This window comes from Chroicocephalus ridibundus, chromosome 2, assembly GCF_963924245.1.
Source record: "Chroicocephalus ridibundus chromosome 2, bChrRid1.1, whole genome shotgun sequence".
Lineage (NCBI taxonomy): Eukaryota > Metazoa > Chordata > Aves > Charadriiformes > Laridae > Chroicocephalus > Chroicocephalus ridibundus.
This window is the reverse complement of record NC_086285.1, coordinates 122,118,657-122,255,666: the sequence shown is the minus strand read 5'-3', so window position 1 is coordinate 122,255,666 and position 137,010 is coordinate 122,118,657. Positions and strand designations below refer to the sequence as shown.

Here is a 137,010-nt window from a genome sequence, read left to right as displayed (position 1 = left end):
CAGTAAAGCCTGTAGGTGTAAGAATAAGCCCCATCTGTTGTTACGTGCCGAGTGAAATGGGAGAGGCTTTCTAGCAATGCAGCAACATACCTACATAGATACGTCGTATTTAAAACAGCGCACAATTTGCTGTAGGAACAATGTGTGGGTTTGTTAGGGCCTCATGCTCAGGTATGAAAACTGAACTTAGGAGGAGATGATAGTGTTCCAGAGGAAAATATAATTTTACTTCTTCTGTACCTGTATTTTGAAATTCCCTGTGAATATTTCTCACACTTTCTTTTTGAATTTTACTTTCCATTTATTTCTGCTGCACAGCAGAAAACAGAATGGTCTTGTCGTGTACTGAACAGAAAGGTTTTCTGTGTGACAGAGGGCCAACTGTTGCGTATATCAACCTGAGTAATGAATCCATTTAGCAAAAAGAATAAGTAAGAATCATAACTGACTGGCTGATTCAATAGACATTGAAGTTAACTCCTTTTGCTGTCAATAGTCAGTGGATCATGACTATGATCCTGCACATTTCCATTTCCAAATGCGTGGTTTTACCTTCAATGAAATAATTTAGATTACATCTTACTAATAATCCATTATATAAATGTTAACAATGTTAGGAATTCATTTCATGTATGTACACGTATGTGTGCTATAACTTCCAATGAATTGTATTGAAACTTCATCAATTAATGACTTTTTTTTTAATTTCCCATTTAATATTAAACATTTTGGTCTCATTTTTGAAAGAGTCATCAGAATTTTAAAGCATCAAACTATTACTTTGTGGTCTTACGTCTGTGGATGCTCCTCTACCATATTTTGGTTTGATGTTTTTTTAAATGTTCTTGGTATTTTGCGATACATTCTAATGACATTTTTTACACTGAAAGGGTTATTAAGCATTGGAACAGGCTGCCCAGGGAAGTGGTTGAGGTGCCGTCCCTGGAGGTATTTAAAAGACGGGTAGACATAGTGCGTAGAGATATGGGTTAGTGATGGTTTTTGTCAGAGTTAGGTTGATGGTTGGACTCCATGATCTGAAAGGTCCCTTCCAACCCAGGCAATTCTATGATTCTATGATTCTATAATATTCTGGAAAAAAGGCTCTCTAACTTCTGAAAATATATGATAACTGCAATTCTTCAGAGATGAGATATGTGCATAAAAATACTTTTCTGGTGAAATATTGAAAGAAGTACCTAAAATGTTCTAGTTTTTATTCCATATACATCCTTTCTGATGAACATTTAACATACACTTAAATCTCTTGCAGAATTTATTTTGACTAAGTATGTGGAATAGTTGTCAAAAGAAGATACTAATCATAATTTATCTGAGAGGGGAAGAAAAGTGGGAGGCAGGCAAATGAGGCTTTTTTAGAGTGTGAGTTAACAGCTAACACATTTGGGGGCTTTGTCACTGGAGATGGCTGAAAATCAGGAAAGCAGCATCAGGAGATGATGACTGCTTTCTCTCACCACACTGGCTTTTCCTAATGCCCCATCGTGGTTAGAAAGTGCATTCAACCTTCAGTGTTTCCCACTATAGCCTGTGGTCACGCACTCATGTTCCCTCCTTCGAAAGGAGGCAAGGACAGCACTGTGTTTCATACACTGAGGAGCTGGGCACTACCTCGGCACTCGTGAGGATGTAGAGAATGTTAAGAAGCTGCGCTGTAAGAAATAAAATCTGAGAAGACCAGGAGTCATTGCCAGGGGTGAAAGAACCACAGGATAAAGCAGTACAAGTGGGAATCAGGAGCAGCGACTTGTGTAGGCAGATTCCTAGCAAATGTTTTATGAGATTATGAGGACCCATCAGAGGAGCTACAGCTCCATCCTCCAGTCTCCTGCTCATTCTGGCTACAAAGATTACTAATACAAATAACCACATTCATGATAGCAAACTGACAACAAAGACTAAAAAAATAAGCAAGAGCTTTGAAAATGCAGGGCGTTTCTTCCTTTGATACATAACCTCATCAACGCAAGACTAATGGTTGTCATTCTGAGCTAAAGTTTCCAGTCTGTATTAGGTAAAGACCAAAGTAAAATGGACACAGCTTACTCCAAAAGACAGATTCTCAAATAGAATCACAGAATGGTTTGGGTTGGAAGGGACCTTAAAGATCATCCAGTTCCAACCCCGCTGCCATGCGCAGGGACACCTCCCACTAGACCAGGCTGCTCAAAGCCCCATCCAGCCTGGCCTTGGACACTTCCAGGGATGGGGCATCCACAGCTTCCCTGGGCAACCTGTTCCAGTGCCTCACCACCCTCACAGTAAAGAATTTCTTCCTGATATCCAATCTAAATCTACCCTCCTTCAGTTTGAAAGTGTTACCCCTCATCTTGTCACTACACTCCCTGATAAATTGTCCCTCCCCATCCTTCCTTTAGGCCCCCAATGCAGAAAAGATGTCTGAATTTTCCGTGGATTTCTGAGAAGATCATGACAGAACTTTCAAAGGAGTCATTTTGTGGTTGAAGTTACCAAGACCATAGGTATTTTCAGATGATGATTATTAATTTAAATGAACCTGGATCAGGCCCCACAGTGAACTTTAGGAAATACAGTAAGCTCCCTTTATTACATTAAGTGATTACTTAATTATTTAGGAAAGGACATAATTGTCATGAGATGGAAGAAACACTTAGATAACGGTTTGACTCCCTGTTACAGTCCTTTGGATCTAACCAGCGTTACACAGGAATTTTTGACAGAGAAGAGAAGAAGGTAAGAGAAGAACCATTGTGATTTATAGAAAAGAAAACAGGTTCACCCATTTCCTGGCTACGGTCATTAACAATGTATAATTGTGCATAATCATTGGTCCCGTTCCTAGTGTACATTCCTAGAGGCTGACTAAACTTTGCATCTGCATAGAAATTAAGATGCAAATATGAGTTGTGTTCATTGGTATGACTAGTGTACAGTAAACAAAGGGTATTTCTATTCTATATTTAAGGTTGAGAAACCTATTTTGTGAACAGCATGCTATCAGCGAAGACTTCACAGTTATTAAGTAACTGCAGAAGGACATGGTCAGGTCAATGATGGGTAAGGAAAAAGGCATATATAAAGAGCACAGCAGTGTTGGGATACTGATAGGCACTTGTGGTTGTCTCCATCTGGAAAAGCTGCAATCGTTCTCTCGGTATCACGACTCCCGTGTTTTAAAACAAAACAAAAAGTGTTGTGTGCGGGGGAAAAAGGGGCTGAATGCCAAGCAGTAATTTTAGGATGAAGAATACAGAAAAGTCAGAGCAAAATGGATGATTTAATTTCTCATCATTATTCTACTGAAGAATTAAATTTGCAAGGTCATGTTGTGGCTTATTCAGTCAGAGGCATATCAGTGAAGGTAACTGGATTCAGATGAGTTCCCATCCGGCAGATATTTAAAGAAGCGACTGTTCTCTAAATATATGTACAAAACAGTGTTGTCTACACTCACGTTGCATATTAAATCAAAGCTTGGAGTTCAAGGACCTTATTTTAGGCTCTTAACAAAAAACTGACCCAAGTTCTGAGATGCACCTTTCCAGATTTACTTTATGAGATAACACTGTATTTCATTTGCTATGGCTTCCATGTACTTTAGTCCTTTGTTTCTTTTAAAAATTCTCTATTAATACCTGTAACAGCAGAAATGTGCTTCCCACGCCTCACTAATACATAGTCATGGTAGAACAGACATGAAAAATACTGGTTACCTGTAACCAGGCCTATGCATTTACTGAACATAATAGATGAGTACTTTCTCTAATTCATGTATTTAGCTGTATTTCGGATGTGTTTGCAGTCGAACTTGGGAAGGAAAATTCAAAATATCGAAGAAAGGAAAGAAGGGGAGTGGAATTACCGTAGGAAAATTGTTATAGGATAATTTTTGAAAAACCTAATACTGTAGATTATTTTCAGGTGCTAAGAAATTTTCCCTATTAACATTCACCTTTTAATTTTATTGGTTTTCTTGACCCCTTAATTGAATTGCAGAAAAAGATACCATGTTAGACTTTTTGAACTACCTGAGAAATGTCTGTCATCTAGGTTTGATTGAATTCGTTATTAACAGCTGACAGCCTTAGCTTTAGGAATCCAACTGTGATATGTAAAAATGATATCTCAGGTTCTTCTTTTAGCCAAACCCCTAATTTGCAGAGTCTTAAATGATTCAGTTCTTCCTTTTTTCTTTTTCCTTTTTTTTTTTTTTTTCCAAGATGTATCCAGAGCTGCTGGAAGAAGAGCAGTCTGGGCACTAGCAATATGTAGACAACCCCCAGATTTTTATCTTCTTTCACAAGGAGAAGCATTTCAAAACCAAAGTCAGACTAGCCTCCGAACGAAAAGCAGAATCCATGTAACATTGAAATAGGTAGGAGGAAAAGTACCCATAAACTTTATTCCTCTGTAACATCTCCTGCTACACCCTCCTATGCTTAAAAAAATGTAGAGCTTTAGGATATTTTGTGGAAAATGGTGGGAAAAATATGGTTACTTCTGTCATGAGGCAGAAAATATCCCACCTTTTCTTACCTAACACACCTGTGATTCAGCAATCCAAATGTTCATAAACCTCAGGACTGATCATTCAGGAAACATCTGGGAAAGAACTGCAGTCTACAGCACAAAATTTTTCACATCCTATAACCTTCAAGAGCCTCTTAAATTTTTATCTAGAATAGGTAAACTTCTGCCCTGTCCCTCACATAGCCCCTTTCCCCCAAAATTTGTGTCACTACATCAATGTACAGGAAAAGTTTGCTGCTTTTGGAAAGTGGTGTTTGATCAGACAATTGGTTTGATCAGACAATTTGAAATATTTACAGAAAACACATTGGGCAATAAATCCAGTTTTTCAAATCTCATGCTGGTCTGTGAAGCCATCATATGAAATTTCCCAGCCTTTTCTCTTAAACCCACTCCTTAAATCCCATGTGCCTTAATTCTAAGGATCTTTCATGACTCGGCTGGTCCATGTGTGCACTGTATTTCATCTACTGCATCCCCATGGGCTAATCTCTTTAGGACAGGGCTTCAGCCCTTTGCCATATGTCTCTTTTTGGATATTGTAGCACATGTGAAGGACATACTGTGAATTAAAAATTGTAAGAAGCATACTGGACAAAATTAAGACCCTGTGAAAGCCATAAACCATTGCAGTGGCTTATTAGAAGCCAGCTCAGTACCCAAAATGCAATTTTAGTACAAAAGCTTAAACACCACCCTAGCACTGCTTTTATCAACTGGATTCTATTATTCTAAAAATAGCACTTTTAGAAAATAATGAGAAAACAGATGGGAAAGTGGAATTCTCTTTTGGTACATAAGTTGGACTCCAAGCATCAAAGAAATATTTATGACCCTAAAATGGGGTCAAGAAGTCTTTTTGTCTGTGAGAAAAGGCTGTCTGACAGCAGCGTCCTGACTTGATGGGGTTTGAGGCTTTCCTTTTTCAAGGTCAGGTAAACATTTAGCAAACAGCTTTGAAAAATAAGCAGTTGTGAAGGACACACAAACCAGAATTATCCCACTTCTTCAGCCACCACATGTATTGTGAAATTTAGCTTGCCAATGATGAGGCATCAATTTTGCTGAACCTTTTACACCAAGATTACTTGGTGTAAAAATTTTAATCTTAAAAATGTTACACCCATTTGGTCTTGTACATACAACAATCTGGCTTTTTATTTCTTTTAAAGAAAAATGAAAACATTGAAGTGGGGCTATAACAGCTTCTTTAATATTTTTTTTCTGTATTCTAAATTATGCTTATTCACCCATACATTCCCTCTCTGAGTATTCATTTAGAAGGAAGGTTTTGCAATAGTCACATTTAATTTATCAGGGTGCAATAATTTGTGTTTCCCAATCATCTTGCAGACTTTGGTTCATTATACTATTGTTTCACATGAGTAAGTTAGCAAAGTTTGGATTGATTGACTCTAATTAACTAAAACTGGTTCCAGGCTGTGCATCTATTGTCATGGTAGCTAGCCACAAAGCCCCAAACTGTTCAGTAATGGCAATGTAACGTACTATCGATATGAAAACTCCAGCAAATGTTTAATGTTGGGCTTGTCAGCAAATGAAAAAAGCAATAGTGGAGGAGGGAGAAAAGGACATTAGGACAAGCATGTCTCAGAAGGCTTGGGGGAAATGCAGCCTTCCAAAGCTGCTGGTGCCCTAATCTCACTTATTTTCATCCAGGCCTCCAGCATGGAAAGAATTGCAAGCCAAGCTGGACATGTGCACGCTGTTCTGTAAAAGAAAAATCCACTTTTTTTTGTTTGTTTAAAAAAACCTCCAAATGGAGCTAAAACTCTAGGCTAAACTAAGACATTCTGGAGTAATGTATGTGCACTTCTCCCTCTGTGTATTTTAAAGGCAGAAGTCTTTTTTCTTGGCTTTGTTAGTCCACTTGCATGATGTCTGAGTCTATTTTCTGTTTACTGCCAACAAGAGAATCTCACCACTGTTAAATGCATTGGAGAAATGCACTGTTAAATGCACTGGAGAACCAGCTGCACTGAAAGCTTAGGATAGCAAGCAAATATTCCTCTCTTGACTTGTTCTTCAGCCTTTCTGAAATTAAGCAAAAGCAATGAGGACCTCAGAGGATGAGCTGCCTCTGCTGGCAGTACTGTGCGGCACTGCCGCACAGTGCGGCATGTCCAAAATGTGCAAGTCTGAAAGTGTAAGGGCTTCATACTTTCTTTATACCATAGGCTGGCTGCGCTCCAGAGATGCATCACCTCAAATATCAGCCTCTGTATATCACTGCATGGAAAATTATAGTTAGGAGAACACTGGCTGAAGTGCCAGTGTCAAGTACAAAAGCTCGGAAGTGCCAGGATTGGTTTCCTTTGCTTGACCTACCTGTGTGATTGCATTGCTGCAGCCTCCAATGTCCTGCGTGGGAGCTATTTCTAAGACGAGACCTGTGGCAGTCGGTGTTTACTGCTCCCGAGGAGCAATTCCTTACTGTGATGTTTAGCCCTTGCTGTGCAACACGGGGCTGTCTTCCCTATTTTTAAAGCATGTGATTCAAACCATGATTCAAGTACAGCTATGCCGTTCAATTCTCATTTTTTCTATGTCCTCTGACTGCAGGACGTGTCGTAACTCCACTCTTCATCGTGGGGAGCGCAGTTTCTCTTTTACAGACACCCTTTGTCCCAGCCTCGTGCCATTTGCAGCACTAGGGGAGACGGTTTCACCCTGTGGTACCCGGCTGCCCTGGGCGCCATGAGGGAGGATCACCCCATCGCCCGCTGTCTGCCAGCCCCTCCGCAGACAGCAGTAGTGAGAGATGAGCTCCCCCTGCACCGGCAACCCGGCTGCCTCTCGTCCCCAGTCTTTATTCAGGCAAATATCTTCTGCATTCCCGTTTACCAAAATGAGGACTTGGATTTTTATGGTACGACCGGTCTCAACCTTTAACACAAATAGGCAGCAGGGCGAGCGGCGCCTGTAATTTTTCTGAAGCGGCACAACTCGTCACGGGCCGTTTCCAAGCAGCTCTTTGTAGTTTCATTTCTTCCCCAGCCTGGACGGAGGGATTGAGAGCAAGGCTGGCAGGTAGGAACGGCGGGGGGCCCTCCAGTCCCGTCGGGCGCAGGCACGCAGCTCCCATCGACTTCGGTGCAATTTACATCCCTGGGAGTGATGGAATTGGGTCCCGGAGCCTGGTGCCGGCCCCGCTCTGACTCGCTGTGCGCCTCCGGGCGAGTCATTTAACACCAGGCTGTGATACCTCTCATTGAACTACACATTACACCAAAAAGGGTCTCAAGGAAGTCAATGGAGCTACTTGTGGAGCGCTTGTACTTAGTAAGTGTGTCACAATCTGGCCTTCGCTTAAGTTTCCCCTTTTATAGGAAATTACAGACTCATTTCCAAGGTTGTGGGGCTTAATTAGTTTATGTTTGCAAAACACATCTTATTGCTGGTGAAAGGGAATAACCATTATTATGATGATGATGTGTTCAGTGCATGGCAAGGTCTTGGGTCTGTCTAGGCTTTGCTTCATTTATTCTGTATAAAATAAAAAAAAAAAAATCCTTCCTTTGCAATCATTTGAAAACCTATTTCTAGGAATGGTGCACTCATACTTCTGTCAGTAGTGTTAGGGGAAAAAAAAAACAAACCACAAAACAGACCCTTCTTGGGCAAATTTCCCCGGAGACTGAGCCCAGGACACAAACCCAGTCGCCACCGCAGGGTGATGGGGACTGACCAGCCGTAGCAAAGCTGTGATACCAGCGCGGTTTGGATCGACTTGTTGGGTGACGCTTTCCCAAACATAAACACCATTCCCTTTCCCCAACTCAGGATATATTCTTTTTCTTTAACCCTAACATGTATCATACCTTTAAAACCTGGCGTGAGCAAACGGTTTGTTTTTTCGCCAGCTGTAATTGGGTTTTTTGAATTCTGTTTTTTGTTGGGGTTTTTTGTTTTTTTAATCCAAGTATGGTTCTCATGGTGTAGTAAATGACATTAGGCTTTTGTAAATTCTTGCAGAATATAACAGATCATTGGTTTTATAACACAGTCACTGCTTTTGCATTCTGATGAGATTATTAGTAGCAGCCTAGAATACAACATCCCTGCATACTGTTAGTTAAAAAAAATAAAAGTTTACTAAATGGTCTCTTGTCAACTGTATCTGAAAATCATTATAGTTTCTCTGGTTTCCTTTACATGGAGGGCTTCTTCTGTGAGCTGGTGGGTTACATCAGTATGAAGTTACAGACTTATTGTAGAGATGCTGTTTATTTCTCTATAGCTCTGTTTGTTTTTCTACAGAAAACCAGTTTTTTAAGTATTTATAAATTGGTTGTGAAAATTGTTCACGTGCCCAGACATGCAATATGGTATCCGAGCTCAGTAAATATATTTTCCCTTTCATATTTTAACGGCAATTACATTAGACATTTTTATCTCCTGTCAAAGCAAATACAAATCAAGCCGTTTTCTGATCTTTTCACACATCCTGTCTTGCAGCCCTAAGGCAGTTTCATTTGCCAATGAAGACACGAACCATCTGATCTTTTCAGGCCAAATTCCCTCTCTCCCACCCGGCATTGCAGCTCCCCGTTGCAGGTCCGGCGTGTGCCTCCCCCCGATTGTGAGCACCCACCCGGGGCCACGCTTCAGACCCTGCTCACCGGGCAGAAGGGAAGGGACAATTTTAACCTCGAATATGTTTTTAAAAGGCTAGAAATGCTGGGATTAAAAGCTGGCTATTGATACGCAGCATTTTCTCTGCTTCCATACTGTTATTAACATACATCTGTATTAACACCATGACAGTCCACCCTACAAATTGATACAATACCAAATAAAGAGCCTGCACTGTGCACTGTAATGACTCTACAGGAGCCATTACGTCTGATATAGTCAATATTATACATTTTTTAAAAATGTATGAATGCATATTTAACTGAGAGATCTGATCTGCTCCAGCAGTTCTGGTCTATCAGAAACATAATATGCATTTTAAAAAACTGCTTGCATACGTTTTACATTTTTACCTGAGAAGCTGAACACGAGGTCACATATAAACATTTTATTTTCTATGCCTGCCCTTCTATGACTTGTTTGCTTCAAAACAAAACAAAAAATAAGTGGGAAAGCTGATGAAGTCCCGGCTCCATTGCCTGGCCCTGCCACCACCAGTTTTCCCATCCCTTTTGCACCTCCCTCCAGCAGCTTTTTCTCCATGTCCCTAGCATGGTTTTAAACTGAAAGAAGGGAGATTTAGATTGGATATCAGGAAGAAATTCTTACCTGTGAGGGTGGTGAGGCACTGGAACAGGTTGCCCAGGGAAGCTGTGGATGCCCCATCCCTGGAAGTGTTCAAGGCCAGGCTGGATGGGGCTTTGAGCAGCCTGGTCTAGTGGGAGGTGTCCCTGCCCATGGCAGGGGGTTGGAACTAGGGGATCTTGAAGGTCCCTTAAAGCCCCCCTTTAAGTCCCCCCGAACTATTCTGTGATTCTAGGGTGCATGGGTACATTTGCATTTCATACAGCTGGGAGGAGTGACTGACCTGTGTCTCAGCAGAAGGAGTGTCACTCGGTCTCTGCTGATTTACACCGCTGCACCTGATGGCCATGCCACCAGCAGCACAGAAAGTGGGGCTGTGGGATGCCACCAGCGCCCACAGGTTACCTGAGCTGCGCAGGGACGGGATGAGAGAGAGGGGAACGCAGCTGTGAGATCCTGGAGGATGCGCTTCTCTCTTGCATGAGACCATACCCTGTGGCTTTGCAGACAGAGCAAACGGCGCCCTGGCCACGTACTCCTGGGGACACATTGGAGTGGGAGCAGCTGATCTGGGGAGATGATTTTGGGATGCCACGAACAGCATCCCCCTAGGCTGGAGTCTGGACTTGAGCATGGGACCACTGGAGGTTTCCCCTCAGTTTTGCGGACATCGCTGGTGGGAGGTGTTCCCAGGCACAGTTCCAGGCCCCCCCACCTCTTCGGAACATGCTGCTGTTCCCCCCTGTGGCTGATGGTCTGCCCGACCTATTTTGAGTGTTGTGAGCAGAGGACATACACGTTCAGCCATCCTCATCATGAGAGGCAGAATAAAAGAAGGGGTACAGAGAAAAGGCACCTACACATTCATATTTTTGAAAAGCAACCTTTGCTTTTATTGCTACCATGCAAATGTTTGCATATGCAAGCAGTCTCATTCCAGGGGGACAGCACTGGAACAGGCTGCCCAGAGAGGTTGTAGAGCCTCCTTCTCTGGAGACTTTTGAAACCCACCTGGACGCATTCCTGTGCAACCTGCTCTAGGTGACCCTGCTCCGGCAGGGGGGTTGGCTGGAGTAGATGATCTCCCAAGGTCCCTTCCAACCCCTGACATTCTGCGATTCTGTGACTCCCTTTCCCATCCGTAACTGCATGCAGAAGTGTCCCCATACTCTCACCGGCCTAATGCAGAACATGGATTAACCCTGCAACTCCCTGGGGACTTACAGCCACTCCTTGTACTCAGGAAGCATTCCTCATTCTCGCCCATTACAGCCCTCTTCGCCTTCCTCCTTTATATCTTTCTGGAGCTTTTACATTCTCACACGTGTGCAGAAGGACTAAATAGTGCAATCGGTAGAAGAGCATACATAAACATTTTTATTATTAATTACTCCTATACATCCATGGATGTGCATGGTAGTTTTGAGGCTAAATGTAGCTTGCCCACATAAGGAGGATTTGGACTGCAACGCCACCAATGTTGCCAGTTCCGTAGCAAATCTTACCCATGGATTTGCCCTTAAAGCACTCGTTCCTGGAGTCTGGGTGATTATGTGTGAGCAGCTTGGGTTTCTAAACAAAAGCTGGTTTCTGTGAAAACATGTAGCTGAAAGGCTCTAGCGTCACAATATGGAGAGTCAGATATGCTTAGTTGTGTCTATACTCATGGTTCTTTTGTCAGGCATCGTGTGGGGAGGTGCACACACACACTTTAGGGGGTGTGTGGGGGCCACGCGCGCACTGTGGGCAAAGCAGGCTGGTGTAAGGCACACCACACCAGCTCTTCAAACATCTACAAAGGCATATTTCAGAACAGCCTGGTTGGTGACGGCAGCTGTAGCTGTTTCAGGGACTGTGGGTAAATGTGGATTTCAGAGAAGCAGTTGGTGACAGTCGGGCGTTTGGGGCCAGTTTTGAGTGGAGCTGCAGTTTCTTGACCCTGCGCTTCCTCTGCTTCCTGGGGGAGAGGATCTGGGTGTGGGTGCATGTGCTACCGGGGTACGTCCTACTTTAACACTATAACGAAAAAGCTACTAATTCAAGTGCTGAGTCTTTGTTTAGTCCCGTGTTAAGACTGAAAGATGACTGTCCTTCACTGGTAGAGCTTCAACTCAGAGACAGTCACCAGCTTAAACCAGTGAACAACTTGGGACAGCACAGAAGAAAAATGTTTCACAAACAGTCCCTGATCTTACAGTTATCTCCCATTCTCTTATCAGAAGAGTAATTCAGTGTGCAAATATTATTAAAGAAGAAATGTATGAAATAATGAGAAATCATTTCTGTCAAATGGATATAAGATGCTAATTGGTGATGTACTGAATCCCAGAGATGCTTGACATTCAAAAAGTGAGTGAAGTACGGCAGAGCATTTGTATAGGCCATCTGGAGATGTACACCATACTCTACACTTGATGAGAAAGTGGCATTAAACTGAAATTTCTGATTCCAAGACCTAAATATGCATCACTCCAGGCTTCAAATTTCATAGATTGCTGGGAAGATCACAGATAAACAGCAATCTGGCACATATCCGACTAGAGGGAGAGAAATGCTTTGTGCTCTATTCCTTACAAAATTATTAATGATTTGAAGAACTTCCATAAACTTAAGAAGCAAAAACTTCAGAGCTAACATTTCTGTTTATGCACTGTTCTGGCTCCTGGGGTAATTTGACTGTGAAATCTCTATGCAGACATGGATATCCAAAATACCGTATCAGCAAACTATGGTACCATTACAGAGGGAACAGCATGCAAATCGCAGCCGGAAACATCATACGAACCTGCATGGTGATGCCCTCCGTTCCTTCATGGCATCAGGGTTTCTCTGGTAAGAGAACAAAAATGTTGTAAGAGCAGGTAGTAGCAGTAGTTGTTCAACATCTCCCTTTTCAATTTTCCAGAAATCCATAACTTACGTCACTAAACAATTTTTGTTCTTGCTAAAAGTTGCTCTTACAAAGCACTTACACAGCATATTAAACTTTAAGATGATCCAGATGGTAGTGTCGACGACATTACATTGCAAATGTGTACACTGATACTTTCTTCAGACATTGCCGACAATTCTTTGCGGTGCTGTCAGCCCTACAGGCTACGTATGTCCCGAATCCACTGTTAGATGCTGTACCAACACAGACCTAGGAGTGAATTGCAGCCCAGATAGCCCGCAAGGTGAGAGGGGCAGCACATGGCTGGAGGGTGCATAGTGGGGGACTTTCAGGCAGGGGCAAGGCAGACCTCTCAGCAGAGCAGCCACAGAGTTGGTATCTGAGGGGGGAAAAAAAATTAATCTGCTGATGTTTGCATAACGCTCTTCCCAAGCTTGAAGAACAATAATGGAGAAAGTGAGGAAGTGCTTGCTAGATGTGGCAGCTGGATGATGGGAGCTGCTCGCGTGGGTCAGGGAGCAGTCAACATCTCAGCAGGGTCAAGGGCATGTAGGACATCGTGGTTTGGTTTGGAAGGTGGAAATTTTGAGAAATTACATAGATAGAGGTTTAGATATGGCATTGGCACATCTACAATGAGCAAGCTCAAAGCTGAACCCAGGCCACAGTGACCAACAGAATGATGATGGTGTACATAAAAAACAGCAAAAGCAGAGAGACTTTTGAAGGGAAAAACAAGATTACTGCTTTTGACACCTCAGCCTTGAACTGGTGGTCTAGTGATCCTTAAGGAGATCAGAAAAACAGACAACATGAAGGATCTGGTGTAAAGATCCCCTGCAGGGTTGGAAGACAAATTGTTCTGGTCAGGAAAGATGAAGAAGATATGATCTGAAGGAGAGAAGAAGCAGGGAAGGAGGCACCCTTAGAGGATATCTGAAAGAGGACATGAGAGAGTAAAGGCAAAGGAAGGGGCGATGGGGGCAGAGGAGCTACAGAAGATTTCAGGAAAGGGTAGTTAAAACTATTGCCATTGATGAACCCAGAACATGGGCCCACAAGCTGGTTACTCCTTAGCCAAAATACTCTTTTCTCTCCTCACATCCAGAACTTTATGCTGGCTGGGAAACACTGAGAGCTTTTACCCCTCGTGAATGCCTGCTGCCTTCACCATGCCACCAGGGTGACCCCAATTCACTAAGGTGAGGTGCAGGGTTATAGAATAAGGGAGGGGGGAAAGATCTGACCCTGAGCATCTTAATCAAATTATCTCTTCTCTCAGTTTCTGTTACTATAAGCAAAAGAGTATAGTTGTCAGTAAAACTAGATTGCACAAGACAATCTAGTGACCCCAGAGTAAGAAATATAAACAAAGAGTGGACTGAAGGTGCCATTTTCAGGTTTGTCTGGAGCTGCTCTTATGTGTCCCTGCTTAGCCAACTACTCTTTCACTGTCCTCTCTCTTTGTATTGCAAGCTTCCTGACCAAGGGTCATATCTTAAATGTGTTCTGAAGCCTGCCTTGCAAAGTGGCTTTGTGTGGGACAGAGAGATATATTTAAAAAAAATTACACCATCTTCACTGATTCCCAGGGACAGAAATCCTGCAATTCTTAAACAAAATCATGGCATGAGACCTTTTCTACTCCATGCATGTCTTCAGAAGAAATGAATGCAGAAAGGACAAAGTCTATTTCTTTTCTTAAAGGATAGTCCAAGGCCCAGGACAAAGTGCACTAGTGTTGGCTGTAGGCAAGTTGGGGCTCTCTGCCTCACAGGTTAGAAGTACCTGTCTGGTAAAAGCCTCTGGCAAATATCTGGATATATACTGGATAAATACCACAACAGAAGCAAAAGGCTGCACAGCCCCTCTCATTCACCCTACACTTGTAGAAAAGGTGTACTCACAGGTACCCTCCTGCTTGAGCTCTCAAGGAGAAAGCAAAGGTGAGGCCATTCCAGCTCTGTGTGAGTACCATGCATGACAAAGGTGAGTAAATATGACTGAAGTGCATCCTTGTGGCCCCGGGGAGATGTCCGTCAACCCTTTAGCACTGCTGGGCAACTCGTCCTCATCCCACGCTGCCTGCTGGGGTCAGCAGTCAAGAGACACAATTGCTGCAGTGTGCCTGCGCTCATTGAGAAGCTTCTCCTCTTCCTCATGTGCCTGACCTGCATAGTTGCATTATATCAATCCTCTCCAGAGTACATCTGCTCTGTGGGATGTCAATGGAGGCTCTGCTGTCATCCATGTATTAATGACGTCCAGCTCCCCACTCCGCCAGGTCAAGGTCTAATTATCTTCTACCCACAAATGCTGAGTGAACCCAAAAAGCAGCTCTGAGAAAGCTGAATTCATGTAAGAACTAGCTATACTGTAAACAAAGCAACAATTTCCAAGAAGCTAGTCATAACGGTGATCCTATATTTTATGAGGCAGCTACCAGCAGTATGTGAGGCATGTGGTCTCCGAGTTATACTCAGTTCCTCATCCCTCTTGAGCATCCAGGTGGTACAAGGTTTCCAGCCAAGTGGCCCATGCTTGCCCGAGGCAGACCCATGACCATGACTGATGCAGTCCAAATACCCCACCACAGCCCGCAACCTACACATTATGCAGAGCCTCTCCTCTTGCTCAAGGCCTGCCCTCAAGGTTATTCTGCATGACTTCCAATCAGTTTGACCTTTCTGCTTGAAAATATTTGCATGGTTTGAAGTAGCAGTGTATCCATAATTAACTTCTTGTCCTACCTTTACCACCAACTCCTTTTTGCAACAGCCATGTCTCTTGGTGGGACTCAGGATAGAGTTGGCAGCATTTGGAGGCAGGTATTCTCAATGGAAAGTTTGTCATTCTGGCAGTGGTATTGTTGTAAAGAGAAAGATTCAAAGAAATTAGCAGATAAGGTAGATCTTAGACCAGCTGACATGTTCAGAGTAAATAGTCTCCAAGGTATAGAAACCATTCTGTAGCTCATTCTCAGTAGCCCTTCTTGGGACAAAATATGGTGCCAAGTAGCTTCTCATGCAGCCCCTGGCATGTTGTAAGGAATCATTGTCAAAAAACTGAGAGATATTTCAACTCTCCAACATGTTATCATGTCTGTTTATCCTGAAGATGCAGTTTCATATCTGGTTCCAAAGCATATGGAACTGCCTTGCACTCACCATGATACAAAGCACTGAGCCAGCACAAGCTCATTCAGTTGCTTCAAATTGTTCACAAGCTCGACATAATCTAGATCCTGATGGATCAGGCGCTTTCATACTGCTCTAATTTTATACTGGCTCAGACTTTGTCTGTCCTCCTGCACAAAGCTGGTATGAACATTGTGTTGTGCTTTCAGACCAGGTCTACAGGAGTGGACCTGTGTCCTTTGCCTACTTGACATCTGACCTTGACAATCTGGGGATCTGCTCCTAAACTGATCCAGGAATAACTAATGTAAAAATGTGCTCTGGCAGCAAGGACGCCATACTAATAACTCACCAGCATTCCAGGTGAACGAGCTCCAGAGATCACCTTGTCTGCCACAAGACAGAGGAGTGAAATGAGAAAAAAAGCTGGAAAATTTGCATGACTTCTTTTTTACAATTCCCCAGTGCTGGCAACACCATAATTTCCCTGAACAATTTGTGACTACGCTTCACTGCTCTTCTTTCCAGAAAGGTTTTCCCAATGTCTAAATGTAGTCTTCATTAATGCCTATTGAATTTATCACATCCTCTCCTACCAATTAGGCTATACTCTTAGCATTAGGCTTTGATCATTTATTGTTAACACAAATTTCAATGGATTTATAGAGTTGTCAGACACACTATTTGTGAACAACTTTCAATTGGGTAATTAATCATTGCATCTGTTTTCTGTTATTGTGATTCCAATTCTGCATGTGTATACGTGATTGATTTTTAGGCACACAAACGGTCCCATTAAAGACAATGACACTTGTGGATTTACAGCTGAGCACATACTTACAGGTTTGCAGAGTCAGGATTAGGGTAGAAATCATGTTGTTGCATAAAAATCCTCTAATTTCAGTCCTGGACTTCAGTTATCTCAGGTCATAGGTAGCCCTTCAAACCAGAAGCGCTGAAAAATCATTACTGACATTCAGTAACTTTAAAAGTCAGTAACTGGTTTATGGCTACACCAAAACGATCATGGTACTGATACTACCACAGACCAAGGGTGCTTTGAAAGACCAGATCGACATTAGCAGGACAGTATATGTAAGAATAAATCACAAAGTGTTTTCACCCTTAAAATAATTTTTATAAAAATCATCTATTGCAGATACTCAATATTCCTCCAAAATAATTGCAGATGGCTTTCAAAAATTTGGAAAATAAATATATTATTAAAGATTGATTTAACTAAGACACAAAAAAATATTAGGTTATGACCTCAAATAAACACTTTTAAGTAGGTGACTTCAGGGAATGGTTTTGGAATATGTGTTATTTTGCCCATTCCATGGATCTTGATTAAAAAGCGTTCAGACTAGGAAAGTTGCTGAGAGAAATTATTAAAAACCATTTTCTTGCGATTTGAATGAAGAATACAGTTCTATAATAAAATTGCACTAACTGAACTGTCTATGCATTATGCTTTTTTAAAGTCTGATCATAAATTTTGAATTTTTGAGAATCCTGGGTTCTTAATGCTGGTGAAATTTGTACAGTTTATAGCAGATGCTACAAATAGTTACAAGGTTAGACAAGATACAGATCCCTTGCTCTCAACATAAGGATGTAAGGGTCAAATCACAGAATCACAGAATGGCAGGGGTTGGAAGGGACCTCTGGAGATCATCTAGTCCAACCCCCCTGCCAGAGCAGGGTCACCTACAGCAGGTTGCACAGGAACGCGTCCAGGCGGGTTTGAATGTCTCCAGAGATGGAGACTCCACCACCTCTTTGGGCAGCCTGTTCCAGTGCTCTGCCACCCTCAAAGCAAAGAAGTTCCTTCTCATGTTGAGATGGAACTTCCAGTATTCAAGTTTGTGCCTTGTCCTGTCCCTGGGCACCACTGAAAAGAGCCTGGCCCCATCCTCCTGACACCCACCCTTTACATATTTATAAGCATTGATAAAATCCCCTCTCAGTCTTCTTTATTCCAGACTAAAAAGACCCAAGTCCCTCAGCCTTTCTTCATAAGAGAGATGTTCTAATTCCCTAATCATCTTTGTAGCCCTGGGGATGCCACCGGGAAAAATAAAATCCTGGAGAATAGAAGGGATGCACCTTGGAGCAATCCTGATTATCCTTGGAGCGGGCTCAGTGACTCCTCAGAAAATGCTCACACTTGGGCTGGAAAATCACTGGAAAGGCCAAAGAACAGTCAGTCTACAGGCTGAGTTATTCAGGACTTAGGATCTAACTCAGAGGTTCAACGCATTGGAGGTATCTGCCGGCACACACAAGAGAAGCTACAAGAACTTGTGTTTCTGCTGCTTTTCGCTTCTCCTGTTTCAAACGCAGGCTGAACCCTTGCCAACAGGGAGGGACAACGCCACAGTACACAGCAAGGAGCCAAGTCTCTCCTAACCTCCCCCAGTGAAGAATTTGGGAGGGGAGAGCACGTGGTCAGTGTTGTTTTCTCCCCATTAAGGACAGGCAGCTGCAGGGGTTCTTTCACTGGGGCGCTGCCTCCCTCTCCCCGATCCCCTCTCCCAGCCAGCCAAGGGCACCAAGCAAAAGATAATGTGCGTTTTCCTGAGTTTCAGGACACGTCCCTGTCTGTGCACCGAGATGTGTGTGCTTGTGCCAGCAGTGAGCTTCAGAGAGCACGTGAACAGCCGATGCTATTTGTCCCTTGGCACCCCCGCGCGCAGCAGCAGCATGTCACAAAAGCACCTTGCTCTTCTCCTGTAGCTCCAGGACATTCCCACCTGGCACCAATGCCACAGCCCCTTTGCTATGAACGGGGTGAAGGATATCACTGAGGCTAAGGTATTAGTAGGACTAGCTACTGCCTTCTTCTTTGGGCAGCACTGATGGTGGCAGCAGGACCTGGTGTAGTGGAGCTTGGGCTGAGCTTTTTGCTTTCCTGACAATTAGCCTGGAAACCATCCTATGTTGATCATCTGCTACCCTTATTAACTCACTGCAGGGAAAAAGCTGAGGGGAGAAGGAGAAAAGAACAAACTCCCATTTCTCTGTGGCTCTTCCCTGCCCCACAGGAACCCAGGGAATTTTCTTTTCCCCGGGGAAAGCCAAGCTGAGCTGGCAGACGAGGGAAACACTGACATGCCAAGTTGACCCACCATGTAAAATACCAAAAAAACATCATGTTTGCTTGTGTACCATCTCAGCAGCAAATGCTCTCATTCTGGTCATGCATGATGTGGCTCTCATAAGTCTCAGGTGCTACTTGGAGGCTGCAGCTCCTTGCGTTTCTCTCTGGGCTCAGCAAAACCACGGGCAAGGGCCCTTCATGCGCTTACAAGGCTGAAAGAGGAAAATAACTCGTGTTGCGTGGGGCTTGGGAGGGCCCATGTCCTTCCATGGGCTGGCTGCCTGACTCTTCCTGCAAGTCACAGCACACAGCTGGAGTCTCTGCGGGACCCACTGCTGGGAGACACTCACACATAGCCGGAAGCAACACAGGGCACGTCCTGACTCTTCACCTCCTGGTGGAGACCTTGCAGCTCACCAGGTGGTCTGCAGGGCTCTGCATTCCCAACACAATCAGTGCACAAGACCCACAGGAGGGACAAATGCCATGGGGGCCACCAAGTGCAACAGCAGCCCCGCTGCTGTCCTCCTCCAGGAAACCACTGCCCCCAGCAGCACTGACGGTGCCAGCCCTTGCGATGGTCTGCCCGTCCAGCCAATCTGCTCAGCAGCAATGCCAACCCCATGGGCATGTCCCTTCCCCAGCTGGCTGAGATGATGTCCTATCCCCTCTTGACACTTACTATCTTGCTTTTATCCACGTCTTTCAATGCTGAGACGGATATGACTGCTGCTTCCAGCTCCCTCAGCAGCGTGCCACCTTGGCTTTCCAACTGAGATGCTCAGATGCTCCTGAGCTTCCAGTTCAGATGCTGCTGAGCTAACATCTCCCCATGAGAAAGGGGAGAAGTTTGAGAAAAGAGGGATGAAATGGAGAAAGAAAACTGGCATTCCCTATTACAACATACAAAACTATATGAATGTGACACTGAAGGTGTGAATGCAAAAGGCCAGGTATTATAGAAGGTAGGCCCCTCACTTTTAAACAAGCAATAAATAATATATTAAATTGAGAAGTGACAATGCAAAATACTCTGTCTGTCTGACAAGACATCTGTTCGTGGATTACTTTGGTATATGTAATTGAGGCCAGGAGGAGAATCTCTTGGTGATTTCTCTTAACATTTCTTCTTCTCTCACCATCACTCTTTCTGCTTTTATTTTGATTTCTTTTACACTTGCCATTTTCTTGGCAATAGCATACAGGATGCAAAAGCAAGCAGTCTGACAGCTTTAGATATCCGAGTTCACTAACAAACATCTACCTTTTTTTGGCGAGTTGCACGGTGCTATGTGCTTCATTTGGATACGTTGGATTCAACCTTGCTTTGGCTAAAGAGGTGTTTAATTAAAAGGACAAAATGTTAGGAATTCAGTACATATCACATTAGTTTCAAAGACTGTAATCACTAAACATGGGTTAGTAAAAGAATCATAAATGCTACTCATAGTTGATACTTTAAAAATTGCTTAGCTCTTAAGAATGCTTATACACTGGTCACAGTTTGCCTTGTTACAGACGTATTTCAAGCATTTTACAGTGGGTTCCCTGTTGATCACCAGCCACAGCCACCACATTGCAGCATCTGGGGTACAGCTGTCCCTCCACTCCAGTTGCCATTTAAACCTCTGCCATAACGAACGCTACCGTGATGCCTGCAGCATTCCCCGGGCTGCCTGCCCGCCCGCAGGGACCCTTCCCAGCGCGTCAGACACGCTCCCAGCCCTGCCAGCAGCGCAGCATGGAGTGGTGGTGTGAGGACAGGACCATGAAGGTGTTAACAGTGGCATCATCATGAGTGTGAGAGAGTAATCTATGGGTTTCTTAATGCTGCTCTTCTGGAAAAAAACTGACATAGTGATGCCTCTTTCCACGGGGCGTTTACATCACCCTATGTCATACTAGAAGAAGTGCGCGATATAAATGCTGCTTGGTTCAATAGGTTAGCTTTTCACTTCCCCACAATTTAAATAATTCTCTAGTAAATCCCATCTGTTATTCAGAGTAATTTCCATTGAATCCCATTGGTTTCACCCGTATTACCTGCTCCAGGTTCCACTGCTCATGGTGAGTCAGCACGGTCTAAAAGGCTGAGTGCGAAGAGCCAGAAATGAGACATTTTTCCAGGAGGAAAAGTACATAAGCAGGATGTCCTTTCCAGATGCTGAGTTAGGGAATTTCATTTCGCTTAGCTAAATTCCCCTTGCAGTTTCTGGTAGGTGCAAATTTTTTCTTTATGTTCTGTCATAAACTCCTCTTCTGTTGTGTGCTGCTGAATACTTACCGCCGGCTCCAGGTTGCATTTCAATGGTAAGCGGAGTCATATTTGTTTCTGTTTCTTTATGTTTGTAAATGCTTTGGAGTCCTTCTCCATAAATGGTGCTGCACATAAAGTGAAAACTATATTTTAGTATTATGTGCCCCATCACTTGCAGGGGAAGTTCTAAATATATTTCACTCTCGTTGTAGTCTATCAAATTAATGTAATTATGAACACTAAGGCTTTTTATAAATCAGCTGAAGGATGCAAAATTTTTTTTCTCCAAATCATATAGAATTGAATAAACCTTAATGCAGAGACAGTCCACAAAGCCTCCTCTTACTCTCTCTAAGACTTTTGTTGCTCTTGTTCATTTTCTTACAAAAGTACAAAAAGACAGGTAGCGGTAGTAGGTTTATAGCGTGGCCGGGTAGATGGCGGAAAAAGTCACCTCTGGAATTCTCCAGTACAATCCTCAAGGGTGAAGATGTGGGGTTGGGTGTTTGGGTGGGGTTTTTTGTTTATTTTTGGTTTGGTTTTTGTGTTGTTGTTTTTTTTTTTTGTAAATTGGGTATATTCAATTCTATATGATTTGGAGGAAAAACGCTCGTCACCCATGGCCAGCTCATCACCTCATCACTCAGGCCAGCTGAAGATGCAGGAGCGTGTCTTTGTGCTCCAGCAATTTTCCTATTCTGCCAAATCTGTAGGCAAGTGGGAGTGTCCCTCTCACTAGAGATTGTGTGCGACTGTAGCGATCTTAGAGATGGCACAGATTAGGCTTGAGGTGGTGAATGACCCCAGAGTCTTTGAGAGTGCCATGTAATAGCTACCATGTTCACCTGAAGCTCAACTCTACATTATTTGCTCTGGTCACATTTTTTACAGCTGAACGTGATGCAAGTAAGGGATAGGGTTGGTTTGTGACTGTAAGAGGCTGAAGAATGCTTGTGTGGGACAACATGAAGGCGGCTGCTAAAACTCATGACAAATGCAAAATCTGTACTCTGAATAAAACAGGCCATGGGCCGTTCTCCAGTCTCACAGCCACCTAGCATGGCACAGTTTGCACCCGCACACCTGGGCACTCTCCTCTCTCTTGTCCATCCAGGACAGCATGGCTGTACCCAGGAACGGCCTCTGGCTCATGACATGACTTCAGCCACCCTGGGGGACTGCCTGGGAGAGCACTCGCTGGCATTGCCCTCATGCCAGAGAGCAATGAAACAGTGTGGACAGGAGTGGGTAGTGTTGAGCCAACACCCTGGCTCTGATTTAATTACCAGTACAGACACGGCTGAAGCAGCACTGTGGAGATCTCCTTGGGCTCTGTACAGTGGCAATGGATGCTTTAGATTAGTGAAACTAATGGTATCTGTGGGTAAAATGGCCAGAGCTCCTGGTAATGGGGTAGACTATGGAAGCAGCAAACCTCTGCCGAGACAAGGAAAATGTGATCATGGCATCATAGTGTACTGCTGCCCTTCTCCCTCCTGGCCCAAAGCAGTAAAACAGCAGCTGCCCAGCTGTGCAGCAGGTCACTGTGCTACACAAGTGCTTGTCATCCTTGAAATTTGTCAGCTTTACCATGTGCTGGTGAAAACATCCACCCTACGCGTGCCTGTTCCCTAATACCGGGCCCCCCAGTACAGAAAAGACAGCATCAAACTGGAGCAAGTTCAGTGGAGGCCACCAGCATAGCTGGGCCTGGAGCATTTGCCGTATGAGGAGAGGCTGTGGGACCAGGTCTTGTTCAGCCTGGAGATGAGACTGCTTCAGGGGCACCTAACAGCAGCCCTCCAGTACCTATGGGGAAGTCATCAAGAAGATGGAGCTGGTCTCTTTATAATGCTGCATGGTGAGAAAACGAGAGACAACAGGCACAAGTAGAAAGTAAGACACACTGATATAAGGAGAAAAATTTCCCCGGGAACACAGTGAGGCAGTGGCACAAGCGAGCTTTACAAGACCTGACCAGAGAAATCCATAAGCACCTGATCTGAGCTCGGGGCTGGGCCTGGCTGGAGAAGGTTAGGCTACAGACCTACTGGTGTCCCTTCTGACCTGAATTATCCTGCAAACCTATAGAAAACTTCTTCCCAGTAAAGGCGGTAATGCAACTGCAGCAATAATTATGGCTAAGCAGACTGCCACATCATGTTTACAAAAAGCATTTTCCAGGATCGAGAAGGTTTCAGAAAAATCTTCTTTCTAAAATCACTTTTTGTGACTTGTCCAAACTTTCTGGGGAAAAAAAAAAAAAAAGTTCTAAGGGATGAAATGGAAACTGTTAGGAAATTGGTTTGCGTAGAAAGAGGGGGGCAGTTAGACGAAAATCAAGCATCGGGTGCTCAGCAGGTACTAATTGGGTGGTTAGTTGTGAAGAAACTGCTTCCCCCAGGTACTGGGATAAGGCAGCACAGAAATGACTTGAAATATGGATGTGACCCAATACCTCCCTTTTAATTCAATCTTTTTCCAGCCCATCGCTGGAATTTACACAACGTTTTATTGACTATGGTATCAGAAGCTATCAATTTGCTGCAGCCTCATAAAAATAAAATAGTGATACAGAAGAGAAACTGCTGTGTCAGACACACTTCAGCTATTCCCAGCTTTCCTCGACCCCTTCATCTACCCTCTCATCATAAACATGACTATTCCGTTTGGCTCTTGCTTCTCCTCACTATTAAAACAGGGAAACAAAAACATCGCCCAGAAGCTGTTAACACGAGACCCAGAAATGTGTCAAATATTCGGTGTCTGAAATATTTGTTGGCACCAACTAGTAGGAAGGAACAAATAAGCAAGGAAACAGCATAAAACCAGGTATGTCTGTGGGTAAGAGAGAGATAAAAGCAGGGCTATATATTTAAAATGGAGCAAGAGTGTTGTATCGTACCACGATTGCTATGGTAATTACCCATTTTAACGCTTATTAGTGCAAACAGCTGTGCAAAATTCATATAAATGGTGGAACATAAGTAATACTCTTTAATTAAAAAAATTACAAGGTTTTTTTTTTTTAAGAAGTTAAATGTATTTTGCTCATCATGCTTGGTCCTTTATGACATGAATATCTCCCAAGGAACAGTAACAGGGCTGCACAGTAACTGTTTACCTCTTGGTTTAATTCCAAATGTATTAAAAATGCCTTGGTTTAGTGAATTCAGTAGTATGTTTTGGAATAATACCTTTGTTTGGGCCCTGAAAATCAAAGACCTTCTGTAATACTGATGCTCTTTGCCATACTTTATGCATGGCCCCATGTCAAAGACAGAGCATTTAACAAAAAATAAAATATCTCGGGTTTGGGGGAGTTATAAAGTTTCTGTTGTGACGGTGCAAACTGGCTCTGGTAAATCATATTTAATAGCCGGAGATGCATGTATTTGGACCAAAACTATGGCCCTGGGTGACTGGAAGCCATGAGGAACCACAACATATTGACTTCCACAAAGAGACAAAGATGTTCAGGACAAAACACAAGATGAGATCCTAAAGGCGCATTTTAGGGTGTGTGTCTAATTGCAACTTGAGGGGGAGCTCCAAACTGTGGAGCTCCCATCAACCTCATCGCTCAGACACTGGGGCTTGCAAACTTCCCGAGGAAGCTTCAAGTCCTTCAGTGCATGCACTTGCTGATGAGAACTGTTCCCTTAAGTATGTGCCCAAAGAGATCAACTTTATGCTGTACGCTAACTTTATGATGTGATAAAAGTTTGTGTTTGAGGTACCTTACTGATTATCTAGTAGGTGGAAGAAAAAGAATAAAACAACCAATTAAACAGTAGCTCTCGTATCTGTATCTTAGCTAACCTGGTAATTGAAAAATGGCCCCCATTTTTTCCCTCCCCCACCCATTTTCATGTAGCATTTCAAGAACTCTGTCCAAGAATATCACTATATGAAAAAAAACATCATCTCAAAATTATTAAAATCTCTGTGGGAATTCATGATTAATTTTAAGGCCTGGCAGATTAAAATACATTATTATGTACACTCTAGTGCATCCTTTCAGATATTTTCAGAATCTGATTTTGCTCTCTTGATACACACCAATGATTCTACATGTATCTAGTAGATTGCAAGGAATAGATTAGCATTAAAGAGGCAGTATTGTGTTGTTAGGTTGTTATGTGTAACTTGTGCTCATACATTAAGAAAAATGTAGCTGGCATTCCCTTGGACATGACCAGACCCCTTAAAAAAAGGAGAGAATTATTAATAGGTGGTTGTAATGCATTTGTAGAGCACCTCTGAAATTTTGACCTTTAGTACATTAACTGGCTGTTTTTATCCAGCTCCCGGGCAGAGTAAGATCTACACTAGCCTGCTTAGGAAATGGAAATAATGGACTTATTAGTAGGACTTGTTAAACCTTGCAATTCCTGAACGTTCTACCTTCATCTCTGGACCTAGCTTTGCAACGTGTCTATGGGTCTAAACAGCAAAATCAACAGCATTCAACATCAAGAAGACAGAAAAAATTTTTTTTTATTTGGGACAGACTGACCAAATTGATCATTACTGCAAAGTCATTCCTTCACAGTTTAGCTTTGTAAGTGTTAAGGTTCCAGCTTCGGCCCCAGCAGCTGTTGTATTTATGACTAGAAGTCTGAGGACCCATCTAGCATCAATTTTACATCATTCAGAAACATCCGTCCTGACAAGGTAAGAGAGAGCTCCTTAAGCCTTTTTAATTAAGGCCTGTTTTCTCACGTAATTCTAATGTAATTATCTTTGACACTCTTCTATGGTCCACCTACAGCTTGGTATCAACCTGTCTGAGTTGTGGGCACATAAACAGGACAAAGGACTTCGAAAGCATTATGGCTGACATAACCAAATCCCTCTGTCACTGCACAGTCATAGTTTATACGCTCAGAGCCCCGACTGGGCGCAAGACCAGGCTGGAGTTCACGCCCAGTTGACCAGTCATCACGATTCCCATCTTTTTCACTGCCTCTGTTATGAAGATGTCCCCTCTCTTTCAAGTATTTCCCCCCCAGATACTGCACGTTCAGCTTTACCGAAATTATACTGTTTGTTTGCACCCATGGTCCCAGCAATCAGAGCCTCCCGCAGCAGAGATCTCTCCAGGTCATTATTTAACGTGGCCCCAAATGCCACATCGTCTGCAAACTCTATCGTAATGATTTTATGTTTTCTTCCATGTCACTGATAATGTTAAACGATATACAGCCAAGAACCCATCCCTGCAGAACCCCACTAGCAACAAACACAGTCAGTGGTGACTGTTGCTTATAATTACATTTTCAGACGTATCTTTTAATGCATTTAACATGTGCCACATGCTGTAGTGTGTATTGCTGTAGTGTGTTAATCAAAATACTTTGAAGTACCAGGTCAAATACTTTACAAAAATTGAAGTATACTACACCAGTGTAATTATCAACTAAATTAATAATCTCATAAAAATGTTAGGAAGTTAGTTTTACAAGAACTGTTTTCTATAAAAACATGTTAATTGTCACTAATTACACTACATTGTCTATTAATCAAATCCTCTGTCAACGATTGCATTTCAAAACTCTGCACTGACATCAGACTGCGAGGCCTGGAGCTGATGTGCTCATGGTATTTACTCTTTTTTAAATATCAGCACAACGCTGCCTTTCTGTTTCTCCTCTGCAACACCCGGATTGTTTCAAAAATTATTGAAAATCACTGCTAACAATCCAAAGAGATCCTTGGCCAGCTCTAAATAAAACATCTGATGATTTTAAATATCTAACTTTCATAATGGCTGCCTACCATCAGCCTTACATGCTGTTGGGAGTCCTCAGAAATAGTTCAGCAGCAGTTTTATATCATACGAATATAGACCTACTTTTTTCCCCAAATTAAAAAGAGAAAGATTTCTTTAATGCTTCCACCCTTTTATATTGTAAATGTTTATTTTAATGTTTCCATCTTATTCTTTAAAAACACCCTCCAGTTTGGACCCTTTTTATTCTTCTAAGTCTAAAAAGATTCTTCTTTTACTTTTCTTTTAACTCCTTTATCTGTAAATTTCCTCTTTATGTCCACTAGCTTTATTATTCAGTTTTCTGTATTTTTCTGCTTTTAAAGTATGTTCATTGCTATAGGCAACTCATTTTTTTTAACTTTTTATTTTTGTTTTGGTATTTATAGCTGTTATATTTCCATGCTTTCTTAGCTCATACAGCCTTTCTTTCAGATTTCCACGAATTTGGTGAGGTAACTATTTCTCAAACAGTTTAAAGTTATCATTTATATTTTTCTGCCTAAATTACGTGACTCAGATATTTTAGGCTGTGTAAAATCCACCTTTTCTAAAGCACCAGACAGATGTATTGAGGGTTCCGGCTGTATTCTGTTTTCACATAACATGCACAGCCAATTTACAATCCTGAGCAGTTGTCAGATTTTATTTCAGACATAAATTTCTCTTCTGTTAGATGAACTCCAGTATAACTTTCACCATGTTGGATACAACTGGCATGGGTTTTTTATTTTTCTGGAAGTTATGAAGTTGTCATCCGTGCTTTTAAAAAATTCCAAGGACATTTTAGTTCTGTCAGCTAGATACTTCCTGCACACGTCAATCAGATTGAAATCTGTTCCTCTGATACAGCTTTTTTCCTCCTACATCTTATATGTAGAAAGATGTTTAAAGGACTGGCCGTCCTGTTCTCTTGTGTAATTTGGTAGCCCAGAGAAGCTGTCAATTGTTACTTCATCTTGTTCCTTATCTGCTATACCTTTGATCATAAGTATTTGAGATCATTTCCTTCAGAGCTGCCAATGACTCAGAAGCAAGTACCGGTGTATTGATGCAGAGTGCTTTTCTTTCTATTCCTTTGAGTGCTTTTCTTTCTATTCCTTTGCTCATCTGGTTCTTCCTTAAAAAAAAATTAAAAATCTTAACATACCAGGCATGAAGTTCTTTCTATTTCATAATAACCACTAGGTCAAATAAAAGAGCTATTTGGTAAGAGGACTGGGATTCAGAATCACAGGTTCTGTTGCTATTCATTCACAGAAAAATTTTCTACATAGCTTTACTTACAGACTCAGGACATTCCCAAACCAGGGCGACTGCCCAACATGTGCTTTGGTCTTATTGTGCAAAGACATAAGTAATAGCAAAGTGCAAGACAACGCAGAATCAGACTAAAGTGAGGGTAAATTACACAGTATTATTTTCAAAGGTGGCTCCCTCTCGGAGTGCCTCGGTCCCTGGTATCTGAGCAGCATGAGGGTATCTTCAGTCAGAGGCACTGTATATCCCATTCCCACCGTAATTTATTAAGATGACTGTAATACAGACTCTTGGGCTGGACTCATTCCCTTCTCTCTCAACCTGAGGTGTCCTCAGGGTAGAAGTCAAGCATTGGCCATGTGAATTCCACCTCCAGTCCCTACTGATGAACCCAAACTTAGTTGCGAGACTGTTTTTGCTAGTGTGGCTGTTTTCGCCCCTACGCTCCAATGCACCTGCTTCATAGAAGCAGAAATGGCAATAACAGTGGGTATGGAAAGAAAATACTGTGAGGGCTCTGACATCCAAAGGGATGAACACTGTAGAAGCATGATTATTAGACGTGCTCCCGCAGCTCCAGTGGGACCTTCTGAAAAATGTATAATGTCGCCCGTTGTGAGGCTCAGGAGCACTGATGACACTTAGCGTCTTGCAGGAACTGACCTATTGTCACCCATTAATATTTTTTTTTTGCTTTCCATTACCTTGGAGATAAGTTATGATGTCCGTATCTTACCCAGTGCAGCTCTGAAGAAAATCTCTCCCTCCTCTGCCTTTCTAGTTGCCTGAACCTTGGAGTTCAGTTGGGGAGCCCCAGCATTTTGGATGATCCCCACTGCAAAGCAGGTAGAAGGGGCAGGGCAGCTTTTTATCCTGTCACCCTCCCAAAGAGCAAAAGGGGGAAAGAACCTACACCTCTTCAATTGGAAGAATAATGTACGTATCCCTAAATAAAGATTGGAGAAGCTACTCTGCAAGGCATCAGATCAAGGGTTAGAACAAATTTGTGACAGCCTGCTCACTAACCAGATCTGAGTCTTGCATCCTTACTACAGTTGTTAAATAAAAGACAAAACAGCAGGTTGATGCGCTGATGTGGTATCCTACACCACAGGGCTCATCTCCTCACCAACAACCACAGGAGAACTAGAGAGCCAGGAAAAAGGATGAAACAGTAGGGCAGTGATATAAGGTCAGTTTATACACAGTAAAGAAAACAGAATAAAATCAACAAGCAGACATAGTGGTCGCTTCTTGGGATGTGTCTGAAGTTTTGCTTTTGAGCTATACTGCAAATTAACTGAAAAGCTCTTTTCTTTCTTTTTATTTTCTTGTTTGGTTATGTGGGTCAGAGGCTGAAGCAATATATACAAGAATGTAAGAGGGAAAGCTGAACGTAATCAGCCACAAAATGGAAATGAAGATTTGTCAGAGAATCACATGACAATCTGCAAATAATGCTTACAATCACTTTGATTTATACAAAAATAATTCTGGCATTGATGTATATTTTATTGCTCTTGAAATATTTTGAAGATTATTTTTTTTATTTAAAAAAACATACCCTGCAAGATCTCAAAGAGTCTGCAGTTTGGCTTTCTTGATCCACAATAAAAATGGCTGAATTTTTTTCTGTGTAGAAAAACCCAAATCAACATACCGCACCATCTGTCTGCTGCATCTCCAGGACTCTCTCCACTTCAGACAGACCTCCTCTTCCTGCCAAACACGTGAGACCTCATCTTCTCCACCAACCTGCCCATGACTGGGTGGGAGGTACCACTATTTTGTGCTGCTGCCCTGCACCAAAATTGAACCTGTTTCATCTGCCAGGTGGGAAGAATGAAGTTTAAATATATAGCATCTGCAGTGACTCAATAGGTGCATTTAGTGCTTAGCAGCTTAAATATCTCCACAAGGAGTTTCATCCTGGGTACTTATCTGTCAGTGACCCAAATGGACTAGAGAGGAGGGATTTGGGCATGGTGGAGGTCAGGGGGTGGATGTTACAGTGCTCGTGTCAGGAGGTGATAAGAAAGCTGATGCCGTGCACTTTCTTGCTCATCAGTGAACTGATTCTCTTTGAATGGTTCATTTATTTATGTGACCATCTAGGGGGAAAAAGTCTTTAATTGCAGGCTCCATAATGTGTTCTTCGCATTAAATTCCAAAGTGCTGATTTCAGTTGATTCTGTTTAGAGGTCCATATAGTTTTGTTGGTGAGTTGTTCTCTTTCTTTAACTCTCTTGGTTTTGGTGACATTATATTTTTTATAACAGCATAAATAACCTTTGGAAAGCAGCTAAATTTTACTAACCCCTTTGTACAGAGGAAGAAGAAGCTATAACATTAAAAAAATAATGTAAATTTGCCCTAGTATGGTGTATGTAGGAATAAAGTATAAATAAATATAGGAATGACAAGGAAATTCTGTATTTTGGAGTACAGATCACCTTCTCAAGCCCTAGTGTTCATAGATGAAGATCCATATTTTTAACAAAGGTAGATACATTTCCTTCTCTTTTCCTGAGCCAAACTTGGACACAGCACGCAAGACTGTTCTCAGAGGTGGTCTGATTAGTTGCTTTGAAATTCCTCCCATGAGAGCTCGAATATCAAGGAACCGTGCAGTGCTGTTTCCTCATCGCTCTTCCTACCCTTCAGCAAGCTGGGTTTTCATCCCTCAAAGACATTATCTTTCCGTGTCTTTCCACTGCTCCTGTAGCTGTTCTTGCAATACCCAGGAAAAACTCTGCAAAAAGGCCATCCAAATACTTGCTGTATTTTTCTGCAGCCAGAGATCAGTCACCAGACTGCAGAGAGAGCTCCATGAGGACTATGAAGCAAAGATCAGTCTTGGAAGGTCAGCTTTTCCCAACGTTAGAGAGGAGTTCTTCAGGAAACAAAGTCCTGTCAAGGATTGTTGTGACACAAGGATGTTTACTGATGAGCAGACTTGCTCACATCTCTTTTCCAGAAACCCAAATGTTGTATATGACATGTGACTTGTCTTCTAGGTTGTGTACTACACTTAACCCTCTTCCAAGGGCAAGATGGAAAAAAAACAGTAAGGTGATCTTGCTGTGCGGCTCAAGATTTTAAAAGCATAATAACTGTACTTTTTAGATAGTCAGGACTTAGTGAACCGTTGAAAGTGACCCAGTTCATTGAGCGGAGCTGAACAGATGGAACTCCAGCCTTGCCATGCTTGAGTGACTGTCTGAACAATACAAAATCTTCCTTCAAAGCCGACTCCAAAAGCTTCCTGCCTCATGCACGTAACATTTGGGGATGTTCTGGTCACTTCTCAGTTCAGCTCACTATGTTTTGGGGTATAGTAGGCAACAGACTCTTCGCATTGGGCTATTGCTTGGAGTTTTTCATTAGGGCTTTTAAAATTTCAGCTGTTTTGTTTCGGATTTTTTAAAAAAAAGAATCATATAGTGTGGTCTTTGTTGGAAAATGTCTCACCAGGCTCTACCTCCTGAAATACAATGGCTATTTTTCCTTCTTTCATTTGACTTGCCTACCACCGAATACTGACAAAAGGTATTTACTGCATGTTTGTGATTTACAGCAAGCCTCCTGCTCAGTAACTCTGAGGGACACAGCGGCCCTGTGGCTACCAGACAGAAACCACCAGCACCACCTGTGAGCTGGCTGCGACAGTGGGGAGATGAGGGGGAAGATAAAGTAATTATGGGGAAAGTAAGAATAAATATGGTCAGAAAGCTGCCATCACTTCCTACGGGACAAGAGCAGAGAAAGATGATGGATGAAAGGCTTTGGGTAAGGTATTGATTTGCTAAATCAGAGCCGAGCATGGCAGAGACCTCCTCTTGGAGCTGTAGTACTGCAAGTTCTCCTAATAGCAAACTGTCCAGGGCTCTGGTTCTTGCGGACTGACAGCAAGACGCAAGCTGGGGTGCAAGAAGCAAGTGCCTGTAGAAAGCTCTCTACTTCTCTTGGTTAGAAAAGTTTTAGGGTCCCAGTGTTTATTTCTTTTACGGTAAACTGGGAGTTTATGGCTTGGGAAGAGAAGGACCTGTACTACTACATCAAAGGGTGACAATGAAAAAAAACTGAGCTGAAGCCATGCAACATGGAATGTATCAGATCAGATAGCCATGACACAGATAGGGAAATACTCATACCACTGTGCAAGGCAAAGGCATCATCTGAAATACTGATGTGATTAAATCCCCAAAAAAGGGGCATGATCTGGGCAGGTACAGAGAAGGGGTGGGAGGCTGATCAGGAGAATGGAGATCATTTTGTATGGGAGGCCAGAAGGCATTCACGTGTGTAAAAAACAAAGCCGCTTAAGATATATCTTTCCTCTGGCTTTATGCATCCACAAGGTGAGAAAAAAGATAAGCATGGGAATGGAGAAGAGCTGTTTAATCTAAAAGACAGTGTAAGCAGAAGCATACAGGGATATAGGCCGGTCAGGAGGGTTTCTAGCCAACTAGAAGGTGGTTCTGAACTGGAGAAAGCTCATTGCCTTCCTGCTCAACTGAGGCAAGCAAGACCATGTAGATCTCAATAGCTATTATCTGACATGGGTTCACACAAGGATGGTCTCCGTGGCCCAGCAGACCTTCCACTCCAGTCCTTGAATAAAGATGCCTGCACCTGTAGCTAGTCCTTGGCAAAATCTTCCCTCTTTCCCAGACTGGTGTGGTGGCCCATGCCCAGAGAGGCCATGCAGACCAGGCTTTGTCACCTTTGCTATAGCTGTTCAGCAGATGAAGGGCTGTTACTCAAATGCTTTTCATTTGCACTGTGCTCACTGACTTTTCTTTGAAATAGGTCCCTGAAGTCTGTCTACATGGTAATGGTAGTTTGTAGAGGTACCTGTAGTCTAATTAACCCCAGTATCAATAACTGTTGCTAATAATCTTGACTAGGTCCTTGGCATGCGGGCAAGTTCCTGTCTTCCTGGAAAGATTCTAATCAACTTGTACAAATCTCTCCTTCTCCTGTTCCACTTTGTGTGTACAACAGTGAGGTTACAGATAGCTCTGCTGCACACAAATGGCTGCAGCCACATCTGTAACAGCACTCTTCATCACACAGCCTTGGTCAGCAGCCCCTCCTTGGACAGGCACCCCGTGCTGAGTCATGAGCACATCTGCTCTTTTTTGGGGACTTGGCAGAGATAACCTGCTGTATTACTTCCTGGCTGAACCACGAAGGGAAATTAAACGCAATGAACTTATTGATCATCAAAAACAGTAACTCACTGGAGAGGAGTTCTCCTCTAGTAGCTGTTAGCTCGGACTATAAAACACTGGAGGATGCTCCAGTGGCTGGGTGAGGTTTATATCCATCTCCTGAACTCAGCGAGTACTCCTGTTTGGGGCACTCTGGGATTTATAGGCACCAGGTGAGCCGCACCGTAGCCTTGTGGTAGGTAAGGATTATACAGGTTTGCTACCGTACACTGCTGCATGGCAAAGCTCAGGGTAAAGTGGCTGGACGGGATGCTGGAGTAGCCTTACTACTGCCTCGCAGCCCCATTTTCTGTCCTGCCTGAAGCGGGATGCTTGACAACAGGACATCCTGGCTATGCTGGTCCATGCAGCCCCCTGCACCCTGCAGTCCGAGGGGCAGCCATCACCTGCCCCCCCACCATCGGCATAGCCAGGGATCGATTCGTCGGCTCATAACCCCTTGGATGTGCTTTCCTCGCCGGACAGGGGGCAGGGGAGGCATTGCGGAGCGCCCCTGTCCAGAACGCCTTCCCGTCTTGGTAGGCTGCAAATTCTCTTCTGGAGGCAAATAATCTTTGCTAAGCCTCTGCCCCAGCCACAGTGGCATCCATTTAATCGACAGAGAGATGCAAAAAGCAATCATCTTGTTTGATCCAGCGGGAAGCTGGACAAGGAGAAACTACCCCCAGTATATTAATGCCTGGCATGAGCCTAGTAAGTGTTATAATTAGATGGCATTAATTAGTGCTGGAAAAGACTGTCATGTTTTATACCAAGCTTTTGGTTAAAAGATAGGAGCAGAATACTTTTCTTGAAAAAATTCCATGTATATTTTCTTGTTTTACTAGTAGGGATTTTTAATCAGTTGACTGAACTTGTATGTACTAGTTAACTTTGCTGGAGTTTAGTGGTTGTATTTAAAGCAGATTTTATCCTAGAATGATATTAATTTGATAGGATCCCTGATCTGTAAAACCATTGGTTATCTTGGTCTCTCCTGATAAGAAAAAAAAAGTGCCGAGGGTTTCCAGTTGGTGAGCACATTTGGGCAGAATCTTTCACACGTCACAAATTGCAGATGGGAGGCAGTGATCTCGAACATGCAGTCACATTGCGTGACCATCTGACACCTTCCATTTAGAAAAATAATACTTTCCTCACAGCATACGCTCCCTGCTGCAACCAGCACCAAAAATTATGCCTGGGAGAGCTGTTCCTCCTAGACTAAGGTCTTAAATATTTCTTAGGCTGCTTTTAAAAGATTCATGCAGCAGCACCACCTCACTCACATCCTGCTAAACCAGAGAAAATACTGAAATTCTTCCCCAGACAGTGTTAATCACAAAATAGCTGAAAAGAACAAAAGGGGAAAAAAGACAGCAGGAAAATTATATACTCACACTAGCGAGGTGAACAATGGCAGGCTCTTGTTGTATGTGTAATTCAAACATCCCCATGTAAAACACCGCATGGAGTTATTTCCTATCACTACCAGTTTCTCAGCTGCATAAAATCCCACAACTGTGGGGAAGTTCAGCTTTCAAGCACCCTGGTTTTGTGCATAATTCCTTTTGACAATGTGGTGTACTGACACTCATTCATTTGAAATAGCAATGACCATTTCAGGGTGTCCTTTGCTATATATTGAGGTGTCAGTAGTGATAAAAAAAAATCTTTACAGTTTAAGGACAAAGCCATGTGAATTTAAAGGCTAACACCTCGCACTAGCCTATTGTGTCCTCTTTGTTACTATGTCCCAGTAAATACCAAGAATAAAAATTAACCAACATGCATTCCTTCTACCAAAATGACAAGACTGACTAGGAACACATTTTTTAACCCGTGGTATTATCAGCAGTAAGGTGGTGAGACCCGAAACAGGAGGCACCTCCTGCTGTCCTACCTGACCTTCCCAAGTGTAGCTATCTTAAAGGCTGGGCCGTGTTTTCCTGTTTGTCTGCCGAGCAGATGTGCCCCAGCAGCCACGTCAGCCAAGCACTTAATTTCTGCAGAGTGCCTTCCTCCCCACATCACACCGTCACCATCCCCTATCTGTGTTCCATCTCTATGCGCCCGAGTGCCACCGATATCCATGTAAAAGTGGTGCCCGTGTAGCTGTTAGAACGTCTTCCTAGAGAGTGGGGCACAGGCTGGCTGTTGTACTGGGGAAATTTAACAAACTGGTGGTAGCACAACTGTCTTTCCCTGCTCTAAGCAAGGATTTGCCCCTCTGGCTGCCATGGATGTGATGTGAGCCGTGGCACAGCCCTGCAAGTCTCTCACACCCACCTCGGAGGGCTAAGTCAGGCCCCAGGCTACATCTCCTCCCAACACCCTAGCAGGGACTCCTCCAGCCTCTGGGAGTTTTAATAATAGTTTCATCTTGCTGCAGATTTCTGGCCGTCAGGGCTGGCCTGAGCCCACCAAGCAGTGTTACAAACACCCATCATGCAGAAATAGCAATTAGTGTCTGCCACCATGGGCCAAGTTTGAACTCATGGACCAGAGAAGAAAGGTTCTGTCTTCTGTCTTCTGACACAGCCTTTCAATGCTCTGAGACCCCAGCCGGCTCTTTGAGAGATTAACTTCCCCGAGCTCCCATCTCATACTTTCCAGCCCAGGCCTCCATAGACCTCCTTCTTCCCACAGCATTCTCTCCTGCGAGGTTCTCCTTGCTAAGCAGGTGCAATGCTGCAGCTGTGTGAAGACTTTGTGCTGCTTCCACAAGGCACGTGTGACATCTGGGCACGGTGTTACCCACTGCCTTGCTCCTGGCTGGGGATGGTGAGCTCCTTTGCTGGCAAAGAGGTGCATGCTGCACCTCTAGTGATGAGGTTACCTATGGTGTGTAGGTGGTATGTCTGCACCAGGACCTGCAGGGTAAGGAAGAAGGACCATGCACGGAAGCTGGGAGGACAGGGAAGCAGTGGTTCACGGCAGACAGCCAAGATCAAAGTGAGAGAGGTGTGCAACTCCTGAACTACTCCTCCAGCCACTGCTATGGACATGCACACCACCGTGGCTAGTGCCAGCATGTCTCTGTGCACCGCAGCAGGTGGGTCTCACTTCTGTGGTGTCTTGGTGAGACAAGTCTGCCAAAATTACTCTCCTTGGAGCCAAAAGTGTCAGATCCCGATGTACCCCCTTCCTGGGACAATTTAACCGGAATATGGACTTCAGTGGTTTCTTTTAACAGTTTATAGGCACCTATTTCGATCACCACAGCCCGTGACTGTTGCCTAGTGAGGATTACAGGCCTCAGGTTTAGTACCCAAAAACAAAGATCAAGTGGTGGCCCTAATGCTTTTCAGCAGAAAAAAAGACCTAATGGCTTCCCCGTGGTGGCGTCACCTGCAGGGGGGAGCCCAGAGGGACTCAGAATGAGAACCAAGTCCTCCCTGTGGCTTGGGACAGCCTATGTTATTCTGGGGCAGACGGTTGAATACCCAGACTTTTCCCCTTTTTCTGATGTGTTAGCTTAAAAGTTGTGACCTGCCGCTTATATCTCATCCTTGCGCCTGCCAGGAGTCATCACCGTGGCTGGATCAGTAAGGCTGAGCCAACTGGTGAACTTGTCTCATTATCTCCTTGCCGAAAACTTACAAGCGTTACTTATTCTTGGATACTTGTAGTATTTACGCTTTTCCTACCCAGAAGATTAGCTCAGGCATAGCAGAGCTCAGAACACAAACCCATCTTTTGGCATTAACTTTGCCTGGGCTGGCTGTCATTTTACAGTAGTTGCACAAAAAGAGTAACTAGCAACAGCACTTACAAATCATAGATTATATTGTATTGGCTTAGCTCATATTGTTTGCTTTAAATTTATATTGTGCTTTAAATGCCAGCCATTAAAATTATTAAGGCAAGGTTTGCCCTCAGTTTACAGCCCCTCTCCCCAGCAGCTCATAGGAGAAGCTGCTGCGCAGTTGTCCTCCTCTCTCTTTAGCTGTGCAGCAGAAGTCAGAGAGAGTGTCCAGAGAGTCATAACACAGCCTGGAGCTGTTTCACTTCCAGACAATGTTTCCATTTGGAAATCCAGGAACAGAATGATTAGAAAGCTGCGTTTCATTTGATCCACCTATTCACCCCGCCTCCGACCCCCACCCTAAATCCTTGATGTCTGTCTGGGTGCAGTGATGCAAAACGGGACTAAAAAGCCCCAGCTTGTCTTTGGCAATAGGTTTTTGTGAGTTGCCATCTAAGCCTGGGTTTTGTGAGTTGCCATCTAAGCTTAAGGAAGACTATTCCTTTTTCTAGGAAAGTACTTTATTAATGTATTCTTTTTGACTGTTGTTATCCTCTCTCATGTGTTGCTTTGCATTTTTCTAGGCTATCTTCACGTTTCCTGTAAAACACAGTTCTTAAATAGCTTCAGCCGTGCATACAGAACTTTCTGTGGATGTTCTTAATCTGTGAAAACAAGATCTGTAGCAGAGAAACTAATGCAGCCCTGAGCACTGAGATGCCAGTGACACTTCTTCGGGGCCTTTAAATTGGTGAATATGATCTTATTTTGGCTTGTGACAAATCCCAGTGATGAAATGTCAGCAGTGTTTACACAGAAGTCTCCCTATCACAGACAGTGCAGAATTCGCCCTTTCCAGCACTGCTGTCAGGACAGAACAGAGCTGTTGTGTTCTTCTGTGAGGACTGGGCTGGTGGAAAAAGAGGAAACTGGTGTGGAAGTATTGCCAAATGCCGAGCTGGGGGGCAGAGACCCTGCGAAGCCGACTGCACAGTGTGATGAACTGAACAAGATGTGAGTTGCTTGAGAGTTGTCCTGGGCAGAGTTTTCCAGACACACCTGGTGAGGGCAACGTCACAATTTGTCCAGAATTCCTCAGTGGAGGTTTGAACAAAAATCACAGCTGTCTTCCAGGCTCAACTTTGCCGTAACACGTGGGATGCCCAAATGTCTCAGCTTCCGTAGGATAGTTTAGGTATGAGACAAAGCTGGTCAAAGTTTCAGTGGGAAACTTGAAATATATTTTGCCACGTAACCCTCTGACTGCACATTAACGGCAGGTATGGTGGCCTAGGGACATAAAGGCAGACAGAGCCCATCCTGAGGAGCAGACAGTGGAAAAGAATCCAACAGGATTCTTCTGTTAAAGGTCCTGACTTTGTTGAGTATTAGGTGTACAGTGTATATTATATTACTGCAATGACTGAAAAAGTCCATGAGAGAAGCAGAGGACCTGCAAGAGCAGGGAGTAGGTAGCCAGAGCTGAGCTAGCCAGCGGGCAGCAAGATGGGAGGAATGGTGGTAGTAGAGCACACTTCCCTCAGGAATAAGCACATCAAAAAGGCCTAGGAGAAAATGGGACCTGAAGAACCAGTTGTAAGAGAGCCGGTGGAGGTGTCTAAGTGAGGAGACCTGAAGGTGTCTCCACAGTGGGAAAGCAGCAGGTGACAGGTTCAATGGTGTCCTCCGTGAGGTTAAGGTGAAGAGGGAGGCAGGAGAGGGGAAAAGCAAAATGTTTTGTGAAGTCATGATGCAGATGAGTACTTTTTGTAACTGCAACAGCAGAAAAAAACACGAGGAAAGAAATGGATTCTAGGAGTGTCAGAGAGGTAAAAGAGTGGAACTGGTCCCCACATGGGCCTGGGAGAGCAGAGAGAGGACCCCGCAGGTTTGTACGACGGGGAAGCACGAGGAGATGGCAGCAGCCCAGGCATGCTGATGAAAAACTCCTCTGCTGTCTCACACCTCTTGCTGGAAATGGAGATGGAGCTCTGGCAATAGCTTCAGCTGGAAACTGTGCTGGAAAATCACAGAGCCTCTCCCGCACTGCAGCAGGAGCAGTTTGTGAACTGTGTCACCCTGAGGTCAGGAGATAACGGGAGCAGAGGATGCCTTGCACAAAACAGGCAAACTTTGGGAGGCAGAAAGCCTTGTGCAAACCTGATGTTTTACTGTTGCTAACTAAAATCGCCGGAAAGCTGAATTGTAGGAATAGGCCAGCTTTGAGCTTAAGTGGCAATACACGTATAGGACCATAGGCTTTGTTGCTTTCGTGTAGGCTTTGTTTGGGGCAAAGAGAAGTGCTAGCTGTGCCCAGCAATCTGTGGTGCCCCCTGCACTGGTAAGGGAGGAAGGCGTTAACGAGTTAAAAATTACTTAGTCAGAGCTATTATCCTGACTCTTTCAGGGACTTTATTACAGCATCAACACCTTTCTTCTTCCAGATGTGCTGCACAATTCTAATTCCTCTGAAAGTTTAAGGTAGGTGCAGACATTTATCTGCTTGGAAAATTATGTAGTATTATGATACTCCCTATGTGAGCTCTGTCCTTAAATGCTGTATGGACACATCTGCCCTATAGCTCTTGATTCTGAAATGCAAAAGCTGAATTAAACATAACAATCAAAGGCAGTTGAGATGTGGCCTCTGTGTCTCAGCTCACGCTTTGGCAAAATACAGGTACCTTTTACACACAGACAAGTATGATAAGGCATAAAACTTCAAACCTGATGCAAGACACACCGAAATGCCAAAAAATCAGTGAGAAAAAAAAAAGAGAAAAAATAAGCAACAGGACGGCTGTCAAAAAAAAAAAAAAGGGTGAAATGAGTATGTTATGAGTATATTAGAATGAGTACAATGCGTACATTAGAAAAAGAAATTTGCTGCATGGGGATGGAGGACAGGCACAGATAAGGGCAACCTGGTGCCAACAGGATCTTGTTGAAATGTCCCATACGCTGTCCTCTGCTCTGCAGCAGTGGCTCGAGCAGGGAGCAGGCGCTGGAGGGGCTGCTGGCTGCCACAGGACGGGGCAGCCTGGCTGTCCCTGCCACCCGCCGCCCGAACGCTGCTTTCCAAGCGGGGTTAGAGTCAGGAGGTTGTTCACTCCCACGGGTTCATTAAATTATGTGGCTGCGTATCGAAAATGTTCAACAAACCCAGACGGTGTTGTTTGTCCTGTGTGATGTCACTGGAAAAAATAGATGAGTATGTTTTATACTGGGGACAGGAGGGCTCAGGATGTTCCCTTCCCGACACACTTTTCCTCTTTTAGGGATTTGCTTTAGGTTTCAAATGCCCGCTGTAGAGAGAGAAACCACAGCCCTGTTCCTGAGGCTTTTGGGTATCCAAACTCCTCTTCTTGCTTTTTGGTCACTGGTTGTGCTCCTCGGAGGCCATTTCGTCATGTTGTAAGGTAAGACAAGGCTGTGACCCAGATTCTGGTCTCTTGGGTGCTGTGGCTCAGCTGCATATACTAATGTTGCTTGGGGTTTCACTGTTTCCACCCTTCCTACTGTTCTTGTAAATTTGATTTCCCACTGCAACACATAAAGAGCAACAATACGTGCTCCGAGGCATCGTCTCTCACCTCTTTGTCCTCAGCCATGAGAAAAAGTCCCTTTTTAAAGCACTTTGCCTGTATTAATTTGGCTTCTGCTCTTTTTCATATTTTTTAATATTTTCATTGCATTTTTCCTAGGATTCTTTCGCCAAGACCTTAGATAAACCACAAAACACTAAACAGAGCTGCAGTTACTTGCCGGGACAATAAAAACTAAGGGTCAAATGAAGAAGAAAACATCACTTCAAGGTAGACCTATAAAATCTTGTGCATTTCAGGGGCAGCGCGGCAGTCTGCGGTACAAATGTCTGAGTAACAGCTGGTCGCCATGTCCTACAAACACTTTTCCCGCTGCAAGTACATTGGAAGGTGTTTTTAAGGCCAGGGCTGGCTAAGGAGAGCCAGTCCAACAGGCAGCACCAAAGGGTCACAGGAGTCTTGAACGCAGGTTAATTCCCTGAGGAGCCTTTTGTATTTCACATGTCACAGTATTATTCAGAATTTCATAGTGCTTTACACCAAATAACAGGATGTTATGTATGTGTAGTATTCTGCATTTTTCACTGGTTCCTTAGCGGGCCCTCTCTGTCCCTCTCCACTTGTTTACTGAAGGGCAAGCAACTGGAATTACATATCCCTTGCGCTCGTCAACCGAGAGAACAAATTACTGCCTGTGTCTCTTTCTGGTTACCTACGGAGCAGGGAGAGCAAAACCAGCCTAGTGCCAGGCACGGCATTAGGGGACGATCCTCCTCCTCAGAGTCGTGGCCAACTTATTTATTGTCATGAGAGACAATAATAATGCTAAAGGTGAAACAGACATTGTGATGACAACTTTGGTTCCTTAGCAAGGGATAAAGCATTTTAAAAGATTCTAAAATATTTTCCAAAGAAATCACTTTGCCCATGACAGAAATGTGGCGACCGGGGTGGTAGGACACCACAGCTGAGGAATAACAGCTCGCCGCTTCATTCCAGTGTCTGGAAGGGACGTATGACCATCTGATCCCATTTCAGTAAAACATCTCCTATACAAAACTTGTGTCTATTTATTGTTTCTTCCTTAACAGCAGAAGAGAAGCTCCTGAATGTGCGCATCTGCCCCACACTAACGTATTTTAAAGGCTTTAACGTTTCTGCCCGACACCTTCTCTGTGTGAAGTCCCTTTCTTCAGACAACTCAAGAAGACTTTGCAAATATTTTTATTGTAATTCCGGTGGCCACAGCGTAGGGAGCATTCAGAAGGATGCGGCTCACTGGGCTGGAGCCATGGGGAGGGTGGAATTCAGCCCCCCGCATGCTTCACCAGGCTGTGCCCTGCCAGGCTTTCTTCTGCCTTGCCTCCATGGAGCTGCCCTGCGCTCGCGAATTAAAAGAAAACTGCAGCCACATTACAGAGGCCAGCGGCATGAAAGTACAGTGCGAGAAGCGCTTGTCACCATGAATAAACAGCGAAATGCATTTTTTTTAAAGTTGCTAATTCCACTTGGCATTTCTGAGCCCAGCACTGGAAACATCCATCTTGTTAAAAAGTGATGTCATTTGTGACACTAGCAGTATTAGAAGAGACTGCAAACGAGTTTTCAACCCGCTTTAATAATGATTTAACAACCAGGAAAGTAATCAATATTTTAGGGATAAATTTTCCACTGTGCCTTTAGCAGGCTCCATTTCTGCCCATACAGAACCGTGACTACAGATCTGCAGGTGAAAATACCTGAGTGCACGTGTCAAAAATGTGTGTGTGAAATATTACACCTGCAACACTTACTGCCCAACACAGACTATATTCCAAACCAAATTAAAATCCCTTTGTCTTTCCCCAGTCTCTGATAAAACCAATCCCACCCATCTCTCTGATGAACCTCTAAAATAAGTCTTTATACATGTTCTCTCTTACATATTTTTGTGTTTAAAAACAAAAAAACAAGCTGGGGAGTTGTTGGTATAGCGCAACGTCTAGCACAAGGCACCATAATGTCATTTACTGATAGAATTGGATGACATTTGGATTTCACGTCCTGGTCACAAAATGAGATTACAGCATTCTAAACTGCTTGGGTAATTGATGTGCAGATGCTTTTTAAAAAAGTGGATAATCCAAACTGATTGGTTTACATGGGAAAAAAAAAAAAAAGAAAAGGAGCTCAGGTTTCTTCCTTTTTTAATGCTGATTCATTCTATGGCTATGTCACTGAAAGCAGAAGCCTTTCAATTGGCTTTGGGGTTTGTTTTGGTTTTTTGTTTGTTTTTGCTGAGTGAATTTTTCTTAGGCAATTTCACTCCCACATAAGAAATATTCTTATAAGATTATTTAATCGTAGGCAAAGTTCCTGAAAAGGTAAGTGTGGAATCTATGTCCTCCCTCCTTGGGAGAAATAGACTCATATTTTCTGAAGTAAGTAGTAATTAGATTATTCAGTGTCTTAAATTAGCCTTTTTTTTTTCTTTTTTAGTGAATAGTGCTCTAAACTTTCCCAACCTCAGTCACTAAGAATCACTACTTCCCTCAAAAATTTGGTCCTGAAGCAAAATTCTATGTATGACCTCATTTCCCTAAGGATCTTTTTAATATATCATCAAGCTAGATGAATTGACTTTAGGCTCCGAAATACACACGTTATTATTGATAATAAGTCATACTAATGCTAATACTAGCATAATGAACTTTGGTTGCTTTATGAAAAGCTTAAAAAAAAAGATTATATTAGATAATCTGTTAGATAATTAGAAAATGATTAGATAAAGTATATTGAAAGGGCCAATTTCTGAGGGCCTTGCTCCACGTACATTCAATTCATTAAGTCACATTCCCAGTTTGAAGATAATGGGAGTCTCTTTAGCTATAGCACTGTAGGATTGGACCCAAATTTTGGACACCACAATACTGATGAATAATTTTGCTAGCTTTTTTCTCATGATTAAAATTCTGCTGGGCATTTGGCAAGGAAATGTCTCATGGTGGTAATGTTTAAAATGATATGTTTAAGTCTGGTGAGAATAATTGCTACATTTTCATTTTAGAGCACATGTGATAAACATGCCTTTGGAAACTGATGTTTAGCTCACCTGGAGCTGGATTAGTGACTATTACTAGGGGCAAGGCAATTGGATTACACCACGCAGGAGCTGCACTGAAGTTTAGCTCAAAACTTGAAGTCGTACACAGTGAAGTGTAAAAAGAACCAAATGACCTTTCACTTCTCTTTTTCTTCAGACCTTCTCAGTCTGGAGGTGGACCAGGTGTCATGAAGCACAACCAGGAAAGCCAAGACTGCATGGATGGGTTTATGACGGGGAGGCTGGGAGGGCAGGGAGGAGGTGGCAGAACTGCCAGGGAGCTGCTGGAGTCCCCACCTCGGGATGCTGGGCAGAAAGCCTGGTCCAGAAAGCAAGCTGCAGGTGGGCACTCCTGGGTCAGGTGTGATGGAAAGCTTCAGAAGTGATGGGAAAGAGATGTGCGCTCAGGGAGGGTGCTGCATACCTCTGTCTTGTTGCATGGTGGTCAGCTTTGTGAGGAGGTTAGGTGGGAGGAGAAGGAGTCCCTTACCTACAGGATAGGCGTTGGGTGGAGCAGCACTTCCTAGCAAGTGGCAGAAATGAATAGGGTGGCGGTTACCAGCTGCGGATAGAGCACAGCATGAAATGGAGTCGGGCTGCAAGTCCCAACACCGGGATTTTGCTTAAACGATGTGCTACAGTAATAGCTAGCTCAGGTGGGGGATCTGAGATGGAAGTTGACAGTAGCAGTCCCAGAAAGCTAAACATTTTCCTTCCCTTAGTCTTTACTCCAGATTTATCTCAGATTTCATTTGAAACCAGAACGGCATGGAAAGGAATATCTTTTTTCTGACTACCTTTCACTAGTCCTCAGAAAACAACGGATATGACCCTACTAGTCATTCAAGGTATTATTGACTTGGAGGATTTGTGTGCCCATATACATGTGTGCATGTGTGTGAGTAGGTATGTGAGATAGTCTGTGCTCCTACCCCTAGTAAGATGCACCAGCCTGATATTTCTAACCTGACACATTTTGAAACCTGTGAAATAGAGAAAATGTTTTCTTGTGTGTGGTGCAGAGAAGCCCTTTTGGGAAGCAGAAAGGTTTAGACAAAAGGTTTACCCATTTGTCTGCATGGGTATGAAGACAAATGTTTCAGTCATCCTTCTGAGCCTGTTTCCAGTTATTTCAGTGTCTGCTTGCACTCTCGCAAAGATAAGCCTTCAAAACTTGAAGCAAGGCAATGGCACTTGCTCCTGGCAGAGAGGCTGATGCGGCTGCTGGGAGGTGCAAATGGTCCATGGTGCAGGCTGCAGCATGGTGTCAGCTTATCCTACCCCCCAGCCGGGCTCCACAGCCAAGCCCGGAGGGGCCCAGTCCGCACTGGGATGGGAGATGGCTTGGGAATCCTTGGTGCATTGTGAAGCTGAGTAAGCTCCAGCCTCCCACTGAACAGGAGAGAGATGCCAGGTGTAGGGTGTTGCCCTGGTGAGCTATGCAATCCATGCACAAAAAAAGGGATGAAAATTAATCTTGGCTCTCCGCACTGGGCTGGTGGGGCTGTCCAGTCAAGCTGACACTGCGGTATGATGTTCTAGTCAACCAGCAACGGTGGAGTCTTATTTGTCCCTCAAGAGCCCTGGAAGAAGTTATATTGAAAGGAACCTAACCAGAACACTCTGCCAGAGCAGGTTTCCACCGGAATATATTGCTTCCATGACTTGGCATCTTCCCATAAAATATGCCCCAGAGGTATTCACTAGGCTTCCTGCTGTATTTTCCGGACGTGTGAATCCACAGCCTCCCAAAGCTACCCGTTTCCCCACGTTCCCTCACTCTATTGGTCTAAACATCTGCAAAGCACTTTGCCAAACCAGAATTCTTCAAAAATTTCTCTTCTGTAAGAAATAAAACAAGCCAATCCTACACCCAGCAAGCACCCCAGTTTGGGAATTTTCATTTTTATTTGGAATAAGAAGTATTTTGAATATGTAAGCATCCTTGCATGACTCTGTTGCCAACTGGGAGGCAAATGAGGATATTTTGGAAGTCGCTGTTCTTAATAACTCTACCACGTATATGCCCTAGAAAGGAGGAGTGGGTATGAAGAGGAGTATCACGTCACATGGATCTAGGAGTTCACTGAAGGGCAGAGAAGACTGCGGAGAGGAGACAGGCACGGGACTGTACAAACATAGACCATTAGTTACAGGCCACAAGGTTCATGAAGGGCTTCCCGTGGTCTGATTTTGTTGAAGGTGTGCGTGGCCTTAGAAAGCCTGAAAAGTATAGGAGCAAGGGGTGACAAATGGTTTAATGATTACAGGATGGTACGCCACATCACATGTTCTTGGTCCTGACCCAACTTCTGACCTGTTACATGACTGTAAGCAAATTCTTTTACTGTTCCAGTCCAAATCTTGCAGTCTGCATCCAGGCAAAACAGTCACTGCAATAAAATTCTGTCTTGCTGAATGTTTTATGGGTAACCACAATAACACTGTTTCCTTCCTCTTGCCCACAGCAAGATCTTCTGGTACCATAGTTCCCTGAGGAGCAAGGCTAAATATGGCACGATTTGGCGACAGGCTGTGATCAAAATGAAATCTGAACACCAGTGTATAGCAGTAGTGACCCACTTTCACTCTTTATTTCCTCCTCTTGTCTGTGGTTCTCGAAAATCACTTGCCTCTAGCATTGTCACTTCTTTAACTCCCAGCCTAGAAGATCTGCTGTGCCAGAGCACCCCATGACTCAGAGAGATCCAAAAAGCCTGAGCTTAGCAGCATGCCTACTGAACTGAGACAAATAAGATGAGCAGGTCAGTCTGACGAGCTAATCAGAACTCTCCTCTAGGAAAGATTATGCTTCCAGGACATACTCCACATATTGCAGAAAGCATGTGGAATAGAGCCAAGGCAGAGATACCAACTCCAGCATAACCCATGTTCCCTCAGTCTTGCACATCCTCAAGGACAGTTTGTCTTTTGACCTAATGCTCAGAACCTTTGTAAGTACAAAATCTCTTTCCTTCCCTTCCTTCTCAGTGGGGGAGCATTTCTTATCCCATCACTTTCTCTGGTCCCAACACTGGCGATTCTGCAGCTATTGAAAAAATGTCTCCAAGTGCCCAAGACAGAGTAGTTACAAGACAGACCCTCTGATATTTCTCACATCTCCGTGTGAGCCCGTAAGGCTTGTATTTGTGACTCTAGTGAGCCTTGGAAGGTTACTTAGCTGTGGCAATAGGACTGAAGTTACTGCTTCACTTCTCTGTCTGTCAGGAAGGTCACATGCTGTGACAAAAGAGCTGTAGACGGTACCTATTGAGTCTACACAGCTTCATGAATGTGACTTCAAGTCCAGTAACACTGCCGAGGCAAGCATCCTCAAGTCATATGAGGAGAGGCTGAGGGAACTGGGCATGTTCAGTTTGGAGAAGAGGAGGCTGAGGGGAGACCTCATTGCCCTCTACAACTACCTGAAAGGAGGTTGTAGAGAGGTGGGTGTTGGCCTCTTCTGCCAGGTGAATAATGACAGGACCAGAGGAAATGGTCTGAAGTTGTGGCAGGGGAGGTTTAGATTAGATATTAGGAAGAATTACTTTACTGAAAGAGTGGTCAGGCACTGGAACAGCCTGCCCAGGGAGGTGGTTGAGTCACCGTCCCTAGAGGTATTTAAGAAACATGTAGACATGGCTCTTCAGGGCATGCTCCAGGGGCAGAGATTGTAGGGGGTTTTTTGTGGATGTATGGTTGGACTCGATGATCTCAAAGGTCCTTTCCAACCATGAAGATTCTATGATTCTAGGATTCTAAGTCTGAAACTCATCATCCCTCTAATTTATTTTTTTCTTAGACACCCTACAGCACATTTCTCAGTCTTGAAAGCACAACAGAAGATTTCTGTTGAAGGACCAAATAAACTGTTGATTTACATTCCCAAATTTTCTAATCTGAGCTCCTCTTACCTAAACAGCCATACCAACCCTTGCTGTTTATCAGTAGTCTTGTTCAAATATCAAAAATATAGCATATTGGCTGAACAGCACTCTGGGACTGACCCACCTTTCAAACCTAGCGGTGTTCATATCCATTCCACGCATGGTTTGGCCTTCCGTGGCTTTGGGGCAATGGGAGATAACTGACAAACAACAGCCCCCCTCTGCCATGCTGCATACTGAGACACACAGGTCTGGCTGGCACATTTGTGAACCCCTTTGGAAAACAAAAATCACACAGTCCATCTAAGATGAGCCATTAATGAGGTGGCAAGATTTTGTTTTGCTTTGCTTCCCTTACATTTTGCTTAGGAGAATTAGTGCTAAGTCTCCATTTCAGAATTTTGAAGATTGCTATTTTGGTTTGGGTCACAAGTGAAAACAGCCTTTTTTAGTTCCATTCTTTAGAATTTTTGCGTTGGACAGGAATAGTAAGACTTTGCAGATCAATACACACATGCTAAGGGAAGATCTGTAAGAAAAATAATGCCGTTCTTATCTGCAATATGCCTTTTCAATAAGACTCACCTACCACTGTTCTTCAGTGGCCGTAGCATTAAATTCACATGCAGGTCTAACGCTGAAAATAATAAATAAGCAGCGACTTGTGAGTGTGTGTATAGCATGGCAGATACCGGGGCAGATCGTCAGCTGGTGTAAATCAGCCTAGGTCCATTGACTTTAATGGAAACTTGCCAGCTTACCCCAGCTGAGAATCTGATTATTGTTTTGCAAGTTCTTGCATTAAAGATAAGCGTTCGCATTCTGCTCTGTTAGACTGGTGTAAGTGGGAGAAACTTCACTGAAATCTCTGGAGTCTTGCTAGATATACCTTACCTGGAAAGCAGAATTCAGTTTGAAATCTTAATGACAGTTAAAGCAGTTTTTACCTCTACTACATTTCATCTTTTTCCTTTGGAAAAAAAAAAAAAAAGGGAAAAAGGAAGAACTATCAGGCTGTCATGGAAATTCTCAACAATCTTTCTTCTCTGACTCTCATTTCCAGGCTTTGTGCAAATAGTTTGTTTGATTTGACACCTACTGCACAAAAGGTTGCCCCTTCTGTTCTATCAAGGCTGGTATCAAGAAAAGAGAGAGAAAAATCGCACAGCTGGTAATAGAGAGAACCCAAAAATATACAAAGACGTACCAGAGGGAATAGTCATCAACATAAAGTGAACAAGCACCCAGACTATTGATTACATGCTGCTCACAGAACACTAGGCATTTCTGCCAACTTCTTTCCACTCTTACACTGAGCTGCAGACAGCATGTTGTACTTTGCATCATCAGTTTTGATGAATAATGCACTGATAAACACTGCAGCCAATATTCTGGAGGAGCTGAGAAGCCAGATGTCATCTGGACCTCCAATAGTTTTAACCCTGGGTCTCTGACAGACACTGAAATAAACACTAGACATGCACCGCAGAATGGGCGATGCCCAAAAGCGAGCTTAGGTACGATATTAAGCTGGCAGGCACATGAAAAATGAATGGGCACTGTAATCCTTTCGCAAACAACTTCCAGAGGTGCTGAGACAGTGAGAAAACAGCACCCTGGTGTGAGCTGCTCACTGGAAACACCCTCCAGGTGCAGCATCCCTGGGAACGTAGGGGTGCCCAGACAAAGGAAGGGCTGTAAACTGTGTCGGCTCAGCCCTGCCAGCCGCTGCCCGGCTCCATTTGGAAGGGAGCAAGCAAAGGGCTCAGCAGGCTCGGCCCCTTGGGGATGCAGGACCCCTGTCTGGAAGAGCAGACGCGTTCTCCCGATGGCTGTGGGCTGGGTGTGTTAGGGTGGCAATCAGCCCGGCATCTTAGGGATACACCAGAGCCTTTCTGCTCACGGGCAGCAACACGCAGCGAGGTTTCTCAAGCCCTTGAACCTCATTTGGTATTTATCTTACATGTATCCTCACCAGTAAGGCCCGGCTTTTTTAAGCAACCTGTCGGCCCCCTAGGTCCCCCCACTGATAAGGTCAGTGCTCAGTGGTTCTCAGGCCCGTGAAGGTTTCATTTCAGTAAGTCTCAGCAGCACCATCTACCCTTTAAAATCTCACATGGTTTAGCAATACCATCAGTGTGATTATGCAGTTTTGGAAGTAAACTATTTTACCCACCCATCTCAATAATCCAAGATCTCAGCATGCCACATAAGAGTAAAACTTACTTTTTTTAATAAACGAGGGGAAAGGCTCTACCTTCCCCAGAATTACAATGTAAAGGGCTCATTGCTAACTCAAAATTCTGTTTAAGGAAGATCTGCTTATATAAAAAGCCAAATTAGGCTCTCAAAGGCTGAGCGTATGCCTAAGCAACGGAAGAGCAGTTTCTCTCTGCTGGCACTGCAACATTGCTAGGGTCAGGAAGCCCCCTCATGGTTTGCTCACCAGGAGGAGGGTTGTATTATTTGAAGCATCCTAAATGTTCTGCTTTATTTTACCGCCAGAATTTCCCAGGAAAAACTGCATGTAGAAAAGAATATATATGTCTTAAATGCAGAGGGGGAGTGTTTTCCCTCTATTTACTTTCTCCACTTTCTTTTGCACCTGAGTAACCATTCTTGGCATAGTTGGCAAATGCTCTAAGACGTGCACTACTCCTGCTTTGAGGGGAAATCCAAAAATAGGTAACGTCCTCCTTATAGTGCTATTTCTTTTCCATTCAGCTTGTCAAAGAACTGACAAATGTGAAGCATGAATAAGGACCTCTTAAAGGTATGAAACAATCCAAGAAGAAAACTGGCATGCACCTGGGAAGTGGTTAAAACAAAGTAGTAGGTCAGGAAACGCTTACATAGATAAGGGGTTAGCTGTAAAAAGGCAGAGGCAGTGACTATAGTGGAATTTCAATTATACTGACATTGATGGGCATAGCAGTAGTGGAGTCATTAAGGATGGATGCATGTTTCTGAGTGCGGTACCAAACTGTTTTTTCGGTTTGAGGAGCAATCAACAAGACCAGGGGCTATTTTGGACTTAGTCCAAGGAAATGAAACTAGGTGAAATGAATAATATAGAAGATAATAAACCCTTAGGGCTAGGTTATAATATCATCAAATTGGAAACACTTCTGAAAATATTTGTGAATGGTTATAAAAGTACAATAATTCTGAGGATGGAATGAGTTGAAGAAAGTTGATTGGAATCAACTGTTTGTGGACAATAATGGAAAAGCATGCAGTATTTAAGAAATGGAGAGACCGCTATTTCTATTCAGTTTATTAGAAGCAAAGTCAAAATGATAGCAAAAACAAGCTAATGTGGCCTCAAAAATGTAATAAAGGTATCAAAATGCTTTCCTTATTTAAAAGGCCAGGCATCCTTGAAAAATGGGAAGGTTTGGCAGTTTTAAAATGAATGAGAACAACATTGAGAGAATACCAACAATGAATAATATCCATTAAATATTTCAATCAAGACTGAAGCCAAGTTGCTCAAGTGTATGCATGCAATGTAAATGGTAAAAAAAGAAGAAGATGAAGGGGGAAAAAAAAGAAAGATGATAATGAAACATGGAGCATTCGTTCGTATCTATTTCCACAAATAAAAGGACCAGTGCTCAGGTTTTCATTCAGAGCACAGTTCCCGTGGCTGTGGCAGAGTGAGGATACAAGTTAGGGCTATTCAGAGTGTGCCCTTAAGGGTGTTGACGGCTGCTGGAAACCAGGATAACAACTCCCGTGCAGAAAATCTGATCCCACTCTTGCAGTGCTGAAGACCACTTAGAAGTGGCTGCGTCAGAGTTGGTGCAGGGTCTACCCTAGCAACCTGCTGGTTATTCTCACTTGCTGTGACAACCTGGAAGATTCAGAAGGAAGAAGTACATCTTGATCCACACAAATTGCTCCAAGGGCATGGTCAAATGATCAGAGAGATGGTTCAAGCACATGCCTTTCATTTCACAGAGAACAGCCTCGCACAGACACAGTCGGGTACTCTGACTCTCCTGGGACGGCCACAGCTTCCAGCTGAGGGGGGCAGCAACTTCTCCCAGCAAGTTAACTCAGCCCTTCCCAGTTTACCTATGTTTTCAGCTGCCATTTCTGAGGAAACTCTCTGTATCTTCTCATGAATGCCACAGTTTGTCACAGCAGAGAGGACCCTTTTCGTTCTGCCCAACTAGCAGTGGAAGGGCCAGAGTCACCTGGCTAAATCTTACCCTGGGAAGCAAACCAAAGACATTGCCTAGTAAGAGTCTCTGCAGAGAGATGGACAGACGGCAGAAGCTTGTGAAAACAAGAAGCTGTGTGGTGGGTAAGGGGAATGTGCTGAGGGAGGTATTTTGCCTCTTCCTGGGGAGAAACAGGATGTCCTTGGTGAGACCATGCTGCAGTCAGCAGAGAGCCCGGCCAGGCAGGGACAGGGATGGCCATGCCTGACTGAGCAGCACTTCATGCCCCCGTAGGGATGTGTTGTTTAGCTGGCAGAGTCTCCTGCTGCTGTAGGGAGCCCGTGACGGGGATTGCTGCTTCTCCCAGAGAAGGAGGTGCCAGAGCCATCCCCCTTCCTTCCCCACAGCTCCATATTTCTCAGCCCACATCACCAGCCAGGCACACCATGAAGTGGAACTCCAACCTTCTCCAGTATTCAGAAAGGACGGAATTACTTATTTCAGTTCAATCTTGCAAAGTGGGGAGCTCAAGATGCCAAGGTGCTTTTTATATCCCAGATTTCAATGCATGTCTAGCACCCAAGCTCCAAGACAACTCTTCTTATTTTCCAGCATGCTTAAGCTGAGGACAAAATGGTGAATTGTCCTCTGCTGCACTAATGACTCACAAACAGCCTTAGAATCTAGAAGAAGACCAATTTAAGTGTTTGGTTTTTTCTTCAGCTGTGAATTTTGTGCTCCATTTTCACCAGGTACCCTCAGAACACAAGACTGCTGATCACAGAAAAAAGGCTTTCGGGGAGCCACCGGTTCTCACGTGGGTGAACCTCCTTGTAAAATGCTGAAACCACGCGTGGATGAATCCTGAGGACAGATGGCTTCTGGTTTTCATGGTTTGAAGGCTGAATCGCACAGTAAACCCCACTCTCAGGTTTCTATGATGAAGGCCATAGACAAGAGCAGACTGAGGAGAATCATGGACAGTTTCTGGACCTTATTGTGATGGTTCAGTGGGAATTAGGAACAATATCATATTCAACAGAGTTTTACACAGAAGTAAAAGCGGTACAGGACAGAGAGGAGTCACACACTTAAGCCACGGACTGGCAGAAATTGTGGTTTTGGCTTCAAAGATAAAGATAAAAAGTGGTAGATCTTGTCCAGTTACATGTTGCAGAAATGAACCCAGCCCATATTAAGTTTACCAGGTGACCCAAATGAGGAACTTGCTGTTTTGGGCTGGGGTGTTAAAGGTGCCCAAATTTGAGCAAGATCAGTCCTTTGCATGTCACCCTTCACCCATCAGAGACTCCTCAGAAGGAGAGGATGACCCTGAGTGGAAGTGGAGTTTATTGCATGAATCCTTTCTCCTCAAACACTTTGGCATCTATCGAAGACTGAGCATCCCCCATCTCCCTGCGGCTGCTGCACCACTGACTCACATGCCCCACCGGAGCTTGCAGGACCCCTCCTAGCCTCTACTGCAAGCTAGCCTGAGGAGATGGTTCACACCGTGCTCACAAACCCACAAACATGGTGGAAACTTCGGCCCTGCGATAATGATCCAAATTTCCATGAGCCCATAAAGCACTCTAAAAAAATTAGTGGGGAGAGTGCAAGATCATGCATACCTGTGCAGAATTACTTGTTGCCTAGGCAGGGAAGCAGAGAGGAGGATGTAAGAGGAGTAGGAAAAAGTGCAACAGCAGTAGTGGTGCTGGGGCTACATCCTTCTCTCTAGAAAATTCAGAACTATGGAGGCACAAACAACTGTTCCCAAAGAAAATGGCTACTTTTTTTTTAAAATGAAGTCTGGAGAAAACAAGATGGACAGTGATCTATAAAACCCTGGGAAGCTCAAATCAGGTCATCCTCCTTTTCTCCAAGCATCCATTTAAAGTGAGGAACAAAGAAAGGATTGCACAAGTGTCGAAAGCAGTGTAAATTTTTATTATTTTTTTTTTAAAATCCTACTGCACAGCCCAGCCGCAGAGAAGAGCGAGCCCCAGCCTTTGTGGCGGTAGAACCTGCCACATATTTGCCCTGGGTAATGAGCTCAGAGGAGGAGATTTGAAAGAAGACTTTGCATTGTTCGAGGAGGCTCTGGAGCAGAGGGAGGGTGGAATTCCATCTGTTCACTTCCGCGCGGTTCAGTGAGCTGCTTCACTTTTAATGGTTCACTAGGCTGTGACACTTAGCAGAAATTACGGTAAATGTTTTTTAAAACCTTTACATTATCATTTAAGAAGCCGCATGACAAGATCACTGAAAAGCTAACCCTTTGATCTCTGTCTCTTGTGAGTTTTTTTTGTCTGATAATGGAGACAATGTACCATGTGCCATTGAGGCTGGATAATGTGTTGGTGTGCTTATGTTCACTTTGCTCCCTGCCTTAACAGCATTCTCTATGGTGTTTTTTTTCATACCATTGCAAAAAAAAAGATTATTCCCCTTAAAATCTATAGCCACCTCAGCAGTTCCCATATAGCTCTTCACGTGTTAGGAGAGCTGACAAACAGCTCGCACACCAACTCAGATAGGAAGTACCCTATGTTACCGATCAGGTGGAATTCCACTTTGCCTGCTTGAGTGATTCTTTGAACAATGTAAATCATTAAGTAAGTCTTTGCAATGGTGCAGAAAGGTGATGGGGGAAGGGAGCTCTATATCTCGTGCTTGTTCAATGCAATTTCACAGGAAGTCTGTTTATTTCCCATAAACCTTTGAAGAAGATGAAGTGGTAGTCAACAAGTTCAGGTTGACTTGAAGACAGGGATGGGAAGTCATGGTAAATTTTTGTGCATTTCTGTGTTTAATCAGCATTTAGGACATCCCTACCTTTTCTCCTTGCCATCAATTTTCAGCACTTTCTTGCATAAATCTACCTTTTCCATCTAGAGAAAAGTCTATGGAGTGCCTGGAAAACTTGGACCAACGATTTGGATCTCTTCACTGCTGTAGAAGTTGGCCCTTTAAGTACCAAGAGAAAATCTTCATCAGTCCATACAAATGAAGTCAGACTCCCCACAGATCCATGGCTTTCAAAGCTTTCTGCCGCCTTTGCTCTAGTCAAAGGAAATTGTTTACAGCTTCTTTAGACAGACTACGCTTCTCTCTCAACTACACTGCACAGGCAGTATGTCTTAAAAAGAGGCAGCCTGAAAAACAAATGGAGGCTACAGGTTCCATCCCTTGGAGATCATTCTTACCTTCTCCAACCTTCAAGAATTAAATATCAAAGCCTGCTTTGGAGTTAGGAGGCAACTATGAAGTGCAGATTTAATACCCTTTTTTTTCCTTTTATCAGTTCTGTCTGATCCAGGCTATGGACATGAGTTCCCAGCATGAGTACAAGCCCTTCACTACGTGAAGACATCCCATAGGAAATAGATGTCTCAAAGATATAGGTTCTGAACTGGGATGGTGTCCATAGCACTGGCTTCATTGAGCTCACCTTTGACCAAGAAGCATGGTCAGCACACTTTACAAATAGGATTTTAGCCATCACAAAGGAAAATTCTTACGTAAAATGTAATTAAAGTGAGCTCTTGATATAGCTCTGCTACTGTGTAGGGCCTCTTGCTGAAAAATGTCTTTTTTTCTCCTACAAGGTGAAATCTACCAGAAGAGCAGTAGGACGCTCAGACCATTTAGGAGAAGGTTGACAATCACTCCCTGAGAAGACACAGAGAGAAAGGTCACCAGAGAGGGAGAGGGAGAAGGAAGCAAGGACTGCAGCTGAATTTCAGGTAGAAATAGTAACCAAGAGGAAGAAAGTAGATGGTCTGGTTGGGATTCCAGCTACAAGTAGCTTCATATTGTCCCCTCCAGCTGCTGATTTGAGTAAGGCACTACTGACCTTGAAAATTTGCCCGACATCTAGAGAGAAGCTCAAGCAGAACTCATCTTGGCCATCACAGTTAAAGATAACAAGAAGAGGTTCTTTCAGTATATCAATAGAAAAAGGAAGACTAGGGAAAATGTAGGCCCACTAACAAATGAGATGGGCGCCCTAGTGGTGGAAGACACAGAGAAGGCAGAGCTACTGAATGCCTTCTTTGCTTCAGTCTTCACTGATGAAGCTGTCCCTCATGAATCCCAGGCCCTGGAGGCAAGGGGAAAGGTCTGGAGAGCGGAAGAATTTTCCGCAGTAGAGGAAGATCAGGTTAGAGACCACTTGGCCAGTCTGGACATCCATAAGTCCATGGGCCCTGACAAGATGCACCCGCGAGTGCTGAGAGAGCTAGCAGATGTTATCGCTTGGCCACTCTCCGTCATCTTTGAAAGGTCATGGAGAACAGGAGAGGTGCCTGAGCACTGTAGGAAGGCCAGTATCACTCCAGTCTTCAAAAAGGGCAAGAAGGAGGACCCAGGGAACTACAGACCAGTTAGTCTCACCTCTGTCCCTGGGAAGGTAATGGAGCAATTTGTTCTGGATGTCGTATCCAAGCACGTTCAAGAGCAGGAAGTTATTGGAAGTGGTCAGCATGGATTTACCAAGGGTAAATCATGCTTGACCAATCTCATAGCCTTCTATGACATTATTACTGGTTGGCTAGATGAGGGCAGAGCAGCAGATGTCATCTACCTTGACTTCAGCAAGGCTTTTGACACTGTCTCTCATAACATCCTCCTTAGGAAACTGAGGAAGTGTGGACTAGACAAGAGGACAGTGAGGTGGATTGAGAGCTGGGTGTGTGACAGGACTCAGAGGGTTGTGATTAATGGAGCAGAGTCGAGTTGGAGGCCTGTAACCTGTGGTGTTCCCCAGGGGTCAATACTTGGACCAGTATTGTTTAATGTATTCATCAATGACCTGGACAAGGGGACAGAGTGCATGCTCAGCAAGTTTGCTGATGATACCAAACTGGGTGGGGTGGCTGACAGCCCAGAGGGCCGTGCTGCCATCCAGCATGACCTAGACAGGCTGGAGAGCTGGGCAGAGAAGAAGAACCTAATGAGGTTCAACAAGGACAAGTGTAGGGTCTTGCACCTGGGGAGGAAGAATGTCAGGCACAAATGTCAGGCAAGTACAGGGGTGGGCCTGCTGGAAAGCAGCTCTGAAGAAAAGTATCTGGGGGTCTTGGTATACAGTAAATTATCCATGAGCAAGCAATGTGCCCTTGTTGCCAAGAAGGCCAATGGAATTCTGGGCTGCATAGGGAAGAGTGTGGCCAGCAGGTCAAGGGAGGTCATTCTCCCCCTCTACTCTGCAGTGGTGAGGCCACAACTGGAATACAGTTGTGTCCAGTTCTGGGCTCCCCAGTTCAAGAGAGACAGGGAACTACTGGAGAGAGTCCAGCGTAGGGCAACAAAGATGATCAAGGGATTGGAGCGTCTCTCTTATGAGGAAAGGCTGAGAGAGCTGGGACTCTTTAGCCTGGAGAAGAGAAGGCTGAGGGGAGACCTTATTAATGCTTACAAGTATCTAAAGTGTGGGTTTAAGGAGGATGGAGCCAGACTCTTTTCAGTGGTTCCCAGTAACAGGATAAGCGGTAACAGGCACAAGCTGGAACATAGGAAGTTCCGATCAAATATGAGAAAAAACTTCTTTACTTTGAGGGTGACAGAGCACTGGAACAGGCTGCCCAGGGAGGTTGTGGAGTCCCCCTCTCTAGAGAGTTTCAAGACCTGCCTGGATGCGGTCCTGAGTAATGTGCTCTAGGCAATCCTGCTTTAGCAGGGGAGTTGGACCAGATGATCTCTAGAGGTCCCTTCCAACTCTGAAAAAAACATTCCGTAAATTCCGTAATCTAAACCAGCATAAATAAATTAAGCAAAAGCAAACCACTAAATATTGGCGCCAGAGACATGTTTTGCATTGTTCCCTGCATCATGTCCACACTGCGCTCTGCCCATGATCCCAGATCACCCGCACAGCTTGGGAGCATCCAAACTGGGGAAGCCCTCACATCACACCGTTTGTACACTGGTTGTCTCTGGCTGTCTCTGACTTGTCTCAACAGAGACAGTGAGATTTCCCCCCCTTCACCCCCCTCTTCAACTCTGCTGTAAGCCCAAATATTTCTTTTCAAGCAGTGCCCAAGTCCCTGTCTTTTTTTTTCTTTCTCTCTTGGGGATTTGCAGAAGCTCATTTGAACTCCAGTGTCCCTGTACGGGTGCAGTGGCCAGTGAATGCTTTATGTTACAGCGACATGCTACCTCTCAATCTAAACGTGGATTCCTTCCTGCAGAAATATCCATATCTCATGAAGCTGGAAAAGCATGGCCAATATAGAGCAAATAAATCTATCTGCATGTGGACTTTGACTGGTATCAAACTGGCTCATTTATTGCCACAACTCTTTGCTGGGAGATTTTTGTTCTGCTGTAGAGCTGCTAAATTCCCCTTGAGTACTATTAGTGTTGCTGCTTTTTATGTCTCTCTCCATGACACTACTCAATGCAAGTTATAATTAACTCAGAGGAAGTAGAAGGGGATGGACTCTGTCTGTTTAGGGGGAGATGGGTACAGAACGGGAAAAGATCATGCCAAATAACCTTTGGGCTTTCTAGAATCCCCTGAACACTTGGGCCTTGGTTATTTTTAGACCTCACCTTTCTACTGAGAGGCAGCCCAAAGCCTGTTGTCAGCTGCAAACTACAGCAATCAGGACTGATTTTCGGGGCTGAGGGAGGACTTGAATAACTTGACTTGTAAGACCTTTGTACTGGCCTTTTGCACAAGACCAGTTTTTAGCCTCGGAGAACTACAGAAGCCACCCCTGGCTGAAATCCTAGTATCAAAGGTGAAAATGTGTCTGTTTTCCAGTAACACTGGACAACCCGGAGAACAATTTGTTGCTTAACTATTAAAGATTTAAATGTCAAATGCGGGACCTGTCCTGACTCCCATAGATCCCCACATTTATGCACACAAGCTGGAGGGCTAGTATGCAGCTGAGGCATGCAAAGGCAGGCTGAGAGAGGGTAGCACAGCATTTCTGAAGGTGTGTGCACTTAACAGGATCCTGGCAAGGTTTTTTGCATTTTTTAAAGTACTGCATTGTGGAAGAAGAAAAGGGTAGAAAACCTAGCAAACTAGTGATCCCATTGCACGTGCCTTGGACACAGAAATTATTCCCCTAGCAGCAAACAGTGAATGCCAACAGGACCTTAGTGATCAGCTCACAGAATCCTTGGAAGTCAACAAGAAAAAATAAAGCGTCCTTACTGACTTTATCCCCCCTGCAGGTACATACAGCCATAAGTAACCTCATACAGCTGACTAAACCTACCGAGTTCAGCAGGAGCACTCTCATGTGTACATTGCTCACTTGGGTCTCAGTAACGTACGCTCACAGTCTACACAGTTCATACTTCTGAACTGTTCAAAAAGTGAGTTTCTGAACCAAGAAGCCATTTGAATAACTAGCGTGCTATTTTGATCTGCATTCTAATTTGAAAACTCATCATTATTTACATGATAAACATAAATGGTGCATTTGGAGTTGTTATGGTCCATCATGTAAATCCGTATTTAAGCATTATGAAAAAGAGGATTTGTGACTCAGTAGATCATATTAGCTGTAGAGCAGCTATTCCTGTTGATCAAATCTATTTTCTTGCTGCCCAACATGCATCAAGTCCATGTGATAAAAAATCCTTATGACATATTTACTGCTGTGTGAAATTATGTGGTCATTTTTAATTTCTTTATATTTTTCCTATAATATTCTAAGCAGCTTGGCATTCTCTGAGAACAGCAGTCTTACTCTAGGTGGCCCTACTTTGATCTCAGCTAGGTGACCATGAGTGATGAGCTCCCATAGGTTTCACAAAGGTTCCCACAAATATTTTCCCCTTCACTTGATGATGCTTGTGATGTTCTGTGGGCATGTCCTCCTCACGAAAAAACATGCCAACTCCACATACTCCTTTCCCAGCCAGAAGACATTAGCTCCATACTCATTTCCCCTGTTTTGAGCCATTATCCCACTGATCCATCACACTTGGTCATCACAATAACCTAGTAGGATTTAGAGTTGGTCTCCTTGCCAAGTTGTTCTGCAAACCAATTCAGTAGAAATGAGCTCAGTGGTCTCTTGCCACAACTGCTGCCTGGGGTGAAGGTATCTCCCAAACGCTGGAAAGATCTATACAGCTGGTGCTGAAGGGAGAGTCAATAGCCCTTCTGTCTTGTGCGTGGCACTACATGCTTTTCTTGCTTCATGCTGGGCCAAAAAGACCAATTTCCTTCTTCTTGCTGTTGCTGTCCATGCTGCATCAAATACACGTGCATTCAGACAGGGCTTTAAATGTGAACTAGAGAGATCAGTCTCAGCATTTGGCCATGAGCTGGAAATTTTCCTTCTTGTTTCCAACCCAAGCGCAATCAGAAGATATCTGCGATTACTGCGATTTTATTTATATGGCAGAAAGTTTTGAGGGACTGTTAATGAGCTAATGTTTTTAGGATACTCTTAACTGCCTCCATTTTGTGTGTATTCTCCATGTATGCTGGGTGGGGAGATAAAGGCAGGTTTTTGTCCCCTTAGCCTCTTGCAGCAGAAGTACTCTACATTCTTTCCACTCTCCACTTAGGTCATATTTTTAAGGCTTTTTTTGCCAACTACAGGGAAAGAAACTTCACTTCAGAGCATCAAAGATTTCTAGAAACCAATATATTTATGAAAGCAAATGTTATGGCTTATTTGTTTGTTATTTTGTTTGTTTGTTATTAAAACTGAGTCTGCCCTTGCAAAGCCCCAACAGTTGTTGCTGCTACCCAAAGCTTCTAGAAGATCCCCACAAATCCATCCCATTTCCATCTTTGATGAGGACAGCAAATAGTGGGGTCCCACCCCCTGGGCTGCTGTGCTTTTTGACCTTCTTGGGTGAAATCTCTCACTGTCTGAAACTGGGAGGCGAGTCAGAGAGAATTGAAGGAACAAGGAAAAGGCAAAGACAAATGAAATGACAAAATAAGGGCAACGTTCTGCCTAGCAGATGTTCAGTATTCCTACAGTCTTGTTACCTTTGTTTAAATGTTTGAATCAATGCTCTTAGTTTAATAAACAAAACAGATGCAAAATTTGCAGCTAAGTGTTAGAAGTGAATGTCAAGGCACAGCGAGCGATCTGCATGTCCCCTGGGACTGTGTTTTTTGGTCCAGGATGGGAAACCTGTTGTTAGAATTGTTCCCAGATTATATCCCACTGGCCCTGATTACCTTGATGTTGGGGAAATGTCTCAAGGGACGTAAATTGCCTAGAATCATTTGCAACAGCTGCCAGCGACTGCGATTCTATGTTATTACAAAAGCAATCTCCCTTCCTGGGAATTTGATTTGCAAAAATAGAAGAATTATTAGAAATAGAAAGAAAGGTTTTAAAATAAGATCAGTTTCCAAAAACCAGGCTCCCTCTGCCGCTACCCTTTTTGACACGAGTATCCCTTACGCTCTCAAAGGGGAATGATTACAGAAGTGACTGTCACAGGATGGTACCTGCTTATGAAAAATAAATCTCTCCCTTGAATTTAGGCAGGCTCGAGTCAATATTTCTTGCAGAAGAAATCTCTCCTTTAAGCTCAGTATATTTTCTGGAACAATGGATATTGAATTGTGTCTGTTAATATAATCACTTGACATCTACCGTTTTGTATATTTCGTGTTCCAGTGAAACCTTCTCTGTATTGCTAATGAAATAATTTTTTTATGTTCTCAATAATCATTATTCTCTTTAATGAAAAGTTAGGGCAGATCTTCCAGTCCTTACATGTGGGAATAATTTCTACCCTCACATTACTTTCTTGAGTAACTTAAGCTGACTTGAGTGAATTAAAGTTTTGTAGGAATGGCTTGTTCATAACTTAAGTGCTAATTGACATCTGTTTCAGAACATGACATTCCGGAATAAACCCTACTTTAAGACATTAATGCAATTAAGGGTTTTATAACAATTGGTATAATTATGTTTTGGGTAATAACTAATAAGTCATTGCAGTGGAAGGTAAGGTAATGTTTCCTGCCAGCTGCCTTCAAAAATCCTCTGTCAGAGACAGTGAGAAAGATCTGTCCTGAGTCACAAAAAGCAGCTCCCACAATGTCGTGGTTTGGGCTGGTGAAATAAGAGAACAGGAAACACAATACTTCTTTTGTCTCTTAATTTTGAGGCACAACTAATTCTAGTGCTTGGAAATTTTGGAGTTCTAGTATGACAAAAGAAACAAATCGTTTCATTTTAGTGCCTTTGCAACAGAAAAAGAATCAGGTCCAGATACAGCGGTCAGTCTAATAAATGATTAATAGCTAAAGTGAGCCGCTGGTACTTTATTTCCTATCCCCTGCTCTGCTCCTCTTTAACACTCAGGTAACTGTCAGAAAGGGACCCAGCTATTACAGATGACAAGGGGTAAATGCCTTCGTGTTGTCCTCCAAAGGTTAAGGTTTACCAACCTCAGTTGGAAGCCACAATCTCCAATAACCATTAATCCACTAAACTCCCGTACGAGTGAACATATTTATGGCTGCAGTCACTAAAGGGTGAAATAAAGATTAGTTTTTAGTTAGGAACGCAAAGCTTTTTAGATCAATACAGACCCACTGCTGAAATCAATCTAAAGTTTGGAATTTTTAAGTAAAGATTTACTGGGCTTCCTTGTACAGTTAATTTTCCAAAGGGGGAATAGTCTCAGCAATGTTACATAGTAATCAAATTGAGTAAACACTAGTCAGTTCGTAAACTGACCTCAGTTATGCGCATAGCAAATGAGCGTACAGCAATAAAAACACCCATAATGTGGATAGTAAATTTGCCAATAAACAGGTAAAGCCAAAATGCACATATAGACTAACATGATAAAATATTAGTAGCTACATTTGCCTATTTGAAAACATAAATAATCAATAGACATTAATAATGAAGTTGTTCGTGCGTTTCTTTATTACTGTGCATATTAAGTGTTTCAATTATTTCTACTTAGTTTGATAGATAAATGTATATGCACATTTTATGCCTTGAAAAGAATATAGGATTACTCTTCAAAACAAAAGCTACTGTTTAGATGAAAGAACAAGTGGACTGGAAATACACAGCTTGTTATACCCCTCTGCTGTTCATGTTTGATGCATGTATACAATTTATTATGCAATTTCTTGAGATTTGACAAAGTAATTGTCTGGCAAACCATAGCTTTAATGATGGTTTTTCTGCTTCATACAAAAAATCTGAAGGTAGTGTAGGAAAATGACTTAATAGATCAGTGTCTATAAATGCTGTTAATGCATAGTATATATATATGTGCAATGGAAACCTAAGTTATTTTCTGAGTTACCGCACAATATGTTGTGAGATTCCATGTGGTAAATTCGTTTTTTGTCATCAGAGCTACTGCATGAAATCTTGTATGTTGAGGTGTAACTTCCGAAATAACTCGGGTCACTGCCCTCGCTTTAGTCTTGGTGTCTGTCACCGGGAGTTCTTGATGGTGGACCAAGGGCTGTGAAGAAGCCTGGGTGTTATAATAGCGCCATGCTAGCTTAAAAAAGCCAGAATTTCCATTGTTAAACCCATTTTAAAGGGCTTGTCGCTTGGCAGTTAAAATCCATTCAGGTCTGAAACCAAAGTCAGGGTGCAATATATAAATTTCTTTTTAATCATATTCGTTTTAAATCATTGCGACTGTTCTTGAGGTAAGGAGCACAGAAATCCTAAAGTTTTATTATTTTGAACACTTTCACAGTCTTTTGTAACTTACATATGTCTAATTTTAAAAAATTAAATTTCTCAGCAGAGGGATGTTCTTCATTTTGCCTGTCTCCCGGTTTTATCATCGGTAAAAGACTATTGGCCAGATTCATAGCTTGTGTGAGCGAGCACTGGGTCCATGAGGACTGTCCCTTTACATCAGCAATGAACCCTTGTCTGATGATGAGCTGTACTTGAATGAAGTTAAAATGGAAACCTTTTTCATTTTTCTCCAGTGTCATTTCTCAGCCCTAGAATATTTGGGCTGTTTATTTATACTTTAGTGTAAATGAGTATGAGGTAATGGGCAGACAAGAAGATGTTATCTCGTGGGCAATAAGTACCTGAAAATCATCCAGGCAACTTGAGCCAAAGGAAAAAAAAAAGAGATGAAGTTCTGGTGACCGGGCTCCGACATCAAGTATCACTTTATTCTGTTTCTTTTCCATTTTTTAGAATTAATGATATATACCCTCATACCTGATTTTTTGCCTCCCACACACAGCTCATGAATGAGTTTGTTGATAACACGGAAGGCTAAAGTCCTCTGGTGCAATCCTCTGGTACAACAGAAATAGAGCTACTATTGATTTCCTCACATTCCCCATTTGGCACCATGGAAATATTCGAAAAGGTGAGGAGAAAATGATTTCCAGCTGTGAACGGTTGGCACATCCTTCGCGCCAAAGCAGACCACAGATGATCAGCTCGTATTCCAAGGCAATGTCACTCAGAGCCAAATACAAGGATGTTTTTATTATGTGAACTAGATACTGGCCTGAAACAGCTGGCTGGTGACACAGAGGACCTTGCCAGCCATTCAGTGATGACTTCTTTTTGGTTTCTACTGCCTGGGCCAGATTCGAACCAGGAAGCTGGACACAACTGTCCACTTTGCTGAGAAGCAGAGAAACACTTCAGCAAAGGGAAGGGATTATTTTCCTGCTCCCATTTTCTCCCCATTCAGACTATCTGCTAGCAAAGTTCTATCTTCCCTGGTGAAAAAAATGTATTTTTACAATGCTACACCAAACCCAAGTTGCTATTTTGCAGTTGGACCTAGTGGAGGGAAGACAGAGGTCCTTGTTTACCTGGGTAGCTAGTTAGGTTGAGTCGTAGTCACTACTGGAGTTCACCAAAATCACCCTCACCAACCAGTGAGGGTCAACACCAGTTAAGGGAATAATATTTGACCTTCACTGGCTACATAAAATTAAAGATTACCTGGTTTTAATCTCATGAAGACCTGTTTCTATGTTTTGCATTTGTTTTTTTTCTGTCGGCAAAGTAGCTAAATTGAGTTAGCGGGTTCTGACTTTAAAAATACAGTTTGGAATATGGGGGAGAAGCAGCACATTGACTTTTTCACAATGGTGAACAGGTCTGGTTACTGAGAAAGTGATGATACATGATCTCCGCAGAGAGATCACCTTTTTCCCCTCTGCAGCAGAACAAGACTGTACTATTTAAACACAGGCCTACTATTTAAGCAGCCAGGTCAGAAGGTGCCCTATGTTATCTTAGAAAGATGGAGTAAAGCAAGGGGAGACCATAAATCTTAACTTGCGTTTCCTTTGCTTTTTTATACTTATGTTTAACTTGTGCCCCCCAAAATATATTAACGAATGTCTTGGTAGTCAAAGCTAATGCCACATTTTACCTTAAATCATTATTTCCTCATGAGGGAATCGACATCCAGTTAGCCCTCTCTGCTACATCCAAGGGGAGGGGACGATATTGGGGCATTTGAAATGGAGCACTGCGGGGAAGATTTCGGTCCCCAGAGCACTTAGATGTGATGGAGAACAAAAGTCTTTGTCAGCAGACTTTGCTTGAAAGGGAATTAAAAAATTTTTCGCAACTCTTCTCTCCCTTAAAAACTGTTAGTGCTCCCTTGGGGCTTGTGAGAGCCACGTTAAACCTATGGATTATGTATTACTTCAGTACAAAAATGTACTCTAAATCTCGCCACTGGAACCCAGCTAGTTCCTGTTGCTCTGAAGCTTGCCCTTTCCCCTGTGTGTCTCAAAATGCTGCCTCAAAAAAACAAGCAGCTGGGACGGAGCGCTCTCCCTCTTGGGGATGGCTCCTTGCAGAGCTCGACCATGACTTCAGAGCAATCGCAGTGTCACTTGCCACCAACGTATCCTCCTCCTAGTTTTGCAATGAGTCCTGTGTGCACCAGGCTGGGAAAATTCAACCAAAGCAAATGACGAATGCAGACACATGTCCCATGTCAGGAAAGCATTCCCTTTGAAGGGAGCACTTAAGAATATGCTTAAATGCTTTCCTGAACAGAAATGGACTTAAGCACAAGAGAGTATCCCTTAATTGGGAGTTCAGTGCAGACACAATCACTAAAGCTCGTATTATGTGCCTGAAAATCGAGTCCCAGAGCGTAAGCTTTTCCGAGTGATGGTTAGAGGGTTCCTAGTTGTAGCATGGTTCTGTACAGAAGGATTTGCTTAATCCACCTTGCTTTTAGATTGCAATTTCCCCAAGCTTAGCTGCTTCTTTTAACAGTTCTGAGTTTTGCTCCCCCCAAAGTTATTTTAATGACGCTTTCAGAGGCAATACCTTATATTTTGATTTTTCAGAAGCTACTGGTTTTCTACAAACTTTATTCGTATCATCTTGACTGCACAGCATTGCATCGAATGATTTTTTTTTTTTATGTAGTTTACCCTATTGCCTTTTTGGGGACTGCGAGAGGAGGAAGAACACTTTGTCTTTTGGTGCTCTTGGGATCACTCATTTAGGGTCCTGTTTAGCAGCTCCCAGTCCATCCCCACCAGAGCTTTGGGTAAGCAGGGGAAAAGTTTGAGTACTTAATGGCATTATGACTCCTTGTTACAGAAAAAATTCTGTTCTGTATACATTCAGGCATAGAAACAATACTTCATGATATGTCTGTATGTATACATAAAACCAGTCAGTATTCCTGGAGGAATCTCAAAGCACCAGGCAAGCATGGATTAAGCAGGACACAACACAGGCCATCAGGATGCCTGTGACACCTCTGGGGCCAGTTGTGCCAGTCTCTAGAGCCACACGGTTGTGGCAGCCACTGGCATAACAAGCGTAATAGTAAACATTCAAAAATATCCGGCTGGGGGTGGAGCTGGGCAGATGTGCTCAGCAGGGCCGATGGACCACAAGCTGGGAGAGCCTTGGACTGCACTAATGAAAACCCTTTTTAGCATTTGCTAACTGAAGCACAGAGATATTAAAGGATGCACCTGGGTCAAGATTGCTACATCTATATTATTAGACTCAAGATAACTTTTGATTTCAGGTCTCTCTCCCTCCCAACTCCTTGTAATGCCTCACATCTCCTCTGTTTCCAGGGAAAAAGCCTCATCAGGGAACAGCCAGGCACCTGTGAGCTTTGGATGGCTCCCAGGCTCTAACCCCAAAGTGTGCAAGCCAGTGTAGGTACAATTGTTGTGTGCCAGTGGTGGGAATCCACATGTCCAGACTCGTGGGGCCCTGGCACCTAATCACTGCAACCTCCCAAGAACTTCCACTCCTGCCCTACTCCTAAACTGACACTACTTGTCAATGGAACAAGTGGGTAGTTCATCTGTACTGCACGAACAGTGAGGCTGTGATGCCAGGTCACTTCAGAAGTGCGAGCTTACAAACTTACACACCAGAAACTTCAGGGTGGACTAACAGTGTTTGGCATGAGTGGCTATTGGCAACAGCCAATACTGCTGTTGCTCATCTATTTGTATAGTACTTGTACTACAAAAGGCACGTGTGTCCTCAGATCTGTCCAAACAACTAGTATGGCATTTTGCCCCACAAAAATGATCCAGCTTACCTGTAGTCTTTACCACTCTGGAAGGCCCCCAGGAGAACGTTCTTCTCCTGTGTTGAGAGAGACCATCCACATACAGGTGGCTCTGGTGAGCGCTGTCATCTCTGTTCTACCACGTGAAATGCAACAGTGGCAGAAATGCGGACTGTTGAGAGAGTTCAGCAGGCCAGACCACACACAAAAGGCAATTGCTGTACCCCAAACAGGGGAGCCAGCTGAAGCCCTGTTTCCAACAGCAGTCTCAATGACAAAGGGGCAGGTGTTCAGAATTGGCACTTATTTTTGTTCTTAATAATTAAGATACTGCGCATGTAACTTGATTTCTGAGCTGTGCCAGGATATCAGTGTATATTGCAACAACAAAATCTGCAAAAAAAAACCCAGAAAACATCAGTTGTTGAGAGATATGTTTCATATTACAAGCACAGATAATAAGGGGGTTCTAAATTTCTCTTTTTTATAAAATTACTCTTAGTGAAAAGTGTTTACTGTGCTTATTTATTGAGTTTGTTCCCTGGGATTTTAATGACAATGCGTTATACTTTCTTGATGAAGGCCCCTTCTGCATGAGGACCTCTTCCTTTAATTGCAAGACGTGACTCTTCCTTTGGCAGTATTGACCTCCCTACTACCATCCTCTGCAATGAGGCTTCGGGAAGTTGAGGAGTTTGCATGGAAGGAAAGAGACGAGATAAGGGAAGACAAGTAAAAGCACAACATCTACTAACCTCTGTCTTTGAAAAGATGAAAGCATGGGCCACTGCCCGCTGATGTTTGGAAATCCTGCTTAGGGATAGAGCCCTAGAGCTATGACAGGGAAGGCTCGGGAGTTAGTATGTGTTTGGTGCCTCGGGAGAGATGCTCTTTGCTCCCAGTGTTTTCCCTGAAGTCTGTGATGGTCTTAGGCTTATAAGGTAGAGACATGAAGTCCCTGCTTAAACCAAGTACATCTAGTTTTGCTCCACAGGGAAAAAAAAAAAACAAACCAACATGTAATTTTACATGGTGCAGGTCAGAGAGTAATCGCAGAAGAAAAAAAAAACATGCCATTTTCTGCTAACAGCTGCTGCCTATAAGGGAGGAACTTTAATTTTCTATTTTGCAGATATAATGTATAAAACTTTGAAAAGTATCCAAGTGAGTTAGAAACTTTGAAGTCTCCCTTCAAAAGTGCTCAAGACCATTTAGAAAATACCATACCCAGGACTTCTGGAAATACTTATCCAACGTAATTCATGAGTGACCACAAAGCATATATATAAGTAAGACTGAACTTTATTTTAACTTGAGTTAGTGTAGCAAAGGTAAATAAAAATTAAAAAGGTCCTTTCACAAATGAGCAAAACATACCAGTATGCTAGTCCCAGAAACTTGCTACACATTGGCACAGACATATTTTGGCAGCTTACAATGGTATAAGAGTGTGTGACACATCAGTCAGTGAAAACTGATACAAAACCCCATGGGGATTACAGCCATTACAGCAGTAAAGTTCAGCAGCACAAGCATGATATAAAAATTGTTCTTCCCATCTACTACAGTTGGGAGACAACTCGCCTCACTGAAGACACCAGCTACTATCAAAATGGAGGCATCTTGTAACTCACATTTCTCTTCACCTGAACAGTCAAAATCAGTGTGGCCAACAGGGTACAGCCGAGAGGAAGGGGAGGCACAACGGGAGCAAAACAAAGAAAATGGTTTTAGAAGCAGCATATGATGGTGTCATTCTGTTGGGAAGAATACCATGCCCTAAAACACCAGCTGTCTAATCTCTCTTGGAAATTTCTTGCAGAAATAATTGATGTCCAAGGGAAGAGGAAGGGAGCTATCTGGTGAGGAAAACCAGAAAGGTATGGCAGAGTTTCTTTCAGTTCCAGTCCTTTGCATTCCTGAGCAATCTCACTCCAGCTCTGTAAACGCATTGGCATCCTTGGCCAAGTCAAACAGAAAGACCATAAGATCTGGCATTCAAAGTTCCACTCCTGGTGTGTATTTGATTTAACGGGAGCCTGAGTATTACCTGGGAAAGGGGATGGCGCTCATGGCTTTCACACTAGGTAAAACTTTCTGTAAGTGCTTGCTCCAGTCTCCTTTCATGTGCATTTCATTCAAGGGCATACATTCCACCTTTTTTTTCTGTTCTTTTTTTTTTTTGACAATTGGAGGTTTGACAACAGAAGAACAGAGCTATAAATGTGAGGGTGCAATATATCATGAGATAAAGTGTGGAGAACATGTCCTCTACCAAAATGCCCCTTGGTGGAAAGAAAAAGCCCAAAATGCCTACAATGAGAATACCTTCTGCTTCTTACAACTATAAAGGAGTAAAAGCCAAAACAAAGCCCCAACCCATGGGCCGTGCTGTGCACGTTTCTAGGGTATCAGCTCTGGCAGAAAGTTGAAAGGTTATATTTGTGAAATAGCAGCTGCTTTCCTGCCATTTGATTCAGGCTTCTGCATTGCAAAGTCTCGAAACCGAAAGACAAATCTGACAATATGCTAATCTTCCAATAAAAAAAAAATGTGACTTCTGAACCCTTATCTGTTGAAGAGCTGACAGTGAAGTTCAGAGACGGTTGTCTAACCAGACAAAACGATAGAGAAAATATGCCTTCAAACAAGATCATAAATCTTGAACAGTGCAGGGGAACAAATGTAAAGGGAACGTTTTACCACTAACACCATTCAGTAGCCTCACTTTCTTTCTCTCCCCTCCACCCCTCCAGCCTCATCATACTTGCAAGGAAGGAGGATGTATCCTGTCAAAGCAATAATATAAATACAAGGGGCATGGGGGGGTGGGGGCCAATATATTGGGTACTGAAATCAGACATTATTTCCATCACATCCGGGGTGCGGGGGGAGAGCAGAGACACAAAACAAATACTGTGCAACCTGAATAGAACAGACTTACCCCCCCCCCAGCAACACACACACACACTCGCACACAAAAAGTTTGCATATTGCACAGGGCGCTTGAAGATCATAAATCTATGCATGAGAAAGATGTAGTGGAAATTTTTGGGGGGATTAGAGTTTATTTTTGTCATCTCTGTGAGACAGCTACTCATTCATCCAGATCACAGCTAAGAAAAAAGCTGGTCACAGAAATTAGCAGTTTCAGCTCAGCAGCAAAGTCGCCAGCCTGTGAAGGCAGAGAGAAATTGACTAATTAGCAATGCGCACTAAAACTTGACGGTTCTTTATAGAGAGAGAGAAGAGAGAGGGAGAGCGAGAGGGAGGGAGGCGGGGGGGGGGGGGGGGGCTCGCTTTTTCCCCTTCTTTCTTCCAAAGATGTTTGAAATCGCAGTCATTTACGCTCGACAATTTTTACAATAGCCTTGAGCCATAATTTTGCGAGTCTCTCCAGCATCCATCCCCCTGTATGGTCTCTCTCCACTGGCCATGCACGACCGTTTCTCTCCCCAACCGTGGATTTCCTATTACTCTCGTTACGACTCACTGAGCCCCAGGCCCAAGGATAATGATGTGTTGTTTCTTGGTAGCATAATTTGTCACACGTACATTTTTTCTTCTTCTTCTCTTGCAGAAAGCTCTGCGCTCTCTCTCTCTCTCTCTTTCTCTCTCTCTCCTTCTCTCTCTCTCGTACATTTTCTTGCTGTTGCTAATTCATGGTGATCAAATGATGTACGACAAAATAAATTGTAAAGAGTGACTGCTCCGAGTTGGGAACCAGAAGGTTTTTTTTTTTTCTTTCTTTTCTCTCCCTCTTTTTTTTTTTTTTTTTTTTGGAAGGAGCGAGCAAACCTTTAAAAAGGAAGGACAATTGATTTTTTTTGGGGGGGAGCTTAAGTGAACCTTTACTTTGGCAGCTGGTTGTGGAGCAGGTAAGTTTCTGGCCTTGTGTCTAACCGTCTCTGTGCATTTTCTTGTGTCTCCCGATTTGTTTGTTGCTGGGGGGGGACAGGAAAGGGGTGTCTGTGTGTGCGGGTGTGTGTGCTGGAAGTGTGTGCGGGGGCGGCGGGGGGGCAGTTGTGTAACGAACGCGTTTGCAGAATAAACTCCGATTGCAAGAAATGGGCAAAACGAGGAAGAAAGAAGGGGAGGGAGAAAGAGGAGGAGTGTGTGTGTGTGTATATATGTGTGTGTGCATGTATGTATGTCTGTCTGTGTGTGTGTGTGCGGTGCCGGGGGGGGCGGGGGGGGGGGGGGGAATGACCGGGTCCACTTAAAGGGAGAGGCTCCGGGAGGTTTCTGTAGCCGGCGGCGGGGCGCGGAGCGGGGCTGAGCGGCGCCGGGGCAGGGGAAGCGGCTGGAGGCAGCCCCTCGCCGTGCCGATAAATGGGGCGGGGGGGGGTGGGGGGGAGGACGAAGGGAGGTAGAGGAAGCCCAGCGAGGAGCGACTGAGCGCGCTGCAATGGCAGGAGCGGGTCTCGGCGGGATCCCGCTGAGGAGGAGGAGGAAGAGCAGCGGCGGCGGCGGCGCTCGGCGGGGCGGGATGCGGCCAGCGCGGGTCGGTGGCTGCGCAGCCCCCGCAGGTGCGGCCGCGGTTCGGGGTTGCCCCGCCGATACCCCCCCGCCTTCCCCGGGCTGGGCACACGGGGCCGGGGCGGAGGAAAGGGGGGGATGCGGAACGGGGCCCGGCCGGACCGAGGGGCGGCCGGCCAGGGCCCTGCTCCCCGCCGCCCCTGTCCTTCCCCCAACTTGAACTTCACGTAGTTACCGGAGTTACGGCAGCGGCGCCGTCTGCTGCGAGGAGGAGAAGGGAGCCGGGCAGGACAGCGGCGGGCGGCCCCTCGCAGCTCCCCCCCTCCCGGCCCCGGGGTGCGAAGTATTGAAAACATCCTCTCCCGGCCCCGTCCCCCCCGCCTTGGGGCGGAGAAGGCGAGGTGGGGGGGGTCAACTTCGCTGCCGGGCAGCGCCGTGGTCCCCGCCCCGGGCATACTGCCCCCCACCCCCCCCCCCGGCCCCGGGGACGAAGCGGGTCCCGGTGACGCCGAGTTGCCAAAGCGGGCGGAGGGGCCCGGGGGCTGGCAGGGCTGCTCGCCTTCCCGGCAGAGTTTCAGTCACTTGGTAGTTTCTCTGGGCATCGCGGAGTTTGATGGGGGAAGGGGCGGGGGGGGATTATTTTGTGCGTGTTTGATTGCTTGGGTGGGGTGGGGTGTGTTTTTTGGGTTTTTTTTTGCGGGGAGGGGTGGGGGGCTCAGCTTTGAAAACGTCCGCGGTTTCCTCACTTTCCTCACTCCTTCCTTGGAGAACACCCAGGAGGGTGGAGAAGGCGGGGGGGGGGGGGGGGAGGGCGAAAAAATATATCTCTTCCATCCCTCCCAAGTTGCGGCCCCTCCGAGCGAGCCCGCCCGGGGGGGAGCGGGGGCGGGGCGGCTCGGCGGGCAAGGGGGAGACGGTCCCCCGGCTGCCCCCCCCCCCCCCGCCCGCCACACGGCCGGGATGCGCCCTCCGGGGCCTCTAAAAGCTCTGTGTTTATTGTTGTGTCGTCCCGTGTGTGTGTGTCCCCCCACCCCACCCCGCTCTCCTCCCCACCCCTCTGCCCAGGTTGGAGGAGGGTTTAAAAGGCAGGTGTGTCGGCGGCCGCTCGCCATGTCCAGATCCGGGGACAGGACCTCCACCTTCGACCCCAGCCACAGCGACAACCTGCTGCACGGCCTCAACCTGCTGTGGAGGAAGCAGCTCTTCTGCGACGTGACCCTGACGGCCCAGGGCCAGCAGTTCCACTGCCACAAGGCCGTGCTGGCCTCCTGCTCCCAGTACTTCCGATCCCTCTTCTCCAGCGGCGGCGGGAGCGGCGGGCACCCCCACGCCCTGGGGCTGGGGCCCGGCGCCCAGGACGGGCTGGGGGGCCCGCCCAAGGAGCCGCCGCCGCCGCAGCCGCAGGAGGAGCCCGGCACCCCGTCCTCCTCCCCGGAGGACAAGCTGCTGGCCAGCCCGCGGGCCATCAACAACCTGGTGCTGCAGGGCTGCTCGTCCATCGGGCTGCGACTGGTGCTGGAGTACCTGTACACGGCCAACGTGACCCTCTCGCTGGACACGGTGGAGGAGGTGCTGTCGGTCAGCAAGATCCTGCACATCCCGCAGGTCACCAAGCTGTGCGTGCAGTTCCTCAACGACCAGATCTCGGTGCAGAACTACAAGCAGGTGTGCAAGATCGCCGCCCTGCACGGCCTGGAGGAGACCAAGAAGCTGGCCAACAAGTACCTGGTGGAGGACGTGCTGCTGCTCAACTTCGAGGAGATGCGCGCCCTGCTCGACTCGCTGCCCCCCCCCGTCGAGTCGGAGCTGGCCCTCTTCCAGATGTCCGTCCTCTGGCTGGAGCACGACCGGGAGACCCGCATGCAGTACGCCCCAGACCTGATGAAGCGCCTCCGCTTCGCCCTCATCCCGGCGCCGGAGCTGGTGGAGCGGGTGCAGTCGGTGGATTTCATGCGCACCGACCCCGTCTGCCAGAAGCTGCTGCTGGACGCCATGAACTACCACCTGATGCCCTTCAGGCAGCACTGCCGGCAGAGCCTGGCCAGCAGGTGAGGGGGGCGGCGAGGAGCTGGGGGGGCGGGGGGGGACGACGGCACCTTCCCTCACAGGCGGCTCCTGGCCGCGGGAGGTTAGGGGGGGTCCCCGCGGGGCGCGGGGCCGAGCCGGCGGGGGCCGGGCAGGGAGCCGGCGGGGGCCGGGCCGGGCGCCTTCCGGCGGGGCAGGGGGTGGTGGCGGCGGCCGGGCCGGGCGGCGGGAGCCCGCCCGCCGCGGCGGCTGAAGGGCGGCAGCGGGGTCGGGTCGAGCTGCCCGCCCCCGGCACAGCCAAACTTTTGGTCCCCTCCCCTCGGCCCGGCGGGGCCGCGGCGTGGGGCGGGGGGGGGGGCGTGCGTGTGTGGCGGAGGCCGCGTCCGAGGGCGGGAGGCCTTCTCGGAGGCGGCCGGCGGGGCGAGCGGCCGCGGGGCCCTCGGCTGCCCCGGCCTGGTGGTGGCGGCGGCGGCAGCCCCCTCAGCCGTCGTGGCTGATCCGTCGGGCTGGCGAGTGAATGTGGGGCTTCAGCGTGCCTGCGGGGAGCCCGCGGCTTGGGAACCTGTTGTAATTCATTTATTACAGGCCATATTTATTTATTACACACACCCCACCCCCCAGTGTTACTCCTTAAGAAGGAGTTGTGTCTTCGGGGCGTTTTAAGCTGTGATACCCAAGTCCTAAATCTAATTAATTATCTTCATAAATAACCGCGTTACTGGTGCGCACCCTGGTATTTGCTGGTGTTCGGGCGATGTCTGTATTGTGCGTGGAAACTTGTGACTTCATAGTCCTTACATCCATGACATGTCAGTTATTTTCATTTAATAAGGTAATGAATCATGATGTCAAAGACTGACAATATGAGGTTGGTGTTAGGGACTGAAAGCACAGGATGTAGTTTAATGAGCAGTAAATATACCTGAAATGAAGGGGATATTTATTTTTCTCCTTTTATATACTTCATTTTGTTCAAAAATGGAAAGATAATACCGTCTTCCAAGTATAGTGGCATGGTAGCGCAGAAATCAAAGCACACTTTGTATTATTCAGCTTTTTAACTAATAGGTGGATATTATTAATGACTTAACAGCAGCAAGGAAAACTAGTACATTATTAAATATTTTAGATAATATGCTCTCTTAGCATTAATACAGAGGATTCTTTATATCTTCATGTAATGGGTACCCTGATGATTTAACTTTGGAAATGCTGTGCCTTCTTTTATTATCTTTGGTTAGCTTGCTCTGTTAGTGTTTTGTCATGCTTATCACCTTGCTGTCTAACCTATTCTCACTCCAAAAATCCTACAGTAAAAAACGAACACCAGCATTTTGCAGTGTAAAGTATTTTTTGAGCTGCCGCCGTTGTAGCTGGCGCGTACCCTTTGCATTTCAATATTCAAAACTGTTGACTTTTTCAAAAATGCAAAAACCCACCACCACCTCCTCCGTTGAGATTCTGCGCACCGCCGGGGGCATGCCGGGGCTCGTGTCCTGGTGGATTGCTGAGATACCAGCCGGCTTGGTTCAGTGAAGATACCTTCCAGCTTCACTGGTCCATGTCATTTGAAGGATATGTAGTGGTGTTCTGACCACTGAATGCTTACAAGTGTCATGGATGCTGCAAGAATCTGATACCCCTGGTGCTGGGAGCTGGCTTTGCCTGTAAGCGGGAACGTACACAAAAGGATCGCACTTTAAGTAGACCTAGATTAGGCTCTGAGTCACGCTTACTTAATGATTTACAGGGGACTCCAAATAGCACAAATAGCATGTTTTTTATTTGTAATAGGTCTGCAGGTCTGTACAGACAGTGGTATTTCAGAGACCCTTAACCGTAGCGGGTGAAAACCTAGCATCACCTTCTCAACTTTAACGTGTGTTTAATGACAGCGTCGTAACTAGCTTCTCTTGGATGAGTTCTTTGGGGGTGGTGAAGTCAGAGCAAAAACATTTAGATTTATTTATAAGCAGACGCTAGAACTTACTCAAAATGTTAAAATGTTGGAGATGTTGAAATGCTCTGTGATACAGAATGCAATTGCTATATTTTCATTTTTGGTCTTGGATAATGTTCCTGGGAATTCACAAAGGTCACAAAGGCCCATCTTTGGATCTTAATCACTTTCAGATTTCATCAGGCTGTGTAAGTGTACAAATGCCTTCTTAAACATGAACGAAGAAACAAGAGAAACATACCCAAGCCTAGAGAGATTTCCAGACTTGTCCTTCCTGTTACTCATAGTTTCTCTAAAGTTGCAATTCTAACAGGTGAACACTCATTCAGTACAAATTTTTTTTAAGGAAGAAAATCTACAAAGACTTCCTTAAGTTACTAATTTGCAGAAGGAAATCTTAAAAGTAACAAACAGTGAAGTACCTTGTGCAAATAGATAAATATTATTACACAGAGAAGGACTTGAAAACTTTGATTACCTTTTCTGTGAGCAGTGGTGACTTTGGTAGTTTGGAATTTGAAGTTTAATGAAAGGTCATTCACAAAAGATTCACATGTCTTTAGAAAGAGATTAACTGTTCTTCTTGTGCACTGTAATATCTACTACACGGTACAGTATGGCTTGGTGAGAAATAAAAGCAGCAGAGTGCCATAGCCGCCTACTAACAGCCTGTTGAAGAAATTAGGAGAATCACATTCACAATTAGAACTTGCAAATAACTTTTCTGTGTTTTTGCAAAGAATAATTATTTTTTTGGTAACATGCTACTTTAAAAAAGTGTGTACGTACATATCCATATGCACAATAACACTTTGGAGTGCTTTGGAAATGGGGCTACTTAACGTTTCTTAAGCAAAACAAGTATAATAGGAAGCTCAAAATATGGTGATTCTCCTCTGAAATGTAACTGTAAAAAAAGCACTGGTTGTTTCTTTAAGCTTGTTCTTTATGTGGTAAATCACATGTGCTCGCTTTTTGGCCAAACACAAGTTTTTGTTGTTGTCAGGGCTGGAGGAAGGCGGTTTTGGATCATAGTAGTCAGCCTGTGCACTGTGAGCAGGATCATTTATAAAGTTTGTGCTACAGGTACAGATCCTGCAGCCCAAGTGATGCTGGGGCTGGTAGGTACCTGGGTTGTGTTTTGTGCCGCAGTGAAAAAACTCTGTTTACCTGCAGGTAGAGCAAATTTTTATTTTTTTTTTTCATGAAATTTCCTGAGGAAACACTTGAACACCCTGATGCATTTTTTGTAAAATAATTTTTCAAACTCCGTTGACTAAACAATCATCGTTTAAAAAATTGAGGAATGATGTTCCTGATTTATGAACCTTGACGTGTACTCTGAGGCTTAGGACTTTCCCACGGTGGGGAGGGTGTTTTGGCTCTGATCTGGCGTTTAATCAGGTGCTCAACTCTAAGCAAAGTTAGTAATTCTGTTGACTTTGACTTCCCTTTTCCAGGTTCATGCTGGAGCTTTCTGGCCTCTGTGGTCCTCACCTACCATAGGGCCTCAGCACACAAGCCGTTATTAAAGGTTCTTGAGGCACAGTCTGTTTTGACATCAGTAGGAAAAATCCCAGTTGGTTTGAGCATGGAGTGGATTTGGCCCATCATGGTGACCGCGAACATTAGACTTAAATTGTGTTTGTCTGTCCCTGAGAGACACAGGTAGCTCTCTGCTGTGTCATGTTCTCTGTAGTTTTGGGAAGGAAATGCATTTAGATATAGGAGTGTTCATCTTCCTGTTATTTATCTGACTCTTGGGACTTCACTGGAGTATTGAGTTGATTAAAATGTCTCTGTGCTTTATTGTGTAACATAATATATTTTATATAACACATGGCATGTGTTTTCAATTTTTAAAAAGTTCTGGGTTAGAGCATTACCATGTTGCTGGAAAGAATTTCACTTTTAAAGATGAGTGAGCTAGTGAGAATTATTATTGCTTCCATGTTTATTTGCAACAATGAAAATGGTTAAAAACACATCACTGCTATGAAATGCCTGGCTTTTAACTTTAGTTTTGCTTGTGCTAATGCACAGTATAGCTGTAGACAGAGAACAGAGCAATACAGAAAAAGATATTTAAATTGTGGGGCTTATTATTAAATGTTTTACATAAATTTTTTTGCCTTTTTATAGACATTGCCATGATTTTATGGTTTCGCTCGCCTGTAACAATTTACGATGACTTCTGTCCCAGATAGGCATGAGAAGATAGGCTGGGTGGGAAGAGGCAGCCCCTTACAGCCTGGGAGTTGTTTTGTCGGCTGCAGGACACACGTAGCTCCTTTCCACATCCATGGGCGTTTGGGCTGGCCTGCTCCTTCCAAGATTTGCAGGCAGAGCAGCAGTTAGATGTCTGTACAGCTGCATCCAGTACCTGAAGGCAGAGGGGAGTTGAGGAAAGTAAAGCTGTGAGAGAGGGGAAAATGCAGAAAAAGAAAGGAAAGGAATTGAGATACCCCAGGGGAGAAGCAGGACGTAAATAGCAGAAGCAAGGAAGTACAAATGAGGGAAAAGGGGAGAGAAGAACAGTTTTGAAGGGAGAAAAGTGAAAGAATAGGATTCCAAACAGGAAGGGAGACAAGCAAAACAATAAAGACCCAGGCAGATAAAAAGAAAAGAGGGAATGAAACAAAAGGGGGGAAAAAAAACCCCACTAATTCTTGGCAGAAACAGCATCAGTTGTCGATAAGAACTGAGTATTTCAGTTTCTGGAAAAGCTATTTCAGATGTGGGGGAGGAAAAATGGCCAGGGATCAGGCAAGTGACCTGAGATGGGAAAAGTCGTAGGCAGGAAATATGGAATTAAAGAGTAAAAGAGAAAGGAGGGAAATAAAAAGACAAAGAGATAAGAAGGCTAAGCCTGACCGTGCTTTTTTCTGGGTTCAGCGATGTCCCAGCACGTTACAGACCCAGCTGTTTTTTCTGTACTTTTATTCCCTGGACTGCTAGACCTTGGGGAGATGAGAAGTGCAAATTCTGGTCCTGCTGAAGCTAACTGCATAGATTTTTATTTTTCTTTCATTTCAGTGGGGAGAGGGTGTCATCCAGACTGTTTGGTGTTAGGCAATATTAGTGAAAGTGACAGTAAATGAAACAGTGACAGGTGATGAAGATGATAAGACCAGTTTTCACTCAGTAGAAAGGTGATGAAGAAGGAAAATGTAAAGCAATGAGCAGCATGAGACACTAGCATTTACGTGGAAGACACACATACCCAGTCTGTTTTACTATCTACAGAGGAGATTAAAAATGTGAAGAAACTGGTTACATCCCTTGGCGATTAAATAATTTCCTTCGTGAATATACCACTTGTCTACAAATCTCACTGACTGTAGTTCAGTTTGACCTCTCTTTCTGCTAAGATTTTTTGTAGGATCCCAGTAGGGCGTTTGGTGGTTGATAAAAAAAAAATGTGCTTATTTTTTCACAGAAATACATTGTTGTGTGTTCTGGTAACAGCCACCTACCTGTCTCTTTGTGATCCTGACACCAATATTTGAATTTTTAACTAATATTCTTACTCATGGTTAATTGCAAGTGAGAAATATTTCAGACCCCAAATTAACATCCAGATAAAAAACATACCTTAAAATGCATGTGAATTATTAACATTTGCATTACGGTGTGGGTGAAGTGAATGTGAAGCTCCGGTTTATTTTACTGGGCTTTGGATCAGGTCCTACGTGCCTGAACTAATATCAGTAAATTGTGCCTGTGCCAGGACTCTCTCGGCTGAGCTGCGGAAGGGAGACTGACACATTAGAGGCTGCGGGGAAGTGAACCACAGACCTATAGTCAGTTTAATCCTAGTTAGTCTCACCTACTTGCCTTACTTGCCTTACGTGCATTCATTTGCCTTAGGAGCCAGGCTAGTGCTGAGGTGTGAGTGGAGAGATGTTGAGCATCGACGAGGGAGGGTGGCAGGCCCAGAGCTCAGATTACTGTCAGGGGCAGCACCATTGTCCAAAAAGGAGTGCTGTGAGTCAGGGCAGTCCTTTGAAGACTACTTAAAATGTGTATGTCCTGGCTGGTAAAATCCTTGAAACCTGTGGTGGCATTGGTGATAGCCAGTTATAGTACTCATTAGGAGAAACATAATTTATAAAGAGTATTTAATGGTCTTTCTTATGGGCAACCGTCTTCCAACAGCTGTAGATGGAGAAAGGGTGCCAGGTGTCACATGTGGGTACTTTCCTTCCCCTGCCAGCAGGTGTCTTGGTCAGAAGTACTAGCTGGGGTAGTCTCCTTTGTGAACTGCCATCCTCTCCTGATTTATGTCCTTAGGTGACATATAGTCCAAATACCTCCAGCTCCCTCTCTACCTCCTTCCCTCTTTTGCTCCAGAACATCAAAATCCCCCACTTCAAAGCCTTCAAAACCTTTTGAATGTCCAAACTATTTGTTTTCCCTTATCAGTCTGCCTCATAGGCTCCTCCTTGCTCCCAGGCCACTCTGACAGATAGGGCTCTTCCCCACATCTGTCCTACCCAAGCTTCACCTCCGCCTGCTCCTTCTTTGATCCTCTGCTGCCATGGCCCCTCGCTCCTCAGTGCCCCTTCCACCAGGCTCCCTACCTCACATGTACTGATGCCGACTGCTCCAGACCTCTCAGCTTGGATTTCCAGAGGCCGCTGCAGCTGGTTGGGCTGTGCTGCTCCTCGGCTTTCCTGCCCTTTTTAGTACTTGAAGCAGCTTCCTCCCTCTCCAAGGCTGCTACAGCCAGCTAAGCTGGTCCTTCTCCGGCAGGAGTGACGCCTGCTTTTGCTTCTTGCAAAAGGATTGGGAATGCAGGTGCAGGCTGCATTTATTAAAATTCACCTGGCAGAATACTGATGGCGGAGTAATGCAAGATGTAAAACCTGGTATAGCTGGTGCTGGTGCACAGGGTGCCAGCGGGGTTGCTGTTTGCACCTTTCTCCCCTTTTATATTGCAGGCACACAGAGATGTATCTGCATCTCTGCTCTTTTTCGGAGAGGGGAAGTCTCACTGGATCTCAAGTCGCCTTGTTCTAGAGGGAAAATGAAGATAACTTAGAAAAAGTAATCTTGCTAAGCCACTCAAACCGAGGGCAAAGTGCCTGGGAAAATAGTAACTTCCTTCTCAAATGCTGTACTTCAGCAAAGGTGCCCCTTTCCACCACCTGCGACAGCCTGTGCAGCTCAGTTACAAATCTTGTGGGTTCCTAAAAGAGTGGATCTGTCTCGCATGAGGTCCTGTGCTGTTCTTACCTGTGCTTTGGCAGCACTGTCCGGGACTGTCCTGTCAGGGAGAACGTGAGTCACAGCTGGTGCAGAGCCTCCTGGAAAAGGAAATTCCCTCTGAAACAAAGTCCTGGTATGAATTACACTTAGGGTGTACCGTTTACAAATGGGGTGCTGTAGGATCATGGTGAACATCACACAAACCTGTCTGCCTACATGTCCTACATGAGGCTTTTGTGGTTCGCTCTTTGCCTGATGCTCATCCCCTTCGCATGGAGAGAGAAGATAGAGGAGAGGGTCTTTGAAGGCAAACGATGGCCTGGGGTCACTGTAGTTTTTTCCTTACAGCAGAAGAATACGGAGTCTGTAACTGCTGAGCAGTAAATGGAACAGAGCTGCGATGCTGTAGTTGTTTGGATTTATACTCAAAGAAAAAGTACAGTGAGCCCTGGGGGCAAGGGGAGTGAGGATAGCAAACCTGGAACACAAAACCAACAGAAAATAATTTGCCAGGAAAAAAGCTTTGGTTCTGTTAAACTCATGTTATGGAAAAAATCCTCATAATCTGTAAAAACACCATTTTATCTTTTCAAACAACTCTGCTCTGAGTGTTTTGCAAAAAATTAGAGCAGTTTTGTAACTATCAGTTTGTTGTCATCCTTTGCAAAGAATGGCCAAAAAAGATTGAGCATGGAAGTTAATAGGAATCGTGGATGAAAGTTTTGAGCTGGACTCCACCACTCTGTAAACATCTCTCTGTTGTTGGTTTTGTTGAAGCAGATCATGATAAACCAGTATTACTGGTTTGCCAAAGGACCATCTAAAGAAATTACAGCATATGGGAAGTTGAAATCCATTAGTAGATACTTCCTGGCATCATTTTTCATATTTGATGCCTTCCTGAAATTTTCTTTTAAAGACTGTCATGCCGAGTACTTAGTAGTCAACACTTCTTGCTGTATTCTTGGAAAGCAGACAATAAACTTTGAGCAAATATTATCAGCTGCCAAGTTCAATGGAAACAGGCGGTTTGCACTGGAGCTGGAAGTAAATAGAAGTTGGTGCCACAGCTGGTTCTTCCTGTCTTCCCTGACAGCCACCTCCTTTCAGAAAAAAAGAAGCAACACTGGAAAAGGTAACCAGTTTTAGCTTGGGTGAGGCAGCAGCAAGTTGTGTTTCTTCTCCTTGGCTTCCCAATGACAAGGAAGCTTAGCTGGGGAGAACACAGCCTTTGATGCCGAGACCTCCTGTCGTCATGGATGTCTGATACAGAATCAAATAAAAAAAGGAACTTTCTGACTTTTCACAGTCTGAAAGTCAAAAAGAAGTGTTGACTGAAATTTCCGAGGGAAAAAAATGAGGATTTGACCAACCTGAAGCATTCTATAAACATTTCCATTCTACCACCTCTGTCTAAAACTAGAAAAAAAAAAAAAAAAGGAGGAGGTGGGGAAAGGGAAAGCAAATTGAGAAGGCATCTAGCTTTGACATTTTATTCAGTTTTATTTTTAAAGGTATTCAGGTTCAAGGGAATTTCTTTAAGATTTTTCAGAACTGCCAACAATATGGAAACTCAGGTTTTTTGCATAATTTTGCCAATAAGATTCATGACATGGGAGGTTTTGTGACTCATTTACCAATATAAACTTTGGTAGTAAAATGCCTTTGATTCAAATCCCTTGCAGTGGTTCAGATATATATGGCTAGTAAGGATGTCTTTAGCATTCAGATCTCCGTGGATTTAAAGACTTGTGTTCAAATGCTCTATTTGTGTAGGTATCATCTCTATAGAAGTACTATTCATGATCTCCCTAGGCAATGCATCTGTAAAACCTGTCTCAAGGTGTAAGAAACAATGGTGTTGTGTATGGATACAGCATCCTTGGCAGGACTCTGTATGGGAAAGCTACTGAACATCTTTCTGGGGAACTGTACCAGTCTCCTGTTAACACGAAGAATAAGCTGGTAATACAGGGAGACAAAAGATAAGAAGGATGTTCCTGTGTGCTCCTCCCAAAGGTGTGCTGATTATAGATGCCACGCTTCCAGGTTAGCTGTTTAACCCGAAGCTATCTTAGTTCAGGGGATCTTACCCCAAAAGGAAGGGGCATTCACTGTAAAAATCCTTCAGCTAGAAAAATACGCTAACTCTTCAAGATTTAGTTAGAGAACATTCTAAATAAGTAACAGCAGTGGGATTGGATTCATAAAGAAAATTTAGAGCTCCGAACACATTGTAAGTTATTTTAACACAGGGAATGGAAAATTACTTGGCACCTGTAGAAACAAAAGCATATAAAGGAAATTTTAACTTGTCAGATAACTTTGCAACAGTTAAGCGTGGCCTGTCAGACAAAAGATTCACTTACCCTTAGGCTTTGGCTTGTTAGATAGAGGCAAAAAGGAAAGACTGTAGTTGGAGCAAACAGGGACTCTCCTTTTTTTTGTCTATGAATTTAAAAAAAAATAAAAATAAGGCATTGGACAAAAATAAACTTTTGAGTAGGTTCCTAAGACAAAAATGGCAATCAATGTCTGCAGCAAATAATTCCCAACTTAGTATTCATGTTCTTAAACTTCAGTCTTTCGGTGGTCAGCAACATGTATTAAATGGGCAGGAGAGTGGATGTCTTTTAGGCATTGACAAACCTCTTCAGTGAACGTTGTGGTGAGCTCTGGTGCAATGAAAACTCATACTTGAGGCCGCCTGCTAAGCGTGCCCCCACTGAGAATGAAAAGAAGAAAACCAGAATCTTCATGTCACAAAAATGAACAATAAGACTGGTTTTCAGTTCCAGTATTAATAGGAGGGTTTTTTGCATTATTTTGGGTGTGCCTTGGGCAATAGGTGTGCTTTAGGAGAGTCAGAAAAATCCATTCATAAAGCAACATTCATATGTTTGGCATCTTTTTGAACATATTTTGAACCTCAGAACTAAATCATTTCTTGGTCATAACTTGCAAGTGACCTAGATAAGCCTCAGCATGCTTTAGGTTTTGACGGAACTGAAGTGGTGTTTTGGGTCTCTGCCCAGAAGGAGAAAGAGGTTCCTGTTTCCTGCAGAGTTCCAGCAGAAGTCTGGATCTGCAGGACTTGGTCTGGTGGCTGTGAGACCTCAGGTCCTTCCCCTGGCAGTGCTAAAGGGTTTGGAAGGGATTCTGTATGCGTATTTACCTATAGGCTGTGATGATCAGTAATTTATTTTATGTGATAACAAAGGCTTGCAGAATTTCTCTGTCCAAAATAAATTTTACATTGTATCTTATGGCTTTCATCAAGTTCATAGTTAAACTCCTGGATAATGATATTTTCTCTCTATTAAACGTGTGTTGCTAATCACGGCTATCATTGCAGTCAACTGCAGAAGCCAAAATCCATTGAAATAAGCAGTTTTCTTATGATGCTTTTGTTGCACTGAAGTGCCTATCCAGGAGTGTGGGAGGTAGTTGCCAAAGATCTCATCACACGTTTTGTGATGGCAGAACAGTTTCTTCAGTCATGGACAAATGGATGCCTGATGCATCAGTTCAGATTTGCAGACCACAACTGCAGTCCCCGTTACATTTTTGTTGAACACAGCACTCCTTCAGATGCCTTTTTTGAAGAAAAAGGTTGCTAAGGACCATCCTGGTTTCTGAAGATTAGATTAAGTCTTTAATGTTAACAAACAAAAGGTCTGCAACTAAAGTGCTGATTGGGACAGTGTATTTGTCTCTTTGTCTGTTACCTTGAGGCTGGTATCTAAACCACGGGGCACTGTTTTGTTTCTGCCGCAGGTTAATACAGCTACTTTTTCTGAGATTCTTGCTACTTCTTGTTTTGATAGTATCACTGTGTGTCAACCTCCAGTTTCTCAAATCCTTTGATGTAATGAGGTTTGTGGATGTAAGTGAAATTCACCACCCATTCACCTGCTCTTGCTGGATTTGTGTTGGTCTTCTGGCGGTTTTTGTTTGTGCCTGCATTCAGTGAGCAAATACCTAAGGACTGATTTGGCTCTGCTGCGTTTAAGGTCAGCCCTCAAGCAGGAGCAAGGCATCCCGTGTGTGTGAGGTTCCTGGTCCAAAGAGCCACCTGGCTCGCTCCATGCTGAAAGCCTATATTAAAATAGCCTATATTAAAAGAGAACTAATGATCGAGGTTTTTGGTTTTTTTACAGCCCTGAGTTAAGGTGAAAGTATAGTTGAATAGTCTTCTTTTTTCCCATTTATTACCGTGATCATCTGTATGTCTAAGATGTAGTTTCCTTTCTGATGTGTAACACTACACCAAATGCATTAAGAACCACAGGATTGCCACTTCATCATTGTATTCTTTCTGTTTCTTTGCGTTTGCTAATGCAGAGAGGGGAGCCTGATTGCATTGTTTAGAAACTGGAAGAGGCTGGAGCAAACCTGTTGTTTGGTGGGGCTTGTTTTCTTGCCAGCCTTGGTAGAATGAACTTCTACTAACTGCCCAGATAAGGAAAACCCATCCGTGAAAGATGGATGGATATGCTAATAAAGAAAAACAATGTACAAGCAGAGTATTTCCCATCCATGCATTTTCCATTCGCATGAGGTTGCAAAAGAGCTTTGGGTGGGAGTGGTTGTCAGGAGTATTGACGTCTGTTACTGTCTTTTCTACTGATTCCTTGTGAGTTGATAAACTCTCTTGGGCTCAGCATTTTGCCCTGTGTATTCATGGTTAGTTTAGACTATGGACTAGTGACCTGAGTTTTAGAGCTGGTGCGCATCCTGCTACCTTTGAAGTGCGCAGGATTTAGGTATGCTGATGGGTATTCAACGTCTCGGAGAACAAAGCCACTTATATGAGTTCTCAAATGCCTAGGTTGGTGAGCCTGAAGGAAACGATACAAATTTGAAAATGTTAACTTTAAAATATACTTTGGTTTCCACTCTTGTAAGAAGACAAAATAAATTTCACACCACATGGGATACCCAGGAACTTAATTAAGGTGAATTAAGGGGTTTAGAATCTTTGCAGAAGAGAAATTGCGAAGTATGTGCATGGTAACAATACTATTCATCAATGAGAACTAGAGTTTTTGATTCTAGGTATCAGAAATGCTTTCAGGATAAGATATGGGTAAGTTTATCTCAGCTTTTTGCCATGACATCAGCCTCCCTGGTCACGGTTAACATTATTTTAGCCTTCCATGACCAGGACCCACTACTATTAATTGAACACAAGATGATCGTAATAGCCTTACTAGGGACACTGTGAACCACAGTATGTAACTGAGTAGTATATTACACTGTGAAATAAGGACTATGAAAAGAGAGCGTTTCAGATATAATGCATAATGTTTCACATGGTAATATTGAGTTATCCAAATAGCAAACATGTAATAATGCAAGAAAAGGAGAAACTTTATCTTGCCAAGGTATTACATATATTTTTAAATCCTGCCTTCATTGTAGTGTTTCACTGAATTACATTTTTATTAATATTTGGAAGAGTCTTCTGCGTATAAGCGGTGATCATTTCCATGTCTTTCCTATTTTAGAATGTATTTCAAGATTTTAACAATACTGCTCAGTGCAATATGAAACACAAATATAATGTAATAAAGAAAAAAAAAAATTCAAAACCTAAAATGTAGCGATTCACACCGAAACTTAAAAAGCAGAATTGGCTGCAAGAAAACACATCTGTTTAAAACATGCATATCTTTAGTTATTGTATTATCTTTACTTGGTTCACTGGAAGAGTTCTCCATACAGATGAATTAGATACTTTCGAGTAAAAGGACCCATCTCTTTTTTGCCACGTGAGAGTTCCCTGATCTTTTGGTAGAGCCTGTGCTGGCTATTAAGTTCTTACTAAACTTTTGTTAAAGAGCTTCTGTTCATGCTACTTCCCATTTTAAACATGTGAAAATACTAAATCTTTCTTAAACATTCCCATATAGCCGTGCTACTCCATCTCAAGAAACAGTGGCTTCTCAGATTGTTTAGCTGAAAAAGTAATGTTAAGGATAGTTGCAGCTGCCAAAGTCTGGAAACTCAGAGTTACATCTGACATTTCATTCTTCACCTTAACTATCGAGCCTTGGCCATTCATTGGTTTTTCACAGTGCTTTGGAGTTAGAAGGGAGTTTTACAGATGAAAGATGAAAATCAAAATAAACTCCTTTATCAAGTAAACCTTGCAAGGGCATTGTGAATTTCACAATACACAGGGAGTTGATTGTGATATAACATACAACACAAGAGGGTTGGAATAAACTATTTATTCTCTATCGTTAGGGATGGCCGTGCATAACTGACTTATGGCTCTGGTTTGCTCTGCCACTTGTTACGTGTGCAGGCATCCCTAACTCATACCAAAACCAGTTTATCATACTCCTGCGTTGAATAGTTTTTATCAAATGTTCTCTCATTAAAAACTTTACTGGGGAGATGGAACATTTGAAGACACTACCAATGCTTAGGAAAGCTTTCCACAGAGGTTGATCTCACTGAGTGGAGTCAGTGCCGACAGCGACAATGAGACAGTTCCTGATACTCCACACAGATACAGCCTGGCGGGCAGGTAGCAGTCATCGTTTGGCAGTACGTAGCAGTATGGTGTAGAGGTTAAAGGCTGGCTTGTCAGAAAGCCTGAAGGATTGCAGGGGCTCCTCCCACATCAGGAGCAAAGCAGGGGGGATAGGACAGCATTGGACAGTGTCCCTGCCCCCATGATGTAGCTTCTTCCCCTGCAGCGAGGGTTTCGTTTCCTCTGGGTTTCATTTCCTCTGCTGTCAATTCAGGACCTTCCCTGAGCCCTAAATCCATTTAAAAACAAACAAGGCCATCTGCCAGATAATTCCCTGGCCATCCTCGTGATAGATGTATCTGCAGTCTGTGGTTGTCTTTTGGTCAGCCATTTGAAAGGTTTTATTCATAAGCATGGTTTGGATCGAGCGTTCAGCTGCGTGCTCCCTCCCTGAAGAAGGTTCCTTTCGGGTAGTGCGTGTAGCACGACCTGGTTCATTTTACCCAGTTTTCTCAAGAGAGGATGCAGTCCTGCTACAAATGCAAATAGGTGGGTGCTCAAGATTCATTCTAGGTGGTAGTGGGAGCTAATCCAGTGATGTGTCTCAGTGGTGAAGCACCCGCTGCTGGAGTGCGCTGCTGAGATTGGAGCTCCTGGGTGGAGGTTTGACCCTGCCGTGTGCAGCCCTGTAGTGGTGGGCTTTGGTTCATGGCATTCTGTACTTTTCTTGGCCAGGAATGTTTGCTGCAGACTGACACACATATTGCTACAGTGATGTTGTCATGCTTGGAAAAGTGTTGGTGTTTGGCAAGCGTGCTTTCCATCAAATGCATGGTCCCTCTGCACATGCATTTCTATCGATGCATTTTTTCCAGGCTATGTCACCTTCCTACTTCGCAGGAACATTTTGAGCGTAGACCTTTATTTCAGCGTTATCACACCCAAGCTTAGTATAACTGATGAAAGTTCAATTATATGCGAAGTGACTATTAAAGCATCAGGGCTCATCTGGGGGTCTGGGCCTCCCCTCCCCTTTTCACTTACAATTGTGCTAAATCCCTTAATGTTGCAAAGAAATTGTACATTCATCAGGTGGAGCGTTGGAGGCCAGGGTGCAGATAACCGCTTTTACTGCATATGAGACATTGCAGTCCTGTTCTTAAGAACTGCCAGGCAGATTGGGAATCACGGTCACGGTTAATAGCAGCGAATTGCCAGCTCTTGATGGGTGGGTAGTCACTCCTTTCAGTGGTTGCCCCCTGGGGGAGAAGGTAGAAAAACAGAGGGAGGGAATTAGAGTGACTTTGCACAGTTGAGCAGGTTCATGCCGCTGGATCAGTGGCAAGCATTGGCAGGGCTCCACTCTGGGGAGGCTCACAACAACATCACAGTCTCATTTTTACCAATTGGTGTTGCTATAGCCAGTGGTGCACAGGGGGAGAGCAAAGAGAAGGGGGGGAGCCGGGGGGGAGAGTGAAAGCAAGAGTCTGGACTAAATTAAACAAACAAAAGTGCTTGTAAGTAGCATTTAACCCATAACCATTAGCCCAGTGCTGCTAATTGTACTAAACTATATATCTGAAGTTCAGTGTGTGATTAAAGAGTTGGCTCACAAACTCTCTGCATAACCTTAATTTTTTCAAGGTTCTTTGAGTGTAGAATGGCTTATAATAATGATTTTGACTAATACGATTTTTGACATGCAACTTTAATGCTTAACCTTAGTACAACTCCAGAGCATTTCATGTGTATTCAGCTGTAAAGAGTGATGATTTAAAGGGATAATATAAGAAAAAGGTCGTTCTAGAATGAACCTCTAACAAATTGCATAAAGGAAGCTTATTATTCCGTGAGTAGAGAGATATGCAGCTTTTCTGATCATTTTTCTGCTTGGCTCAAAAAATTGTTGAGACATGATTGGGGAAAGAAACACAAAAAATGAAATAGAAAACTGCAAGCAGTGAACATTCTTTTGATGGTTATGATTTTGTTGCCACTAAAAATACTCCTCAGTAATGTGGTTGTTCATCTTTCCTCTTGTTTTGGGTGAAGAATTCGTTCCAATAAGAAAATGCTGTTATTGGTTGGAGGATTGCCTCCCGGACCTGACCGGCTACCCAGCAATTTGGTTCAGTATTATGATGATGAAAAGAAGACGTGGAAAATACTGACAAGTAAGTGGTTTATTTTTGTACAGTTGTCTTGATGAATTTAAAAACATGGTTAATCAAATTAGACACTTTATTGATTTGTTTCTCTTCAGAGATTTGTTTATGTATCACAAGGGGCTTCACAATGGAGCAATAAATTGAGATTGCAGAAGATGCTAATTTTATAATAGGATAGGCCTAAATTAACATTGGCTTAAAATCATTCCAGTAAGTTTTTTAAGTAAACGTGTAAGTCTTTCATACTGCGACATGAATACATGCATATTTATGTACATAGGAATAAAATGTGGTTTAGAAAAAAAAAAAGGCAACGTTCAAGACAGTTTTCTCAGAGTCAGATCCCTGGTAAGGCATAGTACTAGAGCACACCTTTGATTCTCTTTTGCATTTTCATTTCTTTCTTCCAGCTTTATCTGTTGTCCACAATCATTAAAGAAAGGTTTCCTCTATACTGCTCTGTGTCCACTGCTCACAGAAGCATTGGTGGAATATATCAGCTACAATAAACAGTGCATGGAGGCTCCTATCACAAAATTCCTTCCCACCTTCTTTTAAAGGTTGATTGTGTTTTAGAGGAAGCATTTTGCCTCGAGCATCAAGATTTGGAACTTATTGTTATGTTGGTTGTGATTCCCAGTCTGACTTGGTCATGGAATCAAATCATAGCTTCTTGAGTGCAGCAGGCTGTGTGTGCATTAGTCCCCTTGTGGCTAAACTGGCTGCATTGGTCAATAAAACTAAATTTTAACTGTCAAAATTGCCCAAAGCAGTATAGATAAAATAATAAATGAGCAATTTTGATCCATAAATCAAAGCCATACTTCTAAAACTGGACAACTGGTAAAACCTGGATTTCCTAATAGAGCTGCTTTTTTTCCCCAGTAAATACCTTTTACAGAATTCTCTTCTTCCTCCCTTGTCCAAAGCCCTTTAATGGGGCACATCCACGTTAATATTTATATACACAGGTTAGGATGAAAAAGAATTAAAAAGACTGCTATGATGCAGGACTTGAAATTATGCTTTTGCAAATTGCTTTCTCCCATGGAAAATCAGGAGCCTTTCTCAGAGTGGTGCAACATAAAGACTGCCTAGGTATAGATGCCCTGGACTAATAGTTGAGGGTATTGTGTAAGGATGGCAATTAAAAAAGGTCATATGAACTGTACATTAGAAAATTTTGCTGCATCTGTACTAGGGAACATACTATGCTTCACATTTTTCAAAATAATGAGATTTGATACTTACCTCTGTATGCTACTTCTAAGAAAATTCTGAAGATGGTAAGTCGGTGAAAAATCAATGATATTGTGTAAGGTAGAAGCGTTCAGGTTTTTTGAATTCGTTGTGTCTAACCCAGTGGCTCACCAGGATAGGCAGGAGAAATGGATCTATTACTTCAAGGTCTGAACTCTCCACTAAATTAAAGTAAAAAAAAAACTTTATTCCCAATCTTACCTGTCTGTAGATGTGTCAGATTTTGTAAGCATGAAATTTATTCAGTTCTTGGTTACTTACGTTGTGATGCTGTCTCCAAGACTGTGGGAAACTGGAGCCAGAGGTTTGATACCTAAATGTTCTGGTTAAAAATCCGTCGCTAGTATCTGAATAGCACCACTGTCTACGATGGTATTGAGAGGTGTTTCTGAATAATTTTATGTAATTTTATCGAAAGAACATAGTCTTTTCTGTGTTACCTCTAACAAATAGTAGCAAATAGAAAACAAAAATTCTCTTTCCATTCTGGTTAATGCATGGAACCTTCTGTGCTGTGATTAAAAGATAATGCTTCTGTTACAGTCCTAGCTACCTCATGTTGAAGCACTTGGTCCTCAGCACTGGAAGTCCTGAAGGTCCCAGAATCTGTCTCAGTGTTGGCTGAGCCAGTGGCTGTCAAATACACAGGCCTCTCATGACATGAGTAATCCTTGTTCTTACCAAAACTGCTAGAAAAGGATGCCCACTTGGCCTGGACTACTGTTCGAGGATGTCTTTTCACGCTGAAAAAGGTTGTTAACAAGCATGATTTCTTAGAAAATATTATTACCACTCACCAAATGGTAGCAATTATTATTTTTTTTTGAAGTTTAAATAAGAGTTTCAAGTATCCCCTGCTTTATTTTCTAACTTAATATAAGAGAGGATGGTAAGTGGAGACAAGTTGGAATAGAAGTTTTGTCCTGTCCTTGACACAAAACATTGAAGGACTCCACAGCATAGGAGTGCAGGGACTTGAAGAACTGTGACTGAGCAGTTTTAGGGAAGACCACAAACTAATCACATTATAACATGGCAATAGTTCAGTGCAGTCATGGTGTTGTATCAACAAACTATGATATTTACAGTGTGTGGGTATTTAAGGACATTGTTCTATCTTTATTTTTCATGTACTTTTTGCAGTTTAGGAAGAAGTATTTTTATTTCCTTCCTTTACGCGTTTACCTTTCCGAGAGTCCTCAGTTTTGGAAAATAATTGGTCTGTTTATTTTTATCAGAGATGTACAATCAGCGCGAAGGAGGAAGGTTGGTTTTTTTTTTCAGTTTCTTTTTCACTTGTTTAGACAGTGCTGTCAGTCCTGAAGTTGCAGTTCACCCTCAGCTCATCAGTGCAAATGAGGAGTTTGCTCCCTTGTGAACAGGGACAGAGTAAAAGCTGTGTCCTGCTCGCAAGGTTCTGTGATGGGAAGAATCTCAGACCTTGTAGTCCGGTATTTCGGGGTGTTCTGTCTTATTATTGCGTTAGGTGTACTTGGTTTCCTTCTGTACTAGCAAACATTTATGAAGTCTTTTCTTTAACCTTCTACCCTCCAATAGATTCCCCCATGCACCAACAAAACGCCAGGTTTCGCACTTAGGGCCTTACTGATCCAATGTAAATGTGCACAGAAATTCCCCTTTCCCTCCTCCAAACCTATCTACATTGCTCATTTTCTACACTCTGTGCCAGTGGCACTTGGGAGTAAGAAGGGTGTAAAAGAAGCTTGCAAACACTTAGTCCTGGGTGCAACGCTGGGCCGTGGAGCAGGAGATGGGTGAGAGGAGACTGAATCTCCTCTTGTCACCCTCCACTGAGAGAAGCCCCAGAAGTTATTCAGCATGGCCTACAAACCCATTTCAGGGGGAACTGCTTGCGTGTTGCCTTTTTCCTTCTCCGTGTGGAGAGCGGCTGTTGCAAATGCTCAGTTGCTTAGGGCTCTGTGTCCTGCCTTGTGTGATGCATAAGGAACAGGAGAAGATCAGCCATCAGAAACTACTGACTCCCTGTAAGCCGCGGTGCTGCAGTTGGAGCTGTGAAGACAGTTGCAGGTGGAACAGCACAAGCTCTCGAGTATGACAGCTCAGCAGAGTAGCAATCTCATTTTGTTCCCGCGACAAGACTAGATCTATTGGCAGGGGATACTGCCCACCTCTCTCTGCCTGGCTACCCAAAGCACCAAATGCATCAGTACTAATGGGAGTAATTCTAAAGGTATCAGGAAAACAACTTGCCTTGTTCATATATCCAGAAGAGGAGGGGAAGCATGCACCCATTTCCAATTTTTTAATGTCATCATCTATAGGCAAGAATGCTATGGCTCAAGGGATTGGTAGATTTTTCACAGCCTAGTATTACTGTGTATTTTTCCTGTCTGGTATTTCTCAGAGAATTATTTTTTCTGTGTTGCCAACAAAGAATAGAGACAGAATAAAGACAAAACCGGAGAAAGTAAGTGGCATTTTACAAACATTTTCTGCTACCTAATTTTACTTGATGTGGGCATAATCCTAATCTGAGATTGTGCGCGTTGCTGTATAATTTGGAACGTTTCCTACTGCCCAGTCATGCCTGAGCAAAGTAGAGGCTTTTATAGACTGTATGGCAAAATGCAGCGAACGGATCTTCACTGCGTGATTTCTTTTCAGGCTTGCTTACACCTGCACCAGCATCACTTCATTTTTTAACTGGGTGCTACCTGTGTCACGTAGCAGCAGCAACAGGCTACCACTGCCAGTGGCACAAACTGAGCGGCCGATGGGTGTTGGACAGCCCTTGGCAACAGCAAAAGTTCTGCTCTATTAATGGGGTTTCATTATTCCGTAATGTTTCGCAGTTCTCATAGCTGCTTACTGGATGTGGGGCAGTGGGGGGGGTCGCCGCCGTGTCACCACCTCATGCCTCACTGCTCACAACCAGCCACTGCTGCTTCGGTTTTAATTACCAGCTATGGTCCTGCCAGGAGTCCTTGTTTAATCCTAGAACTCCTTTGGTTGTTTGTTTTAACTGCAACGTTTAACATTAATTAAACTTTAAGGAAGTGAAACAATGTTTTGTTTGTTAGAATTATTCCATAATAATTGCAAGTTTCAAAATCCGGAGCCTATAAAGATTTTTTGTGTTCAGAATTGCATAGCTCTCCCAAAAACCCTACTGCTAAGGCAATGATGTATTACTTTCACTTTCATTATATGTTTTTAATCAGAGCGTGACTTCACACTAGACAAAGCGATGCTTTATGCATGGTCTCCCTTGTTTTTTGCTAAAATCTTTTGACATGATTAATTTTACTTTAATGCTTTTGTCTTGTTGTAATGGTAAAGATGATGGGTATAAACCAGGGCAAAAAATACATGCTTTTCTGTCATAATGCCTCTAAGCATTTAAAAAATATATTAAATGAAAGAAAAAAATATCACAGGAGACTGATCCAACTGGAATTAAATTTCTTGCTACGTGAACAGAGAATGCAAGAAATAAATAAAAATGATGCAGTCATTGTTTTAGTTTTATTTTTTTTTGGTATTTTTTCCATAGCAATGTATCCATCTGTCTGATTAGAAGCGATGAATAGGAGAGAAATTGTGTCTTACAGATTTCTAGGTGTACAATGAATCCTCCTTTCAATGCAAAATTCCTTTTTCTCTAAAGCACAAAAGGGTAAAATATTGGAAACGTTACTGAACTCTTAGACGGCAGGTTCCATCCATGTGAAGCTGCAGCTGCAGCAGATCTTTCTTTCATATCGGTACTTTGTTTTTCAGAAAGATGCTAATTGTAACATTCCTTAACCTCCCTAGCTAACCACATCATCTGCGTAAAGCACGGAAGGGATTCAATGACCATCAAAATAGTGGCAAATGCACGTATGGGCAGTAGTGCATTTATGCTTCATTATTGCACTAGGTTTGGATTTTAATCCAATGTGAAAGCCAATGTCATTGTCCAGTGAAAAATATAATACAGGTGATATATTTGGATAGGAAATACAGGGCAATGTCCAGAAGGTCACCAGACTGGAGACTTTAGTCAAGATGACCAGTGCCCCATTTCTGGTTACTTCTTTTCCTAGTTATTCCTTAGTCTTAGTTTAGTTATCTTTACCTTCCTCCCCTTTGCTAGGTGTATTTGCCTCTGCTGTGTTTGTTCCATGTGTAAGGACAAACAATGAATCAGGCACTTCGATTTCCTTCTCCATCTTTCTCCTTCATGCCAGCAGCAATTGCACAATATCAAGGAGTTGTCATTTATTTGTATTCCTCTGACTGGCTGATCATAACAAGCAGCTGGTAACCTTTTCATCCTCAGTGCTCTGACAAAGGTGGTCTGCTGCCTCCTTCCTTCCCCAGGTTGTCTGTGCTTTCTTTTTCACAGGAGGCAATCTCCACTGCCGGTAGGCTGGTCTGAGTACAACATCTTTTGATTTCTGTCACTCTGACTTTTTGAATTTCCCTTTAACACGTTCTGTGACAGTACAGGCTCCTCTACAGCAGTCCTCCATCTTCGGTAACAACAGTTTGAATGTCAGCCAGCACTGAGGCATACTGGTGGTTCTAGAAACCCTTCCAGCATCATTATTTATGCATTTAATCCACAGGGAAGTCAAGTAAAAGGAAGGTAGAATGGTTTGCTTCATGTCACAGTCGGCATCAGAGAACCTGGGTCACTCCACTCCCCAGCCTGCGTTGTTTCTGCTGGAATAGGTTATATTTGTTTCTGTTTTCTTTGGCAATTCTGTGGTGCTCAATTGTATCAGCCTTTCCTGTACAGAATGATACTTTGTCCTTCCTGGGCAAATTAATAACAAAAGTCCTCTGTTTTTTCTGAAGTGGCTTTGGAGTCACTGAGAGTTTCTTGGTCCTTCATATCTTGGAGAGCCTTATCCAGTTCTGTCTTTGGTTACTTAGAAGACAGACAATATGAATTACGTGCTCACATCAGAGATTCTGGGAGAAAATTTCAAAGACGTGTAAGACATAATGTTTAAGTACTACTAGATGCCTATCATATATTGTGGCTTTGGAAATGTTACATCTTTTAAGTAAATAAATTCATCCACTGTAGAGCTTTTACTTTTTAGAAGAGTGATAGCATGTTAGAAGGAAAGCTTTCCTCCTTCAATTTACCCCTCACTAATTGGTAGCTGAATAAAAGAAGTTATGTTCGCAAAAAGTGAGTCGGGTCAGGTGGACAGGTTAAATCTCTTGACATGTGCCAGTTATAATTTCTTCCCTCTTTTTTGTCACTTGTGAGAATAGCACACACTTACGTTAATCAAAAATGTGTCCTGATGAACACTTCTTGGCAGCCCTGATAAATTTCATCTCTCTTACTCCATTTATCCAGCAGTCAGGGATGCTGCAGCTACTGCTTCAGTGCTGTGTCGAGGATGCTTTCAGCACTGCATTGAAAAGCTTGAGCAAGCATTAGCTTATTGCTAAGGCAGAAGTCTTGATATTATCCATAGACAGATTTAATAAATGTGGTAGACGTATGTAGAAGTTGTACATGTACACGTGTACATGCTCATATATATCCTTCTTAAATAGACACACTGATTGCATTAAAAGGTAATTTTAAACACAAATTCCACCTGTATTTTTCATTCTTATATTTAGCCCCTTTTAAAAGGTTCAAAACCAGGAAAACAGTCACAGAAGAAGAGAGATTCATATACAGAAAAGTTGACTGATCAGTACGACTATCCAACTTTAAGCCTGGATTTAGGAGATTTATTCAACGTGGTCAGACACATTGACAATAAACCACACACTTTACAGATACCGGGAAGTGAGAGTATAGAAGTGAGAAACAGAAATATAGTGACAAGTATTTTTTTACGTGTGATGTACTAGAGGTTAGCCACAACTCCCATTCTGAGGATGATGCATGGGAATTCAACCATGCAAGTGCCATTAATGGTGCACGCCTGTGTATCTAAGAGCAAGGCAGAGCTCTAAGAACGAGTGAAAATGTAGCATGTTCTCACAATGAATGCTGGATTTGCGCCTTAAATACTGTTTTCTGCTGCACTACCATTCAAGATAACTTTCAAGGAATGTCAGCTCTCTTTCTGTGCATTTTTCTTTTTGATTACGATGTTGTGAGCTTCTGCTTTTACCTAGGTGTTATTTGACTGTGTGTGTCTTTTGTGATAACCTCTGCACTCTGTGCCTGGCTTGACCAAGCAACCTGTTCACTTCACCTCAGAGAATGAAGGGCTAGTGTAACTAAATTAACTTTTATTATTTATTAAAAAAATTAACTGTTTTTTTTATCATTTCAGTTGAGACTTTCTGCTTATTTATCGAGCAGATTGCTCTGCATATTCCCCTCTTATTTGTAAGTGTGGTGTATTGTAGATTCTGGGTAGCTTTCTCTTTCTGTATTCCCAGTCCCTTTATATCTTGCTATGCTGTGTCTTTGAAACAGCCAGTCTTATCATTGCATTCAGTCTGTTTGTGCTAAAGCCCTCAGTAGTCTTTCAGCTTCTCTTTCTGCCCTTTGTTGTGGATCTGTGAACGCCCATCTCTCTGGAAACCAGGCTGTTCATTTTCTTTTGCATACACAAAGATGCCTGAATCTACTCACCTTCATCCTCAGAATCTCCACCAGCAAACAGTTACTTTCCAGTGGAGTCCAGAAGTGTTACCCGAATGTCCTGTTCTCTGCCTCTGGTCAGCCAGGAACGTTTGTGGTTAAAAACCTGAGTGAGACAAGGGAACAAGGCACAGCCTTGTTCCAAGACAGTGCAGAGCCGTGGGTTGCCCCAAGTAAGAAGGCAGCAGGCGTAAGACAGGTGAGTTACCAGATGATCTGTGCCATTTCCACAACAGATGCTGGTGTCAGGCTTCTGTAGAGACGTCTTACAAAAAAAGCTGCCGGTTCCTGGAGGTGCCACTCCCTGCCATATCCTTGCAAGTACATCAGAACCTTTGACTCAAAACTTCCCTCCTGGATCACAGAGCTTACCTTTTCCTACCTCATCTTTCAGTTTGAGTTACGCATCTTTACAGATGGCTTGAGGATGACAGTTCCATTTTGCAGCAACTTCTACAGCTTTGTTCCAAGGCAAAATGAAAACAAATTCCGTCAAATGTTTTTGCAAAACCAGTGCTGTATCAGAATGTCCCTTCTCATCTCAACATCTCTCGTGGGTTGGTGAAAAGGCAGACAGTTGAGGTTCAAGTCCCAGCTTTGCAGTTTTTAACTTATGAATCTCTCCTGTGTCCCCAAGGGTATTTCACAGCCTCACCAAAAAAAGTTTTGTCCAGCTTTGCAAGGCTAACTGCAAACCAGCAAGTGCGTAGCTACAAATAACAAGTTGCCGCGACTTTACCGCTAAATCCAGGTGAGCAACAGAGCATAGGTGCTTGGACTTAACGCAGTCCTAAAGGATCTGCAACATTCCGAGTCATCTCAGTCTATGGGCATCATGTATCTGCTGTGAACACACGTATCCTGGTCCAGTAGGAACTGGGAGCTGCATTGTCCTGTCTTCTCTCCAAAGCAAGTGTCCCTACCTGGCTAGGTACGGATTTCAGTAAAGTCACTTAATTTCTAATGAAAGGAAGTATTGTCAAAACGGTTCTCACCAGATGTGTTTCTGTAGGTCCCTTAATACTATTTTGCCACTGTCTCTAAAAAATCAGCCATCTGGAATGAGTTCCGCGCAAAATTACATGGCATTGTGTGAATTTAGTGCTCACCGCAAACACGGCTTTCTGTTTCTTAGCTGATTTCGGGTAAAATTTATGTGTTTATTCTTATCTAGTTGCTCTGGGATTTATGTAGCATTAATAGGAGCTAGGCATGTATGGAGATGAAAATGAACTCTGGTGAGTTTCTAGTTGCTTACTTTAGAAAGCATTCCCTTTTTTTCAGTATCTAATGTGACATATTATTTATGTACAGATGGGTTGCATACAGTATGGCAAAGCGCCGCTAGCTGGGCAAAATGTAATCATAAAACATTCTCATAGAAATCCTGACTTTTTTGAGAAATTGATACATGGTTTATAAATTTCCTCCTCTCAAATGTTCTTAAAACAAAGGGCAGTTTCCTTCCAAGAACACAATTATTTGTAACAGAGATTTCAGAAGCCTGCCTTAGCTTTCTCAGTTTTGTAAGTGCTATTAATGGCAAGAGGTACGCATTTTGCATCCTCAACTTCATTTGCTGTTGCATGTCCTTATTGTGTTGTGGTGGCTCGTTGTTAGTAGGAAGTTGTTCTCTTTTCAATTTTCCTCTATTTTCTCACAGCTTGATTAAGTTCCTTTCTCCCTTTCCTTCCCCATCTTTTCACCCTTCCCTACCTGCCCCCTTACTCCTGTACCTTCCCTCTGTTTAAGGCAGAAATAAAATTTATTATGGACTTAAGAGGGTTTTTTTTCTAAGCTTTCTGTCTCATACCAGGTGTTGTATGAGCTACTGCTTTCTTTTAACTGAATGCTGGAGTAAGTATCTGCAGGAGCAGAATAATATGTCTTTATGGGGATGGGTTTTGGTATGTTGTTTTGTCATATTTATATATTGTGATTCTACTCCCAAATGGGGATTGCGCTACTATAGGGTATGCAACTGCAGAATGACTGTTCACACCGAGAAAAAAAGTGTTAACAAATTGAATAGTAATGAATTAACCTGCAGAAAAAGCATTTTGCCCTAGTACACAGAAACCCTGCATAACTAGAGCATATAATTTTAAATGAAGCAGGCTCTAGGAATGCCTCAATGGGTGTGATGTCGACAGTAGCTCATAATTCATGGATATGAATTATGGCTGAATATCAGGAAAAAACTTCCTGACATTGAGATCTATTAGGTTGTGGAATAATCTCCCATGGGAAATGGTGGAAATCCCATTGCTTAAGATCAGACTGAGCACTAGGAAAGGTACAAATTCTTGCCTGGCCTCAGTCTTTTAGGGCAAATGAATTAATTGCTTTAACATATGCCTTCCCGTCAAGCTAGACAAGTGATGTCCTCTAGTATTTGCCGGGCAGGAGCAACAAAGGCAGCTGTAGTACGAGCTACCCTGCCTTGCCCCGTGACCATGCCTCCTCTGCTTGTGAATAGATCACCCCCAGGGGTAAAAAAAAAGAAGGGGTGACTTCGAGCCCCCCAAGAGCTGCACTGGAGAATCGCTGTGCTGGCTTTTTGGGGGCCATGGCTTGTGAGCTGGGGCTCCCTGCCCAGCCTGTGGCTCTGCTGCTGAGGGCTCACATCCACCCTCCCACCGAGGTGCAGGATGCCTCCAGTCCTCCGCCTGCGTCTCCTCCAGTGCTTCCCTAAGACTACTTCTGCTCTTGTGAGATACCTGCAGGTAATGCACATGAAGGGGTGGGAGGTGCTGTCGCAGTCTCCCAAAGCAGTCTCTTCATAACAGGGTGTTGAATGCATTAAGTCATGTCACAAGAGTGTTTGAGGGTGCAAGGCCTAATTAGGTGCTATCGGTGGACTGGGGTGAGTGGCAGAAACTGATGTGGAGTGGTCTTGTCCGTAGCGTCTGTGGGGAGAGGTGTGTGAAATACACCGGGCTGTATTTTTGGCCTGGAGAGGGTGGCTGGTTTCCCGCTGAGGTGCCTCAAGCTAACCTCCATCCATATGAACTGCCTGTGAGGGCTGAGGCATGGGAGCAAGCCCAGCACCCCGGCCGTTTGGCATGAGAGACCAGGATCCTTGAGAGTAGTGAGAGGGACCATGAAAGGGAATCGGGATCTTTTCCACTGTGTAAACATATGTTTTCCATGATGTTTATCTGGGCGGGTAAACCTGCCCAGGCGCTCACTGAGCTCAGCAAACACCCAGCGCTTCCAGTGGCCGATGCAAGCCTGTCGTTTTCAGTAACAAATTATCTGTGACTGAACAATTTTTAAATTTCCCATTTTGTTACAAGTAGATAATGTATTTAATGCACACAATTTAGCTTTAATTTGGCGGGGGGAGGGGGAAGTCTTCAACTCTGGGATTAAATCATGCTTGTTTTGTTGTGAGTAAAAACAAAATAGATGTGAGTGGAATGACTGTTTTGAAGTGATGACAATAACCAGCACCTTAATGTATATGGGTAGGTCAATGCTTTGAGTTCTGATTATTGAAAAAGAAAAAGAGGAAAAAACAAAAAGGGTTGACTCCAAAACTTGAAACTAGGAGATGGTAAATGCACCCCCTGGGTTAAGTAGGAAAGAAAAAGAGAGAGAGGAGCACTTGCATTACTTTCAGCTGGGGGGAGGCTTGGCAAATTATGTTATTAGAAATCATGGAAATAGATTTAAATAGAATTAACATGATAAGTGATGTAAGAGCCGCATTTCTTCTCTTCCCTTCCCTCCCCCCAGTTTTACATGCAGAAGAACAGACTGTATGGCTCCAATCTGTACTCACCAGCAGCTGCTTGCTTGCTGGTCAAGAATTACAGCTGCTGTATGCGCACAGCCTTAACAAACATATACACCGTATGTAAAAGATACTTTTTGGATTGAAATGACATGAAAGGAATGCCAAAGACCTGCCAGATCAGAAAGAACCAGATTTTCTTTTTTCCTAGATGAATCATTACAGACTAACAAAAAAGACGTTCAATTAAAGGTCATAGAGCAGTCTTCTGCCCTCATGCATGTGAAAGGCATTGTGCAGGCATAACTAAGGCAGAATTTGACTCCCAAATTAACTCATTTGCTGGATGCAAAACTGAAAGAAAATCCCTATGACCAGCTTATAAGTGTGTATAATGAAAAATTACAACAGCAGAAAAATGTATTCGTATCATATCTCTAATTCAGCAAAGTATTAATTACACTGATGTTCAGCAGTGTGTTTAAATACATGCTTAAGTACTTTATTAAGTACTTTACTAAGTACTGCCTGTAAACAACTCTGTATGACGGTGCATTAACATAGGACAGAGTTTATCTGTATAGTCTCTCCAGAGAACTACAATTATTTTAAGCACTGTGGCAGCCAGCAGCACAGAGCTGGGTCATCTGTGGTGTCCAAATCCCAGCCTTCTGGCTAGTCCCCATGCAGTCCTTGTCTCCCAGCTGCATTACCACTAATGTCTGCACAAGCTCGTTCAAACTTTGTTTTATTCAGCAGAATCACAACGGCTGGAATCAGCTGGGCGTTTACTGGCTCCCATTAACTTCAGCCCCAGGAAAGAAAGATACGTCCAGGGCAGAGGTGGCCCATGTAGGGGTTTATACAGGGCTCAAGCCTCCAACTTCAGTCTTGTTAATGTGCAGGGTGTGTCAGGGCCTTTCTGCACGGGGGCAGAAGGTTGGACCCACTGTCCTCCTGTCAGCTCTTGGGCGTTCTCCAGTGCAGCTCCAAGAAATGATCATTTCAGCGCTCAGAAGTTTGTTTTTTCTTAACAACAAAGATTTACTACAACAATAAAGCCCTGACACAGCAGCCCTTTTCCTAAAGTCATGATTTGGCTTCACCCCAGCTGCTCGATTTTAACAGCCTAACCTCCTCTCAAAAGAGGCAGGGCTGCCCTGGAAAGGGCTTTCCCTCCAGGTAAAACAGCACTGAAGCAGTTGCAGTCACTTGAGGGCTTTCACTTGAACCTTTCAATATTGGAAAAGAATTCATTGTCCTCAGAGAAAATAAGCGGTTCCTTAGAGGAGAAAGTCCTCTGGCTTTACATGGCACGAAACAGTAGTGTTCAACGGGAATGAAGATACATCTTTAAATAATAGAAGAATTTGTTTGAATAATGCTAAACTCCCTGTTTCAGGAGAAAATGTTTTTCATAGAGAAAACTTCTATCAATCTATCACCTTCTATTGATTTTGACCACAAAAAAATTCTTCCAGGGCTGGCCATTTAACCATACGATACCACAGTTATTTGCCTCTGCTTCTGAAGTCGCTAATTACCTTTTTGCAGTATGCAAAATGCATTCCTGAGAGGTCTGCGTTTCCCCTGACACTCTGAGGCTTTGTGGGGTGCTGGACCTGCCCTCGGGTGCATGGCCGGGGATGGACAGTCTCCTCCTCTTTGCAGAAGCAAGGCTGTAGAGGTAGCACCGAAGTACTGGAAGACTTAAAGATTGTGCACCAATTCTGTGTGTAAGGAACGCCACGGAGGGTGCAGGCACGGTGAAGTTCTGGTTTTGGTTGGGTTCACTGGGCGTTGAGTAGTTGGGCAAGGAGGACAGATGCCAGAGCTCCCCGGTGGGTCTGCAACTGGAATTTGCCCTGGGTGGGCTCCAGACACTGGTGCAAAAATGTCACGTAAGCGTCACAGGAAAAAAAAAAAACAAAACCATGAGCAAGGGAGAATCTGGGCTATTAGACATAAGAAAAGTGAACTGTGTGGACCAAATTCATACCACTCCATACAATCTATGCATGAAGTCTATTATGAATTTAATGTCTGTTCTACTTTAAAATGATTTGTGGCTGTCCACTGGAGCAACCCACAGACAGATACTAAAAATTTGGAAAGAAGTATTTGATTTATCCACTTGTTGATTCTTTTACATGCCTTTGTAACATGTTGTTTCTTGTCATCTTTGACCTTTAAAACAAAAGAGAACCTGAGAGTACACCAGTTGGGGCTAAGTCAGTAGCATGAAGTTAGTTCAGGTATCACTACAGCATACCGTAACAATTCCAGTACTCACAGTTCTACCGTGGGACTGTCCCTCAGAGCCCAACAATAATACCACCCTTGGTTGTGCCTCTAAATAAAGCCTGAGTACCTAATTCTGATTATTTCAAGGAAGTTGCTGCAGAGTTACATTAGCAGCATTGCCAACAATTTTATCTCTGATCTTGCACATTTAGTATATTAAGACAAAGTTTTGTGATTCAGCTGATTATTTTTTAAATGGGAGGTTTTGATCTTACGGTTGAAAATTAAAAGTAAATGGAAAGTAAATTGAAGAACGTAAATTGAAGGGACATCAAGCATATGTAGTGTCTTGGATTTAGTGGTCTGGATTGTAATTTTTGAAAATGTTTTGGGTTATCAGCACTTGTACTGTAGAATAGAGAGCAAATAACTACGGCCTAAATGACTAAATAAATAAGTAATGTGATTTGAAGACAAGATTTTTGCAAAAATGATTAGTATTCATGTTTATCAAAACTATGTTTATGTACCCTGGTACTGCAATAAGAATTAATGTATTTGTGAACCTCCAGTGACATTGATCTCAGCAAGTGTACCCAAAAAGGTTTTTGTAATTACTCAGAGGTTCTACCTAACGCAGAACGCCAAAAATTACTACTTTATGTCAGAAAACAAAATAAATCAAAGGGCTCATCATTTGAAAGTCTATATACAGCTGATCATATGGAGCCGTCTTGGCAGATTCAATGTCTAAAGCTCAGCTTTAAGGACTCTATGGCATTTTAACAAAGGTATTTCTCTAATACAAACGCCACACTACTTCTTGGGATATGTACAGTCAGTGTAAAACTTCAGGTTTTGAACTGTATAAATAACATACACTGGCACAAGGAGTAGGCTGATTTCACCAGCTCATTTTGCAGATAGTTGCTATTAGTGTTTGTTTGTTATCTGTGGAATTTGTTCTGAGCCTAAATCCTTTGCAATTTTGTTATGTTGAAAGGATTGCAAGAGATGCAGTTCATCTGCTTTTCTCCAAGTTAGGGCCCACTAGTTGAGCCACAATGCCTGCTAGTGTTCATGTTCCTAGGTGCTTACAAATGTAAGGTAAAATGCGCTCTTTTAAACAATCTAATCAGTGGCATAAGCTAGTTTAAGCTAGTGGCTTCTTCTAATTGTAAGAAACTAGAAGCAATTACTGCAGCCCAGCTGACAAGTGGTGACTTCCACGAGCATGGTGCTAAACCAAAGCAATTGCGCTGATCATCTGTTCGTGCTCTGTAGTATGAATCAAAACTGTTTGTATCAGTAATAACCTAATTTGTGTAAAAACACATGTGTTTTAGCCAAATGTGGATCAGCAGTGTCTGTATGAATAGATATGAGCAAATGCACTGCATTTGGAATAATATTCTGTCTTTTTTAATATATAGGAAGACTGCAAACTCCTCAGACAGGATTGGTCTGTATTAATGTCCGCTAATGATGTACTGTGTATTTTGACAGTGTTTTTACGATGAATTAAAAAAATAGCTCCTCAAGTGCACTTTTTGGTTTTATTTCCTTTGTGTTTCTGTTTCTGCCACATGTTTTTCATCTGTTTCTCTTTGTGAAAATCCAGATTCATCAGGAGTGAAGGTCAAGTTGAGTTTTCACCTGCAGGGTACGTGACAGAACATACCGTTGGGCAGCACAAATCTGGCTGCCCATGCTCATCTCCCAGTTCAGAGCTGAGGTGTAACCCTGCCTAACCTAGTGCTGCATTGCCATTTGGGTGTATGCCCGTGTGCGGCTCTTTCACGATGGCTTTTGACACACCAGCAGGGATACAGGCCTGTGCAGCGCCAGCTGTGACAGGCTGCAAAATGCAATTTATCCCATTGCTGGGGTAAAGAGGAGAACTGAGGGTGTTCTTACCCTGTCAGTAGTGCTGCCATGTGTTAGGAGCATTCCCAACAGCTGCCCTCAGGTGGTCTTCCTCTGCTGAATGGAAGGAAGACTTTCTCTACCCATGCCAGACAAGGAAAAGACTGACTTCAAAATGATCCTGCCTTTTTGCTATCTTTCTCTTGGCCATGGAGAAGAAAAATAAGAGTCTGCAGGAGCTTGCAGGGCTGGGCCAGGTCATGAAAAGGTGCTGTATAGGGCATCTAGGATATCTGTGTTTTTGTGGAAGGCTGGAAGAGGCTGGAAGAGGACTGCTCGGTTGTATTTAATATACAGGTTTAATAATAAGTAGTGTTACTGGGATGGATGATGCCTTGAGAGGGACAGTTCTTCTTGTAAGCAGTTGGGAAAGAGTGAGAGAAAGTGTAATTTGGCAGCGGTGCGTACGCAGGTAAATACCAGTCCCTTCCCACATTCCTGATGGAATAGGCATGCTTCAGCTCCTCCGTGCCTTCCTCAAATAATCGTTCTTTAGGGAGACGAGAAGAGAGCTGTAATATGGCCACCTTTACGCCGACCAGTTTGGGATTAACCTTGAGTAAAGCACTGTCTTTCCATTGGAAGGGAGTGACTATTTTAGAAAGGAGTCTTTTCTTTTTTTTTCCCTGTAATTCTTTAGGTTATTCTTTTGTATCACAGTTTCCTCACGTCTTCTTTCCCCTTCCTTACCCCCGTAATGAGGAAGCACGCTCTTTGTCAAAAGCGAGCATGTTGTTTTAGCCAGCTTCCAGATCGTTATTAAGAGAGAGAGGGGGAGAGATTTGGCGGCGTATTGGTGGGGAAGGGAACTGTGCCTGCTCTATATTTCACTGGGACTGGCGCGCGGAGTCGGAAAGCAGATGTGTGTGGACTGCCAGCGAAACCGCTGACTGCTCCTCACGCAGTCTGGCTTCGGGGAGCTGAGACAAGAGAAGGCAGAGCAGGTATGACTGATAACCCTGCCAGAGCCTGAGCACCCGCCATGCCCATGGCAGGCAGCGGGAGCCGGCGGGGGCTCAGCATCCTCCAGGATTGATGCTCCGAGCGTTCGCTGGGGTTTGTGTACTCTGTTTGGTTTCATCCCTTTCACGCCGAACAGGAGGAACAAGCAGAAGTTAACTGCTTGGGAGGAAGCTGGCTATGGCTTTTTTTTTTTTTTTATGCCGCGTTTCACCTCTTTTGTTTTTTTGGTTGGCTGCAAAACCTGAAGCCAAAAGACGATGGAAATGCCTCTCCCGGGGGAGGGGGGAGCCGAGCACTCCGCACCCCATCTAGTGGCTTAGCCTCAAACTGCCGGCGGGAAGGGAATGCGGCAGGAGGAGGAGGAGGAGGAGAAAGAAGAGGAGTATAAGGAAGGCTCCTGCACCTCTGGCTGTGGGCTGGGTAGGCTTGGGACTCTGGGTGATCCAGAGATGCTGGAGCAGCTGCGGGGTGAGGAAGGCGTTAGCTGCCTCTCAGACACCGGGTGGATCACACACAAGGGACTTCCGCCAAGCTCGAAAAGAGCGTTAGACAGTGATATAGCAAGCCCTCCGGAGTTACGAAACGTGATAGTTGAGCTGCTTCTGCAGCCTTAATTTGGCCTCTGTTTGCATAAGCCTAAAGATGCGATCTGTAATGGTATCACATACTACTCTTTGTCACATGTCAGTGCACAGAAGGGACTGTGCTGAATTTCTCCTCACAGTATTTTATTTTCTCTGTTGTTCGGCAAGTAGGTCCCATCTGTCACAGGGTACTAAAATCTCGTGAAGAAATGATTTTTTCACAAGGTTTCCTTTGTAGTTTTCACAACAACAGGGGCCAGCTGCTTCATTGTCACATTACGGTATTTTTGCACCATCCTCATTGTGAGGAGCGTGGTCTGTCATTGTTCCCATTTCGCAGACAAGGAACAGAGATGCAAGGAGGTTCAAGGCAAAGGTATCCTTTATTTTGGGGTGTCCATTTCAAGACCCCTCAGACCTTGGTTTCCAGACTGTTTCTCCCACCTACCTCAGGTGCAGCAGTGAGCACAGAGAGCTCCTGCATATCAGACACAAGGATCAGAGCAGGCTCTCCAAAAATGAAGCACACGTAATTAGTGTTCTCAGAACAGGGGAAATGGGTCACTGTGGAAAAAAATAGCTTAAGGGACTTGACTAGCACCACAGTAAAATCATGTGGCAAAGGCAGGAACAGGATCCCATCCTCCAGCTCACAGCACCTTAACTGTGAGAAATACTGTCTGCTCCTGCAGCCCCCAACATCTCCCTGCACACCTTCCAGAAGTGAAGCAACTTCTTGCAGTCAGAGGTCTTGTTCACTTTTACCAGCTTCATTCATAGGGAGCCTTCATCCCCTGCACTGAGGCTGTGGCCATGTGGTAGGTGAAGCTGTTGCTGTTGTTTCAAGTTCCTTTCCACCCAGACCCCATCCCATGGTCTTTTCTCCTTCTTTATTTCAGCACTGGAAGTCAACTTGACTCCTGGATGAGCCTGCTCAGGGCATTAAACCAAATTATTCTCTTGCTTTCTGGGTTATTTTTCCACCAGATTATTGCTTTGAAAGGGTTCACAGAGGGGTGCTGAGGAGAGACTGTTCAGGCACGAAGCGGGGCCTGGATTGCCTGGGCTGTGAGAAGGACAGGACCACAGCAACGCTGGGTTAGACCCATTTAAATGGTTTGGTATCGTGTGCTGAGGTTGTAGTTTCACAACTGCAATAAGCTGATGCAAGCTGGTGCTGCTGCTGGTACATCAGTCCTTCCCTTCTTCTCACGGCCTCACAGATTTGGGTTAAATTCAATGTACCTTAAAAAAAAATAATGTGCCTTCTTGCTTGTTTATTGCTTGACTGCATGCATGCATCAGCCATCACAAGGAGTGATAGGACCTGGGACAAGAAAGAGCAGAAATGTTTCTTGCAGGGGCAGCTTCTGCAGGTCTCTGGTGTTCATGGGGCTGAACCTTCAGCAAGATGGGCAGTTGGGAAGTATCATGGTTAGCTGTTTAAGGACCATGCCAGCATAAACACAGAGATGCCAGAGGAGATGTGCACTGCAGCCTTTCAAAATGGCAGTCCATAACTTCTGAGTGCCCCACATCTCAGTATTTACATAGACTTGGAGGTGAAAATGCCTTGTCAAGGTATGCTGAGAAACAGTGCGTCATGTAGGCTGGCTTTGTAGATCTGGTGTACGCTTCTCTGCCTTTTGAATTTAGGCAGTTGCGGGTGTCAGCAGAGGCTATGTGTCCTGGGAACTAGGAGGTGCAAACAGCCCAAGTTTCCACCCAGATGTGTTGATAGCGGAGTGTGAAGTGTGCAGGACTTGGGGCTCTGGATCAGTATGTGCTGCTGTATTTGTGGATTTTGCCATCTTTTGCTCCAGTCCCAGTCCCTTCTGCCATGTCACCTCCAACCTGACCCGACCCATCCCTGTCTGTTCATTTCAGTTTCATTCCTGTCTCTACCAGAACCTGGTCCAAGCCACAGTTGCCGGCACAGTGAGTCCCAGTTTCAGTCATGCAGACTCTGTGTCTCAGTCCTCGCTTCCCTTCACCTAGCTAACTGAAAATGATACTTTCATGAACAGTACTGTTTGCAAAATTAACTTCTTCAACCAAAAATGCAAGCCAGTTGAGGATACTTAGTAATGTATATTTTAAGTATTTGGGATTGATCACAACAACTTTAATTTACTCTATTGTACATGTTGAATCCTGCAGTCCCAGAATGGCCTGTGTTTTAAATTAACCTGACCTTTTATCCTGTTTGTCCGCAGTCCATGAGCATGCGCTAGTGTGTGATTTGTGAATTATTTGTGATTCTGTGTGAACGTGGTTCAGCCCATGAATTTTGACACCTCTTGATTTAAATAGCAGCTACTTGTGCTATGATATTCAGCTTGGTATTTAGTTTTAAGAAACATGGTTTTGCTTCTGTTGCTTGACTGGATGCTTTCTAAATCCACAAAAAGTTTTTTGAGGACACAGAACAAAATTTCTGGTATGAGTGCTCATATGGAGTGAATTTTTCTGATTGTTATGATTAGGCATCACAACACGTTTTTCATAGCAGTTTTCCTGAAAATATTAAATGGTACTATTATTATAGAAAGCAAAATAAAATTAACATAAATTTAGTTCAAATCAATTAATGGATTTTTTTTTTCAGATATACATTCCAATTTCATCTTCTGTGTGTAGATTTACAAAGTCAGTGATCTGTGCCAATTTTACATAAGTATGTAGTTTTGCTGCCCAGGTCAAATTTCCTTTCCTGAATTTGAAAATTGTCTGTGGGTCTTCCGTTTCCCTTCCTTGGGAGCCCATCTGTGGGGAATGGTTTAGAAGAGCAACATTTCTGCCCAGTTCCCGTTGGAGAAACCAGTCTTTGGTATTACCTAAGTTGTGTCGATTAACTCCTGTGTTTCTTTCTGTATTTGCTTGCCTAGTCATTAGTGCATTTTGGAGTGGGGTCTTACTGTCCATCCTAAGCAAAAGGAATATTATAAGTTATATTTAATTCTGTCCATCATGGAAAAAGTGTCAACAGTAAGACACTTGTTTTCTGGTACTCGAACAACTATTTTGATGGTGATGAGAACGTTAAGTTCTGGCAGGGCATCTCCAAGTGCCTGTTTTCTCAGGGTACTAGTAGGGACATGCAGAATCGAGGTAAAGTCTGGGCTGCAGTCCTTGCTCAGGCAGCAACATTCCCACCGATGGGTATGTGTCAGGGCATGGTGGGGCTGGTGGCTCCATGAGGACAGGCCTCAACATAGGTCCAAAGTCCATCCAGGAGACAAGGCCAAAGACTGGGATGGAGATGTGCTACAGCATACCTACATGGGGTCCATCCAGGCCTAAGCTGAAACGGGGCTCCTACACCCATGGGCAAGTGATGTTGGGGGAGACCCCAGGCTGGGCAGGGCCAGTCCTGTTGGTGCCCTCAGCACCCTGAGAGTATGTTGTTTGAGTGGCCTGTCCATTAAAGATGAACTCGGCCTTTTTGTGGTCCCTGGCAGGGACTCTTGAGCTTTCTTAGGCAGCCTAGGTATGTTAACGTAATGCTACATGGACATGTCTACTTCTGCATGCTGTGCTTGGGCATGCTGGAAGTTAGGCATGTTGGTGTTTCAGACTTTTCTTAAGATACCTTCAGGTACCCAGATGTCTTCTGGGAAAGAAGGCATTTTTTAAGCTTTTTTCCTGGTGGTAAGCATTGGACAGATCCTTCCACCCTCCACTGCTTTATGTCTGGTGCTGTAGGTATATGCTGGACTCTCTTGTAAACAAGCCCTTTTGTTTGTATTTAAAAAGAAAAGTCCAAAAATCCGTAGCAGTGCAATTCTGAAGGTTTCAATTAATGTGTTATGACTGAGCTTAAGTGTATCAAAACCGCTGTTTTAATATGGTAAAATATGGGCACATCCTTCCTCCATGTAGAGTTTTCCAAATGGAAGATCACATTTTTCTTCTTCTCCTGGAATGACTTCAAGACTTAGTGGGAAGAAGAAAAACTTTTGGTTGCTCGAAAGTAGTATGTTTGTCAAGAGTGGAGAGCAGCATAGAAACTACTAAGACTGAGAGAGAAAATCGTGAAAGATTTGACTTTTGGGGCAGTGGAGTACGATCTTGCTGCATGTGATGAATTCTTTTAAAGACATAGGTCCCTGAGCAGCACCAACAGGATCTAGCCAGGAAAACACAAGGAGTGGTTGTGGTTGTCCTGAGCTTGGAGGATTACCTTCAGAGGAGACCAGGAGAACATGTGCATCTCAAGGTCAGGTAGAAATAGAGCCACGAATGGATGCAACTGGTTGCAAGCAGTTGGGCATTAACACACCACTCCTGGCTGGGGTCTTCCATCCTGTGGCACTGTTAGAAAAGGGAATGCATGTCCTTGAACTGATGTCTTGGAGGATCTGAAAGCCTCCAGTGGGACAAAATAGTATTTCTTGCTGGAGCTTTTTGGCAACTCTGCAGTGGCTTTCTCCCATCAGGGACTATTCATCATTTTCTCCATGAGGAGATTTTGTTGTGCGAAGTGTCACACATGAATGTTTCATCATGAGACTGTTAGGATGTGACAAGATGTCGTTCCCCAGTAATGTACGTTGGGCTCTACTTTAGAGACCATAAATTCAGGCCTGAGTAGGTACACGGGCGTATTCTACTTGGGAGCAACCATCACTGAGGTAACATTGCGTAACTCACAGTGGTGGACAACAAGTGTCTCCTGATAAATGATCTGTAGGAATTGTTGGGGCATCTGGGTGGCCGGGGACAGCCTTCAGCAGGTTGGTGGGTGAGTAGGGGATAACAAAACAAGAGGAACTGTCACTTTGAACCTCCCCACAGGACCAGGCATTGCATCCCCCTGCTCTGTGTCATGACAAGGAGTTTGGTGTATTCACTTCCATGGGCTTCTCAGGTGCCATATCAGCAGTTTGGCTGCACGAAGTCATTTCCATGGAGAAGGTGGCAGGGGGGCCCAGCAGAGAGTGCATAGGTCTTGCTATACACTGTGTGGGGAGGATTGGGTCAGGATTTTGGTACAGGAACATCAGTTTTTAAGGTGGAAATGCAGTATTTTCCTACTTTATCCAGTCACACTTGATCCAAGTAGGCAGCTTTATTTTATTCTTCAGATGAAATCCAAATGTGTACTTGCAGCTTTGAAAATATATGGGTAAAATTTGTTCTTGCAAACAGCCAAATGTATGTGTTGCTGAAACGCCAGTAAAACTTTCTGTCATGGTGTGAGTTTCACCCATGGAAGTAGACATGTCTGTACTCGGAATTTGCATCCAAGTAGCTTGAAAAAAATTTATTTCAGGGGGAAGCTGATCACTCCAGCTATTCCTGATGTTATGTTTGCCTGATCTGATGCTTCAGCATGAATTTAAGTGTCTTATTTTAGATGCTCACAAATGAAAAATTTATCCCATTAAAACAATTAAACTGGGAACCCTGATGAACAGGCCTGGCTGGTGTTATTCCAGAGAATGTATCAAAATAATAACTCCTGACATTTAAATGAAAAACGTGATACTTTCATTAGTAAGAAATATCTTCATAATGTGAAATACCTTAATTAATATGAAATACCAGTCACCATGTTGTGAATGATTCCAAGGAGTTTCGTCTGCTCAGATAACTTTTTCGTAGTGCTTATGTTGTCTTGAATTGAGGGTAGGTTTGGGCTGGCATTTTACCTTTGCTTACTTGCAGCCTCAGGTAAGTAGGGGCTATGTCCTAGATGAACTCTGCTGGCCTGTGTCCGTCTTACCCGTGATGGCTTGAATGGAGTTGCCACAAAACTGTCACGGCGATGAAGAGGTTGTGAAGTTTCTAGCTGAGCTGATGGAGTTCTCTGTGGTGCAGCTGGACCAGAGCTATACCAGTTAGTTATTCTCAAAGATGACTTTGAGGCACAGTGCTTCATCCTGATCATTTTAGGATTTTCTGCTTATGGTGACTGCTGTCCCAGGCTTCCCCCACTGCATTGAGCTCACACTCAGATTGGCCTTGGTGTGTTACTAGAAAACATACTTCCCACGTATTTGCTTGAATTTGAGGTGAGAGGGTGCAGTTAGTCCATAGGAATGTTGACAGAGGTGTTTGCCATCTACTGTTGATTATTCTCCTTCTTTTACTTTGTTTCGTTATCTTTTGAGCAGAAAATACCAGTGGGTGAAAACCTGATGCCTTTGAAGTCAATGGCCAAACTCCCACCATGTTCACCGAGGCTAGAATTTCATACTTATTGTGGTCAGCTTTTCCCCACAGTTATTAAATAACAAACAATTGAAGTGAACAATACACAGAGGAATCCTAGCATTTATTTATATAACCTCCTTGGTGAGAAATAACAAGTAACATTCAGTAACAAATACATAAATTATGTATGAACCAAAGAAAGGTGGACAGTATCTGATATTCTGTTCTCAAGAAATCTTTGGACCGCCTGTGGTCTGGCCAGCATTTTGGGGAGAGGGTTGGGAATGAAATTAATATCGTGCCTCTGCCACGAGCAATTCAGTCTCCTAAAGTGAGTTCATAGGTACCTTCTGTACTGGAAAGAGAACATCATCTCATGTTACTCTGCCCTCCAAAGAGCCATGGAAATAACCGGTTTTCAAGTAGCAGTAGTTGAATATTATGTAGCCAACAGGTTAGGCTGTTAATATTGTGGAAGGTCATTATTGACTCCATACATACTCTGGCAATGGCATCCTGGTTCTGGCAACACGCTCTTCTCTTGCGTCATCTTCACAGGTCATTAGAGATGATGAGTGTGACTTCTTAGTGTGTACTGAGTCTTCAAGGGACTATGCTCAAGCTGTGCAGTAGCTGAGAAAGAGATTTCTTGGATTTACTCACAGTACGGCCTGTAACCCAAGCAGCTGAACAGTTCAGGGCAGTGAAACATCTACAGATTTTTTTTTTTAAACTTTCAGTAGAAGAATCGAGTGCAGTTTCTGAAAGGAGTTTTTAGCAGAACAGGGGAATGGCTATGGGCTGTATCACAGCTTTCAGATCTCCTGGGACCAGAGCTCATCCCTCCATCTGTCTTGAGAAATGCCATTCCTGTTCCCTCTTCTTCCCTGCTAGTTAGTCTTGAAGTGACAATAGACAGGGGAAGGTGGGTTGTAAGGAGAAGGAGGAACTGGTGACGCCTTGATTAATGTATGGAGAACAACCACATGCTGCTTCCTAAATGTGCAATTGTTGTGCAATTGTGAAACTAAGCAAAACTGGGTGAGACGAACAGCACACATTATGGTTTGTTAGGTGAGTGAAGTGTGCCACTGTCACCTCTGAACAAAAGTTGGAGGTGCCTTTGCAGCATCATTACATCTGGGTGACCTCGTAGGCATTATGGTTGAGAGCATTTGGTTTCATGAGCGTTTGGCTATAAGCTGTAGACTCTGTTTTTGAAAGTAGATCCCAGAACATTATATGGTGCATTTCATTAACTAGGGTTTGGCATATGTGAGGTGTTTTTGCCTGGGACAGCTATCCTGATGTGCAGAGTGCTGCTGTGTCTTTTCCATCTGCATCTGAAGAACGTCCATGAGTGTCACCTCCTGCACAACGTCCTTCATTTTTGTGTAGTGAAGTATTTCTTAGCAAACACCACTGCAGCCTTGGACTCCACTGCCTTCCAGATCATTCTCAAGTATAAATCACCCATTTGGTTTTGACCTTGAAAGCTCTGCATGTTACGTATCTGTACGTGAGCAATTGCCTCCCACCTTCCTGAGGGTCTGCTGCCCATCATACATAAATTGCACGGGAAGGGTGTTGTCTTCGGTAGGGCTGCTTGGACTCATTTGTGCTCTTGGTCCAGGAAAGCACAAATTTGCTAACCATGGGCTTCCCGAGCTTTAGGAAGTGTGTGTGAGGGGCAGGGGCTTGGAAGAGCTGGTTTCTGACCGCTCCGACTAATCTGTTTGTATCTGTCCGTCTCGTAATTCTCTGGCACCTATCGCCTCAGTAGCTAAGAGTGTTTCTCAGGTGACCATGGCTTTTTTTCTTCCTCTCCTCTTTTTAATAGTCTTTTCCCCTTCCTTTTAAATGGGCCTTTAATAAAGTTGAGAATTCTTGCACAGGGTTTTATAAACATGTGTTATTAAATTTTAAATCTGTTTTGAAAGTGCCTCTATCCTACTCCCTCCTAGTAAAGTGACCTTTTTAAATGGAGGGAAGTGGGTTTAGATGACAGTCATGATAAATGCGGTCATGTTCACTCAATAAAATAAGGCCCAGTGCATTTGAGGATAAATCAGTGAAATGTACAGCCCCACCTGTCTGTCTCCATCATTCATTTCCACTGTCACTTTCACAGTGGCTGATGGATCACAGTTGCTGTAAAATTAGACAGCCTTTAATCTCATTTCATCCTGATTAGCTTCTCCTTACCCTTTCCCTCTAACTCACTGACTGACACGCTAAAAACTCACACCAGGCTGTGTTTGAGCGTGGCGTACAAACTTCTCTTCAAATACCCTTTTTGCGGGGCAGGCAGGTGTTCCACTGAGTTGAAATCGAAAAAGGAGAAGATGGGATTTTCACATTATTAAAGCAAAACAGCAGACAAAGGCTTGTATAAAATTAATGAAAGCAGCAGCCTGGCCAGACTATGTGATGGGCCAAATTCTTCCTGTTACACCCTGGCAAGCCCAGTGAGTTTGAGAAGATTCCTACAAGAGGCTGAATGTAGCATGCTCACTGCCATGTAATTTTGACTGTATCTATGAAAAGTTGTGTTCTATATGGGTGTGCGTTCACAAGGAATTACAGTTTACAGCACAAGTTTTCTGGTGCTTTCAAGGGGTGTTTTATAGTGGTAAAAAAAAAAATCATTCCCATAGTTTTGATTTCTGTGTATAACTCATGATTCTGAGGGACCTTGAAAATAGTCAGGGAGAAAGACTGCAGCGTTGGCGATTTCAAAATTTCAGTGCCAAAACTCCTTCCGTCTTGGATACCCACAGTATTCCTCCATCCTCCTTGTTTTCTCCAGCTCCGTGGGCAGATTCATGAGACTGAGAGCAGTTTTCCCCAAAGGTCTGTGAGAAACAAAGGTCATACTAAAGGTCTTCAGTGTTTTATTGCAGTCACCTTTCCTTTGCAGGCCCAAATTCTACAATTCTACCCTCCTTTCTAAGGCAAGCTTCCCTTTAGCTTTCCCATGAGTTACGGTTGGTAGTTTGGGTCATTTGGGCCCAATCCCCTATCAGTGGGAATGTTGCCATCAAGTTAAGTAGGAGTCAGGATTAAGCCCTTAGTTTTCAAGGTTTAATTATCATCGTAAGTGTGGGAGTCTTACTGCATAGTTTATATGCATGGGAACAGCAGAAAAGCTTAAAATATAATTTTTTCCTCTACTGGCCCTGTTTTTGTCAATATGGAGGATAAATAACTGAAAGTGTTTGCAAAAATGAAAACATAACACAATGTGAAAAATATGCATGTATGCTGCCTGCAGGCAGTTCTTTTGATAAACGCTAGATCTCTCCAGTCTGACCAATGGAAGAGCCTGGTTGAGGGCACAACCACTGGCTTGGACCTAATTGGAAACCGTAACAGAGCATTGGATTAGGTAAGAACTGAAGCCCCTGCAGGCTGATCCTGGGGAGTCTCTTCCTGAGAGGAGGGGTCCCCAAAAGCCTTTAAGGAAGACAGCAAATTTCCCATGGGAGACCCAAATTCCTTCTGTAGCAGAAGCATCCACAACATCAAGGGAAGTACTGGGTTTTTGAGAGAGAACGTTTTAAAATGAGAAAATATCTGAGATTATAGAACGAGATAAATACGACATGGGGGGTAAAGGGATAGCAAAAATCTTTTTCATTCTTTCATCCCACTGTAGGAATCTATAGGTGGCATAAAATCTCATGCAGTGCCTAATATAGGATTACTTCCCAGTTACGTAAAGTATACTAGTAACAAATAACCTTAATTAATGAACTTACACTGTACCTGGCTGCCCAATTTAAGAATCGCTTCACTTACATGACTTGTAAGAGCACAGACTATGAAAATGATATTCGACCTTTACTAGAAACAAAAAATGTACCTTACTTATTCATCATTGCCTTGGCAAAAACTTCAGTAAGAAGCTTAAATGAGCCCACTTGATCTTTAAGAAAATGTGTCCTAAATAACAAAGCTGTGCGTATTTCTTCTTATTATTATTTGCATATGCTATACTGCACAACTGCATTCTGAGAAAAATAAAAGATAATAAAACAAATGAAATGAGAGATATATCACCCAAAATAATCCAAGTGTGAGATAGGCTGCCTCTTTTTTTTTTTTTTTTTGGCATTGGCAAAAGAGCACAAAGTAAGAGCTGGCCCTGAGTCATATTGATTTCCCACTGCACTGGTTTCCTAAGTGCTCTGTTGATCCGTGTCAAGCAATAAGTTCCCTGCCTGTACATGCACATCACCTCCCCATTTGTCCTCACCTAGATTTAAGGTGCCCATATGATGAGCTGAACAAGGACATCATTTTTCCTACTGGTGTCACTGGGCCAAAACTACTCTATGTGGTATGATAACTAATGCTGTGTAAGTTTACATTTACTATATAATATCACAATAGTGCTGTATGGCACTCCACAATAATATGTATGTATTGTGTATATATATATAAGCCCTTATTTCTGTGTCCTAGTACTTGCAGTGGAAAATGTAAATTTAAAAAAATTGGTTATTGCGACTGTAGTTGGTCCACAGTAATTCCGACACCTCCAAAAAAAAGGGATATTGCAAACCTAATGCCACAGTTTTGATCTTTGTTAACAAAGGGCTTCCTGATTAGATGAATAGAAAATGCGTGGTTGTGCTGCTAATGACATTGTACAGGAAATTAAGCGTATACATTTGGAAAAGGCATTAAATCAGCAGGACCTTAATTTAAAAACTTAAAACTGTATGGAAATGCAGCTTGTTCATTGCTGTGTAATAGAAAGCTACTGAACACACTGACTCTTCTTGTGGAAACATTACCAGCAGAACAAAGCTGGGCTGAGGTTTTTTTAATGTTTCCTAGCGTACTAGGTTTCCTAGCATCTGCTTATTTTCAGGCAAATATCGAGCAACTTCATCCTTTTTTACAAGTTGTTTTTAGAGCAGCACATACAGCAGTTGGGCAGGTTGGGGGTGGGGGCACCAAGGGACAAGAATTACAGCTTTTTTTCTCAATTATTTTTGAGATTGAATAACATAAGATTGGTAATAAGTGGCTTTGTCTGCTGCTCGTTCAGTGGACATGCGTGCTTGGGGTGATGCATTCCCCTATTATTTCATACAGATTTAATCCCAGTGTTACATTTTGTACCTTCGAAAATACTTGATGGAATCGGTGCCCTGAGCTGACAAAGAATTCTTGCTTTACTTCTAGTTATGCCATATAACAGCGCCCATCACTGTGTCGTGGAAGTGGAAAACTTCTTGTTTGTGCTGGGAGGAGAAGACCAATGGAACCCTAATGGTATGTATAGAATATTAAAAAGCACAGGCAGCATTTGCCTTCCTGTGTCTGTCCATCAGGTCAGCTGATGTAGTCAATAGCAAGGGATTTTGAGAACCCTCAGCCTAATTGTTGAACCTAGTAAAGGCTACTTTTAAATATTGATGTAATAAATATCTGTTACTTTAGCATTAGCATCTCTGTCATTCATCAGCTCCCACATCCCTTGAGAAATGCCACAGGCAGCAGAACAGACTCTTTCGAGTGCATGCACCAGGCAGCAGCTGTTAAGAATTTTAACCTTCATTTCCAGTCTCCTTCCAGTCATAATATAATAATGCAGTTGCAGTAGATGAATGCTTCTTTTCTATTGTCAAACCAGATACTCGCAGCTAAAGTTGTTAATGTGTTAATTATCTAGACTCTGAGATTCTTAAACTGGTCCTTTTTTTAGTCTTGTGCAAGAGCTTCTCATATAGATTATCTGCTGCTACCTTCTTTGATTTGATTACTTCATAAATTTACCGCAAAGAGAAATTAAACAATTTAACAGGCTTCTGAGCAAAGCAAAAGGAGAATACCATGCCTTGCAAAATTCACAAAATTGTCAAGACATTGTTAAAAAGCTTGCACACGAAGAAAGGGTTGTAGTTGTAGCAGTCTGTGTAACAGAGATAATTATGACTGAGAAACCATAAAACAGCTTGCAGGTACACATTTTTACTTTAAAACACCAGAGGATCCAGCTGAAATTACATATACTGCATATATTTTATTGTGAATGCCCCATTTCAGCATCTGCACTAAACCAAATTATAGAAAATTGTTACATCTGTTCACTTCCTAAAACCTGAGACAAACAATCCAGTCCACCCTATAAGCGTATTTCCGGTGTAGTTAAAAATATCACTGAACGTCTTAGGAGAAGAACCCTTCAGTTCTATTGTCGAATCTCCTTTATATTAACCAGGAGATAGCGTCGTATCATTAATGACAGTTATGGTTAGGAACACCAGCCACATCCAACAACTGAGGGCCCCTGTTGTGCTTGGTGGTAGGCATATGGATAATAAGGGACAGACCTTGTTCCAGAGAGTTGATAATTAAGTGGCCATGTCACATGAAGGATAAAGGAAAAGAAGTATAAATACCCACAATTTAAAGATGTGGAAACTGAGTCGCGAGGTGATGGAAAGATGTTAGAAGGGGTACATAGCCTGCATCTTTGGTAGGAGTCGGGCACAACTGTTCATGAGATGGGTAGTACCTTAGGTCTAAGGTCGCCTGGACCAACTGCCGAGCTGAAGATGTTGCTGAAGATGTCTAACAGCTTCCTTGTTCTGTGAATACCAGTGCTGTGATTTTTCTGTAGAGAAGATAGGAATAAAAGAGGTAGGAGTGTTGCTGATACTGATCTCTTTACGAAATTACCCTGAGAGAAATGGATCTTACTTCTCACAAAAAGTGGACCTGAAAATCATAAACTACATCCTGTGCTGTTGCTGGGCTAGTTCTTTCTTGGAATAGGTTCGCTCTAAATGTGCAGCTACATGGGAACTGCTTGCACGTACCTGCTTGAATTTATGTGAAGGCCTTTGTCTGCTATCCTCATAGCACAGAAGGGGCTTCAGATGGACGTAGCAGGAACTGTCTTGCCAGAGCATTACAAGGCTTCCAATTGGAATGAGAATGTGCCAGGTGTTTTTCCAGTGGAGAGAATTATCCTTGAGATGGGGGCAACGGAAGGAGCACCATACATTTCTTTAGCCATTGGACTGGCAGATTCTTGAGAAGCTGGGTGGACCCGGAGGAGTGCCCATGCCTCCTCCGTGCTGCTCCTTGACTTCCTGACAACCTAGAGAGCATGGGAGACATTTTTTCTCACTTCTTCACATCCTCCTATGGCTGTGCCTTTCCAGTCACAAGGGATCCCTGCATGAGTAAACGCTGATGAGAGCAGGTTGCAGAACACAGACATGGATTTAAGACCAGCCTTCATAAACTTCAGAGCCCTTCACCTTTTTGGCACGGCTGCAAAGACCTTCCTGTAGAGCGGAAATGCCCATTGTCCTGATTTGCTAAACCTGATTTTTGATGACTTGTCACATTTTCTGTGTTCTGACAGGTGCTTCCTAACATGTATAACCTCCTGACTGGAGGCAAAGGCAAAATAGTAGATAGAGTTCTCTTTGAAACTGAAGTCCAAAATTAAACTGGATTCAAACCAGTTACAGCAGGTAGCATAAGTGGGTCATCAAGTCCTTTTCCTACTGTCACAGGCACCATATAGTCCCATTTTGTAAATTTTCTAAGCTCCGTTCGAAAAGCAGTTGGATTTTTAGCCCCTGCTATTCCTGTTGGAAAGCTGTTACAGAATCCAATTGCTCTAAATGACTAGGAGCCTTATTCTAATTTCCAGTAAAATGTATTCTTTGACTGTCTGAATCACCTTGTTCTCATGCCAAAGTTGGCCTTTAGCTTAATAGTTTTTCCCCTCCTGGAGATTTGTTCCTTTGATGTATTACAGACAGTGGTCCTATCCCTTTTCAGCTTTTGTTTTCCTAGGTGCAACAAGCCAAGTTCTTTGTCTCCTGCCATCAGGTAAACTTTCTGTTCCTCCATTCACTGTAGTAGCTCTTATTTGTGCCTGTTCTAGTTTGATTTCATCTCCCTTCCCATGAAGTGGCTACATTTGTAATCTGTATTCCCACTCTAGGCTCACTATACCCTTCTCTTTCTACCCTGCGCTACAGAATCTTCTACATACATGGTATTGGTAGGGAGTATGTGTATGACATGTTATGTTAGGAGGCCAAGGTCCCTAAATCATAGCTTTGTGTGACAACAATTAAAAAGCTGCTCTATAACCAGTGACCACTTAAGTCCCCAGTAACTCTGAAAGAGGTAGTGAACGCAGCAGCATTAAAACCTCCTGTTAGAAGTCCAAACTTATGATCAGTACTTCTATTGTTTCGAAATCCTGCTTTTTGAATTAGCAATATATTAATAAATGTCTTAAATAGTGAGACCTAGAGCTAGTCAGGTGCCTGCTGTTACTTGTTTACTGTTTATTGAATCTATAGCTCTCATGCCTCTTTTTCTAAACTGTCTGTATAGACTAAAGAAATTCAGATAGGGACCAAGAGCAAAGCCTCACTTCACTAAACCCAGTGGCAAAATGCCCAGTTGCCCTTCGTGTATGGGGATCTCACCCTAGGCCTTGAGATGTGTTTGAGTGGTGCTCAGCATAAAGGACTATGGTCCTCATTAGGCGCCACGCTGGAATTGAAGGGAAATGCTGCATTATTCATCAGCCTTCTGCTTTACCTTCTCATATAGAACAGGCTTATACATAGCGAGGGAATGAATTTGCTTCCAGTCGAAGTGGTCAACATGGTTTCTTTCTCTGTTTCCTTGTAGAACATGATCTTAGATTATTGCGAATATAAATTCTAGCTGTGTCATTATTCTTCTCTACAATCTTGATGGTTTATTTACACATGCTGAAGTAAGTGTGGAATGAAACAAGCAAAGCGAGCCAATCCTACAGAGGCTTTTCCGATGCAAAAATATGCACCTTGTAGAATACCCAGTGACCATTTATAGAACTGTGACCTACGCAGTTGGGTTATTCTGCTGGCCTGTGAAGCCTCTAATTCAATTTTTTAGTCACACATACATAAACAAAGGTTTCTGTTTCTGAGATCCTCATCTGTTGAAGTCTCAGGTGTTACAGGAAATTGCCATACACTCTCTTGCTTCAGTTTTCTTGCTTTGATGTCAATCTGCATGTAAAATAAGGTGAAATCTTAATATCGTGAAGACATGAATACAGTTCTTGGGTTCAACAGCAGGGATAAGCTAGTTAGCTGGTGTATGTTGCTCATGTTTCATATTTTAGCTAACACACTTGGAATAAAACTCAAAGAGTGTATTCGCCCTTCGATGCACATGTGTAATTCCTTCTAACTTAACACTGAAAGTACATGGTAGAATAAACCATCTAGTGCAAACACTGCATACCCCATGCTGATGGCTTATGCAGCTCCTGGTTATTTGCACAAGGTTTTTTAACCGTGTTCCACATAGAGATGATATGAGGAAAAAGAAAAGCGTATGTTCTCCCTTTGATTTTTTTAGCTGACACAAAATATCTGTTCATAAAAATACCGTGGGGATGCCCTCTTTTAGGCAGTAGTTTTGTTTAGTGCTGTGATTTATTGTGGCTGTGAAAGTACCACAGCATCTATAAGTAAATTTAAATACACATTTTCAAGATCTTATTAGAGAGAGCAAGAATAATCTCTTACCTGCTTTTACTGCTAACAATTGCTAATTCAAACCTTGCAGTGCCCCATTTGTTGAATTATTACTGTACACATAGTGTAATCATACATTGCTGTAAAAGGGGGAACCCTTCATAAAAGCTGTCAATTTGTGAAGTATATGTAATATATATATTACGATCATGATGTTAAATACATGAAACAAACAGCTGAGTGTCAAAATAATCTATCTTTACAGGGAAACACAGTACAAACTTTGTTAGCCGATACGATCCCAGGTTTAACAGCTGGATACAACTTCCACCCATGCAAGAGAGGTAAAAACCTACTACTACATGTTGTTCAATATATGTTTTATCATCCTAGGAGCAGCTAAATTTTGTCGTAGTTCTGGGAGTAAGGAGGCCTACAGAAGCATTGAAAATACCGAGATAAAACTGCAGCATGCAGTTGCGTCCCATTTGTCTCCTGATTTTTTTAAATTTCCCAAATTCACAACTCCAGATGCCAAATCCCGCAGTGCTAACTCATGCAAAATAACCATGAATTTAGTGCAATTACTGGTTGCCTGAGTACAGTCTGAAGGATTTTTCTGAAGTCTTTGTAGTGTCCCGTCATGTTCCCTGACTGAAGCGTCATGATGAGTTTGCAGTAAATAAGCAGTATAGTCAGGTCTCTGATAGGGAACTGAAACCTTCACATGTTGGCCCCATCCTGTTTCACCACACCAGCCATGAAGACCTCTCCTCAACATGACTCATTTCGTCAGAGGACTCTTAATCCTAGGTGGTCTTTGAGTGAAGCTACTGTCAGCTAATGCGTATTAGAATAGCTTACATTTTAATCTTCACTGTGTACCGAAGAGCAGAGGTGCATGGAGACTTGAGCAATGACCAGTAAAGATGGTGTAAACTTCACTCTGTATCCCAGATTCTACCTTGGCAGGTAAAAAGTCCCCCAAACCTGAACTGAATGATGCATGTTTCCTAAGAAAAAACTCAAAGGCAGAAGATCTAACGTTATTGTGTTGTTTTGTGAAAGAGCATTCAATGTCCATCCTTCAGTTCAACACTCAACTTCTCATAGATGTACAAGAGATCTCACACCACCTTCCTAAGATGCTTTCCTTATTCCATGTGCTGTTGGTATTACACCTCTTTTTCTGTTGGCTGCCCCCAGTGTTCGGGTGTCTGGCAGTCATAAATATATCGTACTCAGTGCAAATGTGCGATTCAAGGTGTGTATTATGAGATGCATGGAAATATGGCTGTCCTTTCAAATTTTCGGAGGTAAAATGTCAATCTGTAGAGTTTTTCAGTGGTCTTTGCTCAAGGTTCAGTGTGATTGACGCAAGTCCATACACAGACCCATGTGCGATGCTTGTCACCAAACAATACTGCATTGTACCACTGCATGAAAAGCACAAGTGGAACAGATCTGAGGAGGTTTGATGTTGGAGCTGAGTGAACTGATAAAATTAGCCATATAACTAGAGATAAGAAGAGATCACAATTCATCATAGTCTCTGGCTTCTCCCTTCTTCCTGCCAGCACTGTGGGGCAACCCCACAATTGGGTTATTTACCTTAAAACAGAGGGATGCCTTCCCCTCTGGTTCAGGTCCCCAGACTGAGTCACCACCAGCTCAGGTGTTGGTGTGGGGGCGACAGGAGGTGTGCATGGGATTGCCATGTAGGTAATCCTTAGTGAACCGGCAGGCCGACTAGTGTTTGTATGGAGCCTGAAGCTCTTCTGTAGAGCCCAATCTGTGTCCTTGTTAGGCCAGCAAAACTCTTGAGGGGTGTGTGTGGCAGCTCGAATGGTTGGGTTTATTTGGCTGAAAAACCTCATAAGGCAGAAGTAGGTAGTTGGGGGTTGGAGAAAGCAGACAGTAGGAGTTTTTCCACCTCCACAGTGGCCAGTTGCGTTTCACTAGAAAATCAGTTCATAATCACAGGTGCCAAATATGACTTGCCTTGTGCTCTGGTGGAAGCTGCCGTCTTCAGCCAGGAGTTAGAAACTGCTGCGCATTGTGATTGCTTAGCAGCTGCCCAGTAATAAACTCTAATGCATTAGCATCTCAGCGCTTCACAGTGTTATTTAAATGTAATGGTCCACTCATACATAGTTCCTTCTGCAAGGGGCTGTACTATGACAGCGTTAATTGTCACCTCTTTTGTTCAGGATACAACCCGAACCATTCTGTGATTCTATGATAACTCAGAGGCTTGCCCATTATTTTTCTATCAAGGCTCCTAAGCATTGGGGCTGTTGTTGGAAATCAGGGATTTTCAAATGACTTTCTAAAATGTTTTTAATGGTTTATTTGCTCATTCCTAATGACTTCCTCAGAGTTGTTGCAGCCTTTAGAGGTAGGTTCTGGCCACGTTTTTAGAAGATCATACAAACAAGAGAGAGCTTTTATGCAGTCTCCTTTCCCAGCTCCTTTAGTCAGATAAAGTTCCCATTAAAGTCAACGGGCTGTTTTTTCCCCCCTAGGAGCACAGGGTCACGCCCTGTCTCTGCTGGCATAATGCAGGCACCATTGACAAGACAGACTGTTTAATGGGTTTTTCTGAGTCATTATGGTCCATCAAGTCAAAACCTACTTAGGAATTTTAGTCTGAGAATAATTGGCTGGATAGACTATAATAGCTCCTTTGAAATGACTGCCAGGTAAACGTGGGTCTCATTCACAGGCAGTATATTCTCAAGTTGAAAATCTGTATGAAATATTTGATGAGTAAACTTTTATCTCATATGCTAAAATCCATATCTGATTGATTTTACTGTGTGAGCTATAAAGAAAAGTCTAATCCCGTTATGGATTCAGAGCCGTCAGTGTATTTTCTTTAAAACCAAGTTTGGTTTCTTTTCATTTGAAGAACATCTCAAAAATACATGGCTTTTGAAAAGTATGTACTATTTTCAGGCGTGCATTGTTTAGAGAAGCAGCAAATGACTCACCAGCTTTTGAAATACACGTCTGCCTGATGATGCAATGAGCATGGGATGCTTTTTGGAGAGCAGTTCAGTTAGACTAACGTGCCTACTGAAGGAGTGGTCTTTGTAGCAGATGTATCTGAACGTGTGGCCTGAGCCTCAGCTGGACACCTCAGTCAGTACTGTTGCATTTTGCCAGCTCAGCCCAGAGCTGGACAAGGTGTGTGGAACATAATAACATTTAAAAGATCTTTTGTTTAAAGACCAGCAAAACCCACAGCATTGTAGCAGGGCCTGAAGAAGCATAAGTGGAAGTGAGCAGCTTAGCATCCTCACTGGGTGAACTGAGAAAAGAAGCTGCAGAAAAAGAGATAAAATAATTTCACATTTTATTTGAGTCTTTGCCTTCAGTAATAGTAATGTTAACACTTATTAAGATGACTTCAGTTTTTAAAAAGCAAAGCATACACTCTAAAAGTGACTCTGAAATCAGGTCCAGATATTGTGATGATCAGTAGTAGCATTGGTAGTCTTAAAACTCAGACTGGTAGTTGTATTTCTGGTTTTGGGGCATAAATTCATCATCTGTGGAAATCAGGAAGAAACTCCTCACTTTTATGCATGTGTACTTACGAGAAAAAGTTAGTTGGGTTGATTATTAAGTGAAGGCACGTGAAGGAAAAGCATTTCAGAGACCAGTCATTGACTACTTGCGAGCCCTGAAGAAAAGCACAAAATAATTGTCTTATTGTCCATATTCAGATCCTGAGGTGCATTCCAGTTATCTGATTAGAATGGATAGCGTCTTCCCAGTTTTGTGGGGAAAGTTGTTGTTCAAAGATTGCTGTAGTACATTTTAATCTGAATCATGTTTTACAGCAGTTTAAAAAATCACTTAACAGCATGCCCCTTACTCACTGTGTCGTTGAAAAGTAAAAAAAAAAGCCAACAAGCTTAAAATATTAATGACAGGAGCTACTGAGTGAATATTCACATCCAAGCAGAAGAGCGAAGCATGCTGACGCTTTCATTTTTGCTCCTTATAGTGACACTGTGTGGATGAAACCAGGAGTACACGTACAGAACAGTGTCAGTGCAAACCTAGTTAAAACAGTAATGCCTGCAAGTTGTAGCTACCTCTTTTTATTAAACCTGAGCTAAGAAAGCCACGGTGAGAGCAGTTCGTTAATGGGTTTGTCAGAGGAGGTGTGCGAGGACAGACGAGCTGATGCATGAGCACCCCAAGCACTGATGACAGGCGCCTTGTGGGTTTATGCCTTGCAGCTGCCAGAGACAAGAGGTTCGTAGAACATGTGCCCACCCGTGCAGGCTCTCTGATGTCTAAAAGGATGTCACCCTTGCAGCTTTTCCTACTTTTGGGGACGCTATGGGCTGTCTTGCCTCCGGCTTGTCACATACTCATAAGAAGCATGTAGGCACTTGATTGCCTCCAACACCTATACCCTCTGTCAAATCAGAGTGAAGTCAGCCAGCAGGTTTTTGTTGAGGAGACAACAGTCAGGCAGACATGGGTACACGTACAGTGTAATCAAATAAGCTTCGTTTCCGTAGAAAATCAGGCTAAAAACATAGATGCACAATTTGCTGCCCGACCATGCAGAGCAATATATGCCATCAGCTTCTATCTGCCCATTGACAGATAAATTAAATGGTCTTATTTAATTCGTCGGTTTGAGCTGGAGGCACTTAGCAGTATTCCTGTCCTCCTGTTTGCATCTGTGTTTTTTCAGTAGCCTCATCCCTGTGGTGGTGTTCCCACTCAACAAGGGGTGCTGTCCTGTACCTTCCCAAGTTGCCCATGTGCAGGCAAGGTGAAAGCAAAGAGGTAGACAGGAGGTGCTCAGTGCCCCTGGCTGGTGAGGAGCCCTCTCAGGTGGCACCAAGTCCAAAAAGTAAGGCCAGAAACAGGCAACATTGCCTCAGGTCTGCTCCCTGAATGCCCAGCCAGCCCTGCTGTTTCCATGGCTGTATCTTCGTGTCTGCCTGACCTCTCCTCCTGACTTACAAACCGCCAGCCAGTCTCAGCCACATTTAACAGAGGGAAATGTCTTCAAAAAGTTAAAGCGTATTAAAAATGTTGTGAAAATAGGCAGCTGGGTAAAGGAAAGAAACCATATTGGTGCCTTCACTGAAGGAGATGCTCCTGAACGCATGCCGGGTTAGATGGCAGGTTAGAGACTTGGCGCACCAGGCTTTGCTAGCGCACCTGGTCATGGGATGACTATAGGGAAGCCTGGGGAGGAGTTGGGACATACCAGAGCTGTTAATTGCGGGGTGATTTGCTCTTTACATGGACCACCGCTCATCCTGAATGCCTTGCAGTGGTCTGCAGGACCAGGCACTTCACGGTGCCGAGTGACCATCAAGCCCCCAGGATTCACCATGTGATTCAGGAGTGCAGTATGCGGCCGCTCCTGGATTCAAATTCAGGTGCCTGGGCAGGAACCGGAGTGCATTGTGTCAGCCACGGAGCGGGGTTTGGCAACCTGCAGCCGCACTCCAGCCTGCCTGCTTGGCCGGAGCTGTCGGAGCTAGACCTTGCCTTCTTGTCTCTGGGCTCACCTGCCACTCCGGTTTCTCCCAGGAGAAAATTTGAGGTTTGGGACTGCCAATTCTCACCATTCAACGTTTTGTACAGGTCTTCATCCTGGCCTGGCTGTGCTCTTTTGCAGTTTTCTTTCTCATATCATTGCAGCTTAAAATTAAAAGCCTCTACCCTAGTAAACCTTCCTGCTGCTGAATAATCCAGCGAGCTTTCCCTGAAAATGGATTACACCAAACAGGGTCTCCCAAAATCGTCTGCTGCTCTATTTTTACTTCAGCAACAGACACTCGCCATTAATTTTGGAGGCACGAGGAAGGCGAACTACTATATGCCTAGCATCCCGACCAGAAAAAGTAATTATTTTCCTGCCTACCTGAGTTGCATGTGAAAGCGGACAAGGTGGCTCAAACTTTTCTCAGGGTTAGTTGGATGGAGACAGACATCTTTTGAGTTAAAGGGTGGAAACGTAATATTGTGTCTAGTGTAAGGAAAGTTGTTCTATTTGCAGTACTGCAGAAAGAAGAAAAAAATGATAATTGAAGAAAAATTTTGATGATGTGGTTCTCTTAGTAAATTGGGAACAATGACCCTTGAAGGACCATAAAGAAAGTGAATGTCAAGATAATTTATTATTGTTACATTATCTACCTCATTTTTCACTTTGTCTTACTGAGTTGTTATATCCCTTACAAGGTAATGCCCCAAACATTAATAAGCACCTTTTTATCTTTCACGGGTGTGAAAAAGCAACAAACAGCTTTGAAAAGGGGTATTTTCTGCCAGGTTTATGTGTGCTTAATTGTTTTGACACCAAAAATGAAGTGTTTATTTGATGTGGAGCACGTATTTGATTAGCGAAGCAGCCACAGTCTCTAGGATAGCTGTAAGCACGTGAAGCTCTGGGCACTTCTCTCTGAAGTAGCGTTTGAAGGAGCAGCTATCTTAGTTCAGGGAGTCAGCTGGAGAGGGAAAAAACATGGTTGACGTGGCTAATTGGTTTGTTGTTGGCTTGTTTTGTTTTGCTCTGCCCTGTCCTCCAGGAGAGCCAGTTTCTACGCCTGTCGCCTTGACAAGAACTTGTATGTAATCGGTGGAAGAAATGAAACTGGCTACTTGTCCAGCGTGGAGTGCTACAATCTGGAGACAAACGAGTGGCGTTACGTGTCTTCGTTACCACAACCGTTGGCAGCCCACGCGGGAGCTGTTCACAACGGCAAGATATATATTTCAGGCCAGTGTCTTTTATAATTACTGCTATATAGAACAAAAAAAACCCCAAAAAACCCAAACAAAGCAACAACAACAAAAACCCCAGAACCCAAAATCATAGAGCTAAATTCCTGCTGCAGCGCAGTGTCTTTATTGACATTAATTAACCGAGGTATATTTACTTGCAGGAGGTGTTCACAACGGAGAGTATGTCCCCTGGCTGTACTGCTATGACCCTGTGATGGACGTCTGGGCCCGAAAACAGGACATGAACACAAAGCGAGCAATCCACACTTTGGCTGTAATGAATGATCGACTGTACGCAATTGGAGGAAACCATTTGAAAGGTCACATTTTTAATAGCGAAAAAGCATTTCAGTGTCCCCTGCCTCCTGATAAAGAATATTTTTGTTAGACAGTCATTGTTAAATACATTAAAAACCAGGCAACACAATTTAACAGGACACTTGAGCCAGCAATTTTAAAAACATTTTATGCAAATTATTTTAAAATTATAACAGTACATTAAATATATGAGTAATGAATGCTTTAGATAATAAAAATGGGAGCTTCCATTACTCAAAGGCATGGACAATTTGTCATTACCAAGAATTCGATGAAACAAACAGATTATTCTTTGACCCGAAAGTACCAGCAATATTTTCCTCTGTAAATCATTTAACAAAATGTGGAGTTAGAGAGAGCCTTATTCAGAGCAACACACAAAAACAAGCTCCTGATTTAATGAAGAGAAAAAAAACAACAACCAACTCAAGCCATTAAATATTAGGACTAGGCTCTTTAGATCCCTTTTTAATATTAAATGTAGCTTGTTAATTATAATTCTTTTTAGAGGTCTCTTGTTTTCATCTTTTGAAAAGGTCTCATATTAAAATAACTACCGCTTAGGCATCTGGTATTTTTGTCTTAATACCTACATGCCGTTGTTATTACTGCTAAAGAGATTTTGCTTAATCCAGCCACTTAGAAAAAAAGCACAGCTCCTGCTCCTTTGTCCCCTGACAATATTTGACAGTTTGTATTCCCTTTTTTTTTCTTTCTCCTTTCTTGCTTAAAAAAAAAAACCAAAAACAAGCCTCACAACAACAAAAGAGAAAATTGTAAAGAAAAAGCGAAAGTGACGTTAACTGCCAGTAACACCAGGCCAGGTGCCTGGATGACTCTGGCACCCAAGTCCCTGAGGCTCTGAAGCCACATGCTGAAGATCCAGGTGCCTGTGGAGCACGTAGGGGACGAAGTCGCAGAAGTGAATTTTCGGGGGCAAGTAGTACTGGGGCATAAACTCCTGGAGCCGGGTGCAGGGCTGCTGTGCCTCCACTCCCCAGCCCCAGTTGTGGTGGGTGTTCCTGGACTGGATTTTACCCCCTGGGGAAAAGGGGTCAAAGCTGCCCATGCATGTGCACCTGCAACTGTTGTAGAGGTTGCAGAGCTCCACAGCGTTGGCTCTTTCTCCTACTAAAGTAGAAGTCAACATGTCCCACCCCTCCTATAGCTAAAGCACGTGCTTTGGTTTGCGTAGGCTTGAATTGCTTCCATCCCGCCTTCTCCTTCTTTTTTTTCACACAGTTTCACCTACCATCCTCTGGGAAAGACGCAACTTCTAATAAACATTGCATTTTTGCCGCTACACCTGTTGCCCTAGGTGCCTTTGTTATCTATGAATTGGTTGACGTTGTGAGAGGTATTTAACATCCAGGCTTCTGGGAAGCTGCCGGCTCTCTGGTAGCAGGGCTTTTTGGAAAACTGCTTTATTCTGTACAGTGAAACAAAAGGAGGAACTGCAAGGAAAGGGAGGGGACTGGAGTGTGGATGAAATACTACAAATTCTCCAGCTGGGTGGGAATAGCAGGGCTCCATGGCAAAGCCCTCCGTTGTGAAGCTGGATCTGTATACTGCTGTCAGCAGTGCATTTACCGCATCGCAGCGAGCCGTGTGCTTACTGCAGTTCATTACGGAGCTTTTGACAGATTCTGGGCGTGCTGCGGTGGCCTTCCTATGGCCTCTTGAAAACTTTACAGCAACAAAAAATAATTTCATCGTAACGATTCGTTCCTTACATAAATAATACTCTTAAAAGCAGCATCATTGTGAAATACCAATATCACCAAGTGCCCTTTTCCAGAAAATTTAACTGCTGTTTTCTGTCATACCTTGATGGAGAAGACAGGATTGTCAAGTAAAGCATCCCAGCGTATTAAGAAAGCCATAATTGTACTGCAGTGCTCTGTTAGGGGAAGTAGTTTGAGATAGGGAAATGTCTAAATATTGGAGCAGGAACCAGGAGTCCTGGGTTCTATGTCTGTGTTCAGCTCCCTTGATTGGTACTAATTGATACAGCCTGAGAGTCTTGAGCTGAGACCCATCTGCCCTTTGGTGATTACAAAGCAGTAGCCGCATGGAGTCTTTTTTGGTCTGTCAGGGAAGGATGGGACCACCATTGTGGGGTTTTTTTGTTACATTTTCTGTCACCTTAAAGACTTTGTCACATCACAGCTACTTGCTTAGAGTACATCTTAAATCAGCTTGAAAATTGAAGCTGGTCCCAAACATCACATCCGTCATGCTAAGCACCTTGTCCCGCTGAAACCAAGTGGTGTCAGTTGTCTAAGGTCTACCTTCACTTGTTAGGCATGGATTTCTGCACGAGATTTATCTGTTGACTTTTGAATAGATTAGATCTGCTGACCTTTGAGAAAGACTGCCAGGACACTCTTTTCGTACACGTTCAAACTTGCATTAGCACTGATGGATGAGGAGGAATGTTGCTTGAATCTGCTTTCATCATCGATAGGTTATTAATGAGTGTTAATTTCTGGTCTGTTCAGATTTCATTCGTACTTGTAATTTGTAGAAGACTGTAGAACTAATGGTGAAAGCTTGCGGCAGATTTATTTGAACTGAAATAATAGGACATTAACATTACAGAAGATGGCTTAAATGTATATGACAATATTTTCTAGAAGAAAGTTTAACAGTGACACTATAATTGTAATAATTATAATTGTAGTAAATTTAACAATAAAACAAATAATAAAACAGTATGTCATAATGCACATTTTCCATTCTCAATGCCCTTATCCAGGTTTCTCCCATCTGGACGTAATGCTTGTGGAATGCTACGATCCAAAAGGCGACCAGTGGAATATTCTCCAGACTCCTATTTTGGAGGGTCGCAGTGGCCCTGGCTGCGCAGTCCTTGACGACAGTATTTACCTTGTCGGAGGCTACAGCTGGAGTATGGTGTGTACCTGCTTTCTACAGGGACCCTTCCGTTCCGTCTGAGCCCTTGCGGCCCGTCTGTATTTCACTCAAATGGGATTGAGAGGAGACAAGGGATGAAGTAGCTGCAGGGGCTGGTTTTGGTTTGGTTTTCAACTTGTGCAGAACATGGAGTATTTTTTCAGCTTTGTGCTTTTCTATTTAGATGAGTTATTATCAGATTGTGTTCATTGATATGGAGTAATACAAAAATCAGGTGTAATTTGGCAAAAGTGATTGATAGGATTGCCTGCCTATAGCTCTGCTTATAAGGTGCTTGTAAAGGAGCCTGATTTGCAGAGGCTGGGCGCTCAGCCCATATGAAAACCAAACCTCTTGAAGGGCTCCTAAATTAGGGCCCAAAATCATGAGTCACTTCTGAACTCCTGAAACGAAGTGGCTTTTGGTCTTTAAAGCTGATGTGTGACTTGGATTTAATTTAGGCCACATTTAATATGACTTTTTGTTTTATTACAGGGAGCTTACAAATCTTCTACTATTTGCTATAGCCCTGAGAAAGGGACTTGGACAGAACTAGAAGGAGATGTTGCTGAGCCACTTGCAGGACCTGCTTGTTCGACTGTCATATTGCCAGCCTGCGTACCATACAACAAATGATAGTCAAGGAGCACTGACACGAACACTGATTGCATTTGGGAAAATAATGACGGGTGACGTAAATATTTTATTAGGACAGGATTCCTGTTAAAGCAAAGCTACCATAATTGACCCCTTATTCCATATTTATGCTTTAGGAGCAAACTAAAAGAAAACAAAAACCAAGTGTTGTCCCATCTCAGATAGATGCCGGTGTCTTACGAAGCAAGCAGCTAAAACGCACCGAACGTTACATGCTGACAGACTGCCATTTCAGACTGATTTTAACTTTTTCCTGCTGCAGAGATATTCCTCACGTCAAATTTAACTTTAAAAAAAAATGAAGGCTAAATGTTCAAATACAGCCTGAAGAGGCAAGATCAGTATTGTGCATTGTATCTACCTGCATGTGATCCGTGTTGAAGTCATGAGGATGTTGTTTTCATGAATGCTTCAGAATTCAGATAGTGAAAAGCTCACACTGCATTGCAGAATTGTCTCCTCCTCTGTAATCCTAACCTACAGCTACTTCACATGCTCTGCAAGCAACACAGCATCAGAAGATTATAGAAGGTAAAGAAATATCATTCAGTTTTTGCACAGCTTGGCATCTAATACGCTCTGCCTTCAAAGTCCCCACGTGTAAGTGCAGCGGAAAGCAGACTACAATGAAAGCCATGCTTTACAGAGCACTTCTTGCAATAGCAGCTTAGGGATTAGGATCAAATTCTTCTAATCACGCTCGTGTAAAGTCAGAGTCATTTCACTGAAATCACATGGAATGACTGTTCTTACATGAGTATAACAGAAATTTGGTCCTACACCTTAAATTCTGGGTTCATAAAGTAAGTTATTTCGGCAGCCACTTCACGAAGCACCAGAACCCTTACTTACTTTTCACTAACCCGTTAGACAGGAGCATCCATGCTAGTTGCTTCCAAAGACAAGAAGTCTGCATTTAACTGTAAATGTATTACTTTGGACTCTTAATATGCACAATTTTGGAGAGATGCTGGTTAGTAGTTAAAGTACTCCTATGCGGTTGATCTTAAAATGTAGTCTGAGAGGTGTTTACTATTGATCCAAAGTAATATGAGGCTAGACTTTCCACTGCCTTATAGCCTGTGTAATTATTTACACATTGCGAAGCGAGTTCAGAACGTTACCACATGGGACCAGCAGCATTTCGGACTCGCTTCATGAACTCATAGTTGCTTGCACAAATCAGGCTCTCCGTGTTTTAAGCTTACGTCTTTCTGTCCTGGCTTTGCAAAAGCAGTGACAAAATCTGAGCCTGGTTCCTCACCACCTTGCAGTTAACCTAATCATCTACACCTCAGACGAGTATATGCGTCGTTCTTCCATTGTGGTTTACTGGTGCTGCATCCATTACCCTCAGGACCGTCCTCTTCGCTGGTATAAACTGACGTCGCTCCATTCAAGCCAATGGATGCACTTTGGTTTATGTCAGCTAAGAATCTGGCCTTTAATTTGCCTAGTTGTAACTGGCTGCACCAGATCAAAGGCAAAGGAGACTCAGATCCTGCATTTTCAAGCCTGCCCATATCTTTTGCGATAGGACTTAATGTCAGTGCATTAAGCAAGGAGCAGGCAACTGCTGGAGGTTGGTTTCTGCTGCAGAGGCAATAGACGGGAGGAAGAATTCATTATTTGCTTTGCGAAATAGAAAGAGGGCGAATGTACACAGAAATTACACTGTATATTGAAGCTTGAGAGCAATATAAATAATGGAGAGCAAATACCATGGGACTGTTTCTCTCTGGCATCAGTCCAGTTTTATTGCAGTGCAACTCCCTTGCTTGCAGCAGAATTACACAGTTGTAAAATTGGAGTAATGCAGTAAAGACTGATACCATACAAATGCAATAACCCAATTGATGAGGTAGCTGCACGCCCGGAAAAGAATTGTTTAAGCAAAATAATTATCTGAAGATGCTAATATTTGAATGTGCCGTTGGGGAGTTTTCCAGTGAGCATCACTAAGGAACTCATAAAGGTGGAGTGTATATCCTGAAATCTCAATCCATTTCTACTATATAGTGCAATCTTAGTTGGTTTTGTATTTATTTATATTGTTCAGATCCAAGGGATCCCTTGTAAAATATATTTGGTGCAATCATGACTTTTTTTTTTCCTTTCCTGTTGAAAGTATATAAATATAAATATATATAAAAAGGAAACTGTTAAGATACTAAATGAGGAAGCCGTGAATGACATTTAAGATCAGGATAAGGTCTGCCATTAAACACCGACTGTCACCTGTCTCTACTAAAACGTACCATTTTTAAAGGATATTTGTTGTCCTTTTAAGTGGTTCTTTTTTTTTACCAAGATAATTTAAAGATTTATGAGGACTGTATGTAAATCTTTCTATCTTTCAGGAAGGCATGACCAAGGAAAGTGCTAACTGAATAAGACACACAAAGGATGTAAATTTTGTACAGTACTAGACTGTGTAAATGAAGCTTGCTTGTAGGGGGGAAACTTTAAATAAAACTTTATGTACTAATTCAACTGTCTGCCATATTCCTACTTATAAAATGTATGTATAAATAATATCTACATTAAATTCTTTGGAACTTTTTTTATCATGTAGATGCGTAAACTTCTTTTATTTTCTGGCCGTACATAACAGATTTATTGTTCTCCGAGTGTCATTACTCAGTGCTTGTAAACGGAGCGACGCAGTAAAATGCAGTGAGTCTTCCCCTGAGCTCACGTGCCTGGCCTGGGCTTCCAGCAGGGAAAATCCCCTCCTCTGCCTGCCTGCGGGCAGGGTCGGAGCTCAGAAGCCTACCGGAGCGATCCTACGCCTGTGAAATGCCTCTGCCTTGCCCCGCTCGGCCCGTCCCTCCCTCCTGTGGTAAGGTGAGCGAAAGGGACGCCGCCCAGCTAAATGCCATCTTGCTTTGGGGAATTTAATGCTAGTTGTGGCAATTTCTTCCCTCTTCAAAATGTCCCTCCTGTGGTGACTGACCCTTCTAACTATTGGTATTTCTGTTCTTGGAGGGGAAGCCCGGACACAATGTTGTGGTTTTGGCTGAATTGGCCAGTGGCCGGCGACAGATGCTCTCCCCAAACCTCTCGCACAGGGAGAGAAGGAGGAGAAATACAGAGATTTACGAGTTTAGAAGAAACTAAACTACTTTAATGAAATATTAATAATAAAATAAAAAGGAAATAATAAAATAGATACAGTATATACAACACTGTATTAAGCTCCCAGGATGACGTCACCGGCAGGCACTGCGAAGTCCCAGACTGGATTCCACAGCTGGAGTCAGGAACCCATGGATCGTGATCAAAGGCAGATGAACAGACACGGTCCTCCTCAGACGTCGTCCATTGAAGAAAATGACTGACCCTTTGATCCCTCAGCTTTTATACTGAGCGTGATGCAGATGGGATGGAATACCCTGTTGGTCAGTTTTGGGTCACCTGTCCTGTCCGCTCCTCCCTGCAGGTGGGACCCCTCTGCGCTTTTCTGTTTCTGACCCTCCAATGGGGCAAATAATGAAATTAGCTGACCTTGGTTGTTACAGCAGTAAGTATAAGCAAGAGCCCCTCTGCGTACCACTCCTTGGCACTAATTGTAAACATTGGTTTTATCACTCTGAGAACAAACTGTTTTCGGCACAACATGCTGTTAATTTCAGAGAGTTAGAAGAGGCCTAGCTAAGAAGTAAAATTACTGAACAGAAAGTTGGTTCTGTTT

General features: G+C 43.4%; 1 protein-coding gene across 4 annotated transcripts; it reads left to right on the top strand.

Moving 5' to 3' along the window:
• Positions 1 to 70,640: 70,640 nt before the first annotated feature.
• Positions 70,641 to 136,025, top strand: KLHL14 (kelch like family member 14). 4 transcript variants are annotated; one of them, XR_010070011.1, is made up of 10 exons: positions 72,297 to 72,394; positions 72,875 to 73,857; positions 89,542 to 89,663; positions 118,327 to 118,416; positions 122,920 to 122,998; positions 129,230 to 129,420; positions 129,587 to 129,745; positions 132,502 to 132,659; positions 133,155 to 133,847; positions 135,931 to 136,025. XR_010070011.1 is itself a non-coding variant. In XM_063326790.1 (9 exons), exons 2-9 carry the CDS (start codon positions 72,920 to 72,922, stop codon positions 133,293 to 133,295), a joined length of 1,878 nt encoding a protein of 625 aa, XP_063182860.1. In that variant the 5' UTR covers positions 70,641 to 71,208; positions 72,875 to 72,919; the 3' UTR covers positions 133,296 to 135,809. The 4 variants fall into 4 exon arrangements, 3 of the variants coding, with proteins under 3 accessions (XP_063182860.1, XP_063182859.1, XP_063182858.1); XM_063326790.1 differs by lacking the exons at positions 72,297 to 72,394; positions 135,931 to 136,025 and adding an exon at positions 70,641 to 71,208 and having other exon boundaries at positions 133,155 to 135,809; XM_063326789.1 differs by lacking the exons at positions 72,297 to 72,394; positions 135,931 to 136,025 and adding an exon at positions 71,555 to 71,859 and having other exon boundaries at positions 133,155 to 135,809.
• Positions 136,026 to 137,010: the final 985 nt, after the last annotated feature.

Excerpts from the sequence above, each read along its gene's own strand:
- KLHL14 (XM_063326790.1), top strand. The coding sequence starts at position 72,920 with ATGTCCAGATCCGGGGACAGGACCTCCACCTTCGACCCCAGCCACAGC. Across the intron at positions 73,858-89,541 it reads CGGCAGAGCCTGGCCAGCAG|AATTCGTTCCAATAAGAAAA; the intron begins GTGAGGGGGGCG and ends TTTTGGGTGAAG. Across the intron at positions 118,417-122,919 it reads AGACCAATGGAACCCTAATG|GGAAACACAGTACAAACTTT; the intron begins GTATGTATAGAA and ends CTATCTTTACAG.